This window comes from Simochromis diagramma, unplaced genomic scaffold (assembly GCF_900408965.1).
Source record: "Simochromis diagramma unplaced genomic scaffold, fSimDia1.1 OVJJ01000603.1, whole genome shotgun sequence".
Classification (NCBI taxonomy): Eukaryota; Metazoa; Chordata; class Actinopteri; order Cichliformes; family Cichlidae; genus Simochromis; species Simochromis diagramma.
In genome coordinates, this window is record NW_024387414.1 from 8,501,534 (window position 1) to 8,645,712 (window position 144,179).

The window sequence follows — 144,179 nt, forward strand, 5'->3', positions numbered from 1 at the left end:
TCATAAGAGAAATGACAGGCCAAGCCACCCCACCACCCACCCAGGCCGTCAGTTCAGCAAGCTTGCCAGCGAGTCAGCCTGCCAGCCCAACAGACAACAACCTACCCCACCCGAAGTTCCACCCCTGTGCCTGCACAGACAGACAGACTGGGACAAATTGGGACAATCCCCCCCTCCATTACCACCCACTCTTCCTCTCCATTGCGCGCTGCAGCAGCCTCTGCTCAGGGGGCTAATTCCACGTTCAGATCACCATTTGTACTTATTATGCTGACATAATTAATCCCCTGTTGTGATCAGCGGGGGCATGAGGGCCTCTCCGCTCCATTGGCCTACCCCTGCCATGACACAACCGCTCCCCCCTCCGCTTCTCATAGAAATCTACTTCTCACTCCCTCCCATGTCCATCTTGTCTGATTGTAGAGGTCCTCTGTCTGCATCTCTATAATCTCCACAGTATCTGTCTGTTTAATAGTTTGTCCTGTCATGGCTGTCGCCATTCTGATGGCTTGATTAGCTTGCCAAATATCAAACATGATCATCAGTTTACGTTTGCATACATACTGAGAGTGGGGCAAAGTTCATTCTTGACATGTGGCCCCAGTGTAGAATGGATATATTTGTCAACATTTGTTAACATTTCCAACTATGAGCTAAAATGAACTAAAACAAATGTGTATTGAGCCTTTAGGTTAAAGCCGCAGCGAAACAGGTTTGACGCTGAAGTCAAATTTAAAGACAAAAGGGCAGGGTGGGGGAAGGAGAGAAGAGGGCAAAGAGGGAGGAGGAGAGTAGCTCTCATAAAAAAAAAACACCAGCTGGATTAATAAATCCAACCAGTGACTGTGTCCACATATTAAGCGCCTGGCAGATTAAAACAGAACCGTCTCAAGTTGTGAAACATATGTCGGCAAGGCTGAGCAAACACTGTCAGAATAATAACTTAGGAGATGAGTGCTGCTGTTGGCCCCAAACCACTGCTCAGTACCAGCGCTCAGACTGCTGCTTCCTAGAAATCAAAGACCCAATTGCTGAACTTTGATTCCTTGCAGAAGAATACCGTGTAATTGTATTTGGGAGGTCAAAGGTCTAAAAAGCTAACAGGTTATTTTTGCATTCCTTTCCTATGAATGTGTAGGCACATACATAAGTACAGTTATGGAAAAAAAATTCAAATTATGCAAGGTGATTAAATATGTAAACTTTTAATGTGGAAAAGCTACTAACATGAGAAAATACTGACAAAAAGTAGACTTAGAATAGTTGCATAGGAATCCTCTATTTAACTATGCAACTTAACATATAATACTGCATGTAAGTTATTGTGTATCTTTTTTTGTGGCTCAGTCTTAATGCCAAAATATTTAAGGCTTCATAGAAGTGTTTCTTGCAACTGAGAGCTACTCCCAAATAACTTAACAATAATATTCAGACCCATTTCAAATGTTACTTTGGTATCCAGCGACAGTAGTAAAAGTCTCAAAGGTCTGGCAAAAAACCAGACTTCCAGTCTAGCAACACCTGCTTGCTGTGGAAAGTTTTTTTCTGGCCAAAGAAGAGAACGTGCAGTTAACAGGTCTGTGTGTACCACTGGATGAATCAATTACAAATAACAAGAGGGACATGGAAGAGATAACAAACCTGCTATAGACTGTTGTACTTCATAAAAACATAGCAAACTAAATTAAAAGGGTAAGTTTTTTCCTTTTTCAAGGATAACCACAGAATACAATTTTATTTCCGTATATTCCGTATCACTCTCTGCTGCTTGATACCACCAATGTCACATTTGTACAAAATTCACTCCTAACACCCTTTACACCCCCTTACCCCTACACACTGCCTTTCTATTCCCCCACCCTACCCCCTCCCACTCCTCATCTTTACATAAAAGTTCAGGCTGCATATTTAAAGGAGCTAAAATATTCACACTGTCAAAGGTGGTCAAAGGCTTCTGCGTTCACACAGGAGCTGACAAAGAGGAGGCACCCAGAGCTTGGCCAAAAGAGCACTGTTGAAATAAATCAGCACATACAAAGACACAGAGAGATAATGGGACTAAAGCTGGGCCCGATCCAGAAACAGAAACACACTGCACACCAGAACACACGGATACATACACACACAGCGCTTGGCTGGGAACAAAGTCTGTGCATGGATTAATATTTATTTTTTGAGCACACATTGTTCAGGACATACAGTATCAGGAGACCGAAAACATCATAACTCCCCCAGTGTGCAACCTTGCCGTGAATCTCATGGCTGAATCAAACAAATAACAAAATAAAAGTCCACAGATGGTTTCACATGGGGGAGGAAATGGGCATCTCAGAAACATCAGATGAATCAAGGTTGTGTTGTGTGTGTGTTAACGTGTGAGAGTGTCCATGTCCATCTGTGTGCTACATATGTTAAAAAAGAAAATAAAAGCATTTCAAAGTCTGTAAAAGTTAGGTATAATTTCAGTTTCTCATGAGGTCAGCACCAACATTAACGCGCCACATTCCAGATTTCTTTAGGGACCATTCTGCTAATCAGTTCTTTGGGGATCACTTAGGAAAAATGCATCAGTGCTCTGACAGTGTTGCAGCAATCCACACACCTTGATCCCTGGCTCCTTTAGTATGCATGCTTAATTGTCCTTGGGCAAAATACTGGACCGACAGTTTCTCGTCATAGTTACTGAAAAACGGGCAGTGTGGTGGTTAGCAATGTTGCCTCACAGCAAGAAGGTCCTGAGGTCTAATCCACAATCTAGCCAGGGCCAGTGTCTGTGTGAATTCTTACCAGGTCCTCTGGCTTCCTCCCACAGTCCAAAGGCATGCAGTTACTGGTAATCAATGATTCTGAGTTGTCCATCAGTGCCAGTATAAACGGTGGTCTTGATGTTAGTGACTGGCGACCTTTGATTTGATTTAACACATTATTCTGGGAAAGAAGTTACAAAAAACTAAATAAACAACTACAAATCGATCATATTTTTTGATAGTGTTTAAAAAATTGAAGCAATACTATTAAGGATAATAGTAATAAAACTAATAAAATAAAGGTGAAAATGGATTTGGAAAATACAGTGAGCCTTTAGCTTTAATTCAGCGGCTGTTCAGCTGACTGAGGTACTCACAAACATGGGCTTTACGTTTACGCAGCTTTTTATTTGCCCCTATATCAACATAGAGAGGAAACAGAGGCCTCCCTGAACTAATTTCGCTCATGAACACTCAGTCATTTGTTGAGCACCACACAGCAGGCCCTGCTGTCTGAGGCCCAAGGATTAAGGCTCAATATTTGTAAACCTCAGTTGGCTTTAGTGCGGAAATGGGGAGTGGAGAAAAATGGGAAGCCTTGGCAAACCAAAGTGTGAAAAACTATCAAATTGTCAGCCATGACAGAAACAGTTACACACACTGGCTTCTGGCTGACACAGAAACAATACACTGTTAAATCTATGAAACACTATGGTCTTGTTTGAATGAATGTGGGTGGGAGTGAGTTTATGGGTTTTTGTGCGTGTTTTGCAACAAAAAAACCCCAAATATATACACTTAATAAATGTATTTGCCATTTAAGTTTTCCTATTCCACTCACATTACTGCAGTGACTTAGTATGCCTCTTTTCTGTTTTTAAAATTGTTGGAATAATTTGCTCTCTCATTAAAGCTCTGCACACGAAGGCCAAGCTACTTAACTCTTCCCCTCTTTTTTAACCTCTTCCGCCACAGAATATACTCCCACAATGCACATTATCAGCCTCACAACGGGCCCATAAAGTACTAAAAATCCCAGGACCTTATTTCCAGCTGTGACACACAACCCAGACCTACTTAAGTCCTCTGCTTTGACCTTTGTTTGAAAAGTTTCTTTCAGCCCGAGGCCACGGCAGTAAATTCATAGAGCTATGAAATTAATGTGCCAGAAAGCCCATCTAGTCTTTGAATAATCAAAAACAGAGGTAGGAAGACACAGATTACTGAGTCACATTTTACTTTCCCCTTTTTAACTATTTGTTTTGTAATAAGGCAGATGGTGTAATGATTGCATTTGATATTAACTGTGTTCCACCTATCAACATCCTCTCTGTTGTGAAAGCAACTCAAATGGGCAGTGGTCCATGGACATCAAACACATCTGTGTTCAATGGGACCTGCACAGCCTAAAATATTTAACCTTCAGCATCAATAAAATGCACACACTTTTATTCATAGACGTAGACATAAACGAAAAACTCTACAGCAACTTTGCAGATATCTTAATAAGATACTAAAATCCATTTGCCCATTGTGGTGATATGCACCTCTGCAGCTGGCTTTGATAAATACACCGAGGCAAGGTTGACATGAAGAAAAGTGGGCAGATGCACTTTGTACCTGTGAAGGTGAAGTGAAGTATATCCAGCAGGGTAATTGTATAGGCAGTGAACCATAGCACTGTCAATGAGGCGTTGTGTCTGGTTGTGGGTATTAAACATCAGTAGGATGGCCGGTCACTCTATGGGACGCTCAGCACAGTGCTTAATTACACACGTCGTGAGCGGCAAACACTCGGAGCAGGAAATGACAGCTGAGCGGCGCTCACTTCAAACGCAGAGGCGTAAAAAAAGCATTCAATAAAAACAGACCTAAACTCTAAGCAGGTCCTAATGGCCTGTGGTAATGGATTAGAGGAAAAGGAGGTTGCAAACAGGCCTGCAGGCAGGACATACAAGATTAATGACAGAAAAGAAGATTTTTCACTTGAGGAAAAAATTAACTTATTGGGTATGATTACAGATTGAATTTGCGTTAACTTATTAAACTACTGGTGTCCAGTCCTCAACAGTAAAGCTGAGAGAGGATAAGCAAAGACTGCTGTCTTAACAAAAAAAGAAGGAAAAAAGTAGCAACATAGAGCCTGATGACCCTAAATAATTAGTTAGCAGTCCCTTTGAGGAAGTGCTGTTAACCAAACTACTCCCACAGCGAGGCAGGAAGACAATTTGTTCACAGTTTTAATTGCCGTTTCAGGGCTGACTGGAAGTTGTGACAAAAACAGTCACATTATTTCTGCTATTTCTGCATGTGTGGGGTACTGGGTATGGTACAGCTCAACACTCAGTAACTACTTTCCCTTACACTTTAACTCAGTCTCAGCCAAATAGTATTAGTTGCCTGATAGAGATTCGTCCAAAAAGACTTTACAGGTAAAAGAGGCTGTTAATGTTCTAACAGTACTGGTGATTCCAATTAGGTAGCTTTAGTACCAGATTAGATTTTTGTAGATTTTGTTGATATCACTGTAAGCAGTGGGTAAGTGTGGGATATCTGAGAAAAAGGTGACTGGGTAGATGCTACCACAGGAGACTTTTGCATTTTATAAGTGGATTGTTAAGTCTTTGTGACTTGCACCTCATCACACACAAAGTATTCACATATAACGATGCATGGATGTAAACAAAAACATACGCACACACGCATTGAGCTAAACACAATGGCCCTGCTGAGCTGACAACTCAACTGGAAGACAGCTTAAACTTTGACCTCTGGGGTCAGCTCATTAACACTGAGACTTCTCACTGGGATAAAAAAAAAAAACTGAATTGATGAACTTATGAATACAATAACAGATATACTTTATGCTTTTGTATTTTATTATACTTAATTTGTATATTTTCCTCAAAATGTAATGTGAAAAAAATGTTCTGGTAAAAAAAATGCCAAAGAACCAAAACATAAGTAAATTTCAAAGTGGGGCTTTGGCTTTCACTTGTTGGATATTAGTTAACAATCAGTGCAAGACTAAACAGTTTCCATTCGAAACTAATTTAAAGTAGCTGAAGATGGCATAACTATTGTTGTTCATTACACAATTATCCTGTTATACTGCCGAGTATGTGGCAAACCTGTGCCATTAGCCAACACTGAATCTCACAACTTCGTCTGAGTCCTCCTCATTAGAAGCAGAGAAGTTACAGAACCTCATAATTTGAAGCACCTTAAGTGTGTTGATAATTTAAGGTCAATACTGAGAGCAAGGAGGCAGGCAGAGCTAATGTTTAGCTGCATGTAATTGGACAGAAGTGTCTGAGGCAGGTGTGTAGCTATTGTTCACTTTGATGGGATTATTTGTACCTCTCAATGCTGAAAAAACAGGTATCATCAAAAGGCAGTCATCTAAATTTACAATAGCTGGATTTAGGTTTTCCTCTCTTTTTCTCTCCATCCAGGTTCTGTAATTACAGCTGCTCTGTAATTAGGAGCAGAGCCTTCAGGACCAGGGTGACTACTATCTACTTCAGAAGGCTCTGGCAAAGTACAAGACTTCAGACTGGGGGAAGGGGAGAAAATACTGCATTCCTGCTTTACTGTTCTTTTTAACTCACTGTTAGGGTTAACAAATTTAGTGTGGTTACTATCCTCAAATAAATATAAGGCATAATACTCATTAAAACAGCTATTGTAAGGTGATTTAAAAATGTGGATAGGCTATCATTTGTTGGAGATCATATGTAGTCATTACAATGATGAAGTCTTTGCATCAACTATCATTTTTAAACTTAAACACTTATTACTTTTAACATTTTCACTGTGTATTTGAATTTGTATTTCATAGTGGGCCATTGGCTTCTGCTGCTCAGAGATATGGAAAGATATGAAAGGTATTATTAGCTGGAGACCTGAGAGTACAGTATGCACATAAACACAGAGAGGGAGTGTAGGATTAAGGACAGATTTCCTGGGTTGTGTCTGAGTGTGTGTTTATGTGGCTGATGCATGTGCATAAATAAGGTTAGTGAAGAGTAAGGACTACCTCATGGTGTTCCACTCATTTGTGGAGCCCTGTCTGTTCTGAATATTCGGGTACTGTACTTGTTATTTTATAAAAAAAAAAGACATTCCTGTATCGCGTACACTTACACTTTCACATCATTAAAAAATACTCAATGTTAAGAAACACTGAGGTCCTGATTTACAAACCAAATTCTTTACACCGAATGTCTTAGATTACTTATCACTTTGTTTTTTAAAGGTTTTAAGAGGTTGTCTGTGGAGAATCACAGTGAAATTGATTATTTGATTAATGATCCACCAAACCTTTGTTGTACTACTGTACAACTAAGTGCACAGTAACACAGCACATATGAGAAACAGACTTTAATCAAAGAACTTTATGACTCTGTCAAATAAAGAAATAGTAAAAAGAAAAAAATGGAGGCAAATAAGAGGATAACAGTATCATACCTGACATATCCTCAGTTTAGTCACAGTCTGAGATGGAAGTGTTTCATTTCATTTCATTTAACTTGTCGTGCCAATCAACAACTAAATTCTGAGATGAGGAAATCTTGGCTATGTTGTTACCATGAATCTGAGGAGCTTAGTCCTAACATAGAATTCTCTATTGTCCTACAACCAACCACAATACCTGTAAGCTCCCAGTCATGCCATCAGCCCAGAAATATACATGGCAGAAGAAGAAACATATGCTTAAGTGAGAAGCATTTGCTCCTGACCTTCCCTGCCAGGGTGCTCTGCAGCTAAGCTGCGGGGATTTGCACCAGCTCAACATCTACACCATATGGATGCTTTATTACAGAGTAATGATGTCTCTCTCTTTCTCCCTCACTTCTCTAACTAGAGATGATTTGAAAAACCAAACAGCCTTATGTGTAACCAGGTGATTAGAGAGACTTAAGGGGGATTTAATAGTATTCTACTGAGGAATGTAGAAGAACATTTCAACTAGCCTTGAGTGAGTCACTGTCAGATACACAGAGCACACAGATGACTCAAATACATTTTATTCATAATATTTCACTAATTTGCTAATTATCTGCAACAAACTAAACACATAAACAGTGATACACAATACTGTCCGAGGCTTGTGAGGGTAATACGTGCACTTCTTTAGAATTAAGACACTATTTACCATTTATATGTTATGAATAAACAAAGAGTAGGGTTGAGGCTATTATATATGGGCAATGGAAAATAACAGGGGGATTCATTTCCTCACTACCAATAGCAATAATTGGATTTATATTGAAATGAGAGCTGCTTATTGATAGCAACTGCATATTAGCAGTGAATAATCAATAAAGTGGATTCAATACTTATTAAACTGGAATAAGCTGGGATGGGCCTTTTTCATTTGTCAGCCAATGACCATTAGTGTCATAACTCCTCATGGTAATGAATGATTCCTTGGAGACGCATATCACTGTTGACAGTAGGTGAAATTACAGCAATAACATTGATTGGAGTAAGGAAATGTATGTTTGTGCAACAAAACTCAAGGTTAACTGTTCAGAAGCTCTAACTAAATCATAGCCAATCAATTCTTATTCCTAATTTCAAATATCAATCTTGGTAATTCACAGATTGCACTGGTCACTTGGCCGTGTTTTCTACTTACACAATCATGAAGGTTCTAGCTTGTATAATACTGGGGATGTTTGCTACAGAGAGAAACCCGGTTGCTGTGCGAGCCATGTGTGAAAAGAGAAAACAATAATTTAGGGAAATGTCATCAGGCCAAAGCCAAATTATAGTTGGTCTTTTCTTTTTTTTTCATCGGCCTTTTAGAATTTCAGTCTAAGGGAATTAATTGTGAGGGGGTTGATTTGCAAATGAATGCGATTTCAGTTGTGAAAATATAATTGTGGGCTTAGTTTGGGACACTGGGACAAACAGCCCTGGGGGAGAAAAAAGGAGCATCTTAATTTATTAGCGATCTGCAACATTTTTCACCTAGAAGCCAAGGCAACTGGTCTGTCGAGACTGAAATGAAATTACTGTTCTTCTTGAGCAGGAGAAACAAAAGCGTCTCCCAAAGCAAGTGAGGTCCCAGTCTGGCACAGTGAGGTCAGCAGGCTGAGGCCTATAGCCAACCCTAAGCTGAGCTGTAGTGCTGTGTGCAAATCAACTGCTTTTCTCCCATTTCATTTCTCATGCACAGCGTTTGTGCTCCTCTTTTCATGAATGTAGGACCCTATCCTTGGCCCTCCCCTCTGAAAGGGCCTTCCCAGTGACGAAGGTGACCTGCCACTGAGAAAAAGGAGGACCTGCCATGAACTGAGTGTCAGCCATTAAATATGATTTCGCCCCTGAATGGCACGCAAACACATTCAACCACTGAAACTCATTAAGCCCGCATAATCTCTCTTTTCTTAAGAATAACAATGATTTCAGCTGGGAAATGCAATGGTTTTAGGGAGCTGAGCCATTGATTTGAGTTGCATTCAAAGTAATAAATCACGTCCAACTTCACATCCTGGACTCTTTTGCCTAATTCAGCGCCTCTCACCATACTGGTCAATTAGTTTAGAGCCACTATATTCAATACACAGTGCAATTCACTGACAAGGCATAATAAATTCCATGGCTTGGATACTGTCCAGAAGAGAATAGAACTTTCTGTTGCTGTTCTGTGCCTATACTAATTCTATAAATGTAGAGAAAGGGAATGAAATATAACTATAACAACCATGTTTTGCAGCAATATAACTATAAACCAAGATTTAAATAACTACCACCATTTTTAGTTAATCATAAACTGACATCCATGTGGTTAACTTCCATGTTGTTTTGGAAGCTGATCCTGCTTAAGCTTGAATGAGGTCACTGGCAGTGAGAGAGACGGAAGTGTAAAGGTGCCAACTCCTGTCAGACAAAATGAGCTGCCTGTTCAATTCCACTCAGTGCTCTTTTACCCCTGTCTTCTCCATCTCGCCCTTAAACACAAGTCTAAAGGGGGGAATTTCTCTTAATTATTATTTTTATTTCTCATTAACAAAGTTTCTGTCCAATTTCTATTGACTTTGTTTCAAAGCTTCCACAGGGAACCTAGTGGCCCAGCCTGCTAAATTACACCCGTGTGGACTGGGAGAGGTGGGAGCAGCTGTGAGGAGGGCTCTCGGTAGTCAGACCATTGTAATCTGCATTAACCACATTGCAAGGGAGTGCAAGGGTCAAAGTCTTTAAGTGCCTGCAGGGATGGATGCTTCTGGATTACATGGTATTCCTCCAAGAGGCTGTAATAATTGTACAGTGCCGCTTGCTCACTACCTGTTGTTCACCTATGCTGATGTATGTAGTTTTTTCTCTTTTTAAGAAAAGAGCCTTCATTACTGCTTGGCTCTAAAGACCAGACAAGTTGGGACAAACTTATTGCCAGAAACAAAGGATAAACATTAGTTGAGAGAAAAAGCCTTAAAACAAAGCAGGCCTTATATTTAAAATTGTGCATATTTTTAAACAGTGATTTGATTTTGACCAAAATAAGAGGACATGTCAACAGGAACATGCATACGAAAATTCTCGGTAATGCTGACCAGATTAAGGCTATTTCCTGGAAGGTGTGCTGGAATAGCATTGGCAGAAGGTGTATCGAAGGATGATCTTCTCCCTCTTCTTTGGCACAGCATTAAATAGTGAGAGGAGCAGAAGTAATACTCTTACTGGCTCGACTCTGTTCAAAGAGGCCAAAATGACAGCAGCTTAAATTTTCTCTGCACATTTCAATATGTTTTTCTTGTGCATCATTTATCAAACTGAAACAGAGTGCAAATAATTTCAAAGAATTAATGAACAAAAGTCTCGCCTTCCTTTGAAACTATGAATTATTTATAGCTACATTTCAACGTGATTGAAATTGTGGATTAATCCCATTAACCTCTCTGATGGCGAGAATAAAAGCATATGTCTTGACGAATGTTTGCTGGGATCAAATTTAGTGCTATTGAAAGGAGCTTTTCCCAGGCAAAGCCCAGCAGACAGATTGTATGCTGTGTCGCACGGTGCTTATATAGATCCTAGCAGACTCTGTCTGAGTCTGTGGAGGAATGACGGAAAGCTCAATGGAGGCGTCTGTCTCCCAGCTAGACACCCTGTTCAGTCCTCTCCCTGTATACCTCAGAGCCTGTGATGAATGCATGCAGGGCCTTTACTCCCCAGCATACATCTGACATTATTAACACAATATAAAATGTGATGGAGCGCTCTGCCACACTGCTGGGCCACCTTGATCCAGCTCAGCGCTGCTACGTAGTGATTTATTCCCACAGCCATGAAAAAGTAAGCGTGCCATTAAAATCACAGGTGTTTGGAGGCCACACGACTCACCGGGCAAGATCGATAATGTCACTCTTTTACATGGCTCATTTTGAGGGTGCCGCAGCATCATATGCCATTAGTGAGGCCTTGATCTATTGAGGAGCAAACCTCTGTCTGGCACTAAAGCTATGGGTGCCGCATAGATACAAGCTAACAAGGGCATGCGCATGTGTGTGCATCTACTCTTAAACTGGGACATGTATGCACTCTTGCAGAGCTTGTGTTTACATTGTCTCCACCTGCACTCACACATAATTCAGCTGAGCTAATGTAGGAGATAATGTACTGTAAATGGCAAGGGCTCTGATTGATACCTGCACTTAGCACAATTACTGGTGTAAAAACTTTGGGAAAAGACAAAAGTTTGCGCTACTTACCGTAGGGTTACCGACTGTGGCCCGGGAAAGTGATTTGTTAGTGTTTGTTGAGCGTGTTCCCAAGGCTATAAAGTGTGACACTGGCAACAAATAAGGACTAATGTCCTGGTTCCAAATGAATACTTAGCACAACCTGTAAAAGAATGTGCTGTCTCTGCCCTTTCACAAGCACACAGATTATCAACAAATTATTTGGTGCTATTCCTAAAGGCTGCAGATCCATTTCAGACTAAGGAAAACAAATCACTAACATATCATATCTATTAAATACACTAGCATAAATGTTGTTTCTTCCAAAATCCATTAAAAAGCAAGATACATATTTTTTTTAAATCAATATCATAAGCAGGACGTAAAAGAAACGATTTATTGTAATTCTGAAACTTATTTTTAAAGAAACGCCATCAGAATCTTGGGTCATTTTGGTATAGACATAAACGTGTTTTTATTTCCAGGCTAGTTCACATACATTCAGGAAAGGTATGCAAGCAATTTCCTAAAAAAAGGAAGACCATTGTTTCTGTAGTGATTCCATAATAAAATAAAACAAGGGATTTGTTTTAAAATTCCTTGTGGCTGCAAGCAGATTCCTTATTACATTGTACTCAAGTGGAAAAGACCAAATTTCTATTCGAAGCAACCCCGGTGAAAACTTAGACTTGTTTTTATCTGCTTGCAAAGCATGTGCATGTTGCTACAGAATGAACATGATTTTTTTTTTGTACAGATTTCATTGGGAAAAAAAACCATTTAACGTTTGTTTTTCCTCACTCCTGTCTCCTTCTCGGTTTCCCTTTTAATTCTCAGTGCGACTGCCATGAAAATGAACTATTAATCTGTTTCCCAAAGGAATTCCTCATGCCTCATAGGTCTGACAGCCTCAGTGAGATGGTTGTTGTGTGGTCAACAAACAATTTTCCTGGGCTTCACTGCCTTTCAAAGGCATTTTTTCATCCGGCCCTGATCATGTGAAAAATGCCGTTGTCAAAGGTTCCTCTGCTTTTCTTCTCACACAAAGATGTCAGATGGAGAAAGTTAGAATTTCCAAACATGTTAATCTGCTTGAGCGTAAACTCAACCCCTTCCTCCACAGTGCTTGAGAGTTCATTCAGCATATTTGAAATTTCCTGTGCTTGAGTAACACAAGTGTGCCTTTGAGTCAAGATGCAATATGTCCTTTAACCGAAACAAAACAGGATTATGGAGTTACAAAATTCAATAGAACAATACATGCATGCACACTTTACCAGCACCTGTTTCTCAATTCTGCATCTATTTCATAAAACAAAATTACATCTGTTGTGTAAAGATGGAAATTGTTGTGACATAAGTGTCAGTTATGTTGAGGACATGACAATGCAGAACTATTTTGTTACACATGGTTTTGTAAACATCTTTTTAGGTTACAGATGATACAAAATAAAGTGAAAGGATTAAATGGGCTTCTGTAGATGAACAGCACTCAGATTAGGAGTTATTCATCAGAGTGTGTAAACATATTGAGAGGGTTATTCTTCTGCTCTTTGCCCCGCCTCCTACGACACCATCTCTTAACAGGTTGAATGGGGGTAAAAAGGTGGGCCACCTCATTACAGGCGTGTACTCCTTGCCTCTTCCTGCCTGCCACCCACCTATCATCCCACCCTTTCTCTCCACTACAGCTTCTCATCACTGATCTTTCTTTTCATCACACACACATCCCCAGTCACATTGCTGTCTGATTGATGAGGCCACTTTTGATAATGGCATCAGGAACTGGGGTGTCTGCCTTGTCATTAGATACTATCAGAGCTGTCTTATTACGACTGAGGAAGACCCCAGGCAGACAGACGGGTTCCTCTGTGTGCAGATATGACCACAGATAATGAAGCTCAGAAACTGTGTACTCTAATATACCTGGCTGAGTTAATCCATCCATCACATGTGCCAAAATTCAGTGAGCTTTCTCAGATCACATAAACTTCCTACTGTCAAGGTGTCAGTTATACTTCCTTGTAGGAGGGGCGGAAGTGACTGAGATAATAGCTATTTTTCTCTCAAAGTTCTATAGAACTGTATAACATAGTGGAGTCAGTACAACCTATGAATGAAAAGTGTTGCCAGTAGATTTATACAGTTAATTGAGTTGGAGCATGTTTCAAGTATGTCAGTAACTGATGGAATATTTAGTGCCAAACGTAGTTGCAGTTTATACAAAAGTGTGGTACACAAGTAGTAATATTTTCAATGTTTTTTCTTTCAAATGAAGCTGTCTAAAAACGTAATCTCTGAAAAAAGTGTATAAGGTGTGTAACTTGCTTAGAACAATAAAATATTCAGTTTGACTTTATACATGGAAAAATGCATTGAAAGAAAGTTGAGATATTGTTACTGCACTATTTATTTTTACACTTTTTTTGAAAGGGGTTTGATTCAGTTCTAAATAAGACATTTTATTTTTTATTATGAGCAAAATGTTATGGTCAGGCATATCAGGCACTGTGGCGTGTGTATCCAAAATAATAATTTTGGATAATTTATCCAAAATAAAATCCCAGAGTTGCAACCAGTGTCGTCTTAATATTGTTCCAAAAATACAGCTCGATTCTAAATACATTTATCTGCAGAAAAACACTAGTAATGAATGAATAATAATGGTTTGTGCTATCTGCAAGGTTTCTATTAATACAGGACAAAGGTGAGGTACTGATCAAAAGACAGAAGAGAGAGGGGCCCTGCAAGCCAGGATAAGAACCATACAACACAAACAAAGGCCCAGGCTTGCCAGTAAAAGAATAACTATGGTTTGAATTATGGACAGATCTGAATGGTGTCTCTCTTCTACAGATGGCTGCACACATGAGAATCCCAAGGCCTGTATAATTGTATTGCTAATAAGGAGTAAAGCCAATTAGGCATTTAAGTGTGCTGTAATCACTTGGATGGGGAGAGAAGAAGAGAGCGACCGCAACGGAGATAGAAAATCAGGTCAAAGGACAAATGAATGCCTCCCCTTGTTCTCTCCTACACTGACAAATATAATTAGACATGAACCTGTATCAGAAAAGTCCCCACTGGGGAAGAAAACCTTTATATATTTTCCCAGCCCGTCGTCTGATCTCTGATTCATTTGTTTTATATTGTCAAGATGACAAAGGACTGATGTCACTACTATATAGCAACCTCACAAGAGACATCATGCCTCTTGGTCAGTTGCTATATAGTGGCATGGCACTCAACTAATAGTTAAGTGTAAATGAAATGTGTAAAGTCCCTTAGTTGATGTTCACTTTCACCACACTGATCGAAGTTACTATCTAATTTGTATCATTTATTTTACTCCAAATGTAAGCATTTTTATGATTGAAGGAAACCAAATGAAACACAACTTACATTTAATTTGGGAAAACTGACGATGAAACTGATGCCTTTGTTTGATAATAACTACTACTAAGTAGCTTCCTTTATGTCTTGTCTGATCAGTTATTTCAAATCAAATCCAATGCTTTGGTGTTTACAGCAATTCATTAGTTTAGACTGAGGTCATTTTCTTTTAAATATTCCCGTAGGGACGGGAGATACAAAAAAACAGACAATGACTCCTTATATATGCCACGCTTTCTGCTCACAAAAGAAGGGCACATGCAGTAAGGGATCTTCTAAAAGATCAGTTTTAAGCTATATGGCTGTCAAAAAGACAGCAAAGAAATTTGCCCACTTTCACTGGTCACTCCTAAAGTAAAAGGACATTTTTATTAGATTGTGCATAATGTGTTTGCAGTCCTGCATTAGTGCTTTGCCATTATTTGCCAACTCTTTTTCAAATGTGTACATTTCAATTCTTATTTTGATTCACAGACCGTAAGAACCACATTTAGAAAAAGAGCACACTAATCAAAATATATATGACAAAACACAATGTGCACTGCATGCAGCATTAGCTGTTGAGAGGGCTGGTGTACCCATGTACCAACAGTGCAGACGGGCCATAAAATCCTCCAGACAAACTGTCTGTCACAACATTTGTTTGCCAGATTACATTCCTTTCTGCCGCTGAGAGTGGCAATAAAATGGGTGAAATTCTCCAAGCAGCATTGCTCTGGCCCCTCAAACTGCAATATGTCTGTAGTCAAATATGTTTAGAGGTGGGATTGTCAGGACAAAGCCGTATGCTGAGTCCTTTTTCAATGTTCTGGAACTTTTTAGACTTCAGCAGGCCAGGAGGACAAAAGACTGGGACGTCTATGAGGACTATCAATACATTTAAACAGGGCATGCATTTCTCATAAAGTGGCTCCAAAAGCAGAACGAGCCAATGGGAGGGAGCTGCTTGATCAACCCGTGAAGGGAACCTCAGTTATGAACCAGAGAAAGAAAAAGAGGAAGAAAGAATTGGGCAAAGGGGGGAGGTAGAAAAAAAATTGAAAGAAAAGGTCATGAGTGGCAGTTGATTTGAGAAGTTTCTGCGACCCCACAAAGGGCCATGACATCATCAGGTATTGAAGTGAGAGAGGAGGAGAAGGGGTTCTTTAAAAAGCTGGCCGCTTACCGAGGCCGTAATTACATTTGCGCTAAACATGCCCAAGTGCTCCTGTGCTGTGGGGGGAATCATTTTCAGGGTTGGGGGTTGGAGGGGCTGAATTAATCAGCTCTGTTTGCTGTGGGGACTTTGTGTAACAAAAATCTTTCTCACCGCAAGCTTAAATTTCTAAAACACCGTGGTCTGTGTGTCCTCTGTCCTGTGAGGACAAAATTTCCCTAAATTGCATTTATCTTTTGGACTAGCTGTTCCTTCAACTATGACTGTAAAGCCACCCAGAAAATACAAACTGTCTTAATGTCAGGAATGAAAAAAAAAATGTTTTAGCCACTCGAATGTTACCCCTGCCGACCCCTCCAACTTTGAGCCTTTACATAGTGCTCAGAGCATATAAAGCCTTTGCAGTGCATGGTGGGTAGGCATGGCGTGAAGTGTACAAGGAAGGAATGCTATTAAGTAAGTTATGCACATAATGAATCTGAGCAATGCTTGGGAAAACTTCAGCAACATTTATTCCTCTTTCAGTTTCAGCCTATTTCTTAGTGAAAAGAGCAGGCAAAGTGGTGAATACAGTAAATCACTCTTTAGTTCTGCCAGAGCTGTTTTCACCCAAGGCCAGTGCCCCCAAAGACTTCATCTATTTACAACTGCATGGTGAGTCCAATCTTGTGTCAAGTTTTTAAATAGGCTCAAAATATACAATACTTCCACTGTTCATTGTGTCAATGTCACCAGAGTGGAGAAAAACAAAAGAAAAATTGCTATTTTAAAGCAACTGACATATTTTAAATGAGGCTAAATACCCTCTTAGACGAGGAGTGATATAAATCAAGCAAATACAGCTGTGGTGACTGTGGAGTAGTGTGCGGGTGACAAAATCATCAGTCATATGATATTTGCGGGCTTGAGGCTTTTTCGTCTTTGCTGCTGACATGCTACACTCCAGCATGACGTGTCATCACTATCCTGACAGACCCACTGTGGCTGAGCTGTGCCACATTCAGCCAGTAAATTCAATTAGCTTTCCCACATTGACACTGCTCTGCCATCAGGATGACGGACTGTAATATGATGAAATGATACACAAACACCTCCGATTTAATCTGAGCCCTGAGGGACACTTCTGGCAAAAGTCATACAGTAGCATGCTAATTCCAAGATGACAGTTTATTCACTGCTTACTGTTTAATCCACCTTCTGGCAGATCACTAAACAGATTCTTTCTATGAGCAATGAACGCATGATTTTAGTTTTTATAAGTACGTTTTATGAGTAAGTACTAATAATAAAACTATTTTAATATACTTTAAATTCAGTTTAAGTTTTTTATTTGCATACAAGTTGCCATGCCAAAAAAAGCTGTAATATTTAAGCCGGGCAATAAGCATCGAGCCAAATTAATCATGAACACCATACAATGAGTGCTCCGAGTGTTCCAATTCCTTCATTATCTGCTTAAAGTAGTGGTTTATGGATTCTACCCTAAGACCAGACTCAGTGATGAAGAACACAGACTACAATATCCCTTTTCAAAAATCGTACATGTTGTTGCTTTAATATGCTAAATTCAAAATAGATTTTTTTGTAATCTCCCAAATACATGCTGAGAAAATGATAATATTGCTCTGGCCAGTGTCCCCAAAGACATTCTCTGGACTAGTTTTGCAGCCAGCAATGATTCCCTACTCAGTGCATTGGATCTTTCTAGCCTCCAGCTCTTATCCATTTTCTCCTTGCCATGATCTATTTTATGGATGTTCCTCCGTGATGGCCGCATGTTGCCATTGATGGTTTCCTTTCTTTATTTCTCCAAGGACTAAGAACACCTGTCTGCTTTAATCACTAAGTCCTTCCCAGCAGGAATGCCATCACTGTATAGACACTGAGGTCCTATCTGACATTGATAGAAACAACATAGTATAGATCCCCATTTGGCAACAACAAAGAACCAGCAAAGAGCTCAACAAGAGAATCTGTCTGTTCCCCTGAAAGTTGTCTCATTACATCTTCCAACCACATGGCCCACTAATACCATGATGGAAAAGGCAGGGGTTTCACTATGTATGACTCACTAAGTAAATAGAAAAAACTGATGAATGAAATCATATTTTCACAACTTACTGCAATTCTATGGATGGTCATACTCATATTCAGCATGACACATCCACAGGATTTTCCCAGAAGCTGGAACAGTCATGAAATAATTACTGTAGCTGAAAAGGAAAAAAACAACCCAAAAGCAAACAAACATGTTTTTGGTTTATTGGTTTGTTTGTTTTAATACATCAGCTCAAAGGTGGAAACTCATGGCTAAACACCAAAAAACCTCTTCCACAGCTTTTTGCTGTATTTAGGAATGCCATAATGGGTTTAAAATGCTCTTTTAAAAATCTTTTGTACACAACACATTCACTCTTTTTCATCAGATTGGAAAATTTTATGAATTTACATCCCACCATGACATCACTTCAGGAAGGGACCACAATCTTTCTGGGAATTTACTTCCAACAGACTATGATGCACCTGTTTGCTCCAATGGGCAATAACCTTGACAGCTATGAAATAATCTACCAGTAAAGTTAACAAACAACATTGCTGTCACTGCTGAAAAACTCTCACAATTGGTTGAAGAAGAGCCAAAACCTGCAAAAGCCATCAGTTAGCTGACTTCAATGGAATTTTTTTCTGAATGTAAATAATGACTAACGTTTGCTCAGTGATGAACAGATCGTTCTATCAGTTTTTCATGGAAAACAATTTGTCCTTGAAAACACAACGTTTGTACCCATGGACTTTTATGAAAGGTCCCATTTACGAATTCACATGACCCCCCCCCACCTCCCTTTAGCGTTAGTGAGAGATAAGGACAAGGGATTAATCAATATCCAACCCTACAGAAACACAGGCACACACATACACAGCTGGATATTATCATAGATGCTTACAGGCTTACAGTCATTGTGCAACTTACAACTTTAACATATACTTTTATCTCCATACTTTCCATTAAGGATAGATTTTTCCACAAATTTTTCATTTATAAAATACCCAAAATAATAATTGTGTCAAAGTTTATGTGTTTTTCTGGGTAATGTCAACTGGAAATAATCTGCACTGACTGATAAGAAAGCTGCTAAAATGGGATACACAACATAACAAGAAAGTCATTAGAATACTGAGAAATATGTTGCACATGTATATTAAACAATCACACAGTTTCTTTCTTGTCTAGTCATTAATATCAATGTGGCATGAAAAAAAAGGAAATAAAAGTTAACACCTGGGCTTTGGCTTCAAGTATTGGCATGGGTGTTTATTTCTGCAAAAGCCAGAGCAGGTAGCCTTCTTAGCAGCAATAAAAGGTAGGATTATCACCTTGCTTGTAAAGACTGCCAACCTATTTGGGTAAAGTGTAAAAAGCGACAGGAACCACAGCTGATAGTTAAGTCAAGGCAGGTGTTTGAGAAAATTACAGCTGCTGCACACAGAATGGGTGATCTGTCAGGAGTGTCTGCTTTGTTGGGTGTACTGTGCATCAGTGAGGCTTGGTTTAACCACAATGGCCTACTGTGTACACTGTACTGGCTTAGTATGTAGTTGTAATGTTCACACTGCATGAGGTGCTTCTTTCAAACATCCACACCACTGTTGCTGACAGTCGAATATTTCAATTCTTAATAGGCCAACTACCATAAACATGTGTACAGGCATGGATGAGCCTTAACAGTTTATTCAGCAATCAGTTACCTTTAGCGCAGTAAAGCAGCTTGTGAAAGTTTTAAAATCTTCAGTGGTTTATCTTTCTATCTTTAAAATTCTAATATACTATGCAGTGCGGTTGCTAAATCTGGTTATGGTTTATTCCTGTCAAAAGTAAAGGGAATTAATGTTCTGTGTTCATAAACATTAATGTGAGTAACTGCTGCCACAGAATAAAATTTAACTTTATTTAACTATACAATTTTAGAATGCTGTTAGCCTTGAATCCTGTAACATAGTCTCGAGTAACTATGTGATGTAAATAGGATGGGGTACAGTAGTTGGAGGGTGAAAAGAATTCCCAATAGATTGAAAAGACTAAAACCTCGGAAAGGAAACAGAAGTTTCACAGAGACAGTGGTTGCTGAGGTGCGAGGATGGAACCCCTCAGAGTTCAAAGATGACAAGTTTCCCACAGAGAAATGCCAAGGCACTCAATTCAACTTGTCTTTTTCTGTCTCCTGGAAGAAAATTCAGCTTCTTGTGAAATAAGATTGTGCTTCATTAGCTTTAAAAAAGATTTGCATATCTTACAGGCCTTCTATTTTACATAGCCCAGATATTTAAGAGCCTTCCAGTGGGATTATTCTCCAGCTGTGGGGCTTGTATGCTAGAGTATGTTTGTCCAGCAAACAGGATGCTGTGCTGACTGGTCAGTCACTTTGGCTACTGGTCACTTCTGTCTCCAAATCTGCTTATAGATTTTTTTTCCTTCTTTCTTTCCTTTTCCCTTTTTTTTCTGTTGTGTGGCCTGATGCAGGTCAGGAGGTCACTCTTTTGCATGGCAATCTGGGAGTGATTGTCCTCCAAAGGCCTTGGGTATGGAATCTATCATCATTAATGCACCAGTCCTCTCTTGTAAACCTGCTACCCAAACATAAAAAAATGGCGGTCTTTTGAATTGGCTGTTTCTGAAAGGTCAAATTCATCATTTCATCTAACAATTGGGCAAAACAGGAGAATGCCAAAAAGGTCAAAAGGTCAGACTGGCATACTGATTTGGATCTACATTTAATAGTCGTGATTTTAAAAGAAAGTAGCATTACTGAGTTGGAACTGCATCACCAAATAATTTGAGATGTAAGAAGTGATGGATAAATGTGTGATTCCTAAAACAATATACAAGAACCATCTGCCATATGATTATCCTTTAGAAAGACCACCAGTGTGCTGACCGTACGTTAGCTGTTTTCAGGTTCCATGACAACAGCTGTGAGTTCTCACATTGACGAATATGGTCAAACATATGCATTCATGGAAATGTTTACTTAAAGATTGTGAACCTGGGTTAGATATTGCGACCCAGGACTAACATTAGTGTCCTCCATCACCCAGTCAGGCACTTCGTTCAGCTTACTGCTATTAAAACTGTCCACATGATATAGGTGAGAGAAGCCAGCTGCTAATGTTAGCGTGAGGTCTTTCTTCCCCATCCATGCTCCCATCCATGAGTCCCCAATTTTATCATTGTTTCAATTTAACCTCTGACCTCACATGGGAAACTAAATAATGAATTCCATATTTCCCTGAGGTGGACCGCAGGACTGCCTGTTAGTGACCATCAATCAAAGTCAGCAGGGTAGAATGGCCACATGACTGACCACTGACTTGAACATAGTCTTTGACACAGATTATGAGGAGACATGCACACATAAACTGTTATACTACACCAGTTAAAGACATGGCATAAGCTTCTGCCAGCTAAAATTAAAAAAAAGTTTAATATTCTTATTAAACGGCATATCAGGCAGAACCATACATTTCCTCCTTTGAGTGTGAAAATAGCCTTAATAAATATTATTTAAACACAGATAGTTGCTTGTAGTGCAAACAAAAGACAGTGAAAAATGAATAATTACATTTCAAGCATGCAGATACTCAGAGGTTTGTTACACTAATTCTCTAAGACAGTGATATCTTGTATACTCATCAGCAACATGCAGGTGTTTGTACAAAACAATTACAAAATAAGGGAGCATTAATTGACATTAGGTAAACATTACTTAATGCACAGCTAGCAATAATTTGCTAATGTGAATTAAAATGATCAATTATTCATTAGATTATAATTTATAGCAGGGGTGTCAAATACAAGGACGGGGGCCGAATCAGCCTGGCAAAGACTACGATCCAGCCCACTGGACTGCTCTGGAAAATGTGAAGGATAAAGAGGTTATTCATACCACACCAAAGTAGATAAATTGTGCTGATACATTTCTTTAATTTTCTACAGCAGCATTCCTCTCTGATGTAGAAAAACTGAGCTCTACTGATGAAATTTCACTCCTTTTTCTTATAAGAAAAGATATCTGAAAGATTTATTATGTAGTTAAATAGCCGAGTTTCAGATAAAAGTAGGTTATGATGTAAAATGAGTTTGACATTTCTAATTCAAATATTAAATGTTGTAATGCATGCCACAGCGTTCAAAGCTAAGCCATTTTATCAGGTGATGTTTGTGGTCACGCTGTTTTTCTTCATATAGAGGTTTCCCTGTTCCTTTATCCTTGCCTGGGCCTAAATTATTAGGTTTCTAATACTGTACACATGACAGTTATTTAATCACTTAAGTAAGTTTTGTGGCTATTAATGTAAAGTTGAAAAATCTTTTACACTTAATAAAAAGTCCTGAGTAAAGGTTGCTTATAATAAATTACCAACTGATTTCGCAATAGGGATGACACAAACTTCACAAATGATTACTGGATACATCAGTTAACTGTTACTTAACTATTAGTTCATAGTTATTGGTGCATTAACTACAGACAGGGTTTAGCAAAATGCTAATCATTGATGCAATGAAATGCTGTTATGTTAGTGAACCACAAACAGTAAAACATTTAAAAACACAAAAATATCACCTTCTTGCTAAGATCTCACACAAATCCCTCAGACTAAACCTGGAAGGAGGTTTGATTTGTTATTTCTCATGTGCAGCAAAGATTTTCTGCAAATGCCAGTACTAGACAAGAGAATTCCATTTGGCAAAAAATGCAAAACAACAACACCATTATTAGAGGTGGTGGTAGGAAACATGTTTGCTGCAATTCCACTGTGTTATGCAGTCTAAAGCGGCAGGTGTATTTCTATAACAAAATCTTGCATTTTTGGGTGACAAGCACAGGTGTAAAGCAACAGAAAAGCAGGAAAAGATAGCAAAACTGAAGCAAACTCGTGGCAGATAACGCCACGCACAGGTGAGAGAGTGGGAATAGCAGGTATGTGTATTACATCTGAAATGACACCACTTTCATTAGTAAAGAAAAAAAAAACCTTTTTGAAACTATTGCCCTAGATAAGAACCGTGTGAAAAATCGATGTGGGAGCTCAGTTGTCAGTATGACGATGTGCTGACTAACTCTCTGAGGAGCGAGGCAGAGTGGGAAGAGGGTTTTAAGGACGCCCACTGGAGATAAGAGACCATTCACATGGGAACATTGGTAGTCCCCCTCTACCCCCCCTTTTTTCTAAAGTCACCAAATCTTTAGAGGAACACAGTTGAGTACTTGCCTACTTGCCTTCCTCCTGATTGAGACTAGGATGACAGCTTGGGGCCCAAAAGAGAGCACCGCTGACAGTGGGAAAAGGGGAACGGGACAGGCCGAGTAATCTTCTCCTAAGCCTTGACTATTTATCACGGAGGTAATGATAAGAATCAGATTTAAAGGTGAACTCTGAGATGGGTCAGAGCCTCACACAGGCAGTAACGCGATCTGCAGGAGAGCGCTGATAACCCAGGACAATACGGGGGGACGCCTGTCAGATAAATAAAACAAACGGTGCAGAGCTATAAAAGGGGGCCCACGTGGCATCTGCTTCACCAACTAAATTCAGTCTCGCTAAGAAAAGGAAGAGAGTGATGGCCAGGGGAGGGAAGGATAAGATACAGGAAGCAAAAGAGATGACTTATTTTAAAGGAGACCAAAGACATATTGCCAAAGGTGGGGGGAAAAGAAACAGTCAGTCAGGCATGATAGGGTGAGCATCATTGATGTGCAATGTCAACAGGAGTTTGGAATCCACTGTCTTCTTCTATAATCATTAAACAATAAACTCCAAAAAAAAAAAATAGTTACAAAGTTCACTGCCTTGGTGAACCAGCTGTGCAAATTACCACTAGACCTAGGACTGGGGATTCACTTGGTTATGAAACATTATGGATGTAACTGCTGATGGTATAAATTATGTGCCTACATGAATATTGTTGTTGAATTCCTTAGGTCGGTGATAACTTTGTGTCTCAAACTGACAAAAAAAAGAAGAGGAAGAAAAATCGACAATAAAAAATGTACTGCATGTAGCACAGCTGTGTTGTACTTGTCTAGACAACAAAAAGCCATGATGTGCGCTGGTTTTCATTACAATTAAAGACCAGTTTGATTTCACTGTGCAGCTTCAACATGAGACAAGGATCTAATCAGCGCAGAATAAAAACCTGCAGACCTCTTCGCTGCTCTGGATTGAATAATTCTGCTGCATCCAATTTCCAGCTGTAGCGTCAGCGATGGGCTGCTGGTGGGCGTCTTGAGCAGATTGCCCTCTGCTCGATCCATCGCCTGGTGAGGTCACTTCAATGGCCTCGGGGACCCTGGCGTACTTCTCCTCTGAGGAACAACAGTGCTTTGACCTCTTGGAATCTTCCCTTTCTACAGCGCGTGTGAGGTCATGTTTTCCACACCCTGTGCGTGGTCTGGTGTTTTCTGTCCTCAGTGTGCACTGTATCAACACAGGTCTGCAGTTATGAAAATATAGTCAAGCAGACAAAGCATATCCTGTGCCATCTAGCGAACAATAGTGGAAAACATGTCACTGATACTGTACAGGTTAGTCACTTGTGAGATAAAATGCCTGCATGGGCAGACTCTTTGTCTCTCATGAAAACTCAATAGGATTTGGAGGTGGACAGCCGCCTCCTACACAGTAAATTAATGGGCAGAGCTGCTGAGCATACATGACTGATGACTTTTATAGAGCACTCTGGAGCCCTGTTGCCACTGTCACCTTGGTGTCTCTTGTGGGTCTGAGACACTGGATCATGTCATCCAACACCAAGGAACCACCTCTGCGTTACAAGAGATAAGGTAGATACCACAATGCTTCACACACTCCAGTTTTCTGATTACAAGCCTTATTTCAAACAAAGCACCTGTAAGCAATGCAAAATTTCCACTGTACTGCAGTATTTACCCTTATACATATATGGGAGAAAAATTATCAAAGGATGAGGATTTGTGGAGCAAGTTATTCTGCAGCATGTGCCCCCCCCTTTTTTTTTCTACTTCTTCCTTAATCTAAAGGGAATGAAGCTGTTGTGGAAACTTTTGTACAGGAAGTGCATGGTGAACTTACTATTTCCTGTTTTTAACAATGCCCCAAAACATATTCCTGAAGTGGGCAAAAAACCTCCATCTAGTCCATTGGGTAGCTTAAATAATTCCGTATTAGTCTACTTACAGTACGTGCAAAAGCCAGGAAGTCAAATCTAAACACAGTGTGTGACTGTGATGACTCACTAGATCACACAACTATGAGGCTATGCTGTTTATATCTCCCATGAGGTAATGTCTTACTCATATCATCTAAACACACAATTATGATGCCAGCCATGCACAATCAGGATGCTAAAAGTTGTGCATTCATATGATTTGTAAATGAATCACACACACCATTAAAACAGATGGATAAAAAGCAGATTTTTCAGTTGTTTCTATTCTTAGTGTAAATGATTTTATGTCAGTTTAATACTTTTTACTAAATAATGTTCTTTTTTCAAAGTCTAGTTTACTGTTTGATAAAGCCTCAAAATGAATAAAGAAAAATGTTACGTGCAAAAAACGGCAAAAAATAGAATTAATGAGAGTTTTACATGTGAAATAGCCACTCTTTAAACCTTGTTTTAATGGTTATTTTCACACATTTTTACACTAGATGATGAGCAGTAACTCACTGCATGCAGCAGGCTGACAACTTGCTGTTTAGTAACAACAACGGTAAACAGATTCACACCAGCCCCCACCTCACATTCCACAACTTTTGATTTCCATGTGTGCTGGAAACTCGGTTAGGTCTTTGCCATATAATTGCACGTGCAAACTTTTAAACATGTACACATATGCACCTACCACGCCATTGTTCTTCTTGTCTGTCAGTTGAAAGAAGTTACTTTTCTGATTCAGCAAGAGTTCCCTTTCTTATAACATCAGGGCTTCTCCCCTTTGCTCTCTGTCTCATTTCTGCTTTCTTCTCATTCCTCTTTCTTTGACTCTCTCAGACTCTTGTATGCTAGTGTCTGCAGCTGTATTTTTAATCAAGTGAAGGATCCATAGAGAAATGGGCATTTCTTTCAGAGCATTACATTCTTCCCCCTCCTGTCTGCGCTCATGGATCACTGGTTAGCTTAGAAATACAGCCAGCACAAAAGCAGCAGCTGACATGTGGAGCTTAATGGCAATAATGGCCATTTTTAAGCCCAATCAATCACATTTAGTGGACATCTCCATTTTTTGCCTGTGAAAAGGTATAAATAATAATAATAATAATAATAAAAAGGAAGAAAGAGGAGAGCAAAGTGTGGTTGGTGGGGGGAAAAACACCTCGGTAAATATTTTAACTGCTTATTAGGATTTGGAGCACACCACAAAAGGAGCATCTGTGCTCCACAGAGCAGACTGAAAGGAGAGACCCAGATGGTTCTTAGAACTAAACAGTGAAAACTGATCCATGAACTGGGCAAAGTAAAGCCCATTTATTTAACTATTTATTTATTGTATGTGTGTGTCTGGTTCTGTATGGGAGTTTAGTTTACTTGGTCATGTGCAGATGCAGTTGCTTTTGTATGTGGGTGCACTGCATGCGTGTCTTTGATTGTGCAAAGGGATATGCATTGCTGAAATCTTAACATTGCAACAAAAAGTCCTAAGAGGACAGAATTCTATGGACAGCCCATAAAAAGTGCAATGAATACTTCAGTTTGTTTATCTTTGCAAGGTTCAGATATTTCAGTGTCTTTTCAGCTCTGCTTTTATGAGTCTCCATGACTTGTGGTGTGATTCTTAGACACGCAACACAGGGGGCAGAAGGAGGGGTTAGAGCCAGGTTGTCTTTGTACAACAATGTACTAATTTATAACCAAGTCACTGGCATTTTTTTTCCTGCAATGGAGAAAAGAAACGCATGTCAAAATACTAAAGCAAAAAGTATCAGAATTAATACTAAGTGTGCTGGGAATGACTTGCTGAAAGTTCAAATTACTCCTACTTTGGCTCCGTCCTTCAGAATAATTAAGGTAAATGTAATAAGAGAGAGCAGAGAACATAGCTTTTCACAAGATAATATGGAAAATTTTACAGCTTTCATCCCTTCCTAATCCTCCCTGCTCTTTTATCTTGTTGGCTTTTTATTGGCTGAGCAGCTCCTGGGAACTTTACTCTAATAAAAAACAATCCTGAGGAATTTTCCAGAGAATTTATGCAGTATGCAAAAAGATGGGTATGTACTTTTTTTCACTGGACAGCACACATTACTGTTTTGGTTTTTAATCAGTGTAAATAAGTGTGTGGGGGGCCTGTAGCCTGGCTGGTTTCAGTGATAATTACAGAGAATCCACTTTGCAGCAGAATGTGATAAGGATCCTGGGTGTAGTAAGCATTACTGAGGTTTGAAGAACTAAGGTATAGTAAAGATTTGATCATTTTACTGAAATGTACTATTTTGGGTCAAATTCTCAAAAATGAGTTCTTAAAAACAACATAAAAAAATGCATGTATATAGATGCAACGAGGGGTAAAATGATTAATGCCATTTCTACTTTGTTTTATTTAGTTCTTCAGAGGTCACACTTGAATCTTTGTCCAGGTATTACATTACATTTCATTTGCAATAGCTCTGTTCATTTTCAAAATCAAACTCATAAAAGCATCATATAAGCAATAACCGAGAAGAGCCCTCGTAGAAATTTACATATTAATCCAATGTTAAAAATCCCCTTCTATTAAAACTTTTACTGCCTAAAATAAAACAGAAAATGCTTCATGACAAAATGAATCTGTCCTCTGCCAAGATTGTTCTGAGCAAGCTGAATTTCTATATGCATAAATTCCCTTCCAGCACGGTGAGGTGTTACAGGCATTGCTGTAAAGAAACATCTCCCTGACTACATGTTCCACCAGCCACTCTGAATATTCGTGCTGCTCAGGGGGCAAAAAAACTCTCAAGCTCCAGATAGTCACTTGAACTTCCTCTACATGAGCTGTGAGTTACACATCAGCAGCAGGGTGACACCGAATTTCGCCTGGAAGATTATGAAATGGCACTCAGCAGTAAGACTGAGGAGGTATTTCTAAAGGGGCTGTTTAAACAAATCAAAGTCATTTCTTAGATATTTATGTGTATTTAAAAGGAATAAATTTAAAAAGAAACAAAATAAAACTGAACATATAACTTCAATGCATAGTCAGAGTATAAACTACATTATCTGTCCTTTCCTAGTCTCTTCTCCATATTTCTTTCTAAAATAAAATGCATTTTATGTCGTCACCAAAATGCTCTTATAGTTTTACACAGGAAGTTATCTTTACCACTTTCATACTCTCTTCTAAAGCGTTTTAACTAACGAAATTTACCTTGTTGTGACATCACAATTCCTACTCACAGATGTGCTTTAATTAATCTCAAATTTTAAGTGTACAAAGCTCCTCTTCATTTTCAGTGGATGAATTTTAAAACAAAGTCTTCAAAGTTGAGAAACAATAGTTAGCAAAGTGAAACTCAAACATTCAAGAAATATAAAAATCATTGGAGTTGTTTTGGCTTTTTTAGTTACTATTACTTTAATTACTGTAAGAGTTCAATGTCCTCGAATTGAAGAACTTTATCTTTACGCTAAAACACATATTTCTTATTGGACATGATAAAAAATGCTGACACAATGGCCTGTGCAGATGTGCAGACTTAATTAGTATTAACTGGAAGAACTAGTTAACACTACTAACACTGCTAACACAAAAAAATGACTGTAGGCCAGAATGTAGCCTAAGAGCAGAAGTTCAGAAACCACCTGGGGTTAGGATGGCCAGACCTCATGTGCCTCTGCTGTGTAAATAATCCAATTATAGCTGCTCAGCACTAGACTGATGTGAAACTGATTCATTCATCATGTGAACTGACAAGCCCAGCTCTGCGGCTGCATCCTCCTCCTTCCTAGTTAGGCCTTTTTCCTTTTCTCTTCTTAAACACACCCACAATGTTTCTGACAAGTCATGAGGAGAATCCACAGAACAGCTGCTACCCCTGTTTGATAATGATCGCCCCCCCCCAAACCATGTTTCGTGGAACATCAATATTAGCCAGCAAACAGCCAGTCACCACTTTAGTCATAATTTATTGTCTTATATGCAAATTAAACAATGATTAAATATTTTCTCCTCTCTTTAATAATCAGCTGAGTTTATTTTCCAGGGTTCAAATTCAAAAATGATAAAGGTGACAAAGGTCATATAGCTTTCATAAGGTGACAGATGTGAACTGAAGCAGACCAGTTGAGCGGCTAGACTCTTTTACTACAAAGCCATGCAACATATGCAGCATTCGGTTTGGCATTGTCTTGATGAAAAAAAAAAAGCCTGACCTTAAAATATTTGCACAGCAGCAGTTAATGCTATAAAATGTGAAAACATTGTTCAGATATATGTCATCTTCACAGATGAGCCAGCACGTGTGTCATGGATAGTGGCTTTTATGGAATTATGTTTGTGTCAAATGTGGCGCGTCAGGTAAAACATAACACCTGTTTTTCACAAAGTGACCTATTCAAGTGAACTTTGAGAGCGGCGCTATCTGCGAGAGCGTGACTCTACTGCAGCGATCTCCAAGCAGACGCTCTCACACACATGATGGCTTCTTCTTCTGTGTGCTTGGCTGCTGAGTTCTGGTGTGCTGGATTTACATGCACAGAATTTGACTCCCCGAGTGGCTCTGAATATCTCTGCCTGCGAAATGAAATTAATTGAACATGATTATTTTTTATCTTTTTATCAATAATGCCATATCATAGCTTTGAATTGTGTCCCGATAATGAGCAGAATTGCCACTTTCCTCTTTAGCCTTGGGAACTTCTTTTGTAAGGTGAGTAAGCTCAGGCTTAGGGATAATCTGAGGAGTATAACCACTGGCTCCTTTGTTTAAAAAGAAAGAATGTCATGGCAGGCCAGAGATTATGCCAAATGTAGCAACAAAAAAAAGGTTGGTGAAGACTAGTAGCAAGACAATGAAAAGGATTAGGTAAAATGCTGCAAAACAGATTTTCAGTGAAATCAAATAATATTCCTTTTGTTCAACAAATCTATCCAATGCTTACAATGACAATAAACTGGATGCTGATGCTGATTTCAAATGGTGATGATTTTTTCATGACTCACAGCTCAGTTTTTACATAAATTACTTTATATCAGTATTAAAATGGGCACACCTGCACACATTTTTTATTTTGACTTAACTATTTTGGCGTCCCAAAAAACAAAACAAAATCCAGTTTGCAAATGACAGCCTTTCGATATTTTATTATAAAATCTCTGTGTGCCTCTGTGATCTACCTGGCTTGTGTACAGCAACTGCTAAAAAAAAAAACCTCACCGTCTCCATCCACCTCAGTTTTATTAGTTAGTAGCCAGTCTCTTTTTTTTCTCCCACAAGCAGACGCCTGTAGCCTCTCAAGCAGCTGTGTCTCCTATTGTGGTGTATCACACTAATCTGATTATAACACCCTGCAACAATCAACAACGACAAAACAGGCTCTGATATACGTAATTGTAATCAAATTTGACAACAATAACAAATGGAAGGGCCTGCATAAATCAGGATGGTATTGTGTACCCACTGGGGCTGCAACACTATCGAGGAGCTTTACTGAACCCAACAGAGGAGGCGAAAAAGCAATGTTTGGTTAGTGACACTGGCTTCCTCAGAGGGACTTCTGCATTACATTTAAGTCCCTTACACACACATACAACAATATCTTCTCTGAGATTGAAGCGTGTAATGAGAGCCAAAATAAAGAGATGCTTAAAGTGTAGCCCGGCACCCACAAAGACTTCCTCAGTGTGGCATATAATAGGGCCTGACTGTGGGACCCTTCCACATCATTCCACCCCCACATCTGTGTTATTAATGTAACACTGCCATACTGGGGCTGTGACTCTTCCTCATACTGCTAAACATGTATTTAAAATGACCCCCTTCTTCTTAACAGATAACCTGGCTACAAAATTATTACAGAAGAAGACCACAACCATCCATCTTCACTCTGTGATGAATGACAAGTTTCTTGTATTCAGACCCTTTAGTACAAGTGACCATTTTCATTTTGCACAAAAGAACACTGAGGACATTAAAATGCATCTCTGCCATGGTTAAAGTGGCATGCTATTGACCCGTGTCTGTTCGAGCTTTATTCTTGCCTGTTTTTACTGTTTGTAATTTTTCTGGCGCTGACACCAACCTCATGGTCGTATAAATCACATCTCTTAAAGTGCTGACGGAAACACAGCCTGGTGTCACAGCTTGATTGGTGTTCAAAAGGGAGGAGAAGGGAATATCGGCAATGAGACCTGTGGATTCACAGAGATATCTCTTCCCAGTGCCTTATGGACCATTAACTGCCTATCAAAGACCCAACAGGCTCTCCTCTCTGATGTGCTATCAGTGTAATAGAGAGGCATTCAATCACAAACAATTCTCTGAGCAATGTGGCTAACTCTTCCAACCATGATATGATCTTTCAATATAATGTTTCACTTCTGGCCATGTGTAATTAGCTTAAGCAATAACTACGGTATGTAAGCAAACCTAAATTATATACACACACACACACACACACACACATATACATATATAAAATTTGTGTCTAATTCCAGGTGCGTCTGGTGTTTTCTGTTTGACTAATACTGTTTGTGGCCATTAGCTGGCGTGCATCATGCAAAAAGTCCCATAAATCGTATTTGCCATTCTTAGAACCAGAACAAGAGCTCAGTAGTAGATCCTTACACAGTGTCCAGCATTTTCTATAATTACCATGTTTATTGGATTTTTATTTTCACAGTGACAAAAGGGCCATCTGCCTGCAGCAGCTCTGCAGTCAAGCTTTAAGATCAGCTGGGAAACTTACTTGGAAATGGATCAAAGCACTCCTACTCCACCCCTCGCTCCAGTTCAAGAATATTCAGAGCTAGTTATCCCCTTCTCAAGCACAGCTCATCAGTCAATGTATTTTAGAAGATGCAGTAACAATACATGTAGCCACACATTCTTATTCGTGCTTTCATTGTATACTGTGATCTTTGGGATGCCCCAAAAAACTAACTATCCATTGCATGACTGAATCGCATCACAGGGAAAAAAAACACAACAAAACAAAAAACAACTTTACTAACATTATGGGTGTTTTTTTTCACGACACTTGGCTTCCTACCTCAATAGCATTGTATAAAAAACCACCTCAACATCTTTGAACACATGGTTAGCACAAATATAGCTTTGAGTGTGTAAGGAATGATGGCAGAATTTTTCTGATGCATTGTTTACCCAGTATGTGATTGGACACCTTATCAATTGTTCCATTACCTCACATGCAATGATCTGGATAACAGTATTTTAACACTCATCTCAGTCGGTGTCTGTCTGGGAGACACGTTAAGACAAGAAACACAAAATCAATGATAAGAACACTTCAAAGTTTGCTTGGGAGCTGTCAGGAAACCTAGGTCAAATTGAAGTTGTTCTAAGCATTTGTTTCATCCCACTCAGACCCCCAGATGGGTGGAGTCTATCACATTTGAGAAATTGAGTAAGAGTTTTGTAAATGCTTTCTTGAGATTTGTTTTGAGTTTTTTGTATTTTCTCACATGGAAACATTATTATTTTGATAATTATGTAGGGCTTTGCGGTAAACATTTTTTTTCTTTCTTCTATTACAAGTGCTAGCTTGTACATAACTATAGTATTTGACGCGATAAGCATTAGTATGTTATTGCTGAAAATGAATGCCACCTCCCTGTCCCAACTGGCTCATCTGTGTCACTGAGGTGCCCCCTGAATCAGAGAGGTGAGAGGCCTGTTAAAAGAAGCTCCGCTGGGAACAAGGAAAGTGGAGAGACTACCTCCTTTCCTCTCTCTCACTGGGATCGTATTTCTGAGGGTTATCAAGCGGCTCATTTAAATGAGGGCTGGTCACAGCAGGAACCAGCTGAACAAAGTTACTATTACCAGCGCCTCTCCTGTGCTGCTCTCACTCTCCTCTAATTGAGTTTGACTGCATTTGTTTAAATCCACAGTGGAAGAAAGAGAAAGGAGGGTGGAAGGGTGCAGTGAAACTGAAGTGTGTCAGTTTGTCCAGACACGGTGGCACTTTAGAAAAAAGGGCCACCACTGGGCTTATTAAACAAAGGATTTTTAGGGAGGGTGGTGGGTGGTGGGGACAAGGCTTGGTGGGTCACAGAACAGGCCTAGTCAGTCAGTGATTGGAACAAGCCAATCCTGGTCTCTGCTTGCACATGCACAATCACCTCTGGTGGTCCCAGCTCATTTCCTCAGTCAGCAGGAGCACTAACGCGCCGTGTACGGCAGTGCATGGACACCCACATAGGCATGTAACACATGAACATGTACACGAACAGCCCTAATCCATTACCAGTCCCAAAGTTACCAAGACACTAAGTTGTTCAGTGCTGAGCGCCAAGGATTGTATGATTACCCTGCACGTCCCTTGAGAAGAAACTGGCTTTGATGTGAAGTATAACAACATTTGACACCAGTATAGAGAAAGTTAGAGGGCATTAACAGCTCAATATGTTTGAATCAGCAGCTTTTTTCCTCCCAAGGACAACTCTGACCCTTTCACATATACTAAAACTAAGGCCATACAATTCAACACAGTCACCCTCTCTGACATACTGCAAAGTCAGATAATTCTGACCATCAACTAGCGGCATTCTGAGGTAACCGGGGACAAAGCCGATCAAATGCTGTTTAAATGTCAGCCATCCGTACTTCCTGATTCACATAAACAAAGACAAATGATAACTTTAATGGCCAGCTACTTTTTCAAGCATGTTTCTTCCCCTCTTGACCACACTTTGCCTCGCATCACGCTAAAAAGGGATTCCTTGTAAATTTTATTGCAGCAGTGTCAAAAAGACTCCCATCGAAGAAGCAGTAAATATTCTAACAACGTCTAGATGCAAGGCCATTCCTGCTGGCTCCAGGCACTGAATTAGACCGGCCTGTTTCTAGTTAGACAGTCATTAAAGAGATCTTACAGCCACAGCAAATGGTTTCCTGTCCTGAGTGCTTAACTCCTGTAGTAGGAAATGTCCTAGGCCGTAAAGGGTGAACCAAACTTCCTGAACATTTTTTAAAGTTACCACAGAGGGCATGCGGCGTGTTCCGTCCATTCGATGTGGCCAATCAAACAGGACCCTGCTTGACCCTAACATGACATTGAGCGTTTAAACAGGTGGTGTCCATTTATTGGACCAGCATTGTGTTTAATATGGGAATGACAGGCTTATTCACTCGCCGGGGAAATACTCAATCTGGTATGAAAAAGAAAAATAACACCTGGAAAAAGGAAAAATAAACAATGGAAGCTTCATTGCTGTACAAATATCATTCATCAAGGTAGAGATGGATACTTTTTAAGTGTTTCCTCTTTAGGTTCAAGCAACTTTGGGTTTGATTTCTAACTGGTGTTTGTGGTGTTCTACCAGATTAACATATTTTATAGGAGAAGTGCAAAATTGCTTAGAGTAACTCCCTTCCCATCTCTCTTCCCTTCTAGCAGCCAGTTTGTAGGCAGTACACTCGCTCCCTAGAGAATAAAGGTGTTGAGACCTGAGAGCCAGGGCACCTGCTGACTCTACTCCACAGGTGACTCTGTCTTTATTTGAAAAAACAAGGTTTCTTGTTCCCAGCACCTTCAACTAGAGTAGAAACCTCGCCTGCCAGACAGTATGCATCATCTATTAGTCATGTGGAAACACGTTCGGCTTAGCTGAATGTATAATGCAGCACCAAGGCGGGGTTTAATGTGCTATGGTTTGTCGGGCCATGCATATGTCTCCATGCCTGAGGCACAAAGTTGAGACAAAGAGCAAAAATATGATATTACAGCATCAGAGGGATGGGTGACTAATATCCTAGGAGATAAGCACTTGCATGACTTTTATGAATCAATGCACTCAAGAGTCAATAAAAGTATTGTAAATGTCAAGTTAATAGCTAGCTGCAAAAGGCATATACATTTTAAAAGGAGAAGATGAACAATGCCCGTGTTGTAAAAGATGTGGGGTTGTTGGCAGGTCAGATTCTTTAAGTCCATTAATGTTCCTTACCGCCATGTTGAAACTCAAGAGATATGAACATACAAGTTACTTCAGAAAGAAGAAGCATAATGTGACTGTCATTTTCGCAGCAAGGTCTTTAACAAATAGCTACTTTGCTCAAAAGTACTCTAAGAGGCTAAGTCAAACACAAATAATATGAGGATAGGAATGATGTACATGAGAAACATACTATCATGAAATATAATGCTGGCTGTTAAAAACAACCACCTGATATCTGCAAATAACTTACATGCATAGGCATATAAACACATATGTTATAGTGTTGCACTGATTGTGGCAGTGTCAACAACAGCAGATATGTAACTCCAGAGCACAGCACTAGTAATGATGCTGTCCAGTCATTAATCACTGGCTCTAGAGAAAACAGAGAGTTCACTCATGGCAGAATCAGCCTGGCCCTGGGATGGAGATTAGAGGCCTAATGAAAGCAAAACAAAGCTGGACATGTGAAATTTATTGGCACATTTAGAAAAGCAGCCCCAGAAGGACACTGCCACCAATAATCATTTCAGAATCCCAGTCAAGTGCCGTTTCCTTGGCCAGACGCAATCTAGAGAGGGGATATTTGTGGAGTGGCTGAACAAACACTGATTTGCTGGTATCTCCATCTTTCCCAGCAGCTGGGAAGGCGGAGGGAAGGCAGGTCGCTGGTGTGCTGGCTGACGCCCCGCCTCACTGCAGTCGACTTCTGGGAACAACACTCTCTGTCCTCCTGGCTCCTCCTATGACCCAGTATGCTGTAGTACACTGCAGCTCACTATCTGCCGCCTCCGACCTCTTTCCTCTTTGTGCCACGCATCCCACTGGCTGCCTAGAGTTACCCACAAAGAGGTGGGATTACAGATTCCCATTTCACATAGTTTACAGCATTGCAAACATACACATGATATTTTATTTGATTTACTTTTCATTTTGATAGTCATTCATAAGATTAAAGAGGTTAAAATGTTCTACATACAATGTTGTAAACATATAATATAACCGGCCTAAATGTGACTTTTGTTGTGATTTGGCACTGTATAGATAAAACTGAATAGAAAGTCTTTAAAAACTTTGTAAAATGTTTTAATTTAGAAATATAATACATGCAATATGATGCAAAATAATACACTGTTATTTAATTGCAAAGTTTTTGTAAATCTGTCCAAAATACGGGGGCATGAATCAAGATAAAAATGAAGATATTTGCCTCAATGGCATGTTGCCTAATGTGTACCACATGCAGCAGGCTGGGAGGAAGAGGAAATGGTTCTTAAAATGACCATTGTTCTAATTCAGAGCCAATCTGGAGATAATGACACCAACATCAATAGCAGACAGTCGATTCACGGATAACATCTTTTTCCCTTTCGTAGTGCTGTTATCAGCTCGGGGATTAACCATTTTGACGCAGGGGTTATGACCTTGTTGCTGTGATTGTTTATGATTTTAGTCCTTGAAGCTGTGGCTAAAAATCCATGCGTCTAATTAATTCACGAGAACCGCATTCAAACACAGCCTGTGTGAAGAGGCTAGTTAAAGTTATGTGTGCCGAGCCACAAAGCTGCGTTTTATTCAATGAATAAACATGAGGACGTATAAAAATGTTATTATGCCTGACTAATATGGACAAATAATGCTGGCACACAAAGGAATCCAGTTACAATTTTGACAACATTTGGATGCAAGTTGAGTCTGTACACTAAACTGGACTCCATGGTAACCACTAATTAAGGATGATTCCTACTTGTGCCCTTTGCCCTTGGTAATTTGACTTTTTCATCCTTATTCTCTCTGTGTGGTGTAATGCTACACTACCCCACTGAACACAGTTTAAATTATTCACCTATTCAAAATGGGCCTCTGGGTGCATGAGGCCTGACTGACCTCTAACCTTTGTGACAGGAATAGGTGTATTCCTCAATGAGGAGTGTTTGCTGGAGGTTGCTGTCTGTAGCTGTGTGAAAATGGTTGCAAAACCTCCTCGTCTTTGCTTTAGTTACAAGCAGATTGCTGTGGTTGCCCTAAATCTGCACGAAAGACAACATATTGTTTGCAAACACACCAAGCACTTTGCAAGCAGCTGTAAATCTTGAAAAGATGTTAAGATATTAAGAAGATTTGCCTCTAAAGGAAAGGTTTTGCCTTACTATCATAAACATAAAATGCACAGCTTTACTTCTCAGTTTGTGTTGTACATTTCAGTTTCACAACCGCTCAGTGTTTGCAGATAAAAGCAAAAGACTAAAGCAAATGCAAAGATGTTTTCAGTGCAGCACAGTATATTTCTTTGCGGCAAATTTTACTTAGAAACTGTCAGCAACTTCCAACGACCAGGGGAATTGGGGACCAACAACCAGTGGCTACCAGCGGTCACTGATAGGTCTCTAAGCCTGTGATGTTTAGGTCTAAGTTTAGCGGGTTAATCCTAAAATAAACTATTCCAAATAGGTCATGGTGAAATGATGAAACACAGATACTTTAAAAAGGCAGTAAACTGGAAAAAAATTATTTTAGCCATAGGTTTGGTTAATACAGCTATACAAAACCAAAAGTGGCTCAAAAATTCACAAACCTGTGAAAGTGCATCAATCTTCAGTAAGACAAAGTGTTTATAAACAGAGAAAATTCAGGAGTACAAACTACTCTTGCTCATTTAAAAAAGTCAAAAGTAAGAACTGTTTTTTGCAAACCATGCATGTTGTTTGGAGGCCAAATGGCACTGCACATGTACCCCAAAGCTTCATCCTAACTGTGAGGCATGAGTATCATGGTTAGGGACTGCTTTGTTATCTCACAGCATGGAGGTAACAATGGTGATCAACAGAATGGCTGAGAAAAGCATGTTTTTGAAACAAATCCTAGTCTAGAATTTAACACAGCTGAGATTCTGGAGATGCCGTGGCAAGGCCTAAAAAGGGCTGCTCAATCAAGGCATTGTGCTACTCTTATAAGCAGCTATAGAAAACGTCTTATTAAGGCATTTCTGCCAAAAGGATATTTTAATGAGTCATTACATTCCAGAGTTCATAATAAGTGGATACTCCCTGTGTTTAATAAAGACATGAAGAGTAAAACTACTTGTTTGTTAAATTTTGACTGTCAATAATTATGACAATGATCAATAAGGAAGTGATGCAAAAATGTTTTCCAAAGGGTAAAAAAAAGAATTCTTTGGGATATAGAGTGGGGAGTAAAAGAAAAAAAGGCCTTTATTTTTTTCTTTTTAAGCTGCTCTTTTTCTTGACCAAATTAAAAACATGGCCCAATTCCATGTCTGCTCATGATCATATGTCTGTGTGTATTTAATTGCTGCTTTGTCAAACAATTACAGCTGGACAACTACTGGTGTTGCACTGACCCAAAGGTCATTTTATTCAACACGGCAAAACAGTAAAATACTAAAAAAAATGAACGTGACAGAATACCCATTGAGGACAGATAAAATTCTCCTGAAACAAAACGAGGGGGACTAACAGCCACTGGTGTATAAATGAATGTCGGTGTCTAAGCTCATATGTTTGTTTCTTGGCAGTGCACAGACTTGAAATACAGCAGGGTGCCACCGCTGACACACAGACACTTTGACCTGCAGGCTCTAATCCCTTTTGAAAAAGACCAAGCACCAACATTGGGGGAGCACAAGAACTCTCCTATGCTATTTTAAGTGGGCAAGAGAGATGAAAACATTTTGCCAGCCTCTCGTCCCCTGCAATCGGATCAGTCATCAAGTCATCCTGCGAGCAGAGATGAGAAATCTCAGAAGAAGAACAAGAACACACACACACACATGCTGACACGTGCACACGCACTCACACACACTCACACACACACTTGCACTCATAGCACAATCAGGGACAGAAAAGTAAATTACATAAAGAAGACATATGTCATTCTGATTCCTCTCAAATTGTGGATTACTGCCCCTGATTAATCACTCTTTAATCTGAGTGCTGAATTTATGTCCCCCATCACAGAGAAATAAGCTTATTCCTCTCTAGTAAAGGACCATGATTATTTCTTTCTTCTCCCTGAGCTATTTTTAATTGCCCGAGGATTGCAACTCAATTATCTGTGTGTCAGATGATTATCTCCCGGTTTAATTTAATCTTCATTACGCCCAAGTCATATTTCAATTAAACAGGCTATCATAGCGTTAGCACGTACTGTACTTAAACCTGTTATTTCTTCAGTTAATATTGTGCTAAGAGCTACCGTGAAGGGTAACAGATGTCATGATTATGCACTTCCTCAACATATTTCACACTTGTCTGTGCTGGTGGTATGTCAAGACCTTAGTATGCAGTGATATTAATCTGATTGCAATATCCTTCAGATGCCATGTATAACAGTGCCACAATCTGCACAGGCCTCCAGTTAACGGCAAAACACAGAAAAGCACGAGTGAGCTAGGAGGAGGTTCAAGCACTGCTCGGCACACTTATAGCACCTCACCACTGTGACCTATTCTACTGTAAGAATCCAGCGTCATTTCTCTAAAATGCAAGGCAATTTCAAATAAATATAATGTTATATATATATAATTTTTTAAGCAGAAGTGCACAAGCTGCTGTGCAGTGAGCATGATGCCTTTTTTTATGTTTTTTTTTTTTTTTTTCCTGTCACCTTGTTATTTACAGTGATTGATTGTGATGTTTAGTACAAAGGATTACTGGGCTTTGCGCTGGATTAACTCAAATGTTTAGACAAGGTCAAATGCTATTGTAACAAAGTACAGTTGTGTTTTGAGATATTTTAGGGGCTTTACTAAAAGCTCAGTCACACCTGTTGCCGAAGACATTAAGCACCACTATTTGACTTTCATGCAATCAGTCAAGAAAAAAAGTTTAAATTCTGACTTCATCCACCACAGCACTGCCAACTGGAACCATGAACCACAAGTGCATTTAATTTGAGCTGTAGACATGCGCCCTATTACTGTTACAATCTCATATTTCTAAAATTCACATTTTATAAAGCAATTCCTGTATTCTGGCTTCAAATAAAACATTAAAAATTTGTAAAATAAAGCTAAGGTCCAAGAGCTTGTTTTAGAGCATGTGGCTGTGTGTGTGATTTTTGTATTCCTCTCTATTTCAGTAAGTGTCTTTTTAAAGAAATAGCAAGGACATAGTATTAACTCATAAACATTTATCATCTTTAAAAGATACGATGCTGGAATGTAATTGATTGAATGTTTCATTTTTATTTATGTCAGAATTATTACATTATTGGTCCTTGAACTCTTTCCACATTTTGGTTTTTGTCCCTCTTTGCAAGGTCTTCTTATCTTAGGAAAACAGCTTTCATCAAAGATCCTCTGTATCATTATTTATAATAAACAATGTTATCACAGCAGTTGGATCTGTAGTGACTCTTATCTGCCTTTACAGTATAAATTCTAGTTTTTCATTGAAAAGAATGAGACCGAGAATATAAATGTTAGACAAACATAATTAGTGTTGTTGACTTGGAGATCTGTTATTCAGAGATGGATTATGGACAGAATCTGCTTTTTGTACAGCCTGATCTCCTCACAGATAATCCATGTATTTTTCTTCCAAGGATAAGAAATCCTAATCTCACAATAACACTGCTGCTGCTGCAAAAAAATATTATATGCAGCACAGTCATGCTGTATACTATATCACTTTATATGAGAAAACAACTGAACATACGATGTTTTTTCTGTGTTTTTTTTTATTTTGCCTTTGTTCCTCCGAATGTTTTACTTTTGTGTGTGTGTGCAAACTTCACATTTTATGGAAATGTACCACTCCAAACTACTCAGAAAAGTTGAGCTATCTGGTCTTTAAACGCAATCAAGGAAAGCCAGCCAAGTATGTCTCCACATCTAACCCAGCATGATAATGCACTAACCCTGTTGCCAGTTCAATGAATCCAGACACTGGCTGCCTGAGTTTCCTCCTGCTAAGAAGGGAGAATAGATTACCAATAGCTCAGGCAGGGAGGCAAACAAACATACAAATAAGCTGCACTCAGTCGGAGAACGCCTAGCAATTAAAGCAAAATGCCTGTGATGCCCACCCGATAGGAAATGTGTGGGACACGCACCAAATGTGCAGAGCAGACCTGCCAACCGGCCCACATTGAACGGAAGAGCTCCGGGGCAGACTGTCAGACATGTAGGAAACATGCAACCTAAAATCTTGAATTAGTTATATCAGAAACCAAGGATGTGGTAAAGAGCTTAATGAAATTATTTAAAAAATCATATTATCAGATAAATCTATCGATAATAGCTGGACAGAGTACTGGCCATGTTTTGAGGAACTATCTGAATCAAAAGAAAACTAAGAGACTCATGCTTGTCTTTGGCTAGTATAAAACAGCACCTGACCGATGCCCTGAAACAAAATTTACCAGCTAATGGATGCTGTGTGGTGTTCTAACTGAATCTGGGAAGTATTTGAAGTTGAGCTTGATAATCTCTGCAATCTCAAAGGGATATCCTGGCGACTAATTATTTTAGAATCAACAGTAATATGAATAATATGCGTGAGAGGCCTAGGGCACATTGGCTACACTGAACACTGTGTGCAGCACAACAGTGGGCGGAACACCCACACAGACACCTACACAAACACAGCACGTGCACACACACACACACACACACACACACACACACACACACACACACACACACACACACACACACTTTTCCACAAACACACATGCAGTGTGTGGTTAAAAAAAAAGAGTTATTTGCTTAGTCTGCTGATATTTACCAGAGCTGGGGGTGAGTAGATGACAGCTGAGAGTTAGCAGTGGAGGACAGGAAACACAATGAACTAATCTCATTTGCAGACAATAACGCTTGAATCCCAGAGTTCTGAAATCAGTGTTTACGTGTACATACGTGCTTCTTTGCATGAGTGGTGAAGCAGCGTGTCTGTTTGGTGTTTGCCGGTGTGGACAGACAGGACTGTATGTCTTCTCCCAAAGGAATGGACAAAGAGGTGGACGGGGGTAGGGGATTGGGGCTGGGGTGAGGGGGGTGCTGCTGGTGAGTGGGCAGGGAGCAAAGGCAATCAGGGATTATTGCCACTGACAGGGCTGCACCTTGATGGGCTAGGTGCTGCATTGTTTGTCACCTAACCAACCTCAATCAATCAATCATCTCCCTCAGTCCGCATCACCAATCAATCAGCTTGGCGTTGCACCCACAGATGGTCCTTCTTTGCTTCACTGCCTGACTTGGGTTACAAGTGTCACAGCACCAAGTAAGACCCAAATCAGAGCATTTCAGACACTACTCAATATTAAGTTAGTAAGTGATGAATTTTAATGTGGTCCTGCTAGAATCTAATTGTAGGAAATGCTTTTTTATTCATGTAATTTTTCTTTCATGACAAATGAATAGTGCAAAACCAGGTGCACCACAGCAGGTAATTACCCCTAGTGATAAACAATAATGGGAACTGCACTTTTCTAACAACACTTGGGTTAAATGTAATGTTTTATGTTTGCATGCTGTTTGCAGAGTGTCTTGGGCTTCCTCTGTTTCATCTTACATGTATTTTTGGTGAATATTTGCTTGTTAACTCCTAACACATGTACTGTAGCTCAGAGGCATTATTCAAACAAAGTCTGTGGAAAATCTTAGGAAATGGCTACAAGTCAAAGATACGTGTGATGGTAAGTTTCACCTCAAATGTTATCAGTGAGGGACTGAAAAAAAACAAATCCTTCCCACACCTTGCAAGAAAATTACTATCAATGTTACACATTTAATGAATAACACTTCTCTGAGGTAATTTTTACACAATGGTTGGCTTAGCAAACGAACTGTTGTATATTTAATTTGTTTGAAACAGACTGAGTCAGGATCTAAAAGCTGCACTATCTACTGCAGGCTGCAACTATCAAGTAACAGAACGTGCAAAGAAGTGTGATCGCTCAGAATAAAATTACGCTGCATTGACTCATCTAACTTTATATGTAACTGTGGAATTAACAACTATATTTCTTCTTCTGACTTTGTCCAGAATGGGTGCAAACATATTGAATGACCACCTCCACATTCTTCTTTGCTATTGATCATCTGCATGTAAGGTGTGTTTCATCTGATGATGGCTGCCTCTCTCCCAGAGCCCCAACTAGGGCTGATGTTTCTTTTTTCAGCACATTAGGTTGCAGCCTTAGGGGTGCTGTGACCAGTGGATCAATGGCTCTCGCGCTCTTGTCACCATTCATTTGGAGTGAGCGAGCGCTGGCTCCAGTCCTCGTCTGCCGCTGGCCCTCCTTTCACCTGGCCTCCTCTCTCTCCCTGAGCTCCCCTGACAGCTGGCTGCCACAACCAGCAGCAGCCAGACAACAAGTCCTTGGGCTCCACGAACGCATACACGCCCTCCGCAAACACACACGACTTCACCGTGTGGCTGTGGTGCATCTGGATGCTGACGCCACACACACCCACTTTTTCTCTTGCTCACACTCCCCCTTCCCGACTGTTTCTCTACCCCCTTCTACTCGTCTGTCTCTGTTGCTCTCACTCTCTGTCTGGATTTTTCAGCCTCTTCCTCTGGTCTCTGGAGTCAGGAAGGAGCAGATCATCTAGTTGGAGGGGAACCAGCTGTGGGCCAGAGTGGCTCCGACATCAGCTTACACCCGTGATCCAACATGCAACCACTTCTCCTGCTGCTCCTCCTCTAGGTAGTTCTGACTCTATTCACATGACGAGATACAACCCAGTCCTCAAGTTAGAGCATTGAATAAGACAAAAAAATTTCAATGGAGATTTTATTATCATTTATAAATCTTTCAAATGATCAAATATGATGTAGAACAACAAAGTGCATTTAGAATACAAAATTAAGTTTTCAACTTCTGGTATGTGAAACCAGAGCAGATCAAGCTGCTTTTACTGCAACATTAAAACTGTTTACTATTCAGGAACAACAAGCACTCCTAAATATCCCCACTAGTTATTGTGCCCTTGTGCTACAGAACATATTGCACTGTATGTAAAAATGAACAAACATCGGCTGGGCGTCAGCCATCGACGAGGAGGCTTGTTTTATCGCCTGTACTTTATTACAGTTTGCCATCTGCACAGAGGTATGTTAATAGCTAGCTGCGACTATTTACACATATGAAAAAGTACATCCATCTGCCATGTTCCGCCATTCTCACATGAATCAGTCCTGCCTTTCCCGACGAACAACTGCTGTTTATTCACAAGGTGACAGGCAGCACCAAAGCCTGGCGACACCTGCACCTTACATCCTGCCGTCTGACATATGTGAACCTCTCACACACACGTGCACGCACACACACACACACACACACACACGCAGACGCTCACACACTGAAACATCTCACCTTGTCATGTCACACCCCCACTCCCGTAAGCAACCCACTCCATCACAATGATTTTCAAGGTTGCAATGCACAACATATTTTGGCCCCATCTACATTTGTGTTTGCCACTTTGTTTTGAGAGGATTCATATGCTGAGGTGCTCGTGTCAATGGAATCCATTAGTTCTAATCACTCAAAAAGAGATTATGAGGTTAATTTCTTATACAGTCATCTAGGTTAATGTCCTTTGCGAGGACCTGGCTTAACAATCTACCTGGTGACAAAGGCTGGCTGGGGACACCAGGTCATCTAAGGTAATTGCAAGATCCATAGAAATTACTGTCTTACACAAATACAGTATACAGATTTGTTAAAATGTGACAGAGAAATGCCTTGAGGAGAAACTAAGATGCTTTTAACAGCAGCAATAATCAAATAATATATGGTTATGCATTACTAGCTGTACTCTGCATCAAATTACAGCTTCCTTTTTGCTGTGCATATGATCAGATTATATTGGATAAATAATAACAATCCATATAAACTAAATATCAGCATGGAAGCCAAAAAATAAATCTTGATTATGCACACAGAAACATTCCTGGCTGCAGTGTGCGCAACATTATGCCATAAGTGTGGGCTAAATCACCCACTGTCAGAATGTATGGCCCTGCATCAGTCAACAACAGCAATAATCGCACTAATCGGTGGTTTCTGCAACACTAGCCACACAAGAAGAAAAATGATCTCAGACAGGCTGTTAAAAAAGAAAAAGACGAGAAAGGAAGGTTTTCTTGGCCCAAAAGATTTAACAAAAACATTATTAACGTATAATAGCAAGTGTAATAACAAGTATAGCAAAGATCAGATACTTTTGGGCTTTAAAAAAAAAACAAAGCTATCTGACATCAACAAAACTCCTCATTTTTCTCTTACTACTACCTAGACCAAGAAATACATCATGTACTGCAGTAACCAAAGCCAGGTAGAGTACAGTGTGCTATGTCGGAGGTGAGGGAACATTAAGCATTAATCCCCACCTGACACTAATACTTGATGTATGATTGACCCTGAAGCAGGACACTGCACATTACAATCTGGGCCATATGGCAAGACATTAGCCCTTCAACCCTCCAGCAGGATAATCTCTCCATTCTGGCAATGCTTTTTCTTCACAGATTTCTTTGCACAATAATTGCATGACAGTATTAACGTACTGGGACAGATTTAGAATGCTCTGCGTCACTGGACAGAGGAGGGGCTTTTGCCAGAGGAAGTAAGAAAACATAATCTGTGATCAAGGAAGCTACACACACACCCTCAACAGGATTTACGCGTTAATGTTTTTATTTTTACATGTAAGTAATGAATTGGATTTGGTCATACAACAATTAAATACATTTTGTATTGCTTCTACAGCACAAATCATATTTCTGGAGTCCATTTCAATTCAGCTTTTCATTTCTTTTATCCTTTTCATTACATTTATGTGCACCTACAATACATATCTGTGGAAATGGCAAAAATGTGACAGGCCGCAGTGGTCCAGGAATTCCAAATAAAACCACATGACTTTTTTCTAAAAGCTTTCAACCTTCTTAACGCTCCCAAACCATTCACCAAAAACAATACATGCATATCATGTATCGTGGCTATCATTCAAACACAACAAAAATGCATGTATACACTCACCATCACCATCAAACTCCCCCCTAACCCTCCAACCATGAAACACTAGTCCTTCTCTACTGGAAAGAGGGTGAAACCTCAGCCCTCTTCTCTCCAAGCCCAGCTAGTAATGAACAAATTCACTGCACATTACTCTGGACTTGATCTCTAGCAAAATAGTGCTGGAACAAACAATTTGGTTTGTCAACACCTTTCTCTGGACTCCTCCATCAATGTCAGGGGTCCAAATTTAAACAGCAAAGTGCATTTGACTGCAGGACCCTGAGCTGATTAGACTTCCCAGCTCAGCGAATTGCTCCAGACAGCACGGCAGCTCTGATTGCTAACCCGGCTTGAAAATAGTCTCCGCTGCCCCGGATTAGCATGAATATTTTGATATAGATCGATAAGCAATCTCCACTCCATAAGAAATGCCAGCAGCCTTCATTTGGCTGATCAAAAGCACATCAGCCAGCGGGCGACAGCTGGCTATTGTTTTTCAGCCTCGGCAGTGTGGAGGGAGTGAATCCATGGGCGGGATCCACCAGCACGGCTCCACCACTCTGCCCACCTAATCGTGGAAACAATCACTGCTTCACAGGATCCCATCTCCCAGGGATGGACCCTTTAAATGAGGGAGGCAGAGGGTCCGACCGCAGGGGGACAGACTTCATTATGGTGGTGCTCTCAAACTGCTTGGCCACCAGGTGCTGCTGACCCGGAAGTAAAAGGCAAGGTCAGCAATCTATCGTTTACCTTTTCTCCACCTAAAAACACATTTCATTGTATTAAACACTAGACTGGTATCAAGTTTGAGTGATCAACCTCGACTCTTTGCCAGCAGCAACAGCAAGGTTGCTGTTTCGTTTATTTATGTGTGTGTAAAAAAAGAGTGGTGTATTTCCATAAAGTTGGTTTTAATTTTGTCAATGCAACACAGTCACAGCTGTACAAGACATGGAAACTTCATAGCTGTGCAGTTGGAATGAAAATGAAGGTTGAGCTCAATGATGGGTGTACTCCAACCAATGAGTGGTCTCTAATGGACACCAGAAGTTCTCTGGTTTCCCATTTTACACCAATTTCCAATGTATCCGTAATCTCTCATACATATTATGTTTGCTTGGTGCATTTTGTATATACCCCCAGAACATATGAACAGTCCTACTGGTGTGAGCCCATTATATGTTAGGAGCCACTTTCAGCTGCTCCCTGATTCACAAGAGGTCACACCGTGGGCAGCTCTACATGATTTATTTGGCAGACTTTTACACCAGTTTTCCGATCCTGGGATCAAACACGGAATCTTGCACTTGTTAGGCGAATGTGCAAATCACTACACTGTGGAGATGTTATGATATCAGAAGTGATCAGGAGATTTGGTGGAAAATAAAGCTTTAGATGAGTACAAGGTAAAAATACTTCTATCCTAATAACCATGTGCAAATAAAACAGCCACTCTTGAATATAAAGGTCTGTGTCTTGCATGTATTTTACAGCAGGGGCGGCTGGACTGATCATTCCCTTCACAACAGTAACCCCACTGATTTGCCAGACCCCATAAAAGGGTGCAGGTGTGACCCAAGCATTTAGCAGTTAACTAGTGTGGAGTGAGACCACACGCCACTGACAGACTGGAGGCTCCCACACGGGACCAATACGGGAGGCTGAAAAAACCAACGGAGGGAATAGTGCACCAATTGTAAATTGCAGATTTAATTCATTAGGAAGTGTCACTTTATTCTGGGGCAGCCTGAGCAGGCCGATTAAAAAGTGGTAATCAGGATTAATTAGGAGAATATATATGTGAGGATTAGCAGGCCTATCCCCAGCAGCTCTCTCTTCTGCCATGCATCTCTCTCTGCTCTTTATTCTTCTAACGCCCTCTCTCTCGCTCCCTCTCGCTCTGCCTGGTGAGGATTCAGCTGTACTTTCCTCTTTCTCACAGTCTTCTCTAACTGGCTCAACTATTCATCATTCATCAGTCTCTTGAACTACCTTTTTCTTTCTCTCTCATGACACGCATGGCTTCTGTTTCAACCTACCAAACACAACTGTTAGGGAAAATTAGGGGGTGACACTTAAACTCATAGGCTATCCACAGTTTCAGATTACTTGTGCTTTTAAATTATTCTGTCAAAAGAATATAAAATTTAAAAAAGCTCACAAAGTCAGTAAATGAAAAAATAAATGATTATCTTATATTTTGTCAGCGACTGCAAAAGTAAATCTGTGATTTCAGAATGCACAGCAAAGGCTGAAATTACATTAATGATGCTTTGATATTGTTTTGGGTTAATTAAAAAAAATTCCACTTTTTTCATGTTATTTATTTATTTATGATTAATTTTTATAACAATACTTGAGTTTTTGAAAATTGAAGACCTTTAAGTCTGGCTTACAATTTATAACTATTTAATAACCTATTTGCTGTATTAATGACCTATTTATTTATTTATTTATTTGCAACACTCAGTAAAAATAAAACCTTTAATGCTGCTGCAGGATGAACGCTGAATAGATGCAGAACAGATGCATAATGGGAGACTTTTACACTAACAACCACTTGATGTCATCACAAATTTCAGTAAGGCCCCCTCTGGCCAGATTTATTACTGAAATCTTCCAACTGCTGGTTTATCACAGTGTTTATATTATTACTTCAACATGTTTCAGTTAACATAACCTTGAATCACTGCAGTTCAAGTGCGAGGATGGGCTGTTTTGCTTGCGGTGCAGCCCCATCATTGATGTTAGCAGATGACGCATGCCCTGTTCCTTGGCACAGGCTCAGACCAAATCTTTCACCGTGCATGCCTCTCAAGTGCAGTCGGGGTGGCCCTTAACTTTTGAACATGAATTTAAATTCAACAAGCAGTCTTTATTTTTTATTTTAGTTCAATGAGAAAAGAATATGGCTGGCACCACTCCTCACTGTTATAGCTATAATTTGGTGACACCAATTTGATTTTGATGCATATAATATGCATCACATGCTGTCCTATGGACTGGTTCACATTCAAGTCCAGTAAGTACAACGGAAAAAAAATAAAGTGATCAGACCACACAAGATGACCAAACAAAGCACTTACAAAAACAGTAAAAGTTTAAATGCATGAAAAAAAGTTGCCCATGTGATGTATAAGATTTGTAAATTCAATAAAAGTAATTTAAGATGTAAACAGTTGCTAATTTTAGCTGAAGACAGCAGAGCAAAAAGACTTAGACAGGCATTAAACAAGTCAGGAAGTGTCTAGTGGATGCAATCAACAGGGATACATTATAAGCAGTTTAGATATTTCCTCCTCATCCAATACTTACAAACACAGTTTACTTCACTGTGCAATTTAATGATTTCTGTAGATCTGAAAACAGGTTTGGGTGAAGCTGAGGACTTAAATAATAGCAGGAGAGGTATTGAACCTCTTCGAAGAAGATCAAATGCAGCTTTCATTAGTTTAGTACAGCGCCGGGGCGCATTGATGACTTGTCAGACAGTCTCCCCTTCAATACGCAGCGAGAGGCTCTAAAAATCATCCTTTTACTGAGCCCTCTCGGCTGTAAATTCAGCCCAGCTCAATAGTACCCTCCACCCCCCTCTAAACCTCCCTTATTTCTTACCATGGATTAACCCTATGCTGCTGATCAAACGGATGCTTCTCTGTGTATCTGCTCAGACCCAGACCTGTCCATCCATTAGCCACTCATAATGAAATCTTCAACTTATTATTATGGAAAAATCCATTGTTTGTCCACAGGTACCATATTTAGTGGGAGAGCATGATCTTCCGGAGGATTAAGGAAATGCTTCAGGGGGTTGTGCTGCTCTTCAGAGGGAAGGAGGAGGTGGGAGGGGGATATGGGGGTGGGAAAGGGGAGGGATGAGATTGCCTCACAAAATCAGGGGTCTTATGCACCTTTTGTGGGGTGAGACTGTTTCCAATTAAGACAGCATGAGCCACACAATATCACATTGTCACGCAGTAAACAGAGCTCCGCTTCCCACAGAAATAGGATTGCATCCCCCTTTAGGGGCTAATGACTGTGTCACTGTCCTATTTTCCTGCACTGTTTGAACAGTTTAATACAGACATAACCTGAACAAGCATCAAAGTGTGCTGAACTAGCATGCGATAGTGATCATATTTAGGCGCCGCGTTCAAGCGTTGACCTGTGCATGACTACAATCTTTACTCATTCTCATTGCATTAGCCTGCCTCTTTGTTTGAAGTGTACTTACAGTAAATATGATACATACACCAGGGCTAAAAGCTTTACATAAAACTGTCTTCAAAGAGCATATTAACCCATCTTTGTTTACAAGAGACGAGTCTGAGAAAAAAGACAATTTGGCACAATGGTCGTAAAATTCAGTTCTCTCCGTCTCACTGGCATGCACACGTACACACACTAGCACACACTCTGCAGACACAATGCAGACACGAGGCTAAATCACTTTGGATGGGAGTATTTAAGATGGAGTGTCACATTTCTGTGTAATAAATAGCAGAGATTGATTTGACCTCCCAGCCAGGTCCTGCAGTTTACTTATACACAAGTTGAGAAAAATGGAAGCTTTCACCCTCTGGGGATCTCTTAGAAGGATATCAGATAGCCTGTTGTGGGTTTAAGGCCACAACGATCTGGCCGTGTCAATATGGCTCTGCTATCAAGCGGCCTACCTCTCTACCTTCTCCTACAGCAACATGAGAGAAGAAAGCAGGCCTCAACCATCTCCAGCTGTTAACTCAGTTCTGGGTCAAGGATGAAGGAGGTGAGAAAGGTCAAAAGGTTTCTCTTACTGTTTCTTTTCAGACAACAGACCTTTTTGCATTACTTAGAGTTTCCCATCATTCTTTTGCCATAGAGGGCAAGAGAGCATACATTCATATAAGCAAGCAGGCCAAGTCAAAGCAACTTTAATGAAAGGTACATAGAGTGAGCTCTTCGGTGAATTTTCCAAAGAATAATCTTAAACAAATCTCAGGAGCTGCCCTAAGGCTTGGAAATGAGAGAAGATACCAGCAGGTGTAAAGTAAGATCCTAATTTGGAGCACATCACCAGAAGGCAAATCACTTCTCCCCCTTCTACTGCACATATCTGCAACCTTAAACAGGGGGCGGTGTCTCTGTGAGTATTTACAGTGACATAAGGGGAGGAAATTGTCTGAGACACAGGGCAAAAATGAATGTACGTCTGGAACCCAGGTGTAGGACACAGCTCGTGAAAGGCACTGTCGAAAATATTGCATACACTATACTATATATACCTACAGTCTTTAATCAGTTATACACATATGAAGGCCTTGCCCCAAAATATTGTTGGTATTTGATTTGACCTAACAGAAAGCAAGAGAGAGAAAGCGTTCCACCTCAACATAATCAAAACTACACAGAAGCTGTTCCCAGACAGCAACATGTGGTGCCCATAAACCCCACATCCTATTCGCAGTAATTATATTGCAAGAGCCACATGAATTATCATTGACGCAACATGTAATGACAACATCTTCAAAATGTCTTCCGCACGAAGGAGGAGCTACCGAGTCAGACGACTTGCGTTTCCTTTACAGTATTATTGTTTCATGAATGCTAAAGACATGGGATTACACCTATGATGTCTCTGTTCACACTCAACCTCCACAATCCCACTCCCAACAGAATATGCACTTCAGCAGGATATATACAACAGAAAAATGCAGTCACACAAAATGCCAAAAGTATTAACTTTCTGCTCTGCAACTCAAGATGATTACAGCATCATTATCAGGGAACTAAGCAAGTGTCTTTCATTTTGAGTGTAGTTTACACACCGTTAGCACTGTCGGAAATGCTGGAATGCTGTGAATACGTTACTCGCTATTGACTTCCCAACTTGCTCTCCTCCCAGCCCTGCAGAAGGGAAACCAGCCAGTGATGAACGATGGCAGCACAGTCAATGAAAAATCAACTGGAAAGCACAAAGCTCTTAATGCCCAGCCATATTGGCTGCTGACGGGACCAAATAACATCAGCATAGCACTTACAGAGACCAATCATACATTTCCACCAGCAACGACACAAGATCTGGACCGCAATAAATTCTTTCCCCTGATTAAACAGTAAATTCTGCATGCCTATCAGGGTCCCATTAAGTGGGGGGGCCGCTTTCAAAAACATCATTAATCAAGCGCGAGATATGGCGCGAAATATCAGTCATCGATTGTAACTGCTTATGACAGTTTACACAGCTTTATATCTGCAGGCAGTGCTCACTGATCTATCAATTACCGGCAGCCCTTACCGCATGCTAATTGTGCATTTTCCCCTCTAATGCATTTGCACTGTTATCTTATAGGCTAATGAAACCAAACAAATCAATAAATATAAATTATACATGCAAAGATGTACTGCTGTGAACATAAAGCCTCTAATTAATTGCAGTTGATTAATTTATATACTTTAATTATCTCTCCTGCCTGCAGATGGCATAAATATCTGGACAATCTGCTTATTGCTATGTCAGTCATAAAACGGCAGACGCAGTGAAACTGTTAGGCGAGGCTAGCTTTGTCACTGGAAAACACACAGTTGCTGACATAAAAAAGCCCTGCCTCTGAATAATTTAAAAAGAGCAAATTGCCAGACAATGCACAGCTCGAGACTTATAATTTCTTTGCTGGTTTGTTATGGTAAGTAGTATGTCCATTTTGTATGAGCACAGGAAAACTTACCACTATATTTTCAGTTACCGTTCTTTATGTCCAACCCCCAAATGGTTTGCAATTTAAGCAATTTCTCTGTACAAATTTCAGCAAAGCCTTTTTGGGCAAAGCGAAACCCTGTTGGTACTGATATTTACGGTGCACTGCTCTACAGAACTTCAAGCAATTAAGTTTTAATTAAGTCACATTATTGAAAACAGCTCTGACGTGCTTGTGTGTAAGCTTTGGAAGCATTCTTCATTTAAACCAATTGCTACACAGCCACAACAACCTTGTGAGAAAATCAGGCTGTCCATGCCTTTTAGACCAGTTTAATGAACACCATAGGACAGTATTACTTGCAGCTAGTGAAGAAACACGATTCATGGCCATGGTGCAGTTTCAATACAACATATGCAGTGCAACCAGGGTGAAAAGCAGCGATATGATCCTGCTATGTACTGCAACAAGCAGAAAGTTAAGAATGAAGTGGAGTTGGACCAATAACTTGCCTTCCAAGGGTGCACAAGGGGAAAGATAGTGAGGCTTCTGGGGGTTTACATCTTGATGCTGCTAATGAGGGTGTTTTTAGTATAATTACCCCAACAGGGTGCTTGGCAGCATAATTACCAGAAAGACATTACAGAGGAACATTAGTGTGTCCAGGTACAGTAAATATGTCACGATAGAAGGTGACAAGGTCTGCTTTTTATCTTAAGGAGGCTTTTTCCAAAAAAGCTGTTATTTTCACACATGTGCCAAACAAAAATCCGAGTTTCATTATACTTACGACAATAACAGGTTCCCTGTAAATGTATCAAATGTAAAAATTACAAAATTTAAAAGTGCAGAATGCATGTGAACATTTCAATTCTCAGTGTGGTCTCTGAGAGTGTGGGGCCCTTTTTTCTACAAAATGCCAGAGTCAAGTGGGAGTCCAAACAGTCAAGATTTTATGGCTGAGACCCAAACTCCAGCAAATCAGCTGCCCACAGTTGAATGTTCTTTATGAAGTAAGTGAATACCTGGCAGGGATGTCTAGCACTTTTGTGTAGGCGACTCCAGACATATAGTTTAGATCACATAAATGCCACAATGCCTGTAAAAACACCTGGACTTTTTGGCCCCGACTTCAAACATTGCCTTTGCACTCCTTTTACCTTCGCAGATCTTTTATGTGGTCAGGTTGCAGAAAAAAATAATATCATCCCATTAAAGCTAAATGTGTGACATCTGAAATGAGAAGAAGGTTGTTACATGAACACTTCTTGCAGATGTGGGTCAGTCCTTTCTTATGGTCCAGTCAAGTCTGTACTGTATTATTATCATTGTTATACGGAGTGATCGAGGTACTAAACTGCAGCTGGTGTGGATTGTCTGACTTAATATAAATAGTCATGTCATAATAAATAATTCCCACTGACATTTATCAAGGCCCTCTCTTATGACAGTTTGAGCTACAAATGTTTAAATATCAGTAGTGTAGTGTCCTGAAATCCCACAAAAACAATATCTGTCAAATTTCCTTCCTCTACTTTTTAAATCCTTTGACTTTATTTCAGTTGCATGCTCCTTTCTGACAATACAACCAGAACTTTAGCAGAAATAACCACAACTATATAAACAGAATTCGGGGATGAAAGCGCAATTTCTCAGACATTGTGCCTTTACTTTATCTCCCCTCCCCTCTGAGCAGAGACTTTTAATCATCCCGATATGATTTAGTCACTTTTAAACAATAATGATCATGGAAGCAGCGTCATTTGGGACGAGGTGATCAATCAGGGGCTCATTCAGCTTTAATTCATGTAGATGCACACCTAATACTCATTACAAAGATGCAATTTCCACCCAGTCAACATAGATTAATGGGGGACCATCTCTCCTAGTGTTTCTTTGTGCAGTGCCATGCCTCCAGCAGGATAGATGACTTTCATACAGACAGAACTGGTCCACGGGCTCATTCATTTAACAGACACATTTATGACAATTCGGTTGGTTGACAGAATATTCAGGAAACAGCAATCAAAATGACACAGAGCAGAGTTCTGCTTTGGTATTTTTTATTGGTTTTGCTTAAAACGAGAACAGGATTTGAGTCACAAATGTCTTCCGTCGAAAAGGTCTTTACACATTCAGCAAAACCTCAGAAATACCACCAAAGAAATATATTCTGTAAATACTTTGAAAGTTGTTGTGATCATTGTGATCAGGTATTCATTTTGAAGCAAAAATAAATGCAGGGAGTTTTATAAAACGACATGTTGTAAAACATTTAACAAAGTTGCATCAATTCCTTTACAAACCACTTTTCATTCAGCTTCAGGTAGTAGGTTCCATATACTTATTATTCAAAAATATGTTGTATGGTTAACATAGTCATGAAAATTGTTTTTTTTTTTTTTTTATCTTTAATGTATTGTTTTTACTTAAATTACAAAAAAATCCTTCATATATTTACATGAATATCAATGTAGTTGCTTCCATCAGTGTTGCATAAACCACATATCTCAGAAAAGTTACTGGAAATCTGGTCACATTGTTCTTAATGTATTTTGATAGATAATCCAAATAAAAGAGCAATATCTATGAATGTTACTGTATATCTACATCTTCCTATCACATTATGTTTCTGTATAAAATTTCAGTAATTCAGCATAAACTTATACAGGTAACTGAATGAGCCTCTTGGGTCCTAATAAGCAAACAGGTACTGGTATTTCCTCAAATGCAAACTAAAGCCTATATTCCCCTGGTTTATTATACACACTTTCAGCATTCTGTTTGTGGAAAAAAAATACTATGAAGTTTGAGAACTCTGTCGGCACAGAAAATCTTTGAGTTTTGCAACTGAATAGACACTTGTAGACTGAAATTGCCATTTTCCTGGTGCATCTCTAATTTCCCTCGTATCAGCAGGCGCTGGTGGCAATGCTGAGGGCAGATTACAGCATGGGGAGAGCCTGTCCTGAAGAGCTCCAGGTGGCTGGAGTTAACTGTGCTGCCCTGGGCTATGTCACTGTGAGTTGGACCAGCATCCCTGCCCATGGCCCTCCCCTTCCTCTTCTCTATATCCTCCATCTCCCTCGGCATGCCCATCCATCCATCCTGCACTAATTGGGTTTGGTACTGGAATCCCCCTCTCACAGCATACGCTCACGTCCAACCGCTAGCCGTAAAGACAAGCATGTTTAGCGCAACAATTATGATAATTGCTGCAGAGCACTCAGCTAAGGGAATAAGCAAATCTGATTAAGGGCCCTTCTGCATGATCAAATATTAATCTGATGTGTCTTCACTCTGACCTGGCTTGGAACATAAGAAGCTCTTATGGTCTTATGCATTAACAGATTTGCGCAGGCTGAACTCATAGCAACTAATAATATTGGACATGCAAGTCAGAGCGCTGAGAAAACCTTGTGGGAGTAGAATCCACTTACATGTACAATAAAACTAAATAACAATATCATGGACTATAATCAGACTAAGCGTTATAAGAACTCGATTACTTCAAAAGGCTGATGACAGTAAGCATCTATTATTTGAAATTCTCAGAACCACCTGTTGGACTGAAGTCAACAAGCTACGTTATATAAGTAATAAGCTTTATATTCACATTATGTTTAATGCCACAAAAACAAAACACACATGAAAGTTCCACCTGTTAACCTTCATGCTTTAAAAATGTTTTACATTATGTAAGTAAAATCTTAATAATAATTTATATATTTTTTTACATTATCCAGTTAAATTAAAATAATGTAAATGTCAAATTTTAGAAAGTATTTTTCCCATACATATTTATATTTTTAATTTAATTAAGCTTTTCTAAGGAATTCTAATTATTAAATACAGTGTTGTGACGGGGAAATGAAAATGAAGTTGCTGCTCTTTTAAAAACATTAAGGTTTGAAAGAAACAAGAGGAAATTTTTCAGGCTGGAGAAATTACTGTCACTAAATATAAATAGAAGGTGTTCACACAAGACTTTCTGAAAGAAACAAAAATAAATATTATTTGAAAATGTTTTTATTTTTGAAAATGGTCAAAATCCTCATCAGCAAACACATCGGTTATTCAGCACCATCCCCGAAGTCCACTGGCCTCATCCGATTTGACCTTCCAGCCTACAGTCAAGTCTAGAGAGCAAGCAATAAACAAGATGGCGATGAACCAGACAGCAACTGGCAGTTTAAAGAAGATTAGAATGATATTAAATCAACACAAATACCCAGTATTTAACAACACAAAACAGCTTGTAAGAATCATTGGATTATGAATCTGGATTACATCTCTAGGCCCTCATTGCTGAGACACTCTGTCTATGGGGAAGAGGGAGGGGAACTCCAGATGAACTAATCTACTTACAAAGCATATTGAACTTACTATGATTTATACATAAGATAAGGCTTATTCTAAGGTCAATTCTTACAGTAATTCAAAACATATTGTTTATTCTGTTGGACATTAATGCAACAGATGTCCCTGCTACCCGCTGCTCCTCCTCAAATAAATACATGTCTGCATGAAAGTAAAACAGTGGAACTACAAGATGCACCATATGTGATCGGGGGAGGAATGTCTAGCTGAATAATACGAACCACAGGACGCACCAAATAACATCAGCACTCTATATATAGAAAGTAAATATCAGGAGACAAGACGAGCCATGGTAAACTTTTAGAGCACAAAGTGAGGGTTGTAAAATCTAAATGTTAAGTTTAATAGCATAAACTCTCCAGTGAAAATTTGAAATTAAAAATTAAATAACACACAAACTGTATGACGATAAATTGTAAAAGCTGCCATAGTCATCAATCAAATGTTCTGCATGCAATCGTACAAGCTGTGAAATCTAGGAATTCAACGTGCTTTGCAGTGCTTTTTTCAAGTATGTTAATATTTTTTCAAAAAGAAAGAAAACAAAACAGCAATTAATTTTTAGCTTCTTCTTATTACTGGATTTCTAAAGCGATACACACTAATCCACTGACGCCGTGCATTTAATTTAGAGCATAGTTCTGTGAAACAAGTCTAAGACTGTTTGTGAGAATGATCCTTCTTGACTAATATGAGATTAACCCAGATGCTTTGCACAGGAATAAAAACATGCTCACTGCTAGCTTTATGGTAAATGCATATAAATACAATATATTACTAAAATAGCGAGGCTATGCATAACCAAAAGAAAACAAACTATATATTTTTAAAAATCGCAAAGACGTTGAAAACCACTGTAAGAGTATTCTTAAACCAACATCATATGAATGTCTGGCTGTGGAGGACAGCGATCTAAGGAAAGTCACGCATACACAAGGAGCTCTAACACACAGAAGAGAAAGCTTAAATCTGGTAGAACACTATTTACTGATGAGTCAGTGTGCTGGAAGAGTCGTAACAATCCCGGGACACAGAAAAGCTTTAAAGTTAGCAAAGACGCTTAAAAATATATTGAAATTATAAAGAAAAAATACACACAGCCTCATTTTTTAAACAAAAAACACCGCATCATTCTGAGGTAGCACCTTGATGTTAAAGGGAAGGAAGCTGAAATGAAAAATAAATAATCACAACCATGTTTTTCTTCTACCTCTTACACGCGGAAGGTATATTTACTGAAGCTGATGAATTGTGCTCTTCCTGTTCTGTGCTGCGGCTGTTGGAAATACTGACAGACATAACTTAATGTACTCATATTAAAACACTGACCAAGAAGCTGACCAAACAATTTCCAAAACACACTGAGAAGGTTACTATCAAGAGCTGCATTAACTCATTAAGTTATTACTGTTTTTATATATTGTTATAACATTTCAATTATAGCGATTGTTGAAAAAGGACTTTAGTTACTTTCAGTTAAAAATACAGTAGAAAACAGTTCAGTCATTGGGCCACATCATCTGTGGTCATTAGATTTTAGCCTGTTATTTGCCTACAAGTAACCATAGTAACAAAACTGATGTTTTACAGTACGTTAATGGTTAAGCTCACTTACAATTTACATAGCTTAGCCAGTGATCGCATTAACTAAAACAAGTGAAAACGCATGACAATATTCTGCTGTTCTTCACTGTTCATTTGCAACGGTTTGTGTGTGATAAGTGCAGTTTGAAATAGAAAACAGTTGTTCTAGGGAGAGCTCTTTCACTTCACATCCGTCTTTGCCCCAAATGTTTAAAGAAAAATTTTATAATGTTTTCTCTTTTTTTTGGCAGATGGGATATTTTTAAACTTATCAAATGATTCACGTTTGGTTGGAGAAAAAAAGAGAAAGAAATAAAATTATTATCCTCCTCCCCGAGTCCTACTCCTGTCAGCCTGCAGTCATTTCACAGCCCAATCTAAACACTGAAGTGGGAGACAAGATTGAGTATTTTCATAGCATGCTGCATTGCACCCTGACGCTGTAGACTGACTGCTGTTGGAGTGACCACAGCTCATCTCTCTGCATAGGGAATGGTCAGTAATCCTTCCTGGACGCTCTAGGAAAAGTAGCAGCTCTGAGGCAGACTACACTTTCTGTACCACTTCTAAACAGAAGACTGCTTCTGCGCTGTATAAGTATGTGTCTTGCTCTGTCCTCATACACAATTGGATTATAGCAGTATTCCTCTAATTCTGAACAGGTCTCAAAGATCTAATATTCCTCTGAAATTTGATATATGCCCTAATTTAGAACCTCATGACATGCAACTTGTGACATTCCTGTTGAAAAACTCATCAACTCCTTGAAACCATATTAATGCTTTTGGATGAGGATTTGGTTGATTTTGTGAGGTTTGACTTTTTCGGCTCATAATTTCAATCTAATATTTTTTTTAAACAATCTGTGGGCCCATATACTGAAATATATAAAAAATATATTCAAAAGTGTGTAACTATAACTAAACCGAAAACTTCAGTTTGCACATTCTGAAGTAAAAATTAACCTAACAAACTCCTAGACTAGACGTCTTCATATTGTTATTGTTTTTATGTACTCAATGTTGTATCAATACAGATAGTCCGAAACTGTGGAAACATCAGAAGAACACGGTGACATAAATAAACCATGTTTCCACTGTGAAATAGATCGTTGATGATGATGTGAAAAGTATTTCAGACATTTTTCATCTTATTATCAAAATGTACAACTAATTTGATGAGTACAGTTTTTTTGTTTGTTAATAATTTTAGTACAGTTCATTTCAAATGCAATAGATATTTTAAATTAATTAGAAAAAAGGACTTTATGAAACACTTTATGATAATTTTGGCTTATTGTGAAATGTATTTTTAGTTCATCACATGCTGTCTATAATATTATTCCTATTATTATTCACAACGGCATGAATAGTAATTCATGTAACTAACTATACGGAATAAATAATAAAAATCACAGCCTTAAACTGAAATCATATCTGATTTGCATGAATTGTTTATATAAATTATATTATTCTTACTTTTATTATTATCTAATTCTGTAAACAGTGAAGGTGTGCTGCTACAAGTGGCTGAGCTTTATTTCCACTTTGGTGCACATGGAGCCCAGGCAGGTGCACAGAGCCCACCGTGGGGTATCAGGTATCCCCTTGGCCTAGGCCTCTCCCATTTGTCATGGTGAATGAGTGGTTTGCCTGACTGCACTTTCTCATTCCATTTCCTCCCAGGCTGCACTGAGGCCCTACCACCCACTGTACGCTGTCATTTCTTTAACCCCTTTTCCATTCACATGAAGTGCGGGCAATAATGCTCTCTCACATTCCTCCTTTCAATAGCTTACACTTTACAGTCCCCCACCTCTGCCCCCCAAACTCACTGCACACACACGCATGCACACACACACACACACACACACACTCGCGTATACACACCTCTCTTCTCCTGGTCAGTCTACACCTCTCCTAATGGTGTGAAAAGCAAATGTTGTCCGTGTGACAAGTCACAGGTGTTCTACAAAAAATAGTGGTTGAATAATAATCATAGAAATAACTAAAACAAGCACAGGTTTAAAAAAAAGGAAGAATAAATTAAATACTTGAAATATATTCAGCTATGATATTGACATAACGAATTCTTCAATGAAAAAAAACAAAACAAAAAAAAACAACAACATCACGGGCCTGGCAGATGCTCAGAAGGTTAATTATTAACCTATTTAGAAGAAATCTCTCACCACCCTCTCAGTCCACGTATAAAGGCAAATGTTAGTGCTGCTCTTACTTACGTCCATAATGCCTTCCACCATCCATTCTAGCTGTGATATTTGGCTCGCCAGTAAAAGCCACAACACTGCGCCCATCGGCACCCACTCTGCAACTGTAAGAAGAAACTGGAATGGAAAACATTGTCTGTTCCTACTCAACAAGGGGAAAAAAGCGCTCAAGCACAAGTAAGGGTAATTGCAAAACACCCTGAGCTCATCCTATAAAGAAACTTTGTTTCTTTCCTTTTTTTTTCCTCCAAAAAGAAAACCAGGAAATCTCCACTTATTTCAACAAACATTTGCCTAAACTCAGGAACTAGGCTGGACTCCCCCCATACACCACCCCCTTGCCTTTTTAAAAGTGTGGTGCGGGTCTGTGGAAGATCGGGAGAGCGTCAGTGTGTGTAGATGCAGTGCGAAGAGATTGCAGCACCATCTGCTGGTAAAAAAAAAAGAGCCAAGAAAATAAGAGAAGGAATAAGGATAAAGTTATGGCAGAAGCCGACAGAAAGATGAGTCCTCGGCGAGGGATTTTTTTTCCCAATTTTAATTTAGATTCCATATGTATTACTGCTAGTGGTTTGTACTTTAAATGAAAAAAAAATGTGACGGGAAAACGCAAGACCCTAATAGAGGGAAGAAACGCCATGACTGAGAGACATAATTCAACTTCCCATCACTAACTAGAAGAGGTAAAAGTTCATGGAGGCCTCTTCCTCACATCACATCCATAGCTCTGACTACGAGACATATAAACAACCTATTTCATTCTTGCCCTCATTTCCTTCAGTGGATCCTTTGGACAACTAATAATGAGTTAATCAGCCTGATTGCACATTCATCACTGGGATATGTTTCTCTCTCTGTTTTTTTCACCTGACAAGGGCAAGCATGTTTTACTTGGGAAATGAAATATTTAGTGACCTGCTCCTTTTGCCCTTACACTGGAGACAGAGGCCCTACAGCTGAGTAAACAGCTGGGCTGCACAGTGGACAGGTAACATCTAGCGCCCACTCTGCTCAGCACTGACTAATAAAAGCCACGTTACCCTGGACACTGGACTCAGAGCACTATTCTTCCCTCAAAAAAAACCTGACAAACAACAAGTGCAATTTAGCCTTTTTTTTTTTTTACTTTATTATTAAAATATGCATTTATGTGTTATCCATGTTAAATGTTAAAAAACAAAAGCAAAACAAAAAAAACTGGCAGAAAATGGACAAGAGTGACAACTTTCACTGCTAAACGGCCTCACCAATGGAATATATGCGGTACTGCACAATATATATTTCTATCCATCCATTAGACGAATCAAAGTTAAAATGCATAAAAGTGGTCTTGCCTGCCTTAAAAGTGGCCTTCCGCACTGAAACATTCTATTGTAGTCCTCCTCGGTAAACCAACTCATACAACACAGCCAAAGAACAAGGAAAATTATAGCCTTTCCTCTGAGTCTATTCCGCCAACTTCAAAGATTGATATGTAAACCAACGAGACAGATGGACTGGAGAGATGTTAGGAAAATGAAGAGGATGAATATTATTGAGAAGAAAAAGGAAAATTATATAAATGTATTAATCAAATGCATTTTTCTCCTGGTGCAGTGTACAGCAAGTCACAAAATGAAATCAGTGCTGAGATTTGGGTTGACCTGTTGTTCAAGCAACCTTTGTATAAGTGACACACTGAGAGAGAAAATTTATGAGACAATAAATAGACAAAAGCTGTCAGAGGCATTGACGCAGGAGGTGGCTAGATCTTAATATACAGTGGTTCAACATAACACTCCCACACAAGCAGGAAAGCAAAACAGAGTATTTTAGGTAACAAAGCTTCAGTCTTGCAATCCAATATTTATCACAAACTGTACAGGTAAGACCTTACAGAGTCATTAAACATGGAAGCACAAATCTTAGAACCGCTGTTTACCGCATATGGAGTGAGACTGCAAATTTCTTCAACCATATGTTCTCAGTTTCTGTTTTAGCATACATAACCTAACCCAGTCATTTATGAACAAATTCATTTTCAGCAAACACCTGAGCACAAACGACATCATTTATAACAAGGTGTTAAACATGGTGAACTTAATATTTAATATTAATAATCACGGCACCTGATTATAAGTACTCTTCCTGTGTGTGTTTTGTTGTTGTTGTTGTTGTTGTTGTTATGGTTTTTACAAATTAACCAAGCAATAAAATAAAATCAAAATCTCTGAAAATACAATTCTTTATGATCGCCATCTTAAGCATCTGTGTACAATTAGAAACTGAGGACTGATGAGGATAGATTGGTTGTGCCTGATCAAGGTCTATTGAATTTTTACCTCTCAGCCATTCTCAAATCACTAGTCAGCACTAATGCACCCATATTGTGTCTATAAGTGTGAATTGATTTATATTGCTGCAAAGCATCCCTAAGACATTGAAAGAGCACCATTGGAACCCAATACCTATTATATATGTTTGTTTCTGAGGAAACGGCCACTCAGTACATTGGATCAATGTGGACATCAAAGGTCAAGGCAATACATTCCTGCTGAAAAGTTAGTGTGCCATCAAGCAGCCCATTTGCCAACCACCAACAGCCTAAAGACTGGAAATGAGATGCAATAAAGATGAAGGAAGGTATTTACAAAGTTGATGTTTTATGTAGTTTCTGCATTTTCTTTTCATTTACAGTCATGTGAATTCATTTCTTCTAACCTGACCCCATCTTTATAAGGAGAATTTGTACATGAATTTGGTAACTCGATCAACCATTTAGTTATTGTGATACCTAAAACATGCCCATTGCTACAAATAATTATAATTGGTCATTACAAAATGCTGATTAATCCAAATCAACTTTACTACTAACTAGAAGATCAGTTACTGGCAGGTATCTTTAAGCCTGTCAAGATGGATTCCCTGTTGAGAGACTTGGTTCCATACTCCCGAAACATTCAACCACACAAACCACTGGTGCTGGTATGTACAAATAATACTGTAAGAAATGGAAGTATTGCAGACCATATCTGAGACTTCCTTCAATAGGTCTTTGATATTAAGACTATAATCATGGGCAGTCTCAGTAGTCTTACCCACAGAGCTCTAAACTGACCCTTCTTGTGCGATCAGGGACTATTGATGTTGATATGCAAATATGATTAAAGATCATATTAATTACTTAGGCCTGAATGCCTCAGTTGAAACTAACACCTGGCAAGCGTGCAGAGAGGATATCCTTATGCAAGCATGGCTATAAGCATCCCTTATAGATTGTTGCTTTTTTCCCTTTTACTGCTTACGTCTCTGAGGACCTTTTGAATCCATATTAATTTCCTCTCTGGCAGTTATGTGGGCAGGGTATGAACTGTGCTATTTCACTTTTAATCTGTCAGTAATTTAGTAATGTGTAAACTAATTATGCAGCAATATTAATGTAATTGGTTCTGGGAGCTGTTCAAAAAAAAAAATCAATGTGTTTGCAGAGAATGCAGTAAATTGCATTGGGTTATTATAATCATGTGTCAAGAGCTGATTATGTTATGAAACTAAAAGGTAGATGTCAGCCACAGGTCAATACAACCTAGCTCCATAAAATCTATGCCGGCTCATTCATTGATGTGAAAGGATTCAGCGAGAACAACCTCCGCTTCCTCCCCTACTCCGACTTGAATGACTCATCTTCACATACAAATAGAATACATTAAAATAGTTTCTTTACATCAGACAAAACATTCAGGCTGATTTGCAGAATATTCCTACTGTGTAAATGTCTACAAGCAGATGATCATTGTGTGATATTTAAAAGTAACATGAGAAATTAAAGTCTGTTTACATACATATGGAAGTATTTACAGTGCTTCACTTGTTCCACATTTTCATGTTTCATGTTAAATTAATATTTAATCCATTAATACTCATAATTCTATGCACAATACCACTTCCATTCTTGCAAATTTATTACAAGTAAAAAACAAACAAACAAAAATATAACATGCACATAAGTATTTTTCAGATCTATCCAGAGATGTTCAATCAAGTTTAAGTCTGGGCTCAGGCTGGCCCACTCAAGGACATTCACGGAGTTGTCCAAAAGCTCCTTTGTTATCTTGGCTGTGCTTGTCCTGTTGTAAGATGAACCTTCGCCTTATTCCAAGGTGTAGAGTGCTCTGGAGCAGCTTATCATGAAGGATGTCTCTGTACATTGCTACATTCATCTCTACCTCAATCTTGACTAGTCTCCTAGTTCCTCCTTCCACAAATCATCCTCACATCATGACGTGGCCACTACCATGAGTCACTGTAGGAATGGTATTGGGTGGGTGATGATTGGGGCCTGGTTTCCTCCAGAAATGATGCCCGGCATTCAGGTCAAAGAGTTCAACTTTTGTTTCATCAGACCAGCTCTAGGAAGATGTTTCCAACCGTCTTCCATTTATGGATGATGGAGTCCACTGTGCTCACTGCCTTCACTGTTGAAGAAATTTTTCCATACACTTCCTCAGACCCTCAATGCAATCAAGTCTCAGAGGTTTACAGACAATTCCTTGGACTTCATGGCTTGGTTTGTGCTTTGATATGCACTGTCAACTATGGGACCTTATATACAAAGGTGTGTCTTTAGAAATCATGCTCATTCAACTGAATTTGCCACAGGTGGACTCCAAGCAAGTTGTGGAAACATCTGACAGATGACCAGTGGAAACAGGATGCAATGCAACTGAACTCCAGTTCTGAGTGTCAGTGTGAATACTTGTGTAGGCATCATATTTTTGTTTGTTTTTTTTATTTAAAATACATTTGCAAAAATTTCAAACAATAGTTTTTCATGTTATGGGGTACTGTGTGTACAATTTTGAGGCAAAAAATTAATTTAATCCATTTTGGAATGAGGCTGTAAAGCGAAGCACTGTGAATACCTTCCGGACGCACTGTATATCTTTGTACTGCCAAATCATACAGTCGTGACTTATAAGTTGTCCATGATAGAAGAAAGGGTAGGTAACTGGAAAACCAACAGAACAGAACAGACCCCCTCCCCCAATATGATTAAAAATGGCTAACACTTTTACTACACAATAAACACTTGATTAGAGTTGCAGAGAACACTGTGAGACTCAGTGATGTCTTAATGCAGTACTGAGAGTAAGCTAACCCCCTCTGGTAGCAATTAAGGCTGTCACAGGTTATGATTTATAGCCTTTGTTTACAGTGTTTAAAAGGAGAGACAGATTTCAAAACATCATTTTAGGGTATAAATAAATAATTGGGTTTAACCTTAATGCTAATTCAGAGTAAAGACTTTTGCAGTTGTCTGAAAAGGTTCAATAATCGAACAGCAAAAACATTTCTCATCTTTACCATGAAATTATGTCCGTTTTATATACCCACTCATACATCTTCACTTGACAGATTTAAGCCAACTGTGACAATTACTGGATACAAATACAGAAGTGGTTTGGAATTTCCTCTTCTGAAAATGATGGAAATACAACATCTCGAGTGTACGCATTTTTAACTGCACGCAATACATAATCGTAGGAAAGCATAATTTCCAAACTATCAAAGATTTCAAATAGGGAGACAGAAGGAGAATTTAAGTTACTATAAAAACAGAATCTGTGGAAATCTACTTTGCTTCAGATTCATTTTCATATGCCAGATGTTACTTTGAGAAAAGTCTGCAGGCAACATTTTTTCTTGGCTTTTCCCTGTATGAAAACAAACCAACTGTTTGTAAAATGTCCGCCTCCCTGTCTGATACTTCTCAGACATGTTTGGCTGACACTGGAGTCAATGAGTCGATTGAAGCTTGTATTCCACAGTGAAGGCATTTAGATGAGACTCAGACTCATACTATACTGTGAACAAGGAGTACATCCATCTCTAGTAATGGACTTGTGCTGTTCTACAGCTGTAAAGGGGACTTCAAGATAACCCCATTTGTCCCATTTGTGAGCCACTGAGATTTAAAAAAAACTGTTTGATTATTTTAAAATTCTACAATCAATGGAACCTGTTATTACTTTTCTGGGTATACACGACATCAACACCTAAAACTTTTCTTCATCAGGACACAGACAAATATAGCAAACACAGTTTGTCTTTTGTAACATTCATAAAAGCTCTGATTAACAGATAATGCACTTTTTCTTTCTTGGGAAAAAGCACCACCTGTTTTTTCTGATCCAAGCAGCATTAGAGACTTTTTTACAGGATCCCCAGTGCTTCTTACATGTCCGGAGTGGCTTGGCTGTGGGTTAGCCAGGACTACTGAAACATCCTTTCACTCCCAAATCACACTAAACCTCTCCCCCTGTTTAACAAATTGCTTGAAGCACAGAATCTCTTGTCTTGGGAAGGCTTGATCAAGCTTTGAAGTCTGCAGGTCAGTGTAAGGCCAGCATTTGAAGTCACTGACGAGGTTGGACTGAGCTTATTTTCTCTGGAGAAGGCACAAAAATACAACGTGAGCAAAGACATGCACACTTCTATTTCCAGTAGGTTATTCCCTTAAATTGTTAAACTATATTCACCAAAATCTTTCATGTTTAATCAAAGTAAATGATCTGACACAAGCAAAGGTCAAAGATAAAGAGGATGTTAAATCCATGCCATCAGCGTGAGTGACAATAAAGGCCATTAGGAAACAGTTATCAGGTACACAGTTGAACATACTGGGTAAGTATTTGAATAGTTATTCATATTTAATTTTTTTTCCTTTTTTCCTTCCTTCCTCGTGATTTTTCTTTGGCAACATTATTAATTAGTCTCAAATGCTAAAAACATGCAAGAAAGTGAAGAGAAGAATGACATAGCTCTAAATCTTATCCAGACAAGTCATCTAAAACATCTTTTATTTACATCTTAAGTAGGGATCGGTACCGGTATCCGGTGCCAATATGGCTAGGTGAACTAGCAAACACCGTCGTAGTTACATGCGGCTGTCTTCTTGTTTGATGGCAGATACTCCCTTCACCCTGGCCAAAAAGGCTAAAATGACCAAAGAAGAAATGGAAAACAGCTGAACATGAGAGGTTTTTGGACCAATTTTGTGTTCTCCATTCTTTAAGCACCGGTTCGAGCACCGTTTCAAAAGTATCAGTTTGGTACTGGTATCAGATAAAACCTAAACGATACCCATCCCTAATCTTAAGCACATCTGCCCTATGCTATGTGGCTGATATTTTTTCAGGTTAGTTATTTAAAAATCCAGAGACTCAAATACTTTAGTGATAATAAGATACTTTGATGACCCCCAAACACTCTGCTGGTTCTCTCCGTACTACCTTTTTCTGGTTTTGTTTGAGACTTTTGTAGGTCTTAAGAGGAGAGCCCACCCGTTGTTACTTGGCTTTTTTTTTTTAAGGCGTGTCGCTAACATTCTCTCTCTCTCGCTCCTCCCCAGCACCCAGGAGTGGAGTTAGTTAGGGTTTTGTTCACTTTCTTTCAGATACTTCCATCCAGCCATTCATTCATCCATTCATCCATCATCTAACATTCAACCAAGTTACAGTGGGCCGGGAGCCTATCCTCACTGAGTTGAATTTAATTAAATACAGTACGTTTTGGTTATTTAAACCCCATCATCTGTGTGGTCTCCCTGTTTAGCATGATAGCACATGCATATAAATATTACATAACTACACAATTACAGATGAATTACAGATGTAGCCAAAGTGCTGATAAATGTGGTGTAGCCACCAAAATAACTGTCACAAGTCAAAGGTTGTCGAAGCCACTTATGGTCTCTCACTGGTTGCTGGGCACGGAGTGCCTGGGTGAATGATTCTCTTATGGCAGCGAGCAGGGAATGATTCGTGAGAGCTAAGGTCACAGGCACATGATGAGGCTAATTAGTCTTGCTTTGCACTCTACTCGCTAATTATTTGCTTCCGTAATTATGCTCTTAATACCACCCCACCCTTCTGAACTGATGTTGCCCATCCTGGTATCCTGCCTGTAGCTACAAAAACACTCCATAAATTTGTAGTTAAGGTGGTGAAAAAAATGGAATCACATAGTTTGATCTGTGACAGCTGTTTCAGAGCTGTTGAAGTGTTGCTTCGCACCACCCTGACCCTGCACCATCCTGCTTTCACTGGCTATGAGTTTTTAAGCACTTAAAATGCTCTTCTTCGCAACACATCCCTTACTGCAGGAAATCACACAGAAAAGTGGAAGGAGGTGGAGACTGGAGGGAGTGGAATCATTAAGTGACTCGTTAATTCTACATAATCAGTCTTTCAGACACTTTTCTGACACTTCCTCTGAGTATGTTTCATACTGTTAACAAGCCAGCTTGCTAGAGCTTGGCAGAAACTGCAGCACTGGCAATGTTTAGCAGCAGCCTCAGATTTTGTGATGGTTGGGTACCCAACATGAGGGGAGTGAGACAGAGATAGACCCAGAAGGGAAAAATGCTGTAGTAGCAGGAGAAGGCAGGCTGAAGACCCCTGGGCTCAAATAGAGCTAGATTTACCCTCATGTGCTAGTCTGTAGGAGCCACGGTCATTGATTGAGGCTGGAGAGCCATGGAAGCCGCCATTTAGGCTGGAGCAATACAACTGTGATGGTATTGATTGATGAGGCTGGACCTGTTAATATTATTTATGGTGGTGGGGGGGGGGGGGGGGGGGGTACATAGCTCTCTGGAAGAGTAAGCCTCTCTATAATAAGTAGTAATTGATGGCATGGGAGGCCAAGGCTCGCTCACCCGGCCTTCCCCCTACTCACTGACCCCAGTCCTGTGAAAGTCAGATGGATTGCCTCTAACACAGTTATGATTGATATTATCAGATTACATAACGCACTACAGAAGCCTTGTGGGCCTACTCAAGTGGGCACATTGATTTTTGATTAGGATGCCACTCAACACATCTTGGAAGAAGCTGGGAAAATATATCGTGCAGATCAGGCAGCTTTTCGAGATTCCTTGAGGGATTTTGCTCATTGTATAGAGGGTATAATCTCCCATGGGTATAACAATTATGCTGTTACTCTGATTACAATGCAGAAAACAGAAAAAGCTGTTTCAAAAAGCAGGAAGCTGGCAATACAGGGAATTATGATAGAAATCATATTTAATTATGTGCTTGTACTTGTTGTTACTGGTGTGAAATTTACAGTTGAGTTAACCTTGTAATGGGAGACTACAAAGTGGACAACAGAAGTTGTAAAAGTCCCTACAATTTAATTTGTAATTTTCATTAGATGTACACTAAAATGAAAGCACAAGGTCTTCTTCCATGTGGCTCGTTTGTCAAAATAGATTTGAAACAGTAAAATCACAAAAATTAAAAATAAGTTTTTATCTTTCATTAATAAATGATAAATAATGAAAGTCAAGAATCCTTCAAAAATACACTTCTGAATTTAAAACAGAGGTGGCTTTCTAAAAGTACCTGCAGAGTAAATGGCTCCACTGTTGCGTGACCACGTTTGGAGTTATCCCCCTCCCTCTCAAAAAAGTTGCTCAATTATTGCAGACAGATGGACAACATCCAGCAGATCTCAAAAGGTTTCAATGAGTGAGACGCAATTTTCTTTTGCAGCTCGAAGTAAGATGGAATCAAAATTTGTATGAAAAAACATATTAGTGTTTCCCTTGTGGCCCATCACAGCTTGTACTTGCACATGGTGTTAAGGTGCTGGTTAAGAGAGAAACATATGTGTACCTGAGGAAGTGTGATGAAGACTGTGATTAATGTCTCCTCATGACTTTTTTGACACCTTTGGCATAATGACTCCTTATTTTAGAAATGGATAATTATCACTTAATTGCACTTCAGAATTTTGTCACTGACATTTTTTTTCTTACTGACAGGGTCATATTTAGCTTGCATGACAGCTGTGTCGTATGTGGAATCTTTAATTTTCAGTCTGATGGCACCTAAATACAGGCAGCAAAGAAATATCAGTGAGGCAGCTGTGTGACCCCTGGCTGACCAGAAGGACCAGGAACAAGGCAGGAGTTATGTAGCTAGGAAATACATCTTAACGTAGAGGCCAGGGTACAACAGTACTTCTTATTCAAAACCACAATATTTCCAGATTCTACCGGGGCTGACGTGGAAGGAAAACAACACAAAGCTAAAGAAAACCTGGGGTGGTATTTTTGTTAAATTCTTGAACTTGGTTATGAACACACTTTTACTTTTACCTTTATGAAATACTATAAATTTCTGTTGGCTTTTTAAAACTTAAAATGTAAAAAAAAACAAAAAAACCCTTACTTTTCTTGTGTTAAAATTCACAAAAATAATATTAAATATCTTTGTTTTACATTCTTCTTCCTTTTTTTCCCCCTTCTACCTCTATTTCATCAACAGACAGGCATGATAAGAACCTCTTCCTTTTTAAACTTGGTCAGTAAATTAAAAGATGAATTAGAAACAGACTTGTAAATATGATAATAACAAATTGTTCCCCCCTGTGCTCTTCTGTCTTTTTTATTGCATGTGTGGGCAATCTTCCAGATAGAACTGAATTGATTTGTTTAATGATCTTCAATCCCTCCAACGCTTTTCCCTCATTCTCAAACAGCCTGCCTCTAACCCCTCAGCATCTAACACCCTAACCCCCTGCCTCTTTATCCCACCCTCACTCTCATCAGAACAGAGTAAAGCTGTGAATATGAACATTATGAGCTTTGGGTTCAAAACTTAATGGTTCACAAATCAGCCGCTATGGATTTTATGCTACTCCAATCAATAGTTGGTGGAAGGGGGGTTCATGATTTCTAGCTTTCAAATATACTCCTGCTTCTAATTCATATCAACGAGTTTAAACTGGCACTGGTGATCCGGAATAATTGGATGTAATAGGAAATAAAACATATTATTCAAGTGGGAGTGCAATGTTGTGAGGTTCTTACTTCTATGCTCTCTGATTCTAATGCACTATCAGATCCAGCAAAGCACTTAACACATATGCAACTTTAAACTTGATGTATTTTTTTTACATTGCACTTTTACAGCAATTAAACAGATTGCTGTAAAAGCTTTCTACACATAAATAAATTGAGAGAAATTATTAGCCATCTCTGCATTTTTGCACTGCTTTATGGGGAAAATCACTATATTATAGTCACTATATAGTATATTTGACTTGCAAATGAACTCATCAAAGCTTATTTTCAACAAAACACCCCTCGAAACTCTCCTTTTGCAAGGAAAATATAAAAGGAACCATCCTGTAACAAACACACACACACACACACCCCTGCATCCATGTGATATACGTTTTCCCCCATAAATTTAAGGAATACTTGTTTATTGTATTTGTCTTAAAGTTGCCGATGATTTCTTCATAATGCATTCTTATGCGTTGTATGTCAGGTATTGTAACAAAAATATTTTATCCCTTCAGATACTGTGTCAACAACTAATATTTCATTTGCTTTTTAGGTATAATGAAGCAGCTAATAAAAAACTAATTAAAAAAAAAAAAACACGAGTGCGAGAAACAAAAAATCCTGCACAACCGAACATGTACAGTTTAAAATTATAACAATTTTCTGAGATTAAGATGACCCTGACCAGTATTATTAATACAAGTGTTCCATCTTGTGAAACTCTAACAGTTATGTTAAAGTCTGTGCACAGCAGCTCCTGCCAAAAGTGTGAGTATGACCAAACTGTTCCCAGTTTGACTTCCTCGTCTATGCAGGAGACTTCTTGATGATGGCCAAACGGCAAAAAGAAACACAGGGCTGTTCACTACAGGACGGCCTCACATGATTAATGACCTCCAATTAGGGCCTGGATGGCAGATTTCATGGGTTCCTACTGCCCACGCTGCCCCCGACCAATGATAATCTTTCTGAGGCATGCATCAACAGCTTAACTCTCTTACATCAACAACATCCCAAACTTGAACAAGACAGCGTGCTGTCCGCGTAGGACAGGTTTACTAAGGACAAGTTTACTCTCCACTCCTTAGCATCTGTAGGATGATATCATTTTGCTTCAATGGGTAACAAAGCTAAGCCTAGTCACACTAAGGATGTTGCAGAATTGTTAGATCTTTCAGGGGAAGGCTGATTTCTTCCTTTCATTCAATTCGTTCATGTAGGAATAACTATTCTAGTGCTTTAAAAATAGATGTGTCTTAAAAACAAGGTTTCTAAGTAAATACCATTCTGCATAGCCTTTCTAGGCTCGGTGAAAGTCACATAAAACCTAAAATGTAATTTAAAATAAACATGCAAATATTTAAGTTAGATCCTCAAGAGCTGTGACTGGTCAACTTGAGCTGTTTGTATTTCACCTATCATCAGCTGCCAGTAAAATTATTTCTACTGCAAACCTTCCATCTACATGTAGTACCAGATGGTAAAAACGTCAACATTTTTCAGTGTATATGAGCTATACAGTAGTTCCAGATTATAGCTGGAGGAAGTTGCAATAGAGTGTCTAGAATAACATAACAGGCAAAAATAGATCCTACTACAAATTAATTTATTGAAAAGTTAAGTATTATTAGTTAAGATGAACCAAGATTAAAATTCTTATATGGTGCTCTTTATAAATTTAAATGTGCATCTACACATCTGCAATTATTTGTAGTACTGTCATTGTTATGCTACAAGCCCGTATAATATGTACCTACCTATAGTATATCATAAGTAGTATTATTACACCACTACTATTATAATTTTTTTCCTTTCTGCTGTTAGGTTTTAACACTTGCTTTTATTTGTTAATGTAACTAATAATCATTTATGTGTATTATAATGATCTAATAAATACGTGAATGTCTGAATGTACTATATAAGCCATCTGAAAAATAGCATCTGAATATCTTATTAAGGTTTTAGTCTTGCTTAGATTTTAGTTTACCAATCAGTTAATGAGTATTCTCTTTCACAAGGTACTTCCATTTGGGCCATACTCTGCCTGCTGGAATTTGTTCAAGGCTGGCAGACCCACTTTTGTTCATGGAGTTTTGACTTTGACTCAGCCCGCCAAAACCACTCAGTTATTAAGACCTGGAAAAGGCTTCAATGGGTGGGGGGAAAGGAAAAAAAATCTGAAAACAATTAAACACAAACCGCGTTTGTACTTGGAAAGGGGTGGTTGTTGTATCCAATCCCGGAGAATTTATGGGATGCCATGGAAGTGCCATTAAAAAGAGAAAGGATGCGAGAACAGCTGTTTTCTGTGATGGCTCACGCTGTTTACCATGATTTTTTTTTTCTACAAGACTGTGTCAGACTTACCACAACCCTCCCCAGCAGCCGGATAAGCTTTCCTCACATGGTGCACATATGAAAGAGTTAAATTACAGTACTATATATAATAGTGTGCAAAAGTTTTAGATACTTTAAATATTTGGATTCTTATCCAAGCAGAGCGACTAAGGATGTATCTGATCGATCTGAAATTCATTTACAGAATTACACAACTGACCTACACCTGCTAAGTATCATGTATAACTGAAGTGCATGTAGAGAAATTGGTTTGTTTTTTGGGGATAGAACTGATAGAAAGCATTCACGACATCATTTGTAAAAGCATTCCAAATTTAGTGTCTAATAGCTTTTGCAAAATATTGTAACTGTATAAGACAGATATAAGCCACAATGTCTTCTCCTACATTGATTCATTTGTGTGTATGCTACTGTACAAATGTTTGCCACAAAATGGACAGTAAGGTTGCAGAAAATGGACAACTGTATGTACAGAATTGTATGCTTTAAAGAGGCTACCTAGCATCCAGGCAAAGTGGAATAAGATGATATGAGTGGCCAAGCACGAGATAAAAAAGGCAGAAAGACAGAGGCAGAGAGAGACAGTGTGCCAGAGGAACGTGATTAAGTCTGTTTATGGAGTCCTATCACTGCCACACAAGAGCGGGACCACCTGCAGTCTGGAAGTCATTACGCCAGGGTCACGGGATATCCTACATGTAAACTCTGAGTCACTTCACCTCAAATTGGGTGTAAAGATCCCATTTCCTCCCATCGACAAACTGAACCACCTGCAGGGTGATAGGATATGATGCTGTTGGGGTCTATGGCCTTTACCATTGTTCTGTCCTACTGCTACATTTAACAGAAGCTGTTGATTGGTCAATTAGTCAACTCCTAGTGTAAAATTCCTGAGCACCATGCAACACCCAAATATGAAAAGACTCAAAATTATCTCTAATTTTGATCTGTATGCTTGTATGTAGAGGTAATCAATGTAAGTTACTTATTACAATTTTTGTCTTTGACCTTGTAGTTAACTCAAATTCATTTTTGTCTAATCTGTGTCTAATTAAAGAAGGTTTGTTATTGGAATGTCAGTAGAAGTGAATTAAATATGGCATATCTGCAGGTTCCAAATGTATTTTTCTCTAACAAGTTTTTTTAACAATACATTTACAATTTATTTTCTGATATTCAAAATTCTCCCTATATAGCTTTTTGGCTATATAGGGAGTGGTAGTCCTAATTCCTGTTTTAGAAGCAGATACAATGTCTAAATTATATTGCAATTTTGTAAAGAATTAATCTCTAGGGGATGAACATCAGCCACTGTTATTCCTCTAAATAAAAATGAGTAAAATATCATACCCAACCAGAGCTCTGACAATAAACAAAGGAGTGCTAACGCGGAACAGTCTCATATTTGCTGTGTACACTTCTCACCTATCCTGTGACTTGAAGGCAGATGAGTTAACGGTGTGTTGAGTTAGATTGATGCATCCCCTCTCACTGACAGTTCTGAATCATGGCTCTAAGCACACACACCAGCAGCAGCTCTGGAATGTCTGATAAAATGATATTAATTCCACACATTAATGAGATTAATGAATCAGAGCAACTCAAAGCAGAGAAACCAGCTTTTCCTTTTTGTCTGGCCCTGAAATAATAACACAAAGGTAATTATAGTGCATCCATCAATCTGCTGCCGGACAGTCTAATTATCTGAGCATTTCTGAAGTGCTCTCACTTCTTTGCACCCATTTGTAATGTGTGATATGTTATTTTTTCATTAATGGAGAGCTCATCTGCAGCTCTTCCTGCATGTTACAGTGGCTACCTGTCAGAAGCTGAGAGGGCTATGATTGAGAGCTGAGGGCCTGAAGATTGAGAGATCCAAAATTTCCATGATGGATGAAGATGTCATACTGCTAAGAGGTACACATCATCGACTCATCGTGCATCTTGACAAAGCACTCTTATCCTCCGAAGGGAATAATGAGCATGCTGACAGCACATCCCCTATAATCAATGGCTTTCAAATGAGGAATCAACTCAACTAATTAAACAAATAATTTCTTCAAACTACCATAGAGTTGTGAGTTTGTCTTTTACTGTCTTTTGCCTCCAAATATAGAAGTAATAACATATCATTCAGGACTCCACACTAAACAACACTACGTTTTTTGGGGGGTTGAAACATTTTCCATAATCTAAATAAAGATTTGCCCTGCAGATTTAGCTCAATTCAAAATCACCTAATTAGCTATGCTTATGGTTTTCTTGATATTTCAATGATACAAGATTGAAAACCCCAATTTACACATTGTCTGTTTTCAAATAGTCTTCCAACAAATCTGACCTTTCCTTAGTACAAGATGCGTGGATGGGAAAACATTGTTTTTAAGTATTTTAATTAAGAATTGAATCACTGTTAACATGATAACCCTGGGACATTCTGTGTTATTGTGATTTCCTAATACATAGGACCTCTGTCTATCATTCAGCCGCCTCTCCAGAGTGTCACTCATCCTACAGCTGAACAACAACTCCACTTTTCTGGACTGCTGCTGGTCAGAGTAACCATTGTTTAACTATCTGAAAGATCAACTGTGAGCTTGAAGGCCACTTACCTGAAGCAGGCTGTGAAATGATTCATGGGCACCCAATGCAAACTTTCCAGGGCTACAAAGCAAAATAACGAATACCTTCTCCAGCCATAGGCCATCTGTGAGACAAAAGAGTCAGTTGCGTGGTGACCTGGCTAGTATACACAAGATGGGACGGGCTGGTGCTAGATGATTAGGACTAACTGAACTTAACTAACTGAAATATTCATACAGGGAGTGCAGAATTATTAGGCAAGTTGTATTTTTGAGGAATAATTTTATTATTGAACAACAACCATGTTCTCAATGAACCCAAAAAACTCATTAATATCAAAGCTGAATGTTTTTGGAAGTAGTTTTTAGTTTGTTTTTAGTTTTAGCTATTTTAGGGGGATATCTGTGTGTGCAGGTGACTATTACTGTGCATAATTATTAGGCAACTTAACAAAAAACAAATATATACCCATTTCAATTATTTATTTTTACCAGTGACACCAATATAACATCTCCACATTCACAAATATACATTTCTGACATTCAAAAACAAAACAAAAACAAATCAGCGACCAATATAGCCACCTTTCTTTGCAAGGACACTCAAAAGCCTGCCATCCATGGATTCTGTCAGTGTTTTGATCTGTTCACCATCAACATTGCGTGCAGCAGCAACCACAGCCTCCCAGACACTGTTCAGAGTGGTGTACTGTTTTCCCTCCTTGTAAATCTCACATTTGATGATGGACCACAGGTTCTCAATGGGGTTCAGATCAGGTGAACAAGGAGGCCATGTCATTAGTTTTTCTTCTTTTATACCCTTTCTTGCCTTGCCTTGTGGAGTACTTGGACGCGTGTGATGGAGCATTGTCCTGCATGAAAATCATGTTTTTCTTGAAGGATGCAGACTTCTTCCTGTACCACTGCTTGAAGAAGGTGTCTTCCAGAAACTGGCAGTAGGACTGGGAGTTGAGCTTGACTCCATCCTCAACCCGAAAAGGCCCCACAAGCTCATCTTTAATGATACCAGCCCAAACCAGTACTCCACCTCCACCTTGCTGGCGTCTGAGTCGGACTGGAGCTCTCTGCCCATTACCAATCCAGCCATGGGCCCATCCATCTGGCCCATCAAGACTCACTCTCATTTCATCAGTCCATAAAACCTTAGAAAAACCAGTCTTGAGATATTTCTTGGCCCAGTCTTGACGTTTCAGCTTGTGCGTCTTGTTCAGTGGTGGTCGTCTTTCAGCCTTTCTTACCTTGGCCATGTCTCTGAGTATTGCACACCTTGTGCTTTTGGGCACTCCAGTGATGTTGCAGCTCTGAAATATGGCCAAACTGGTGGCAAGTGGCATCTTGGCAGCTGCACGCTTGACTTTTCTCAGTTCATGGGCAGTTATTTTGCGCCTTGGTTTTTCCACACGCTTCTTGCGACCCTGTTGACTATTTTGAATGAAACGCTTGATTGTTCGATGATCACGCTTCAGAAGCTTTGCAATTTTGAGACTGCTGCATCCCTCTGCAAGATATCTCACTATTTTTGACTTTTCTGAGCCTGTCAAGTCCTTCTTTTGACCCATTTTGCCAAAGGAAAGGACGTTGCCTAATAATTATGCACACCTGATATAGGGTGTTGATGTCATTAGACCACACCCCTTCTCATTACAGAGATGCACATCACCTAATATGCTTAATTGGTAGTAGGCTTTCGAGCCTATACAGCTTGGAGTAAGACAACATGCATGAAGAGGATGATGTGGACAAAATACTCATTTGCCTAATAATTCTGCACTCCCTGTATACATAACCTTTTTTAACATGGAATCCTCAAGATTAGTCATAACAGCAGATCAAATGCAAAATTAAGACCATTCGAGATGCAAGGCTGTCAGATCACTTGGACATATTTTTACAAGATCATATTCAATATAGTTCATAAGTGCAAATCTCAGCTATGTAAAAAACAACAGCCACAACAACACACATGTGCACATGCTGATATGATGGCCATTTGTAAACTTCCATGAGATTCCCAAAGACATGAACTGATTGAACTGCCCAGGTGTGTTAACTAGTGAAATGTCTTTTTTCTCTTATTTTGAAAGTTCGTCAACGGATGGGTCCAAGTCACTCTGCCCAGAGGTTTTGTATGTAATTTGGCTGCCTCTCCAGAGGTCTTTCCTCAGAGTAAAAACAGACTCTGTCGCAGGTTGGAGGACCACTCTAACCACAACCTGCATCAGGTGGAGAACTGCTTCATGCACCAATACACAAAGCCCACTGAGGCCGCAGAGCACAATCAGGGCTACCATCACGGCCCAAGACGGTCAAGCTAGAGTCTATTATAAGGACAGAATCACAGAATAGCAGTCACTATTGCACTAATAATTATTTCCACATAGTATATATTGTATATATTGGTTTATTGTGTCACGCGCCCCTTAGTACCAGCACAATGCAGTACCCCATCAGTCAAAAACAGTATATATCATTTAAACTTGCTGCTCAAGTTTAAAGGTATGAAAAGTATATGACCAATCCAGTGACCAATTTGTTTGTTGACAGCAGCTTACAAACAGAAACATTTCAATGAATTATTCATCTTTGTTCAAATATAACTACGAAATGTTTGAATTCAAAGAATAAAAGTAATACAACCTACAACACCAAACACCTGAATTTCTCTAAGACCAATTGCTTAAACCACAACCAGAACTCAACCTCTCTCAAACAAATTCTTCAACTCCATCATCTGGACTTTAATGGATTTCCAAAACAATAATAATTACATGAGATGACTGAGGCATAACAAGGTTTGGCTCAGCCTGCCCTTCGTCCTAACTAATTGTGCAGTGTACAGAGAGCCACTTCCTGGAGCTTCCTCACTAATGGCTCCACACGATTGATATTTCAGAGAAAAAAAAATGTCCCCAGCTGTCCAAATAACCGAGTTTAAATCCTTTCCCCCTTTTATTTTAAGTTTCTACACTGAGACGGCCAGAAACTCATCCTACCTTATGTGTCACACAGAGACTCCATAGTTAACCTACATTTACATCTGTTTCTCTGAGTAACTATGTTCCTTTACACCTGAACAAACTATTTCACAAACTACATCTGTTACATTTCTTTGACCCATTGTTTAAGGAGGATGGAGCTGTCTGAGTTTCCATTAGCTCAAAAAATGAATAGAGAAATGCCTTTAAAAGCTCTTATACACGGAGCACACCACAAATCATTTGACAGACAATGTTATGATGTGTCTCCTGTCTCACTGCAGGGCCTTGCTTGAGGGCAGAGTCCCCCATCTGATAAACACTCCTTTAGTTCTCTATAGCTGCCTAGCTGTAGCCTAGGGGGGAGTAAAGAGGAAAATGTACAATCTGTGCTTGGCTTAGAGCTGTAGAATAAGCCATAGACAGGTTAATGGTAATATCATGGAGTGGTCTCCACTTTAATTTCAATAAACTCATTAAAATTTGAGACAAGTCGCTCTGTTTGATTCAAACATCTTGTAAAAAGCTCATAAATGTCCTTTTCTTTTTATAAACAGTGGGGTCAGTTACTTATCGGGTATGGCAGAGGGATGCTATTGAAAAGTGGTTCTCATCTTTGTTTTTACATAGAGGCAGAACAGCTGACAATAAAGTCAACAGATTAAGTTGAATATAAATCAAGACCTAGAAATTTTCCTCTCAGTGCCACACAGGGTCTTACTTGTACATGCACACACACACAACATAATGGCATTTATACACATCATGTTTATTTACAGTATGTTTCTGGTATTTATATGTGCAAGAAATCTGAAAGATAAAGGCCTTTTTGCACAACTTCTTGGTATGACAGTCAAAGGAATAAAATTGAGAGCCTACCATCTCTTGTTAATCAGTTGTAGGCCACTAGAGAGTGGAAAAACTTCCTACATTAAGATTACACTCAAATATAGCAGTTTGTTTACTTGACAAACAAAATATCACCAGTTTGCAAAATCCTTAATAAGTCTAAATGTACAAAAATCTGCTTTTCTTCTTTGTTTGTACGCACATATTTTTATGCTATATGAAGGAGCATTTTACCATAGGATGCCAATATACATGCATATGCCAATGTCTCTTTTAGACTTTCCAACAAACACAAAACCATTTAACTCTGAATTTACCACTAAAGGTGATATTTGGGCTTAATCTATTATCTATAATCAATCTGCTATAAAACAACACCCACACTGATGACACAGGTAATCATCTTTTCTGTCCATCTGATTTGAAACCATGGATAAAAAGAAGGATTTCTTTTTCTAATATTAATGAACTGATGAATGTGAATAAATGAATTAATAGTATTTTTAATTATTATTTATAAAATATTTTATTTCAATGTATTTAGTCATTATTTCTTTATTTATGTGCCATCTTAATATTTTATACCAATTCTTCACTAATCCACTTAAGGCCATATTCCCAAATAACATTTATTTGCTTTTTATATGATCAAAAACAAAGTCTTTGCATAATATAGACATTGTGACACACTATAACAGTAGTTACATTTATGTAGATGCCATATGGATATGAGACACAACAACAACACAACTTGTTGTATCTCACAAAGTGAATGTGACAGATCCAAATATCCCATGGGAACACCTAATACTGTGGTAAGGGACCCGCTTTCTTTACTATACTATGAACAATTCACCTCATCCAAGACTATAGCATCTCTAAGTTGGGTTATTCTTTCCCGTGTCTGATAGATCACCTCCCTAGCTTGAATTGTGTGGTTTGAGGCAATTTCATTTTCCAGCCTCGCTCAGAAGTTATCTAAATGGATTGTACAATAATCTGTTATGCCCTGAAACCACACAGAAAATAATTATTCTGTGTTCAAATGTTTGACAGGAAAAATTAGTAACAATCACCAAGAGAGCAGGTGTTTTTCTTTTTCCTTCTCTTTTCCCCCCTCCCTGAGTGCCCGCAGCAGAAAAGGTTGTGTACAAGGCTAGTATTGATTTTAAAACCATTTGACAAAGGATAAATAAGACGGGAGAGGAGGGAGGCCTTAGCCATGAGCTTTTTGATCAATCAACATGTCACAGCTGGAACTAAATTCAATTCTTATTTATCAAAATCCCCTGCTTGGTTAGAATGCTATGCAACAATGCTTTTCAGACACCCTGAAAAGTCCTTAGAGCCACAAGCATCACTGTCACCTGCATAGATTTCATGACGGAAATACTTTGCTGTGAAATCTTTATCATGTGAAGACAATAAATTCATTTGAATTGCATGAGGTCACCTATATACAGAGATGTCAGACACCCTACATTTTGTTCTTACGTACACGATTTCAGATGTCAGAACAGAAACAGAAACTGCTGGTGAATGAAATAATATGCCAAAACATGTAGTTGCCGCTGTGTAGGTTGAACATACAATTGCATTTATGTCCACAGATGAGCATCTATTACCTTTCATCCGTATGAATGAGCCGACAGCCCTATAATTCCTGACAACCTTTGTGTATGTCTATAAAACAGAGGTCAAAGGTCAGGATCTAACCAGTTATTTCACAACAATAGACTCTGATTAACGCTGAACACCCAGGGTACCTTCAATCAAACACATGTGATTAAGAAATGCATTTTCTATTATCTACGCATGAAATCAGATAAAAACCTTTCTTGACTTTTATCGCAAAAAGAACAGAACAGAACAGAACAGAAGAGGTCATATTTTTAGAACAATACACCTACTCACCCACCTTTGATCCAACACTAACCCTTCAAACACCTCATCCAACCTATAATAATAATCTCTTTAATAATGGCAACATAGTATCTTGTGGAGTATAAAAAGTATGTGATGGGGTTAGAGAAGGAGTGGAAACACATTTGATAAGTCAGGCATTTATCACAAGGTCAACACAAACAAACACTAATCTTTGAGTAATTTAAACTGTAAGAACAAAGTGAAGAAACAGGTGGAAAGTCACACAACTATGGGTGTAATAGAGATGGCGATAAGATTCACACTCACCTTCTTGCTGCTGGAACAACGCTAACCGCTAAGCCATTGTGTTAAAATCAGAATCCATTACTGATCCTCTGAAATAAAAACATCATTAAACTTATTTACATACAAAACCCACACACAAATTGCTTGTTCAAAAGACATCATAATAATGGGGGATTTAGTCAAAAGCTCTTCTAGTTGGAACAGCAACTTATTACAGTGGAGTCTTGTAGATAATTCCTAACCCTACGAACCCATGAGTAGTATTAGGTAGCATTAAGACAATGACAAAGCTGAACAGCTGATTCAATCCAGGATTGCCCAATGAGTAACATATTTCATATTTATTATGTATCAACTTTTTTTGGGAAAACATGCATCTGTTTTATACAAAAAATATTTAAAATGGTTTGCAGAAATAAATCAAACCGACCAGTAATACCAGTGCAAAACACAAAATTAGCACAAATCACGTTAGGCTCCCCTCTACCAAGTGTAACGGATTAAATTATATGTGGCAGACATTCACAGGTCACACTGCATCCTTTGTAAACTCAACACCCATTTCCTGTTCCCATGCAGATGTGGCTTTGATGATAAATTGATTATCAAACAACATAAAAGTGGTGCAGATCTTCAAGATTAATGCCCACTGGTGACAGCTTGAAGTAGACAAGTTTTCCCATGGTTGACTAATAAGATAAAAGTAGTTGTTTGTTTGTTTAGAGAGTGAAGAGCAGGACAAGCAGCCTCATTTTTATTTTTACCACCACTGAAACCTATATTTGAAAGCCTTGAAAATAGTAAATATAGAAATATTATAAAGCAGTCTAATGTTGAGCAACTCAATGGCCAAGTATAAAACTATGTTCATGAGATACTATGCTGTGTACAACACTATAATATTAAACTGTTAGTCACTGATTGTATCATGGCATTGTTTTAAGGGGTCTGAGAATACCGGCAACTCAATCGGCATCATTCTAGCTGGAGAGAGCGCAAAGAAGAAAAAGAAATGAAGGTGATATTTCAAATAAATTACTCGGTATGAAAATATTTATCTTGAAAATTTAATTTGCTTCTATGGCCCTTTAGCTACAAAAAAAAAATCATTTTAAGGAACATACCTATTTTCATCAGTGAAAATCATGAATGAAAGCTCCACCTCTGTCCAACACACAAGGAATCAATCTGAAATGCTTATGACAATTAACAGTGCGAGATGCAATAAGAGCTGGGTGTTGTGACAGCTTAGATTTGGATTAAACCTGGCTTAATAGGATAATTTTTCTCACAAAAGGTACTCTGTCAAACCAGAGCAATCAATTATTATGAATTATACATGCATTGAATTAAGTGTCTAATGTCATTAATATGTCTCATTAGTTTGCACTGAGTGCAGGAGATTTTCTCCTCTGTGACTCTTCCATCAAAAGGAGAAATGGGGGGGGGGGGAATAACAGTATTTGCATTGAGCAGAGGCGCCATTGTGTCAATGTCAAATGGAGTGTTTGTAATGTCTCTCTCTCTTCTCCTGGAAAGCATGAGCTTTATTCATTTCAAATATTTTCAGTGATGCATTAGTGTCAGGATGTGTCGGTTCCATTTCTCAGAGACGAGCACAACTCTGACAGCATGGGCGGATGTGTAAATACAACAGAAAACACTTAACTATGAGATCATCTGTGCTGGGTTATTAATCTCGCTTTTTAAGGGCCTGTGTGGCCTGACTCCATGATCCTCCTTTCCCTCGTGTTGCTATATTTTGAACCATGTTATCTTCCTGGAAAAAAAAAATCCATTAAGGAGATGGATGTATTTTGGGGATGGTTGGAAAACAAAAGGAACACACAAGTGCTGATTGGGTGGGTTATGGGTTAAGGACACATTTACAATTGCCTTCTTTGTTTGGATGGGTTACAAGATACCATACAGAGTCCAATGCTCCCACTGCTGCTGTAAATCCACACATCTCCCAAGTTGATGAGTGAGTCCCTGCCCAGCAAAAAACACAGAAATGTACTTTAAGACGTTTAGTGCTAAAATATAAATCGTTTTGTGTTCTTGGGTGTCTTTTTCTAATACACATTTTCTACAGAAACACCATACTTCACATCAGTAGCACGGCTTGGGATTGGTATTCCAGGTCATGTCCCTCACACAGAATGGGTCTCAGTCTACTGGCTCTACTTATTCAAGGCACATCTCAAAACTCAAAATAGTCTATAAGCATGTATTGCAATGCATTAAATACTGATACTTCGTGTGAAAACTGAATCACAACACTGACATTGTAGACTGCTTGAAAAATATAATCTCCAATTATTTAACCTAAGTATATTCATGACAACTCACTGAGGTCATTCTCTGCTGTTCCAGCACAAGTCAGACCATACAATATATTGCCCATGCTTATTCACAACACTGACTTCTAGACATGCAATGACCCCATGTGTCATCTCTTGTGGTGTTGAATCAAGGGGTGATGACATGTCCCTGCTGCAACCTGGTAAGCACTAAACCACAGGCCAATGGTGCATTGTCACCCTTCAAATACATTAGAAAACACATCCATAGCTTCAAAATCTTTACGTAAAGATGATGAATGCCCAATTGTCAAACCTAACAAAGAAGAAGACAGAAGCAAAAATAAATAGATACAACATGTGCCTTTATCCAATACAAGGCTATAAAATCGCAGATAAAGGGCAATCATGCACGCCTTACATAGAGCTTCTTCTAAGGAGACACAGCAACCTTAGCCTTGTTGAATTCAATCCAGGTATACTTCAATTAATTAGAACTAAATAAATAATGTGCAAGAAGCCTATTTAGAGGTTTTATTCTCGAGACATAAAAGCCATTAATTATCAGGGTCAGTGTAAGAAAGCGAGATAAGAGGGAGCAAGGGTACATCGCAATAAGTGAAACAGGTAGAATTCTAAATGTCAATTAAACCAGTGAACTTTAAATCACAACATGAGATAAACAATATCAACTAAAGATCAAGTTTTGAGCTTGATATTTTCTTACACATACCAGAGATGAGAGACTCCAAACTAAGAGGAAAACACTGTTAAAACATTCTCCTGAAATTATTCTTCTTTGTTTTTGAGTGTCCATGGAGGCAGGTGAAGTCTGCCCTTATTACCAATGTCAGAGATTCGATTAAGCACGAAGAAAGCAAATGATCCCAATGAACTAATGATTAATCCGGCAGGTCTATTTACTAATGTACCAGAATGCATTAGAGGCATAAGTTAATGGGGACAGGACATCAATTCAAATACAAATGAACCACATTTGCATTGGACGCTTATTGACTGGTGTAACAAAACGAATTACAAAAGGTAATCTACTTATAAACCTTAGAGACGGATGAAACATGATTCCCAACATATCTACAATTTAACTTGGAACCTTTCTTGCCTCCAGAAATGACAGCATCAATACAAACAGATTGACCAGTGTGTCATCAAAATAAAACATCAGTTCCAATTAAAAGACAAACTAGAAATAATTAACCTGATTTCTTGGCACAGCATGAGGAAAACTATTTATTCTGATAGTGCAAGACAACCTTACTCTGTAAACTCTAACATGCATGAATGCTATTATGCATACCTGCCTGTATAACTGAAGGCAAAAACGATAATTTTTTTGTGTACTGCAGTGTAATGAACTCCCATTACGGCTATTAGCAGCAGAAATTTTCCCACACCTGCTTTGCCAGGCAAAGGACAGTGTGGGGGATAGTGAGACGTGCCAGAGGCGACAGTGCTATGGCATGCCTGAAAATGTTCCAGCCGTGTGCAGGGCTTTCCCTAGGGACAAGGAAAAAAAATAAAAAATAAAAATACTCCTCTTGCTTTGTGGATCAAAGGCCCAGACTTAATCCTCGCTTTGTTCTTGTACATAGATGAACATGAAAGCCCACTTCAGTGGATTGCTTCCCTCTGGGCCCTTGGGCACAGCACTGGACCCAGAGCACAGTCTTATCAATAATGCTGCACTCTTAACTATAGGCTTAAATTAGTGGAAAATATTCTACAATTTGACGGAAATCTATCCATTCCCTCTTCCCAGCGGTAATGACACTTTTGCTAGCTTGTCTAATACCATCTAGTAAGTGATTTTTGTAAGGAGAGGAGGGTGGTTTAAAAAGAGAAAAGCAGCAGTTCTATTTGATGTTTCGATCTGGGATTGATCTCAGAGGAAAGACTCAAATTCTGAAAGTAGGATTATTGGCTTCACTGGCTCTCCTCAGATGTCAGAGATCTTTGAACAGCCTTGTAAAGTGCACTACTTCCAGGCTGCTGCTGAACTGCTTATGAACTCATCAAAAGAGCACCTGTCTCCATATTAATGAGGCACCATGCACTTGACAAGGGTCCTCTTCCCACACATACCTGTCCCCTTGAGAACCTCACCACTTTTCCTGGAAACCGCAGAACAAAGGTGCTTCTCATTCTTGAGCTGGTGTCTCCTCACATCCACTTTTTGGAGCAAGCTCACCAGAACATCTGTATTGCAAAGTGCCCCACCGAAAGTAGAAAAAATCTGCAATAGATCAGAAATGGAATTAATTAAATTATGTCGATTTGTTTATTTTAGACAAATACGTCTTGTGTCTGCTTGTGTCACTGGAGGTCCCAAGACAGCTTGTGATGTGATCTGCCATACTGAATTTACGCAAAATTTTCCATTTTTTCCATATGCTTCATTTTTTTAAACATTCACTCAAAAATGTTACCAAATGGACTTGGACACCAAACGTGGTGTGTAAACTTGGAAACACTCTCATGAGTCTACCAAAAAACTGCAGTTCTTCTAAGTATCATTTTTTGATGTAAACGCCTAAGTGTTCCTACAGAGGCAACTGCAGCTAATCAGCATGTCTTAGGCTTCACCCACTACTTTAAGCCATTGAACTCTGTGTGTGTGTGTGTGTGTGTGTGTGTGTGTGTGTGTGTGTGTGTGTGTGTGTGTGTGTGTGTGTGTGTGTGTGTGTGTGTGCGTGTGTGTTTGCACACGCGCGTACACTGCTCGTGCCTTCTGAACCACATTTAATGAATTTTTTGACTATTATTATAGCTTTTTGTGTGACACAGACCCTCCCAAAGGTTTGTGCTTCTGTTTTAGGGAGTGAATCTGTGATTTTTTCAGTCTGTTACTTAGTACTAATTAGCAGATATGCATTTGTTCTGGCTCCTAAAAGTGCTAACCTTGATGTTTCAAAGTCCAAAGAGTCAAAACAGTCCAAAACCAGTCGGGGATGTCACAGTGTCTGTGTCCTTTTCTTATAACAATGCTTTTGACGTGGTCAGGTCAAGCTGACATAGCAACCTAGTATCCTGCTGAACTGCTTGGCCCCTTGTTTTACATGCAGTTACATCTAAAATAAACAAACACACCTTATACTATGAATGCCCAGAACACAAACGGGATTTTGTGCAATTAAACACTTATGATAATTAAGGATGAAAACAGATAAATAAGATAAATGTCTCATTTTGATGCAGCAGTGATAGCAGTTGTTCTCTGTATATGTGGGTTGATGGATGAGGATTGGAGGGTCTGGCAGTGTCGGCGTGGGGGTAGGGGTTGGGGTATAGCTGAACTGTAATTGATAATGTAAAGGCAGATGGGGGTCTCCGGGGAGATGGAAAGAATCCAAGCAGATGGCCAAATTGCCGCTTATTTATGTGGAGCAGAGGACTCAGCCCTCTCGTCCACATGGTATGATGGATCATTATAGCTCTTTGTGCATAAGCACCAATATGCTTTTAAATCTGGACAGCAAAGCTGAAGAAAGCCAACAAGCAAATGTGCCATATTTCAAGGGTCCTGTCAGGAACATTGGTGTGGGGGTGGGGGGTTATGGCAAACAACCTATGCCACAATGAATCTAATTAAGACTCTACAAGAGAGCCTCAACAAAACTGAAAAAGGGAGGTTTGCTAAGTGTTGTTTCTTCAGCAGCAGAAATGTATAGTAGGAGGATTTGAAGTTTATGAAGGCTGCTATGCTCAATGCTCACACACTTGTGTTAGTGGTCAGTTTGTTTTGATGACATACACTGTCATTACCTTCGATCAGCTGTTTTGTTCACAGACACAGACAGATTGGTTAATATGGTTGAGGCCCCTTTGATCCCACCCTGTCCCTGGGTTAACTCTATTAATGTCACCCCGGACCACCTATTTCATATTTACTAAGACTCTTTCATCTCCCCATGTAGTAATTGGGCTTCTAATGTGAAAGCACTGACGTGAAGGCCATCCATCGGACTGAAATTACAGAGCATTCTCTCATGGCTTCTCATAAAGACACTTCAATACTAACCAGCTTTCCAGTGTTGGGGATTGTAGCTTTAAGCAACTCTTCCATATCATTTGTACAAAGTTGTCCATCTTTAGTGGAAAAAATTGCATTAAATGAACAAAAACATCACTGAAAACTCATAGGTAGTACCAAGGATATATGACTGTGTCTCTGTGTTCAATGAAAGACTGCAGATAAACTACTTATACACAGATCCTGAGTTAATGAAGATTGGATCAAAATCACATCAAGATGTGATTGAATATACTTTTAAAATACTTTTTTTGAGACTTATATTTTGTTGCGGTTCACTTCCACCTTCCTGTAGCAACAAACAGTATGAAGTTTGTACAGCTGAAATTAAGTGAACATTTTTGTATTTCTAAAACAAGCAAAAGCCCTGAAAGCTTCCACTTTTTACACGTATGTATATCTTGTGTGATACAGTTATTTGGAAAAAATAACTCCCCACAGAAAAGCAAAGTAAATGTGTCATTAGATGTGGAATGTATAACACTTCCCTGGGCCTCCCACATTTTACATTCCAGAGTAACACCAGCGAATATTAATATTTGCTTTTCATTTCAACCAGCAGTGGTGCTCTGTTCAGGAGGAGTGTGGCAAATGTGACCTTCAGACAGGATATTAGAGTGAATGAGGGAGTATGATTCGGCCAGTGAAACAGAAGTTGGACATAATTGCGGATATTGTTTTTCCAAATATAAAATGAATGCAACGGTACATCTGCATTAAATGACTAACACTCGAGGTGACTCACTGGAGCTGACTTTGAGGTAAAGGTTTTCTTTTTGGGCACCCAACACTGACTAACATAAGATGAGAAAATGACCCCATCACAGTAACTGCAACTGTGCCTCTGTTTGACACTAGCATAAAGCAGTGGCTATTGTTAGGGAGGGATTACTCAGCACCCAACATTACACTTCTAGTCACAAAGAGAATAATCAGAACGTGAAAGAGCTATCATGCAGCCAAGGAACTTTGGGTCCTAAACAGAGAAGTTAAGCTCTAGAAATACACCCTGTTTTGAGAGCTGATACCCACATTAACAAACACTTTGAAACATAACAAGGAGACTAATCAGTCAATGATTTACAGCAGAGGGGGCTCCTCCACTCTATCAAAGGGTTCTTTTTACTACAGTGTGGGTCTTATTGTTGTAATCTTCCCAAAAGTTTATCATAACATGGCACTATGATTGTGGACAGATTAGTTTAGTAGAAGCAGCTTTGCCATGGAAGAAAATGAAACAGGAAAATACACAGCTCAGATTATGTGCAGATCCATTTAGATCCAAACTAGTATATTTAAAGATTAAAAATGAGGTTATTCTTAAAACAAAAAAAAAAAAAAAAAAAAAAGTTCATTTCAGATTTATATACATTCCCATATGGAAAAGAAATAGTAAAAACATATATGATTTACTCATGAAAGTGGCCACTTTCATGAGTAAATCATATATAAATCATATAAGGCTTACATGATTTACTCTTGAAAGTGGCCAATTTCTCATTACTTTCATATATTTTTTTAGTAAGTATACAAAACATACAAGTTTCATTATATAATTTTTCAAGGGATCTTATATGTGTTTTCACTCTTGTATGCTTTTCATACAAGTTTCATACAAGACAGATAAAAACTTTATAAGATTTATATATATCTTTTCCATATGGGTTAGCCAAACTGAATGTTCTAAACAAGACTTTGTAAAATGTACCAAAAAGTAAGTATTGTGCTATCCCACATATTGGTCATGACAATGACACTAAGATCTAGGTTGAAAAAAAAAATATGGGAATGATTTAGCTAACATCCAACTTTCCAGAAATCTGCAAGACGATTATGACTCATAGCATATGTACTCTAATTCCATGGAAACCATTGCAACACAGCTAATTTTGAATACAATAATGAACATTCACAACTGATGTTGATGAATCACCAGAATGGTAATCTGAGGAACTGGATTGGTTTCTGCCGTCTGCCAAAAACATGATTCCTCCAGGCAACACATGCAGGAACTACAGACAAGTACAGGAGGAAGGCTATTTGTTTGAATTATTGGGCAATTTTCCATCAATCAAAAAAAAAAAAAAACATTCCTTAACCTCATGTGAAATAAAATCCCAAAGGAATACTGATTCCAAACACAAAGAAAATAGGAAGACAGTGACTTGACTAGAAAGTGGGCCGTGTTTTTGATGTAGCAGAGTGACCACTCATTCTACACTTTCAAGAGCAATGCATGATTCTGCTAAAATGGTGACAGTGTCTGCACCCAATTTTGGTAATAATTTGCTTGGACAGAAAGAAACAGTCTGGAAGCAATTTGTGATAATACAACCAAGTTTTCTTTTTCCTCTAACTAAAGTTATTCTAACTATTGACCTTTCCAGTGCTTGAATGGCATTTCCAAGTGTTCTGGGATGCCAATGGTGCTCTCAAACGGAACTTTTTAATTCTGTGCGTCAGTGTTGTTTTAGTCCTCATCTCTGGGGTAAAGCATTTAAACTATTACTGTATGCGCACTCTTCTAACACACTAACTCAATAGTGGACCTATTGCTGTACACTTGGCAACATCTATTTAAAGGACCGAAGGATATAAAGATTTTGATTTACGTTCCGTGAGGACCGAGAAATACGTAAACGTCTGACTTTTCTCACTGAATTTTCCTCGTGTTCTGCTATTACTTTGTGACACATCAGCTGCACGTGGAAAATTACCACTTCAAATATCTAAAGAGACTCAGAATTCACAGTTGTGCTTTAGGATTATGAGATAATCTAACAACCTGCTGAGCTCTCTTCCTTTTACACTGCTGCTCCCTTGTGGTGTATCAAGATATGATAGGCTGCTGTGACAAAGTGTAAATCCAGTGGTCTCGGGTGATTAATTAGCAACAAGAAAATAGATAGATTGTGTTTATTCCTGTTGTTGAGGATTCATAAAATGAAAACCAACTACCTTTCAAAACAGAGATTACACAAAGATAGCTGATGCTATTGTTTTATCTTAACAGAATAAGTAAGGGTTTCATATTAGAAATGTAAATTTATGTTTTCATTTCTCTGACGTCATATATCATCCTTAGGTAACTTAAAAATATGCAAATATACATGGCTGGTGGCTATATTTTCCAAATCTAGCTGAAAGGTCTATCCAAACATCCGCATCACTCACACAATTCAAACTTGTCCCTCAATCATATGCTTGTCCTGACGCCCCAACACCTTCATCCCAGCCCCCATCTCTCAGCAACGCAATCAGGTAAATCCCACATTAACTCCTGGGAAACAGCCCATTAATATTTCACTTGTTTTCAAGCCTGTTTGTGCCATACATCAATGCCCAGCTACTCCTTTCAAAGCCATACATTAGAACTATTTTCAAAATACTTCATTGTCAGCCTGTGGCAGCCTCATTACTTATTAAGATAAGAGAAAAGATGTTCAGAAGCAGTTGGCGGCTCAGCTTGCTTTAAAAGATCCTTTCTACTGTTCCACCTCCTCCGCCTGCCTCCTACACTACCTCCTTCTCTGTACTCGTTTGTGTTAACACTGTCAGAGAATCTTTAGGTAGTAGCTTTGTTGAAAATATGTGGGATGTTACTTTAGAAAAAGTAAAGAGTACCAAAATAATTGCTAGAACAGACTCCTACGAGTGCTACAATGCATAAAGCATCCACAGCTTGCAACATTAAAGCACATTACTATCAAAACACCTGTAACTGAGTCATTGGAATACACAATAAGAAAATACACAACATGTATTTTCATATTACACACATGAAAAACTTGAACCCTTGAACCTCTAACATAATGGGACTGGGTGGCTTGCTTATAAACTTCTAAGGCTAAAAATCTTCACTGCCTTTTTCATTCAGATTCAGTTATTGACCTTTACAGGCAACATAAGCAATATCATCTCAGGTATATGAGGAATATTTGGAGAGCACCTAAAAATCAGGAAGAATAAACTGCCATGCTGAGGCAGTGATAACCAAAGGAAGATTGCAGTGCAGTTGCCTCATCTTCTCTGACAAAAACTGAATAAAAAAATTTAATTGCTATGATGGGTTTTAAAAAATATACTACAAAAGAAAGAAAAGATCAGAGAGGAAGATTTGGGGATGTTATAATCCTTCTTTACTGTCACTCTTTCAGGATGATGGCATACCTTTGTAACTATTGAAAACTGTTTTTGAATGCTTCTTGATGGGTCTTCATTACCTGCACATCAAAACTGACAGCAGATGGAATTACTTTCAAAAGTATTTTCAAGTGTTGATATTAAGGCGTAAAATTTCTTTTTGTCTTCAAAAACTGCACCACCAACTACTCACAAGTGTCCAATTTGGTGAAGACAACTTTCCTTTATCTCCAGAACCCATAACGGAAACCAGCAAAGGCAAGAGAAATTACCCAGCTGATACTCAAAATAATAGAACTCCAAGAGAAGCACTGGGTTGGAAGGAAACAGTGACGCGGATTAAGTGTCACAAAATGCAAGAGCCAGGATGAGAGACGCGTGAGAAGAGCACAGTTAAAAGTTTTTTAACTTAGACAAAAACGGCCCGTTTAGAAAGGAGAGACGGCAACATTTATTGCATACCAAATGCAAGACTTCAGTTGAATCACTTTAAGATGACCTTGATGGAAAACATCATGAGATCAAAGAAAGGTGTGCAGACACTTATAAGACACTCAGAATACAGCATTTATACAAGGGTCTTAATAATGTAATGGTGGATACTGTTGACATGTGTCTGCTTAATAAAACAAAAATGTTCTGAAGATGGAGTACAGAAAGATCATCTTACACACTTTTTTCCTATCATGTTGTTTCATGTACCTTATGTAAAAGCAGTGAAAATATCACTGCATACAATGGCTGTAATCTTAAAGCAATAGGAATAAACAGTCTATATAGTGAAATGACATTCCTGACACATTGTGATTAGCTGCTTAAACCTGTCCACTTGTATTTTTCTTATTGTTGGACCGATTATCCAGCACAAGTCCTGCTCCTATTAAGGCTTTCTGTGACTGAAGTCAAATCAATAATCTCAAAGGTTGGCAATACAGCAACATACACAACTAATCCAAATTGACTGTCTGGATCATCCTTTACAAAGGAAGAGGAGATAATGCCAGTTTGCATATCATGATGCACTAACAACCTAACTATTCATGAAAATGATCAAAATCCACCCTTAAAACTGTTCATTTTAAGGGGTTTTCCATGCCAACCACAGCTGACAATGAGTCAGTGATGTGGAACTGGTTTGGTGTTTGTCCATCAGATACCCACCAAAGCACATTGTTTTGTACAACATGCAAGCGGGCATTCGTTATTGCCGTATTTGTCGGACTAAGGTGCTCCTAAATCTGGGAGTAATCTGGGTCCAAAATTCCGTTTCTTCATGTCCCAAAGTTAAACGAACACTGCAGCATCACTGGGAGTTAAAAACTGTCTAAATTCTTTCATCTTTGATAAAAATTATCAGTATTGCTGCTTTACCAGGTGTAATAATTAAGTTTAAATCCGGGCATCCATGAAAACAGAATTTATTACATTTAACGGAGTTAGAAGTTAGCAAGAAGTTAGCGGAAGTTAGCTTGCTAGTTTCGCTAGTTACCTAAGCATTATATACCATGTTCTGACAGAGATTTCTGAAAAATTCAAAACGTACAGCTCTGCTATCACTTCCAACATAAATGAAGACAGAAAACTAAACAGTAGTGACGTTTGTAAGGTTACTGAATTTGGGCTAGCTGGTAGATAATAATGTGATCGCTAGCGACACAGCTATGTTAGCATAACATAAACAGTAAAGCTGGAGGATGAACCTAAGTTTTTCCACTGATAGAAGTTAACATGAGGGTTCCTGATGGTTAGAGACAAATGCAATCTCATGGCAGGATGCTGTAAACAGACCAAGCTTCAGTCAGGAGTCATTAATATACTGCAACAACATGGGAATAGAGCAGCTGTGATAGAATATAGCATTATTGAATCAATATTCTATAATATTGAAGTGGAGGAAGCAAGAAGAATAAGCTGAATAAAGTTTGATTTATCTGACTGCTTTGTTTCTTGTGCCTTATAATCCCGTGCACCTTAGGGTCCGAAAAATAGGTATTTGACGTTTTTTATTTGATACACTGCAGTTTCATGTTGCAAAGCACCTATTTTTAACTGTAGTGGATATTATACATGGTTATGCTCAGGATATGTCAGCCCATTTCTACTGGAAATGCCCTTTGGTTAAACTTTCAGCAAGGAATTTGAATTTGCACTGTTAAATTTTTATATAGCTTTAATGCACATAAAAACAGCTGCTTGTTTAAGTAAATCGATGGGTTTTTTGCGCTAGTAAAGTTGTGGAGTTGTATTTTGTCTTGCATCAATTATATCGTCAGTTATATCATTATCGCAAATTTTCAAATATATATCTGATAAATATCTTTGGCCATATCGTCCTGCTCTACTAAGGAGTCAAGCCTAAGTGTAATTGGAGTCTCTAAACACTGCACTTCAACAGCAGCTTCTTTCATGCCACAGTCTGACTAATGGCAAAAATAAAATACCGACCAACTAAAATACACAAAAAATCTACCTTATCCAGAAATGGAATAAAGAGTTTAATAAGATGTGTAACATTTTGTTTTTCCGTACTATTGTATAGTAAATGGGGCGACCATGGCTCAGGGGGTTGGGAAGCGTATCTGTAACCGGAAGGTTGCCGGTTCGATCCCCGGGCTCTCTGTCCTGGTCGTTGTGTCCTTGGGCAAGACACTTTACCCTACTGGTGTTGGCCAGAGGGGCCGATGGCGCGATATGGCAGCCTCGCTTCTGTCAGTCTGCCCCAGGGCAGCTGTGGCTACAACTGTAGCTTGCCTCCACCAGTGTGTGAATGTGAGAGTGAATGAATAGTGGCATTGTAAAGCGCTTTGGGTGCCTTGAAAAGCGCTATATAAATCCAATCTATTATTATTAAATATGTACAATATGGAAATTACTGTCACTTATACTTGAAATATTGTCTCTTACCTAATCTTACTGCACACTTTGTTTTTAAATTTGTATTTACTTCTGACTCTAAAATCTGCACAAGATTTCCTTAGCATCCAGACCCAGTGCATGTGTAAATTGTGTATAAAGATTTAATCGTCATCTTTTTCTAAATCTTCATAAAATCCTTTTTTTCTTATTTCTTTTTACACTCTCCTTCCTTGCCCTCATGATGATTTCCATCAAGGTAACAAAAAAGTGGTTACAAAAAGGTAGTAGGAGGTACTTTTTGGACTACTATTATGGCAGCCATTTCCAGGTCACGTCACATATTTAGGACCCCTTTCTTTTTTTTTTTTTCTTTTTTCTTTTTGCCTGTCCCATTTGGTTCTTTAGCCATCAGAATTGTTGTCTGAAGACCAACAAGGATACCCAATGGATTTACTTTGCCAAATGGATCATCGTGGCATTGCCGTATTGGTCCATTTGATCGACCTTTGTTTTTATTATTTATTATATTTCATTTTCAGATGTTACAGATGGGACAGACATGAGTGAGGGATAGGAAAGGGAGAAAGAAAGAGGAAGGAAAAGAAAAACAGAAGGGGAGAGGGACAGTGAGAAAGGGGGGGGAGAAAAAAAATCTCCTGGATCACCTGTTGAGAGAAGAAGAATAGAAAACAAGCAAAAAAAAAAAAAACCAAAGCAACATACTAAACACAACACCATCGCATTAATCTAGCTAGGACCCCTTTCTAAGTGAATTTTTTCAACTATAGCCTGGGTCATTTCCACAGAAAACATTTTGATTTGTTAAAACAGAAAAGGCACAGGTGTGAGCAATAAATACAGTTATGAATGCTCTATTTAGTTGTCACTGGAAGGCTACACCAATCAACTACCATGCACATTAGTGTGACCATGAACCTGTAATTAACTGCACCTGTGATTTCCCTGCACCGAATTGCCTCCGTGGCTTCTGTAAGCTAATGATTATACAAAGAAAGGGTCTGTGTTACTGCACACGGAGAAGGGTACATGGCATGGGAACCTCTACAGTAACATAAAAACTGAAAACACCAATTCCAGCAAAATCGCCATTATTATACATATTATACGAGCAATTCAGCATAACGTAACGCCAGGCAGACGAAGGGAAACCTTTAAAGTCTTTTCAATTTTTTAGCTCTTAATTAAATTAAAACTTTAAATACTACAAACTGTAATAACAAGCTGCCAGTAGCTATCATTTAAACAGGTGGGGCTGTTAGCGGTTGTACCTCAGTACGGAAAACTTTAGTCTACTAGCATCATCATCGTCATCATCTTGACAATATCTTCACGGTCATCTTCACGTTGCTCCGCTCCATTACAGGTACGTCCGTGTGAATCCGTTAATTGTGTACAGTTTTTTTTTTTTTTTTAAAGCTTCTGGTGGCTGTATTGTTGTGTACACAGCGAACACAGTGGTACAGTTTCTCTGGACTAGGCGTGTCTTCCTTTCACCTGTCAACCTTTGACCTCTGCTTCGTGACTACTATGGGTATTTGCGGTGACACTTCCTTGAATGAAACAAATAATCTAAATTTACCTACTGTCTGGTTCTTCGCACTGACTATGAATTTTCTTCATGCAAGATGTGAAGACAAATTACACATGTTATTAGAGAAATAGTAAAAAGATGGATGACCGATAACTGTGGCTTTACACATTTATCAAACATCGCTTTACATTATACGCACTGGATGTGTTGCATAGTTTGCATATAGGTAAACAATCTCAAAAGAGTGTGCTTTTTAAAAGGCAAGGCAAGGCAAGGCAAGTTTATTTGTATAGCACAATTCAACAACAAGGTTATTCAAAGTGCTTTACAGAGACATTAGAAACAAAAACAAATAAAAAGCATGATTTAAAATTGATTAAAACAAGCAAACTAACTAACTAACTAATTAACAAACAAACAAACAAACAAAACAGTATATAAAATCAAAACAGATAAAATCAGAACAGTAGATAAAATCAGTAGTTAAAATGTTAGTTTTGAAATTTAAGCTTAAAAGTGTGGATTTGGTGCTTTATTCAAATGCAGCTGAGAACAGGTGAGTCTTCAACCTGGATTTAAATAAACTGAGTGTTTCAGCTGATCTGAGGCTTTCTGGGAGTTTGTTCCAGATATAAGGAGCATAAAAGCTGAATGCAGCTTCTCCGTGTCTGGTTCTGACTCTGGGAACTGATAAAAGACGGATCCAGATGACCTGAGGGATCTGGAAGGTTCATACTGGGTCAGGAGGTCACTGATGTATTTTGGTCCTAAACCATTCAGAGCTTTATAGACCAGCATCAGAACTTTAAAGTCTATCCTCTGACGGACAGGCAGCCAGTGTAAAGACCTCAGAGCTGGACTGATGTGGTCCACTTTTTTGGTCTTAGTGAGGACTCGAGCAGCAGAGTTCTGAATGAGCTGTAGTTGTCTGACTGATTTTTTAGGTAGACCTGCAAAGATGCTGTTACAGTAATCAAGCCTACTAAAGATGAATGCATGGACTAGTTTTTCCAGGTCCTGTTGAGACATCAGATCTTTTATCCTTGAAATATTCTTGAGGTGATAGTAAGCTGACTTTGTTATTGTCTTAATGTGTTTTTCTAAGTTTAGGTCTGCATCCATCACTACACCCAAATTTCTCGCCTGGTTTGTGGTTTTTAGGTAAAACAAACTTTCATCGGGAGTCCAGAATGTGTTTGGAATAAAATTTAAACCTAATGTCCATATTGTATAAATCAGCTACTTATTTCATGAGGTCACCAGTCGACAGTAAATATTCCAGTTATTTATTGTGATTTTCTCCTTATGCTATCATATTGCGAGACTGGGTTTTTTGGTGGAGCTCAAAGTATCTGTGTATCTGTAAAAATGACATACGAGTGTCCTTATGTACATATTTAACTGGTGTTGGTGAGCTTTGCCAAATGCTTGTCAGTCATCTCAAGAACAGTTCTTTGAAAAGTTCACCTAACTAAAGGAGAAAAATGCACGCACAGCCAGCTCTAATAAGCCTGCTTTAATAAAGGCAACACTTTGCTGCAGGTAAGTTGATTAATGACTCAAGCGAGGCTAAATTTTTCACACCACTCCCAAAGTCAGCACTTCCACACTATTCCTAATGGTTTACCAAAGCTGCTTGAGGCGCAATGCAGGTACAGTACAGGGAGTATCGTCTGTTCCCAAGCAGATTATTTACACTTTGCCTTTATCAGCCATCTAGAATCAGGCTATTAGTCATCACAGAGCAGATGAAAAGCCAGAGAAACTGAGCATTTACTGTAAAATGTTGATGGATGTAGCAGCATCTTAGTGGTCATACATCAACAGCCGGGCATCACTGACTCACTGATCACTCAATTCTCCAGAGCTGATAGATGTTTTTTATTTAGTACGCACATCATGAAATGTTTGGTTAGACTAGAGACGCTGGCAAACTCAACATATGAAATCTACTGATTTGACACATTCCATCCTAAAACATAACAGCAATAAAAGGTGTATCTTGAGGCAAACAATCTGCAAACTCAATCAGACAGCAGTGTCAGACTTGCCTCGGTGCTGAGCCATGAAAAACATGCACCCCATGGACATAGAGTGTGTCTCAATTAAAGAGCTGAAAACTCTGTGAGCAGACATGAGAATTTGGACTGTAAACACACTAATATTATTCATTACACGGCTTTAATGATGCATATGATTCATCAAGGAATCCTTACCAAGTGCTCAAGAAGAAACACACAAAAAAGCATTGATACACATTAATGAAAACAAGAAAAGGGGGAATGCTGGTGCCACTGAGAAGCACTGGTGACTGGCCTGGCACATGTGCTCTTCTTCAGGCGCTGTATACAGTGTGTGCGTGCATATCTGTTCCTGCGTGTGGATATAAGGGTATTTGGAAGGGACGTCCCTGTACTTTAGAGAGTGGCTCCCACGACAGCCTGGGGTGCCACATCCATCTACGTCTTTTTGCCAAATTTGATTTTAAATATTTATCACACCATACATCTTGGCTGAAACAAATTGCTGGCAAAGTGCTATTGTCTGGGAAACATGTAGTAAGAAGGATGGAGGTTTTAAAGGAAACATCAATGTTTCATTTGGTAAAATATATGACTGGGAAGTGTATGTGCAACTACAGCAGTTTTCAAACAGGAGGATGATACAGAAGTACAACTTTCTGAAGTTTATTTTTCCTGTGGCGTAAAAGGCAGATGGGGGGTATTTTGAGATGAAATCCTCTTTATATCTTTCTACAGCTGTATAATGTTTGTGGATCTTTCCATTCATAACATGTCTTAAAATTGCAAATGTAAATTTGTCATTTATTAATCTTACTTCTGTGTGGTCTTTTTTAATTGTTTCTTTTTTGATGGTGTTATATATTGAGCACAAATCCTAGATGAACAAAAATCCAAAGAATCATTATGCATAAATGATAAGGATAAAGTGATACATTTTCACAAAGAATAAATAAACAGGAAAATATTAATTGCATCTGGGCTGTGGATTCTGTTTTAGGTGAGGTGACACTATATAGGTTGTCATTCTTCAAGCAAGAGTCTACACGGTATGCCTCCAGATTCCCTGCTGTGTGTGTGATGTGCCTCCTGCATCACATTTCTCACATTTGACACATTTTTTTAACCAAGGAAACTTAGAAACTTTTTTTGAAAGAACACACTTGTATACTTTGTATTTTTTCTATTTGACCTGAAAGTTAGACTGACTCTGTGTAGCCACCATATTCTACCATTAAACAAGGAGATGCCTTGCTTGAAGGCATTTAGCCAGTGATTGTTGATGAGGAAGAATGCAATATATGTTCACGTTCACTGAGAAACCAATATATTGGTCATAGGGCAACTAACTGTTGCAGTAAGATTGGACACAATTCAGAGTAATGGCAGCTTTCTCTGCAAACAAAAGATGATTTACAGCTTACCTGGGGGACAGGAAAGCCACTCCAGCACAGCATCCCTCTGGTAGATGATGTCAAAACAGCAGAACAGCCAAGCAACTCAAATATTTCTCTACTTGTGTTACATTGCTGTGCTTAAGGGAAGGTGCTGTCACATATTTGATTTACTACATTGGTTTCACTCTGAACAACACATATTTCTGGAAAGAGTTTATTTGATACAAAACTATAATACCAGAGAAAGTTTTGTCCGTAGCGGCAAGCACAGTAAAAGTATTCTCCAGAGGGAAAATACTGCACCCGGGAATAAATGACAAACAAACAAATGATGGTTGGATATGTTTTAGGCGAAAATAATCCACATACTCTGTTCTCTTCATACAGTTTAAAGTGAATTACCCACCTGAATGCTTCCACTAAATCCATTCAGCCAACACTTTTTTTTCAAAGCACCAAACAAACAAAGAAAAACATTATACAGCATCATGTGTTATATTGCTTCAGCAACATCTGGCTTTGTTTATCCCCTTAATTGACTGATGACTATATTTGTGTAAAACATACTGAATATAAATTTCAAATTGTCCCATTACTGTTACTTACAAATTAAAATGAATTTCCACATGTTTGCTCACTAAATATTCAGTAAGTGATCTCAGTTTGTACGATAAATCATATCTTACGGCTCTCTTGTGTTTGTGCCATACATTCAACTGACCACACGGTGGTGCTCTTGTCTTGTTGACAGTAAAGATATGAAAATAGGGAAGAAAAGAGATGGTGCTGGCAGTCTGCAAGATCTGTAGAACTAAGTATCATCATAATATATTCATGTTTTTTAAGCTGCTATTTGCACATGTCTATCTTGAGTTGCATTTTAGTGTATGCTATAATGATAATATATGATATTTAAAGTAATGTATTACAATATACGTAAACTAATATTAATACGTTCCACACTAACATGACACCTGAAGTGGCTTCATCAACTTTTTCACTTTACTTCAAGGGATTTGCGTTATTAGTGCTCTTTTTGTGTTAAAATGTTCCCAGTTCATTGTGACATTAACTAACCACAAAGCATTGACACTAACTAACCGTAAGGCGTAACGCCTGTTTGTCTTCCCTGGCAACAGTAACAGCTTCTAGGTGTTCCACTAGATGGCACTTGTGTAGCACCACAACTGGGGTAACTGGTCACTGTGCTGTTGCCATTGTTTAAGTAAACACTATTCCCTTTACCAAAGGACTGGCTAAATGCAGCAATGATTAATTACCAATTCAGTGTTAGTACACATTATTATCCAGTATTCAGAAAGAGGCACGTAAACAGCACATTGCACAAAAACAAAATGATTCAGGAGCTTTAAGGCCATTTGGAAATGCATCCCACAAAGCTTCTCAGCACATAAATATGTATTACATCTGCAACTCAATTAGGCATGGTGAAATCTGGCCTTTGGGGTAGAAACCTGTGAACCTGCATAGATTTACCCTAACCACTCCTCCGTAGACCTTCAGCTGTACAGCTTTTGCTCATACTGATAATCATCCCAGCTGACCTGTATATGGAGGCTGTAATCTAATATACACATTTGATCTGTGTGCACTACAAGAATTAAGGTTCCTTGCATACACCGGGCACATACCATACAAGTGGAATAAGGTCTGTCGAATAACTTCATCACAGTCAGCCGTGTGGAGCTGGCATATGCAAATATCCCAGAAATCCAAATGGAGAACTGCAGCTTCATTAAATTTGGCAATAAAATATTTGCAATACCTCATTGGCTTCTAATGGCCATAATGAGGAGTATGACTGAATCCAATCGGCTTGCGTTAGATTTAATTTGTTTGGCATTTCACAGATGGGAATGCATTTAGAACTGTGAGTAGACATGAGAAGTCATTATAAAACCCAGGACATAAGCGGAGGCTGCCTTGTGGTTAGTTTGTGGCACCACAGGGCCACAAAGGCCTCTACTCTTTCAAATAGGGATGAGTCCCTGAATACTGTTATGGAATATACAGCAGCCAAAGTCTCAACCACATACTGGAAATACCAGTGGTTGATTTTACCAGATTGCATTTCATCATATTAGGTTACCGGAACTTAATTAATGCAATTCCATTCCTTACAACTATCTGCAGCTGGCATTTGTCCAAGTCTAGATAAGATTGGCTTGCAGCCTAAGCATGCCAACTAAAAAGATACCACAGGAATAAACAAAGATGCTTCTTGTTAACTGAGAAATTAGTTAAAAGCAGACAGAGAATGCTGCTGTTGAGATTAATTTGCATTGTGTAATTGAAACAGCTCACTGCAAATAACAGGAAATAAAGTATAGATACAAAAGAATCTATCTATCTATCTATCTATCTATCCATCCATCCGTCCGTCCGTCCGTCCGTCCGTCCATCCGCCCGCCAGTAAAATGAGTAATGAAGAGTACTATGTTGGAACAATGCACAGAGCAAATAATTATATCCTGTCAGGACTCAATTTGGTCACATCCATCTCTTTTTAGAGCAATAGCACAACCTATTCTACAAATATACCAGCTAATCAATTAAAAATTCCAAATAAATGTAAAGATGCACAGCCCCCTTACTGTGCATTGCTGAAATAAATTGGCTGTGACCCAAACATGACCCTGCCTGTTGTTCATGAGACCATTAAATTTCCTGCAAAGGGTTCAGTGGGGCACTGTGTTTGTGTATATGTATGTGTATCAACATGAGGCAGTGTGTATATACTGTATGTGTGGGTGTGCTTGCATGTGTGAGAGAAGATAGTGGTTCACACATGTTATTCATCACAAGTTACTAGGTCATTCATTCATTTCCTTATAATGCACTTATTTGAATACCATTACCAGACCATCATTTTTATGGGAACCAGTGTTTTCAGATTATGGTAGTTTGTATAGTGCACACATGAAACCTTGTAGTAGTCAGTTTTTCAGTCTGCTTGTTCCTTCCTGTTACTATGGAAGAGTGACAAATTAAATTTCAGACGACTTAATAAGGCTATCAGAAAAGCTTTATTGCATCTTGACAGTGGTTCTTTTCTTCTCAAGGAATGGAACACCATTCTTTCAAATCATTTGGGCATTTTACATTTATTTCATAGTCACAGTGAGACAGATATGAATTCAGAGAGACGATGGAGGGATGACATGCAACAACCCAGACTGTGAATGGGACCTGATCTCTTAGTGGAACAATAAAATTATTCTCTCATTTGGTGTTTTGATTATTGTGGTGGAAAGCTCAGTCTAATATATGCAGAGTGTCCCATAGGTTTTCAACTAGGGTAGTATTGGCTAACTGTTAATGGTTCACTTTTCATTTTAATAATCACCAAACCATTCAGTGACTTCTTGTTCCCTATGGTTGAGGTTGTCATCCTTGAAGAGATCACTCCCCTCAGCATACAAATGCTTGGTGATAGGATAAAAGCAAACACTCAGAACAACTTTGTAATGATTTGCAATGACCCTTCTCTTTATGGGGAGAAAGAGGAGTCATATTTGGTATCAAGCTACATTAACCCTGATTACATCATTGGAAGCTAACCTCTTTCATTAGTGCAGCAAAATGACCTGACCTATAAATTAGCTTATGCTGCAGAATTGTCCAATCAATATTTCACGTAGATTTGTTTTTTTAGTATGAAAGAGAGAAAATTATAGAATATTTCATTTTACAGTATTGTTTACTCTAGGGTCAAAGTTTCAGTCTGTTTGCTTTTGCATGCTGCTGGGTTGAGGCCCTTCTCTCCACACCTTTTTATTGTGTCAGTAAAACTGTAAATTCTAAGTTCATCTAAGACGTTAGAGATGCTGAATTTAGTTATGTATACTAAATGTGTAAATTAGCATAAAGTAATGTAAACCCAAGATAATGTTTTACACAAATATATGTGTAATTACCAAAATCTTAGGTCAATTTAGTGTTAATGTTCTACATGCTGCCATTGACACTGGCATCAAATTGCTATACTTGTTCTCAATCTCGTTGTTTCTCAGATCAGAATTGAAATTCATAAAACAGCTTGTTCAGACTCTACATAATCAAGTCAGTTGTGCACATCATAACAGCAATTTGTCATTCTTGTGAACAAATTGCAAATGCTTTGGCACACTCATGCAAATGAATATAAAATGCTGTTCCCTGCATTATCAATTGCTTATGTCATGTAGTTCAAAATATATTATATTGGTTCTTTGTTGAAGTCCCCATAACAGCTAAGCACTACTGCACCGCATAAGTCATTATGTTCAATAAGGCTGTAATAATATGTCAAGCATATTTTCTTGACACTTCTATTAGGCCTTTTCTGTAAACATGTTGTGACATGATCATGTCATTGCTTTACAGCAAAGAAAAAGACAATCTTTTAAAGCACTGTATGAAACAAAGCAAAAAAATAAATAAATAGAAAATTAGAAATCAAAACATTGCAAACTTCCTTCAGGCAGAACATGCAGAGCTGTGTGGTGATTTACATTGCAGTCTTTATACGTTTGCTGATGTTGCCGTCTGTTAGTCTAGAGAAAATATCTTTCCTTGCTAGGCATTGTGCAGAGAATCATTTTGCATCAACCCTCTACAGGCATCTACTATGATGTATTTTTTACTTTGTGCAATGCAGTGCTGTCAGAAATCTTTTTTCTTCTGTATTCCCACATCATTTTCTTTCAACAAATTACAGCCCAAACAATAAAGGTGAAACTGGGAATCCAGTCTTAAATTCTTGCAATCAGTCTACTACATAAGCAATGTTTAACTGTGCTGTTGGAACCATAGATGCCAGCATCATCCAAAAAACTATGGTATGAAAATTCTCACACTCTCTAACTATTGACAACAAAACAAAGAATTTTGACTATTTTGTTCATTAACTAATCACATTTAAGCAAGCATTGGTTGCATGTAGGTGATCAACCAATTTACCTTTTCAAATATATATATATATATATATATATATATATATATATATTAGGGGTGCAACAATACTTGTATCGGTATTGAACCGTTCGATACAGTGCTTTCGGTTCGGTACGCATATGTATCGAACAATACAACATTTTTAATTTATTTTATCAACTTTTCTTCTGACGATGCTGTCTGTGTTGAGCGCTCAGTGGATCTGCGTTCCACTACTCCGCCTAGGCTGCACTGTCAAGCGCAGATCCACTGTGTGCAGTGTGGGGGGTAAGCTAGCGAGACAGAAGCTAAGCTCGTTGCAACATGGCAATTGCCTCAATGCTACCCGAAATTGAGCCTCCCCCACCCTCATTCAGATCTGGCGTTTGTAACTATTTTGGTTTTCATGTGAAGCATGACCCTGAAGGTAAGCACGCAGTTAGCTTGTTAACGTGTTGAGGCAATCCAGCCCCACGCACGGGGCGATACGCGGTAGCTCGTTAACGAAGATTTCAGATTAACGCTGACAGCACTAGTGGGAACACAACGAATATGACTGCACATTTACGCCGACATCATCCTAGTGCATAGACAAGTGGAAGCAGACAAAAACAACAAGCACGCATGCTGCATGCTACAAACTTTAGCCGAGTCATTAGACAGCCGTTAGCACATGAGTCTCCTTATGGGGACCTGAAATGTTTAATATACTGCTGAGAGTATAGCCCAGAAGAAGCGTATAGTATACCTTTTATTTTGGAAAGAGCCATTTCTCTGTAATAAACTCACTTTCACCTGCTTGCTGCTACTACTGCACATTCATTCCCAATGTATATACTATATATATATAATGTTCTTCCTCTACCCCAGATAGATTTCTTTTTAAATTATTTTCTTGTTTCAGCAACATTAAATTTAAAAACTGTACTTTTGAGTTAAAATATTTATTTATAATTTTAATAAATGACAAATTAAAAAGGCATGAAGATTTTTTTATATCGAAAAAATATCGAACTGTGACACCAAAGTATCGAACCGAACCGAACCGTGAATTTTGTGTATCGTTGCACCCCTAGTATATATATATATATATATACATATATATCAGGGGTGGGCGATATAAACGATATACGATAGAAACAATATAAATTTGGCCAACGATAGAGATTTTGACTATATCGCTACTATACATTTGATGAAAAGACAAATCAGAAATGCCAGTTACCTCTTTTTAAATGGTCAACATGTTTACGTCTTTTACACGGAATGAATTTCATTTATAGTAAACATTACATCAAATGTAGGTTTCTTTGCATGGCATTGGAGGTGAAGTTAACTGGATTCTATGAATCTACTATATTTTTTGCTCTTGCTTTGACACACTTCTCTAAGCAATTTTGAAGTTGCCACCAAAACAGCACATACATATAGCAAACAGCCATAGTTAAACTGGAAATGGCTGTAATTCATCCAGAACCTCATCCAGGACCCAAATACAGGGCAGACGAATGCAAAACAAAAAGCAATGTGTATTATTTGGCTGTAAGAAATAGTCCTGAACAAGAAATTCAAAACAAGAACAAGGAGCAGGAACCACATCAGGGGACCACAAAAACAAAAAACAAACCAGCTGAACAGGACAAATGGGAAGGCAGGTACATGGGCTTCTCTCCGCACTGATTTGTGCGTCCTCGCCTCCTCTGTCCCCTGTCCTACCAAAGACGCTGAGACTGCCAAAGATAACACAGACTGGGAAGCATAATGCAGCATTTTTGTGCTAACTTTGTGATTTCCAAATACCTATTAGCTGAAAACATTGGGTTCCTTAAAAACTGAAGAAACAGATGAAGTGGAGGATAAAAGAAGAACTTGCCTGAAATAAAAACTAACTGTTCATCAGCACATGAACAGTATCTGAAAGTCACTTCTTTATGAAATAAGAACAATGCCACTAAAGACCTGACACAGGACCTGAGAGATACATCTGACCCTTCAGCTGATCCATCAATGGTTCACCAAAGCCCCATCAGAAATGGCCTCAGTGAAAGTCATTCTTAGAAAAGAGAAACAGGTAATGAGATTCCACAAGAACTGGACTGAAACTTGGTAACTGTATATTTGTGGTTCAAATGATCATAAGTATGTATGAGGAGGTCAGGGGAGGGGTAGAACAGTAAGTGTCTATAGCTTTCTCATGGCTTGGGGCTGGTGCTGAGGTTCTTGTCAAAACTGATAGAATTGTGAATGAAGAAAAGTACAGTCAGATTTAAATCCATCATACAACAGCATCTGGAAAGCCTCTGATTGGTAACAGCCTCATTTTTCAGCAAAGCAATGATCCCCAAAACACTGCTAGAACAATAAAAGCATACCTGGATAGAAAAACACACCATGGAACACTATCGGTCATGGATTGGCCTCCAGAGGCCAGACCTCAACATTACTGAAGAAGTGTGGAATCGTCTTAACAGAACGGAACAAAAAGCAGCTGAAATCCAAAAAAAAAAAGAGTTTTGGAAAATCCTTGAAGAAGCCTGGAAAACTATTTCTAAAACTTCCATAGAGAAACTGGACGAAAGCTTGCCTACGAGTTCAGGCTGTGTTAAGGAATAAAGGTGTTCATGCAAAATATTGACTTTAATTAAAAATTTAACATCTCTGTTGTTGCTGTACATACTGTAGTTTCCACTTGTATCAAAAACTTGCACATATTGCACTTGGTTCCTGAAAATAAAATTTTTGAAAAAGAGTTTTTGAACAGCCGAAGACATTTCAAAAATACTATATACTATGGAGGGAAGACTCCTCAAACAATTAGTCCTTTATAATCAAAGCTCATTCAGTTATTTAAATGATCAAACGTTCTGCCCTTAAACTATTGCTGTGTGTGGTTAAAAAAATGTATATTTTGTATATCTGAATTAAAAACAAGTCATGAGCACTGTTATAACTAAGATCATCAAATATAGTAAAGTAGTAATTCAGTACCTGAAATCCTTCTGATTTCCTCTGCTTGCACCTTAGGTGGGAAAAGAGGAATCAAAAATGGGACATAAAAATATGGTGTATATACTTAACAAGGGTGGGAACGAGACACAGGTTAATGCAATCAAACACCTAACATGGACTAGAGTTACAAACATGAATGAGGAAAAAGAACAGAAAATAAAACTAGACTAACACAAATGAGAAAACAAAACTTCAAAGTAAAAACAGGAAGTAATAAAAGACAACCAAAAGGATACTATGCATGATGACACAGACTATGGACACAGGAGGTAGGAGAAAGTGCAAACACAACAAAATCAGCCAATATAACACCGACCAAAACACACAATAAAAACCCAGGATATTTACATTTTTATGTCAATAGCCAATTTCAGGAGCACAGTGTTTTACACTTGGATTTCTAAAGCAAAACACCACAAAATTATGTTTAAGTCAATGTGAGGTGTCCCTGAAATGGTTATTCCATAAAGTACAAGTTTATAGTTTAGCTACAGTAAACAGCAAAAAGGCAGAGCACAGTGCACAGAACGAGAACATGTAGGCTACTACATATATCTAAAACACATAAAACATGGAAACAAAGCAGAAATACTAGGCACAATATTATACAACAATGACAAAATGGTTCTCCTGCTCAGTGGACTTTGTATTTTTGGCTACAGATTTACATGGACGTCACAATAAATGCTCTTACTTGCCGTGTGACAGAGGATGAACTCCTTTATAGCCTCTATCATCTTCCGATGTGTTCTGCTGCTTTCCCATATGGAAAAGATATATATAAATCTTATAAAGTTTGTATCTGTCTTGTGTGAAACTTGTATGAAAAGCATATAAGAGTGAAAACAGATATAAGATCCCTTGAAAAATTATATAATGAAACTTGTATGTTTTGGATACTTACTAAAACAATGTATGAAAGTAATGAGAAAGTGGCCACTTTCATGAGTAAATCATGTAAGCCTTATATGATTCACTCATGAAAGTGGCCACTTTCATGAGTGAATCATATAAGTTTTTACTATTTCTTTTCCATATGGGTTCCTATAATTTTATTTCTGCAATTTGCAATACTGCCATACTTCCTTACTTCTCATCAATTAGCAGGCTGTAGTCCCACTTATCTGTGCAGATTCCTCCATGTTTAGTTGTTGTACACATAAGTTTATAAATGTGTTCTACAATTCATAAATATGACTTTAACCCATGAGCTATTCTCTGTATGATGACTCATACCATAATTGATCTACCTACTTTAGACATAAAACCATTTGCTGAGATGTGCTAAAACATCTGCAAAAATGGCTTTTATTTTGTTCATAAATACATTTTTATTATGCTCAAAGAAATGCGTGTTTTACTGTATCATATGTTTTAATTCTTAGAACTGAAGCTGAACTGAACTGAAAACAGCATGACATGTCTCTCACTGGATAGATGTGGGGTCTGCATTGTTGCAAATATCAAGTAAGTGACAGTATTGTGAGGTCACCTTGCACGTCAGAAATACGTGCACATAATCTACACCCACATGAGTGATTTTCAGGTTTGTATTTTTGTTTTAAATCCAAGTCATGTCAGAAAATCAATCATTCTCTCTCAGATCACCCTTTTTCTCCTGTTATACCAGCAAACAGGACTAATGGGATGACCTGTATTACATTACAAAAAAAAATTGGTAATGATTTAACTTAGCACACACTACTCATTAACAGCAAATCACACCCTAATACTGCAGTACATCCTACCAATTACTGTCATGCTACAGGCAGTGCGGAGATCAACTGTACAATCGTTAGCTTATATTAGGCAACAGACAGTGAGAAGAGGATGCCACAGGGGTAATGTGAATCTTCACACTTGTTGCAAGCAAAACGAAGACAATTATTTTAATTGCACTGCACCCAGCTATGTGCAGTCTGCAGTAGTGAGTGTCCCTGATCCTTGTGATATATTACTGCAGTGTCCATGAATTCAAGGGTTGCCTCTTAGAGATCTGGGGTATGGCCTCAGTGTACTTTATGACGTTTTGCTGTGTAAAAAAAAAAAAAACCCTTAAAAAACACGCCTTCAGTCTTGTTCCCAGTAAAGCATTCAGATATACAGTAGCTAAAGGCCCCACTGCAGCAGTTTTTCATGTTAACATAATCCAGAGTGATGGCTGGTTAATTTGTTTCGCTATTCTAATAACCTTGCATATAAATAGTTACTACCAGCATGTGTATTTCATGCATTTTCACCTCTTGAGCCTCGGAGGAAATTAGCATTTGAATTCGTAATCATGTCCCTTTTTAAGTTGCATCACATGCAGCGGCTGAAACGAGGAGACAATTAACCTGCACAGCTAAGTGGACAAGAGACTCTGACAAAAATAGCTCAGAGGAAAATGAAGTCAAGTTGCATATTTCACATGCTGTCCTAATCGGGTTGGCTATGGATAAAGACTTCATCATCCAATCTTAGGTAACATGACTTGTAATATGATAAAATTTCAATACACAGCTGTAATGCACCTCTTTCAATAGAATGTAACATGCCTTACCCATGGGAATTGGCTTACTTACAACACCTATTTATGTATCTATCTGTGAGTGGAATGTTTATATGTGATATAAAGAACAAATTCCACCTATGTGGGAGAAAATAATACTGTTTGTGTCACAGGGACTGTCCTTACAATAACAAATAGATCATATGTAGCTGCTGACAGGTAAAAATCTTTCTTTTCTCCAATGTGTGAGCTAAGAAAAGCAGACTTATTTTTCCAGGATGACAACATATTTTCACCATCTTCCAAAGTGTTTTGAGTGGATTGTAGGGCCCTGAGGTGGTGAAAAATGGTATCAGCTCCCAGAGGAGCATGTAATCCTTCAACTTATTTGAAAGCATGAAAATCACCAAAGAAGGATTTAGGTTTTAATGTCCCCTCCTATACTGAACACATAAGACAATGCAGAAAAAGAGGCATTGCAGGTCTAAACAAAGAAGTTGTGAGGGTATGGTTTGAATTTTGGTTTCATGTTTCAGAATATTAAAGAAGAGTTAATTTTGTGGCTAACTGGTATGAAGGTGGGTCCTAAAAGGTACACTGCTATTGTGGGTTTAACACTGAATGGGGACCGTGATTTTATATCAATCATTTAAAACAGTCTTCAGGCCATCATATGAACAGGATCATAATTTTTCATAGATTTCTGCACAATCAGATTTCTTTTTGAAACCTTGGTGGTCCAAAGAAAGTGTGTTTAACAGCCCAGGACATCAGCTCATTTTTCCGAGGCCCGAAAGTTTCATAATCAGTGTATTCTTCATTGCTTCTTTTACCCAAATCCCATTCACTGCAAAAAGTTGTGTTACCACCATCAAATATCAAAAAGAGGCCAGTATTTTAAGATTAAAGGCAGGTCATTTGAAAGTGCTGCAAGACCTAGCAAGAAACTAATGATTTACGAGCTAAGGTAAGATAACTTTCCCCACAACTTGTGGAAAGTTATGTTCATGCTCTTCTTTCTCCCATTCGTTGTGCTTTACATGTTTATCAATCCATTCGTGTACAAAAGGATTTTATAACTGCAAATGCAGCAAAAGAACAGTAGTTAGTCAATTAGAACACCAGTGAAAAACCAACATATCCTAGACTAAATTAGTAACTCTACATATGCACAGATAATTAGTTAAGTTGGTTTAACCCTTAAATGCTATTCATATTTCATATCTCATATGGGCTGGGTCAATTTTGACTCAGGCCAAGAATTCCCACATAACAAGTGTCTATAGCAAATTTTGAACTACAGATCTGATTAGAATGCATGAATGGCCTAGCTTAAATTAATAAATGGATAATTAATCCTTAATAAATCTTTCAGAGAGCTGAGAGAATGATTTTTTTTTCATCGCAAATGAAAACGGCAAGAGAATCCTCATTTCTATACCATCTATAATAATTCCATATTAATGAACACTATGTAATAAAATATAAATCTATCTACCACATCTAGCACGTCTACCATATGCACACAGAAAAAAAGAATGGCTTTACTATTGCTGTAGCATTGCCTCCATGACACACTGAAATAATTTAATATATTTATTTTCCATGTAGCTCTAAACAGACTGGGTTTGTGTAAGGAGTCTGTCATGTTGTACAAAGTAAAATATCATGAGAGGTGGCTCATAGGGACAGAAAGTCAGGGTTATTATTAATAAGTGGAGGAGAAAGAACATTATGCTGGCAAGCTGGCTCATGAGCCAGCAAATTGAGCTTGCAAGTACTAAAGCACCATAGAGATAAGTCATTAAGATGCCCAGAATGAAACTAAGAAACTGGATTATCATAAAAAAGGACTTTGTGTGATTGTGGAATTTCTTCTTCTTCTTTTTTTTGTTTTAGTTCACAAAACAGTAGAAACCTTCTTGTGTTTGAACAAAAGCATTTAGTCAGGTTTGCTACTCTGTTAGTGGCTGTAAGTGGAACCATTAGAAAATGTATGAACCTTTAAACCAAGGTCTCTATTTCCAAAAGCAAATGGCTCAGCTACTTAAACTATCAGTCTGTGAAATGTATTTTTTTTTCTCTTGAAGTCACAAAGGTAAAATGTCAGTATGTTGAAGCACTTATGGTTTTGCCAACACCAGCAATGCGGTATTCAGAGCCTGAAGAAGCAACTTGGATAGGAAATGGTTTTTTTTTAAAGCTAAGTTAGTTCCTAGTGAAAGCCAGACACTGTCAGCTACTGCTCAAATAGTGCATATAATCATCAGTGGTAGCCCCCGGATACCCTACTATCCAAATCATGTGATAAATTATGTGATGAAAGCATCAGCAGCTCCAACGTTTTGATATGCGGAGCCCCGTGATAACGATTCATGGTTCCCTTCTTCAAGCAGTCATTTGGGGTTGAACTGAAGTGATTACCAGAAAGTATTGTCTTGTCAAGGATGTCTCATATTACCTGTATTATCTGTCTGTTGTTCAAGGGCAAGCTTCTGTAAGTGTTCAAAAAAACATTTGTCTAAATATATATATGTTAGCCTTGAATTAGTCAAGGAAACAAAGGAAGAAAGAAGCATCTTCTTATAAGCCAGATCTGGTGTTGGGGTGTCCTTTTCATTTCACCCTTCATCTCAGGGAAAGTGTCACAGAAGTACTGAGCAGGAGGTCACTGACCTCACAGGTCACCTATTATTTCCTGCAGCATGTTCTGTCTCCACATTTGAAGCTTGGTTTGTGATTACAATGAAAATAAGATATATAGCTGAATGGTGTTTTTAAAAGCAAAAAGGACTAGCCAGCAAATGGGTGAAACCAGAAGATAAATGGTAAGACTTTAGCATCTGTAATGCCATTTTGCACCTTGGCTTTGTCTGCGCATGAGTGTTTACAGTATATGATTCTGAGCATATTTTTACATTTGATAAACGATAGCATTATCACATCTGTTTATGGACCCATAGACAAAACCAAAAAAAGTCTACAAAGCATGCTTGAATACAAAACAAGTGTTTGAGATTCACCAGTGTTACTTTATTAATGCTGAAAAACTGCTAAAGTATGGCACCATTAGGGTTGCAACAGAGATAAGAATGTGAAAAAAAGCAATTTCCGAAAGCAAGATCTAACTAATCAACAACTCTCTTTTCCAGCCCATCTGATATACAAATTGTGCCTAATGAACCTTGCAAAATCAATTACCTAGGTAATACTTTGCATGCAAGGGAAACCAAACACAGAATGCACGATGCATACGTAAACAGACATTACTCACTGCAGATTATTTTGCTCCATTTACATTGCATTAGCACGAGAAACGGAAAACTGACTGGTGCATATTCCTCAATCATGTTCATTTCATTAAAATGCAACCAGGCCAGATAGAGAAACCATACACACCAAACAGCTAGTCAGAACATTCATTACAACAAATGCTGTCATTTGATTAATGTTACAATATAGAGTGGACAAACAAATATTAAGTGTGTATCTTGAACTAGCTAGCGCACAAAATAATGCAGCATAAAGTAGTTAAGCGCCTGATAGATGATGGTACTCCTTTCTGCTAATAAAATCTGTTTTTACATGCCTGTTTAGCACTGACACGATGAAATGAAATAGTGCACCGTACACAGTGAAGATAACATTTTTAATGTATTCTATACCATAATGTATTTTGTATTCAGAGAGAAACTGTTCTTTGTAGTGCCTCGAGACCTTGATTAAACATATATCTAGACTTTATCAGGCTTCTGATAGCGAGTCATTTCCAGAATAAATAGACTTTTGTAAAATGTTCTGAGGCTAATAATGGGAAGAGGTATGGTACACAGTTTGGGTATAAATCATCCTTCAGAGCTTACTTTTGTAGTGTAGTATATGATCAACAATATGTCATTCCCAGTAAAAAAGTTGTTGAATTGTACCTCAGACTTAAAAAAAAAAAAAAAAAAAAAAAAGCTGCAAAGTAACATAGTGGAGAAATTTCAGTTTCTGAGCAGTGGGGCACAAATCTAAATCTGGCGTCATGAATTATTAAAGCCCACTTTATGGAGCTTTCTTCAGAGAAGAATATCCAGCACAGAATAGTACAAGCTTGAGATCAAATGGAGCAGAGTAAAAGAGCCCAATGTGATGCCAAAAGTATTTCCACCATAAGTGTTCAGTGTTGTTTTGCACTTGAACAGAAAAAGAGCTTTATGGCAGAAAAAAGAGGGAGTGGTCAGCCAGTCTGTCTCATCACTTAAATGCACACACAAAGGAAATGAGAAAACTTGGCATATATCCTTTGAGATGGCAAGATGATGACTAAAGAACAGATTTACCTCTCCTGAATATCACTAGACAATAAATAGCTTTCGTTTGGAGGTGAGTGTCAATTGTGGATGAATCTCTTCTCTTGGTGTCATCCAACTCTGCATGCCTTTGTGAAATTGCTTTTTGAGTCTGAGCTGCATTTATAAAACATTTTATCTTATCCCTAAAAGTATTTCTAAATGGCATTTCAGTTGAGTCCCTGCAGGGAAGCTATATACAAAAGTCTTTTATGGGCTTTTTATCCATTTGATTTGGAATGTGGAGTGTTTGGATCGCACACTTGTTTCAAAGCACACACTACATCAAAGGGCATCTTTAGTTTCTCACAGTGTAAATTCAAGACATGTAAAACAATCTTAAAACAAAAATGGAAATTTATTGGATGAATGCAGTGGGGAATAATGTTTATCAGTCACGTAGACAACTTCTGTGATTAATATCATGTAGTTTCTTTGCATCCATTGTCACAAAGCTTACCCAACAAGAGCCTTAGTGGGGTGAGAGCGTACACCAGCTGACACATGGATGAGATGCTGGGTACACCCTGGACAGACCACCAGTCCATAACAGGGTTAAAACAAACAGACAGGCAACAATGAATACTCATCTGCAACAAGCCAGCCAATTGAGAAGTGCAAATTAGCATAACATGGATATCACTGGACTTCTGGAGAAAACCGATACAGCAGGGAGAACAAAGTCCACATAGAAAGGTCCCCTGTGGTAGGTTTGAGCCAATAATTTTCTTCCCTGCTGAAACGGTATACATATGAAAAATGGAAAGTAACAGTGCTAACCACTGCACCACTCATATGGTGCATATATGGTTTCTTCCCATAAAATGGACTGTGAAAGCAAAGTAGTAAAAAAAGGTTGAAATATCTAAATAATGAGATGAAAGATACTAAAACCTGCTTAGTACTTATCTTAAGCTTGATACTAAAAAACCTGTTGTTTACATGCTTTCCACTTTTGCAGTGTTTGCACTGGTAGCTGAACTACCATTCAAGTCAGTCACTAAATACCTAACAACACACCGCTAACACCCTTTAAAAATAGAATGAAAATGAGCTAAATTAGGGTAAAAGTGAGAACACATGCAAATCACTCTGCAGCCAATCTCAGCTGCTCACAACGTGGAAAATCAATGTCATATTAAGGTGCTAATGAAACACTTTTTTTCCTTTTTATAACCTCACAGTTTTAAAAAAAAAAAAATCATTGCATTATATTAGTTTTATGTTGAAGTCATATTGCTCTTTCCACAGTTGTCTCTCTCTCTGTTTTCAGATTACCTAATTAATATCTCTATGGTGAGTTCTTCTGACTGTGCAGTATTTAATCCATTCTCCCAAGATTTTCTACATTTACTACATGTTGGCATTGTTCATGACCATGAAGAACTACTAGTACCACCAATTCATTAATTTAAATCGATTAAAAATGTGTTAAGAACTATTTTTTTTAAACTTCTGTAGTAGCAACCCAGTTTCCAAGAACACAGGTCTCCCTGCGAGGTTTTAATTACATAAACGATGTGCTAGAATTAAATCAAAACAAGCCAACACAGTGTATATTTCACCTTTTTTTTTCTACGTTTTAACACCACCCTCAACCCATCAACCAGAAATAAAAAGTAAGAAAAAACAAATCCACTCACGCATGATTAGTGTGAAGCAGTCTCTTGAACTTTGAATAATCTACACACCTCACTGTTGGTAATAGTTTTCTGCATCTGTTAGTGAGGTGTATGGACATTCTAGGTAACTCAAGTGAAGGGAGATGTTATAATAAATGCTTTAAATATAAATTCGTAATGCTGTGCACTTTATGTCATTCATTCATTCTCAACAATCACCATATGCTCACTTTGGTTACTGCTATAGTTTTAGGACACTGACATAGCATAGTCTCTGTTATAGTGTGTACACTGTTCACTATCATAGTCTGTTCAGAGCACTATGCTTCCACCACTGTAGATATATTCATAGGACACTGTAGATCTGTTTACTGCACATCCGTACATCTGTACATACGTAGCACATCTGTATATATTTAGCACATCTGTATATTTGTTCATAGTACATCTGTATATCTGCCCATCTGTATAGCAATAAAAAACATCTGTATGCTATACAGATCATATGTATATCTGTACATATGTATGCAGCAGTACATCTGTACACTTGTCTGTAGTTCAACTGTATATTTGGTCTCTACTTAACTTATCTGTATATAATTGCTTTTATTGTACTTACCGTACTACTCTTGCACTTCTGATTAGATGCAAACTGTATTTTGTTACCCTGTATTTATACATCTGTAATGACAATAAAGTTGAATCCTAATCGTAATTATAGATAATGTATTATCGTTGTTATATAGAAGTTGGGGGCAGAAATTGCAGAGATTTTTTTCTGTATTGATAGATGTATGTAAAGACCTGACCTTATTAAATAACTCATGTGTGTTTGACAGTATGTAAATGAAACTGATTTAAATGTCTAGGGTAAGTGAACAATTTCTATGCAGCGGAGTACTGTAAACATGACTGAATAAATGAAATTTAGTAATGCAACATTCCTTTTATCCTTCACTGCAGTGTATCGGTCAAGGCAATGCTTGCAGCTCTTTAACTTATAATAAGAATCTGAACCAAAGCACTTGCCTCTTCAGATAGATAAATTCAACCCCATGCAGTTAACAGCTTTTTATGGAGAGAAACTGATTTTCCAATGTTTATACCGTTTAAAACCGCTATAAATTAGAAAAAGAGAAGCTGATATAATTTTGTTTGAGCAGAATCTCTTCACTTGAATGAATGTGTCTATAAAATTCTCAGAGAAAAGTAGGTTGCTAAAATGCACTTAATTTGGCATGATAGATTGAGTCCATGCTTCAGTGACTGTAATTGAATCTGTGACCTATTTCTTCAGAAGAAAATTGTCTCTTGGGTTATTTGTCACCATACATTTTAATGGAATTCAGTAGACTGGCACTGAATTTATACATTTTATCCAATTATTAGCATTCTTCTTGCAATCAGTAGGTTATTTTACATTTAGTGTTTGTTGAGTAACATCCTTCAACTAAACATGATGCAGATGTGTGTGAATTCAGTACCTCTACCAGTACTATTACAGGAGATTGAAAATCAACATAAACACAACAGTGAATGGCAGAATGCTGTGGTTGGCAAGATTCCTATTTATTATATGCTATTCCTCACTGGAAATCCCACCAGAGATCAGCTACTAAGAAAGAAATCACAACATAAGCCAACCATGTCCAGTTGTTCCTTCACTGAATGTCTCTATTAACAGGGATCATTGCTGGTTCTTCTGGTTTGCTATAAATAATGTATCACCCGAGTTACAGGAACAAACATCTCAAAAATAGCCTCACAATGCTGAAAGGCATAAATGGATTTCTGAAAACATATAAGATGAAAGAAGACCTGCATTAATCAATACGTCAGTCAAAACATAATGTAAATTTAAAGCTAATGTCAGTAATAACCACTGTTCTCTTTACTTTGTTTTACCTGCATATTATATTTAGCTTTTCCTCAATGTATAATGCATAGGAATCAAAATATCACTGTGCATTTATGTATCTTCTGTGTCTTCCCCAGCATAAAAAGCGCAGGACCTGATTGTGTAAATGGAATCACATGTAAGTTACTGTCCTCCCAAATATCATGGTTTGACCTACTGTAAAAGAAATCACTATGAAAATGATAGCAGGAGGAGACAGGTCTGGTCAGAAAATCAAAAAAGTGGAGGGAAAATTCTCACTCTTCAGAAAGACATCAGCAAGACTTCTCCAAGAACAAAGCTAAAGTCTTAACTCAGAGTCATCTTCAAATATACTTGCAAGGTAAACCAATTTGCTTTCATACACTCAGGTAAAAAGCATGAAAATTGTTGTTATCTTCTTGACACACTTGTACAACTATACATTTGATCCTCTTTGAATACTGTCTATAGACAATGTCGAAATCCTCCAGAAATGCAAAAACATTTAGCTTTTTGAGTCTTGTTTTTTTCTAGAAATAAAAAATGTTAATAGTAATTTTTAATAAAGTAAATCTTAGTATCAGGGTTTCAAAGGTTTGTTTTTCACCCTAAAGTAGAAAGCAGAGCCTTAACCTTAAACTAAATATAAAAGTGAACTTTGTTGGCACAAATGTTACCAGTCATTGATATCATTGTCATAACACTTTTTAAAGTTACAGTGTTTAAAATCTCACTAGATGTCAGTAGATCGCATATTATAGCCACTGAATTCTTTTTTTTTTTTTTTTACCTCTCCCAATTCAAGTGCATAATCCTAGCTATGTCGGCTGCTGTAGGACAAACAATTCTGGCCGCCGTTTATCTGCAATGAATGTATGCTGTCAGTCTGCTGTTTACCTTCTCCCAAATAAATTGCCTCAAAAAACAACTAGCTGTACATTAAACTGTTCTTCCTGCAAAATTCCTTTGCAGTTTTCCCTACATATATTGCCTGTTTCAAATTCCAAATGTTCTTGTCAGACGTCAGTAAAGACGGGAATTGAGAACCATTTCTTGTAGAGAACCAGTTCCCAGTAGGTAAATTTCTTGAAATTGTTTGTCTGCTTGCCTATCAATCAAGCTTATTGGTTCCACTTGTACTACAATCAGCTGATTTTGGTTTGTGTGAGAGTGGCACACTCTACAGTCTACAGTGTGCATTTTGACATTACTTTTATTTTTATTCGACAAAAGGACAAGACCAAGATGGTGGGGTGCAAAGGGCATCCAGGACAGAAACAACTGAATTAAGCTACTAACACAATTTCAGCTGCACAGATAGCATGCTAGCACTAAGCTAGCCAAGAACCCAGAGTGTGGGCCGAGTGAATGCCGACCCCATCCCAGCCAGATACTGAACTTCAACCGGTAACAAACTGATGAGCAGTCAGACGGCTGCCTCTCTTTCTACCTGTTTGTGTTTCTAACGGAGAATCACTCTGGCAATCACTTTAGTCTCTTGGTGCCGGTTTTTATCTTGGCTTTGTGCTGTCGGCTTTGTGTTCATAACTAAATGCTAGGAGAAAGATCATTAGGTGTGTCCTCATTCGGATAGGGATTTGTGTTGATGCACGGGGCTATAGCCTCTAGGTTTATGTTGTAAAATGATAATTATGAGACATTGCATTTTAGGTCATTTTACGGAGAAACAGTATCACACTACCTTACACAAAAGTGTCCAGTGTAATATATTACTTTTTTGAGTAACGACCTCAACACTGATCATAACAAAGAGGGGAAATACCTCCAGCATGCACAAACATTTGACTACACAGCATGCAATCAATTTGAACGAATGTAATGTCTTTGATATGCTACTTTTTGATGGTGATCGCTCTCAAAGCAGAGCCAGTGAGAGCCCAATGAGAAACAATAAGTGAACTTATAAGGAATCAAATCATTAAGTGATATTGATAAGGGATTCGGAATCACTAAATTTTTTTTTTTTTTTTTTTGCCTGTCCCGTTTGGCTCTTTTGCCATCAGAATTATTGTCTAAAGGCAAAGGAAGATGCCCAACGGATTTACTTTACCAAATTGACCATCCCAGCCTTGCCATAATGGTCCATTTGATTCACCTTTTATTGTTTATTTTATTTTCACTTGTTGAATACGGGACAGACTTGACTGGGGGAAAGAGGGGGAAAAAGAAAGAGGGAAAGAGAACCAGCTGAGAAGAGGGACGGGGGAGAAGGGCAAAAAACAAAAACCAACAGAATGGGCAGAAAAGAAAAAAAATGCATATATCGATCACCTGGATCACCTGTTGAGAAAGAAAAAAGAAAACAAGCAGAAGAGAACAAGAGTAATAGAATAAACAACATCACAATGATATATGGGAATATGACAGTAAATACTAAATATTAACCCCTTAGCAGTCGGACGTACCGCCCACGGTACGTCCGACTCCTAACCCTTTTAGGCAAAATTTGTAGGACTGCTAAGGGGTTTTAAACATTATTGTGCAGCACATAAGATCAACAGAACACAGTGTGCTTTGAGGTAGGAGCCAAAAAGGGTGTAGTTTGTGTGTGTGATCACCCGTGTGTACACCTGTGAGCATGGACGCGCTTGTTTTTTTTAAAAGGTTCCTTCATGTAATGATCTGCTAGAGGGTGTGGGGGGGCCACAGCCCCGTCCTCCAGGGCATGAAGCAGGTATGGAGGAGATCAAAACTCCAGACATCCAGAGGCCCCCAGAACACAAGAGACCAAGGAAGACTAACAGAGGGGCAGCCGCGCCACTGTCCCAGAAAGAGCTGAGGAGAGTCCCAGATGAGGGCTCACCCAGCAGCCGCGGAGCAGAAGCCAGGGGGAGTTGCAGTGACGCGCCCATGAGCTCCGCCGGCAGCCAGCTGTGCCTGAGTGACCGAGCCCCAGGCCGAGAGGCCGGGGGCACCCCACCTCCGAAGTGGCCCGAGCGAGCCCCAGGCTCCAGGCCCCGATAAGTGGCCGCCAAGGAGTGAGCCGGTGTGTACCTGGACACCCATCCCCAGACACAAAGAACCACCAACGCACCGATGTCTGAGGGAGTCCGCCACTGGCAGGGGAAGTGGTGGTGGGGGGAGATAGGCCTCCAAACCTTGGAGGGCCTGAGATGTCCCCAGAGAGGTGGCGTCTGATACCCAACCTGACATATAGACACAGACATACCGGCACACACAGATACAAACATCCATTCCCACCCTCATGCTCTCATATGCCCTTACTCCACACTCAACCAACGTGGAGACAGACATAAAGAGACGCTGTACACACGATCACACTCCCCAAGCGTACTCTACGAACCGGGTCTAGGTACCCTTGCCCCTGGAGGGGGGAACTGCACCCAGACCCAGGTGGTGTTACCCTTTTCCCTGCAGTGGGGAGAGGCAGACCGCCCCGACTCCGCAGCAGCAGGGAGGCCCCACACTCCAGACCGCAGTCGGACGGCCAACTTCTCCTCCTAGCCCCCCCGCTCCAGCAGGCCGCAGAGAACGGGGGTGAGAGAAGACTCCAAACCTCCCTCTACCCGCTCATTGTAGTGTTGATGCATGTGTGTTCTAAGGTGCATTTAAAACCCAGGAGGGCATGGAGCTACCTGCCAGAGAGCAGCAGGTAAGCGCATGGCCCCTCCTGCTAGCCCTTAATGTCTACGTGTACCGTATTTAAAATTGAGAGGTGGGCAACGACGCCAGGGGTGAGGTGTACACAATCACTAAATTTGATTCCCATCCCTAGATGTCAGAGAGCCTTTGTATTGAAGTGAAGCTAGTTGTTGGTAAGTCTGTTGCTTGTTCCTCTTGACATATTTGTTTCTGTATTGTTCCCTTACCAGTTAATGCAATCAGTATTCAATTAGACCATCTAAGTGAATTATAATCCTTCTCCATATTTAAGAGCTATGACCACCATTGCAGCACCATTACTAGGTCTTTGGTAATTCTGTTTGCTAGCTTACAGCTAACATCTGTTCAGCTGAATGCACTGCCTATTTAGTAATAAACAAAAAATACAGGTAAGACTATTAAGAATGTCAATTGCTGTCACTATTAAAAAAGCACAAGTGGGACATTCTTGGTTCTTCTCATAGACTACAATTTTATAAGTCACAAACATTGCCAGCCATTTTCCTGTTGATATACACTTCATTCAGAGCTATTTTTTATCCTTTTACTCCCAGTTCTCAAGAGTAGAATAGTAGTTGCAAATACAGATAATAATTATAAAAATGATCATGTACCCCATTCTTTATGTGAGGCTCATAATAGGCTGAAGTAATGAACTTGTAGTCATGGACTTCATAATTGCATGACTTAATGTAAGTGTGGCTTCTAATGATAAAGTACTTCTGGTGGTAAAATGCAATTAGTGGGGGTACCATCCAATCTAGCACAGCTGTCATACTAACATTTATGTGGGTTATAAAGTTCAAAAATATGAAGACCCAACTGGTAAAGACACTTTACTAATTATGAATTGTTTCAGTGTCCTCTGGTTGTTCAGTTAAGTCAAACTGAGAATGTTTTCTTCATTTTCTCATAGTAAACCTCTGTTTATCATTAAAAGTTCAATTGGCTGACTCTCGGTGGAAATGTTATCCATATCACACTAATGAGTTCCTAGACATTTTTGTTCTAATTAATGCTACTAATTCCTGTTAATTAATTGTTGGTGAGGCTCGCTCCATCTGCTGAGTTGAGGAAAGTAAAATTGGGTCATTATGAAAAACAACTTGGTGATATCGAAATATGGGTCTATTTTTCCTCACTAATTTGTTAAGCAAAATGCCTCAGCAGTCTGCTAAGTAGCAGATGAAAGCTAATGTTTGCAGTGGCATCTATTTTGCATGAAAAAGTCATTCTGTTAAATAGTTTATCATATTTATGGATGAGAAAATGTAAAGCAGTGAATAATGCCAGTGGCAGTCAAATGGATTCCGAGTATTATCCTAGTCCAACGCCGAAAAAACCTCACACACAAAACCCAGAATAAATATCATTGAAAGATCACATTGCAAAATATGATTCTAAAATGTGTTCCCCAATAATTACCTTAATCTCAGAGATTGTTAATTGGACAAATAAACAAACAATGACAATCTGCTAATATTTGATGCTGACAATGAGAAACAATGCTGCCTGATCGTGATCAATCTTGTGGGACATTGTGAGGCCAAGCTAAATTTTAAAGGGATGGCTTTGTATGCTATTTACTCACCATTCATTGTATTCAGTTTAATTCAAAGGGTTATATTCAAACAGCATGAAGTGACATTGGTCTTCATGCTGTTTGAGCTTTTTATCCTAGATTCAGCCTTGGCCTTTTAGATGTGTACACTCTGGCTATGTGCAAATATTTGAGGCAGAGATGTGTTAGAAACTGCAAGTCAAACCATTAACCTTCAGTAGAGGTTCTGCAGCATATCATACTGCTTCAACTTGTGTTGTGGCTTGTGGTTAAAGAACAAAACACAGTGACCAAAAACTCATGTGTAATGCAAAGTACTTTTGTTACACTTGAATTTAATGTAACCCATTGCTGTTTTTGTTAAATGTGTCGTGAGCTGTTTACTGAACCCTGTGGTTGTTTGTGAGGCATTATTCTTTTGAGGATGTCAAACCTTTTCACGTGCATGAGTGACCAAAATTTTAACTGGTTGGTATGTTCTAGCCAATTTGAGCCAGATGTCCACAATCCATAAGATGACAGAATGACAGGCTACTCATGACTTTTGATGATGATGCTGGAAATGACTTTGCTGTAATGTATGTTGTTACACAATACCAGAAAAAAATTGTACAATTCTGGAGGCAGGTTTGCATAAATTTTCTTTATGCAAAGTCCATGTTCCCTGGTGATGTAAGTCCTCTTTAGTGTTCTCTACAAAATGTATCACGGAAATGACAGAATGCACTTCGCTGTGTTTTTAAAACAACTTCCCAACCATGCAACTGGCACAGCACATCGGGTCTCACATAATATGCAGGTAGACATGGTTTTTCTTAGTAAGATTTCATTGTCAGAATAAACTGAACACCATAGTATCTATGCAGTCTTCATGGAGCTTTATGTATGCCACACTCGACATCTGGGGTTTTCAGAATTTTAAGACCTCACTGGCAAGAAAATACAGAGAAATTCTGTTGCAGGCAGTCATTAAATTGTCTTAAATACCCTTTGAATTGCTCTGAGACCAATTAACAGTGTTTCATTGCTCAGAGATACAGTATGATCAAAACTGCATTTCCCTGTCTGATGGTATTGTTTAACAATTGCTGGAGCTATTAAAACTGGCACTGATGTGGAATATTAACTATAATCCTCTGAGATGTTACTGTGAGAGTAGTTTGTCAGACAGACAACAACAGCAGCTATCAGCCAAGATCAACATTATGTTTATAATGATATTGTTTTGAGATCTCCCTCTTCTTCTGCTTTTATCTCTTAACTGAGGCAACTGTGTAAATGAAATCTTTGGGAACTATTTATAATTGTGACAAAAAAAAAATCCCCATCTATAACTAAAAAAAATCCACTTATGCATGCCAGAAAGTGGGTTTGTAATGAGACAGTAAAAAAGTATAATACAATAAACGATGTTGCAACAAGGAATGAGGCACTCATAACCACAGACTGTACATAATAGTTGTGACTTGCTGTTTCACTGAAAAGTTAAGCCAATGGGGAAATGTCTTAAATCTGCAATATTTCAAATGGTTATATAAAGGTCTGATTAAGCTTTGTTTCTAACAACAGGTATTCATTTTGGTAATTATGACTCCATGTAGAGTAAAATAGATTTAAAAAAAAAAACAGGCTTTTGTTACTTTGTTATATTGTAACTAACAATTTGTGTAAGATTGTTGATTCCTTGGTTTTCATGCTACATCATGTCCAATGACATTCTGGCAGGTACGCACATCTAATATAGAGTCTATGCATATAACACAGTCAAACTTAAAATGATCATTTTATTCTCGGTTGAGCAAGTGAATCAAGTAAAGCCTAATGATTTTATTTATATCAGTAAGTACTTTGTCACTACCTAGTAACCATACAAGCTGTGAACATGATGGAAAATAATTATTCATTCATCCCGACTGATCATAGAATTTAAATCAAACGCACTTGGACATTTGACCTTGTCTCAAGGCCTACTGCTGTGCAATAGCAGAGATGTTGGAAACCTATAATACTGATAATTTTCTATAAAAATGTATATTGTGACTCAGTATTAAAGATCCTATTTGATGTATATGCCGTTTTTTTGATTTCTTTTATATAGTAGCATGGTCTAAAAACACTATAGTCCAGAAAGAAACTGGCATGTTGAGCATTGCAAAGCTGTGAATTATGATGGACACATAATGCATTTATCATTGGGAAGGCAGTGTTCCTACATATTGCACCAGGTTTGAAGAGGGTAATGATTTAAATGCCAACATTTTTTCTGATCTGTGTCTGCTTCAGGGCCTTTTTATGACATTTCTTGCTCTACATTTGAATTAGTCTTTTTGATAAGAAGTCCATTTAGACAAGAATCTGAAACACTGAGTTAATCTATCAGCTAGAGCAAAAAAAAAGGAGAAGTAATGTCTCTTTTGTCTGTACCGTAATGTCTCTTTTGTCCATATTGACATCTTGCTTGAATAAGACAAGTTGTAGAACAGTGATGACTTATGTAAAAATGACATACATAAAGAAGAAGGTTGTCAGTTCTCTTGTGGGCTGCCTCAGGCTGAATTTCAAAGAGTAACTTAATACCAAGCTGAAAGACTATTTTAGTTATTTCTTCCTGCTTTAAAGAGTGCTAACCCTTCATCATACTCCATCCATCCATCCTTCCATCCATCCTCTTAACTGCTTATTTAGCTGGATCATCCGGAGCCTATAGCCCATGTTCAATTCTGTGAGAGACAGGGTACTACTTATCGAGTGTATGGTTGGTCAGCGTGCTTGCAGAGCTGCACACTCTCATTATGAGAACTTCGACAACAAGAAGTTAAAAAAAAAAAAAACAATAGTTATTTAATAATTGTCATCATTTATTCTAATTTTATTTGCAAGGAAGATATCTGCTATTTTAAATAGTCACAGATAATCAGTACCAAAGCCTATCTGGAGATATGTTTATATATGACTGGTGTCTCATATAGTGCATATTCCACTTATTTGCAGGAATAGTATAAGCAGTTGTAAATAAATATTTAACATGTGGTGCGACTAATGATGTGACGAATTGAAGTTCCAAACAAGCAAACTGCTGCTGTGACTGTTTTACATATGGCATCAGGCATCTCACTGCATGTTAAATAGACATAACATTTAAGGAGTAAAGTATTGTATGTGTGTCTGAAAGTGCTAAGCTGAGCAAAGTCAAAATGAAGCCGAGAGAAATCCTTCCTACGGATCAGCTTCACAAAATAAACACTTTCCTATCTATGTTCACAGACCAAATATTCAGTGGATATAATCTTATACTTGACTACTTTACAAAGAAATGATTGTCCTCCTCTTAGTACAAAGCTTAGAGCTACAGTATAAAATGTATCTATTAATCTCCCTCAAGTGAGCAGATTATCACTACCAGTAGCATCAGGGAAGGACAATAATGCAGTGTTGCTTGAGTCTAAAGTAGCAGCATCGAAAGAAAGTCTACATAATTATTCAGCTGTTTCTGACACACCAATCCAATCTACAAGGGCTCTAGATTGTGTCTCAGTAAGGTGACCTCTCCTTTGCTGTGGCAGAGCTTTAAAAAACATCCACATCTAGACCTGCCACAGCATACAAAGACTGCCTTTGTTCAATAAAACATTACATCAACCTGAGTAGTGTTTTAGAAAAGCGTAAAAGTGAATAAAACTACAGCAAACATAGAGTGGAAGCCTATTATTGAGTTCTGTGCAGGAGGCCTGCAAAGAGAGAGATTTGCAGCACACAACCTACAGTTTCCTGTGGCTTTTCAGGCTCAATGTAATCATTTGTGTTAAAGCATCAAAAGGAAAAACAGGAATAATGGACGTTCACATAATGCTGTTTTTGTCAGGTGAGCATGTTGTGTGATTGCATGTTTCATAATTAAAAGAATCATCAGATGGCTTTCTGTCTATAATCTCTACATTTGTTGTAGCTTTAGCTGGCAATTTAAGCCTATAGAAATCACTGTGGCCCTATAATAACCACTGAATATTTCAAGGTAAGAATGTAGTCTCCAGTGAGAAATTGCCAGGGACCGCTCTTTAAAAAAAAAAAGTCACCAGTTGTTATTGTGAATTGGAAACTCTTGTAATGATATAATCAGTGTGACATTGGCATATAGACTGGTTTATTAATAATTAGTGAGCTATGGGAAATCATTATTGGAGGATTTCAATTCAGCCATGACTAAAAAAATGGTTACGCAAAGAAGGATTTTATTGTCTTTACTAATAAAACTGCACTTTACAGTCTGTTATGACAGAGGAATAGACCAGTGAACCTAATTTGCACATATTCCAATAATAAAATTTAAAGTAATGTGCATTGTAATGTTTAGTTAGAACATATAAAGTCATGCTTAGAGGTGGAGGGACACGCACAGATTTGTCACAGGAAAGAAGTTAATTTTCACTGTGGGTCTACTTTGTCTTCTTTAAATAAGACAAACAGGCGACATGAAACATTATTTCATTTGCATAGGTTAATTAAAAACAGTGTCTGACTTCTTTTTTCCGTGTTGATCCAAATACTAATTAAAAACCACAAGTAAGGTACATAAACTGATAATATTAACAGCTTTTTGCATGGGCCTTAGAGGATAATTATTTTTAAATCTTTAACATTGGTATTTCTGGTATCAGTATTATAATATGTTTGCATTATTTACTAAACAACAAAGCCAGCGATCCACTTTTTAACTTACATAGTGCTATAGTCTAGTTACCTTGATGCTGAATTTATACTTAAATGAACAGATCTGGGTTTGTGTTCCTTTTATTTGAAGGGTCACTATATAGTTCTTCTTGTGAAAAGCAGAATTATAGTAAATGTGCTTTTAATTATATAGTGCTTTTCTCCTCTTACTGAGCACTCAAAGTGCCCACTAGAGGCCACTTTCACCCATTCACACAAACATTCATACAGCTCTTTATTTTACATCTTTAAATGCTTTATACCTATCACACACACACTCGTGTTCTGATGCATGTATTGGGGGCAATTTAGCAACCAGTATCTTGCCCAAGTGCACTTCAGTATGCGGAATGGTAGAGCTAGGGATTGAACCACTGACCCTCTTTACCTGCTGAGCCACACTTGCTTCATCCTGTGACTTCTCTTAGTGTCCTTTGTCAGAGTAAAGCTTTTTTCTTCAGCTGCATCTAAAAATTAAATTTTTGAAAAGTTAACTTGCAAAATTACAGTTGACCGTGTGACACTTATTCACATTGGACTTTACACCAGTGAACCCATTTAAGGGTTGTTAAATGGTCACTTGTCATTTGGTTATTTAGATGGAAGTGCAGTGAAGGTTAAAAACGAAACCTTTCAAAGTCACAGAAAATACTGTAGCGTCCCTCCGACAGAAGACACAGACGATCAGCGTTCCGGTTACCGGTGTTTATTCAGAATAGTAACACGGGCTACTGTGGGCCGTAGCCAACGCCAAAACAACAGGGAAAAAGCGGGCTCTCCAGCAACAAAAACAACCCCCGACTCTCCTCTCTTCTGCCACACACACACCCCCATTCTCTAACCCCCGCCCCCGAACACTCTCAGTCAACCACACACATGCTCTCCTCCAGACTCTCTGTCATTGGTAGCTGATCTGATTGACAGGCCAACCGGCCTCTAGACTACTGCACATTCAAGGACACTCAGTAAATCACCATGCTGCGGGTGTGGTCCAACTATGCCATAAGTAACTGGCAATTCTGAACACAAAACACTGATAACACAACAGTCAACTAACTTGTAACCCAGTCCGTTACACTACCCCGACCCCTCAAAGTCCCTCGCCCACGAGGGCGGATAAAGTGTCTCAGATGGCCTGGTGGTCTATGGTGCCTCCTTGGGCGAAGGCGCCCGGAGAGAGGTGGGGGAGGGGCTACGTCCGAAGTGTGTGGGCCCTGTGGGCCCAGGGCTCACAGGGCTCACAGTAGAGGCTGTCACAATGGTGGTGGCAGAGTCTGTAGGGGTGGAATCCAGGTCCGTCTGCGGCCCACTTTGTTGTGCCAGTGAAGTGGTTGCACCCCGATAGGGGGCCAGTCTGTCCCAGTACAGGGCGACCCTCCGTCCCCTTGGGGGCAGTTGTACCCTATACACCACTTGCCCCAGACGTTCCAGAGCCTCACAGGGTCCAACCCAGTCACTGTTCAGCTTAGGGCATCTGCCCTTTTTCCTCTGGGGGTTGTACACCCAGACCAGTTCCCCCACATTAAAATGTCGGCCTCTGGAATGGACGTCGTAGTTCCTCTTCTGCCGTGCCCCCGCACTTATCAGTTTCCTCCTAGCAAAGTCATGAGCAGACTCCATGTGATCCTGGAGCTTCCTCGCATAGTCAGGACCTGGTTGGTCCCCATCAGCATCGGGGGGTCGGCCCATCATCATCTCCGCTGGAGTCCTGATCTCCCTGGCCAACATCAAGAGGGCAGGGGAGCATAAAGTGGAGTCTTGGACCGCCGAACGATATGCCATGAGGACCAGGGGAACATGACTGTCCCAGTCACGTTGGTGTTTAGCCGTCACTAGCGCCAGTTGCTCTGCCAGTGTACGGTTAAATCTCTCAATGAGTCCATCACTCTGTGGGTGGAGGGGTGTTGTATGGGTCTTATGGGAGCCTAGTTTCTCGCACATGGCCCCGAACACACGGGACTCAAAGTTCCTGCCCTGGTCCGTGTGGATTACTTCAGGCACCCCAAATCTGCTGAACATCCCCTCCACCAGAGCATCCATAATTGTCTCGGCCTCTTGGTCAGGTAAACTGCATGCCTCTGGCCACTTTGTGAAATAGTTCATAGCTGTGAGGATATAGCGGTTTCCCCTTTCTGTGCGGGGAAAAGGACCCAGGATGTCCATCCCCACCCTCTCCATAGGGTACCCTGCCGGAAACTATTGCAGTTGGGCATGGGATTTGGCTGTGGGTCCCTTCTGTGCTGTACAGCTGTCACAGCGGCGGCAAAAGTCCTCTACATCCCGTCTATGTTGGGCCCAATAGAACCCCTGCCGGAGGCGGCGGAGTGTTTTGGTGACACCAAAGTGGCCAGACCCTGGGGCCCCATGCACTGCGCGAGTTTTAGCCCTGCTGCCAATACCCTCTCCAGGACCCGTCTGAGGGCCCCAAGGGCAGCGTGGAAAGAAGCACCATGGACCAAGATGTCGTCCAGGTACACCACGCATTCTCCGCGGGGAATTCCAGTGAGCACTTTATCCATGAGTCTCTCAAACGTGGCAGGGGCATTGCAGAGGCCGAAAGGAAGAACATTAAATTGCCATAAGCCTCCGCTGGTAATAAATGCAGTCTTTGGTCTGGCATCTGGTGCGAGGGGTACCTGCCAGTACCCGCTGCGTAGGTCTAGGGAGGAGAACCATGAGGATCCTGCCACAGTGTCAAGGGTCTCATATGTACGCGGTAGAGGATATGGGTCCTTCTTTGTCACCTTATTCAAAGGCCGGAAATCTACGCAGAACTGCCAGTCATCCTTCACTTTCTTTGAAACCATAACAACCGGGGAGGCCCAGGGGCTGGTGGATGGTTCAATGAGTCCAGCACGCTGCATCTCTCGCAGAGCCCTCTCTGCTTCAGCCTGTCTGGCCAGGGGGAGGAGTCTAGGCCTCATCCGAATGGGCTGTGCATCTCCAGTATCGATGTCATGTTGAATGAGGTCAGTGTGGCCCATATCATCCTCTGAGAAGGAGAAGCAGTCCTAAAGTCCATCAGCAGCTGCTAGAGCAGGCCCTGCTCGCTAGCAGTCAGTCCATCGCAGTTCTCCTCCCACACCCCCCCTCACAGCTGAAACTCTCCTGCCCTTGTCCGGCGGTTCCTTAGGGAGAAGGGGAGGGCATGAAGCAGCATGGGGTGCAGTTGAGGTCAGTAAAAGTGGGGGGCCTTGGGGGTGGCCGGACTACCAGTCAGGTCTGGGGGAGGAGTCGACTGCCAGCTCAGAAAAGGTGTGGGCTGCAGGGTGATCAGGTTGGGGTGGCCGCCTCAACATCCGAACAACACCACCGTCAGGGAACGAGAGCGTCCCCCCCCCTTGTGTCAATAACGCAGTCCAGTGCCCTGAGTACATCCAGCCCCAGTATACAGTCTTCCAGGTCTGCAACCCATACAGAGCAGCGGACTGACTTCCTCCCCACACTCAGGGTGAGCAGTGCTTCCCCTAGCATGGGGGCCCGCTCTCCCGTCACAGTCTGCAGCTTCACCATGGTAGGGAGGATGCGATCCCCCCTTCCCACCACATCAGGTCTTAAAACTGTCACTGAAGACCCGGTATCCACCAGGGCTGAGCAGCATAGTCCATTCACAACTAATGGAGCATACCAGCAGCTGCCAACCCAAGTCCTGCCCAACAAAACAAGCCGCTCCACCTGTCCATCCACAGCTCCGCAGGGGCGCTGTGCACCCCCGTGGGCCCTGAGCTGGGTTGTTCCTCCTGGAACAGGAGGTCGGGACACAGTCCCAGGGTCCTGCATCGTCCCGGTTATGCAGACCCCATGTTGTTTCCCTGATCCCGGCGGGCATGGGGACAGTCTCGGGCTAGGTGACCCGGCCGTCCACATCCCCAGCAGACCCTCGGCCCTCTTCTCGGCCTTTGTTCCCCACGTAGCGTGGCAGCTCTCACCAATTGGGTCAATCCCTCCGCCCATGCGGGTTCTGCGGTGCCCGGTGCAGTCCGTCCTGTAGCCCCTGTCTGCAGTGGCCTGGTCAGCTCAGCCAGGGGTTTACTAGCCCCAGCGCACAGTAACTCTCTCTCTGTAGCCAGCTCCAGGGCCTCCTGAAGGGATTTAGACACTGTTATCTCTAACAGTGTCTGGATCCGCAGCTCATCTGAAAGCAGGGCCTGGAGGAAGTGGTCACAACCTAATTTGCCCTGGATGGTGGGGGGCATGTGGGCATAAGTGCGGTGGACCAGCCCCTCAATGTCATTAGCTAGGTCCCTAATGGATTCTCCTGGTCGGCGGCAGCGGCTGCACAGTTCGGAGCGCAGCAGGCTCGGAGCAGAGCAAGAACCAAACCGCCTCTTCAGAGCCCCCACCAAAGCATCATAATCCCCCCTGCCTTCTGGGCTCAGAAGCAGCAAGCTAGACAGGGCATCGCCAGTAAGCCACATAGCTAGCTTCAGGGATTTCTCTTCAGCAGACCACCCACCAGCCCTGGCCAACAGTTCAAATTGTGCATGAAAAGCTTCCCAGTCAGCCTTGCCATCATACCTGGGGGGTCTTCATGGAAGCGTGGAAAGTGCCTCTATACATCAGCCTCTACCTCTATATGTCTTTCTCCACACCCCCAGCCGCTGTAGAAGTCCCCAAAGAGCTCTGTCGGCCACCCGAACGGTGAGAGGATGCAAAGCCGGCTTCTCTCGCCATATCCGCGGTCATTTGTCTCACCCGCTCTCTGTGCTCCGCGAACCTCCGGTCCCCGGCAGAGTAGTCGTGTCCGTGAGCTTCTGCTGTAGGTTCTCGCTTGATCTTGGAGTAATCCATCGGAAGCGCTCCGCAAAGTCACGCAAAAATCTCCAGCGTCCACAGTCGATGCCGTGAGTCGGGGCGGCACGAGCACAGATAACTCCGGAGGCGAAAGCTTCACTTTCACTTCTGACACCAGTGTAGCGTCCCTCTGACAGAAGACACAGACGATCAGCGTTCCAGTTACCGGTGTTTATTCAGAATAGTAACACGGGCTACTGTGGGCCGTAGCCAACGCCAAAAAAAACAGGGAAAAAGCGGGCTCTCCAGCAACAAAAACAACCCCCGACTCTCTCCTCTCTTCCGCCACACACACACCCCCATTCTCTAACCCCCGCCCCCTGAACACTCTCAGCCAACCACACACATGCTCTCTTCCAGACTCTCTGTCATTGGTAGCTGATCTGATTGACAGGCCAAACGGCCTCTAGACTACTGCACATTCAAGGACTCAAGGACATCAGTAAATCACCATGCTGCGGGTGTGGTCCAACTATGCCATAAGTAACTGGCAATTCTGAACACAAAACACTGATAACACAACAGTCAACTAACTTGTAACCCAGTCCGTTACAATACTAATAGATACACCCCTTAACTTTAGGTCTAGCTAAATTTGGTCAGGGAAATGAAGAAAACAGAGAATACTCTAATACAGTGGTTCCCAAACTTTTTTTTGCTAGGCCCCCCTTTGTTTTACAAGAAAAATGTTCGCGCCCCCCCACCACGCAAATACATCCTCCAACCACACACACCCATATTTTGTTTTCAAACTCCATTGCCGTCTATTTCACACCTCAAACATTTAGTAAACAATTAAGCAAATACAAGTAAACTGCAATAAAATCAGGTAGTAATAAAATACACTACTAACTCTTTTACGCTACGTCCACACCTACACGGGTATTTTTGAAATCGCAGCTGTTTCTATGCGTTTGGGCCTTTCGTCCACACGTAAATGGCGTTTCGAATCACCGAAAACGGAGATTTTTTAAAACTCCTTTTTTGCTTTACGTGTGGACGAGGAATACAGAGTTCGTCACGCAACGTCAAAGGTATGTGCCATTTTTCATGTCACGCTGTGCACCACGCTATTGTTTACATAAGATGAATTGCAGGATGGCAGATAGAGACAAAATACTGTCACTGTTAATCCGACTATCTGCAGTTTTTACACGCTTGCATTTACACATGCAGTTACTGTCCCTCCATTTAGAAAGGCAGAGGCGTCACGGTGTAATTATTTTACTTGTAGTTATTTTTTCCTGTGTAATAATATTCAACATTGCTATCAATACATTTTTCAAAAAGTGCCTCTCTGTGCAAAATGGGTTCAAAAACATATACAGCTTAGGGATAATGTTTGTCCGTGATTTGAACCGGCGGAACAAATTGTGGCAGGGTCAGCCTGATATTATTTGTATCCCACTGTAACGTTACTGTATAAAGAGCTATTATCTCCACAATGTCAGGAGTAATTAGTCATTACAAAAAGTGTTTGTTAAAAATCAAGAATGTGGGATACTGTTTGTCCGTGATTTGGACAGCCCAGCGTGTGCTCCCGACGCGGGTAAAACCAATTCTGCAGGGAAGACCTACCTCCGCACTTGTGCAAGTGAAGCCAAAGGGAAGATATGCTTCACCATATTTTATAGTCTTTGGCTTGGAAGGAAGTTGGTTTGGAAACATATTTAGCGATGCTTCATCTCCTGCTTTGCGTTTGTGTGGGCGCCCAGTCAAAAACCTGTCCATTATGATAGCAGTATCTAAGCATTCTTTTTTTTTTTTTTTCAGAGCCCCCTGCAATGGTTCTGCAGGCCCCACACTTTGGGAACCTCTGCTCTATTCTGAGAACAGTGGGAGGAAATTTTGTGAAAAACTAAATAAAACTCAGATTTTTGTTTGTAATGACATGCTAATCATTGTGTCTTAAAGTAAAACTCAAAGCATTTGATACTAGGCATGATTCATCGCAAGAGATCACAGGCCCACATGTGTGGACAATAAACCTCTTCATTCAGTCCCAGCCCTCTGAAAGTACATGCACATTTTTTAAGTCTTGTCTTTGCTGCTAATTAATTGGAGTAGCAATTACATACATGCAGATGTTCAGCCAGATGCCAGTGAACTCTGCTCTGAAGTCATGTTGGCAAATTAAACCTGACAAACATGAGGCATGTAATCAAGAGTTTGTCTAATAACAAGAACTGCATCTGGTCTCAGACACACCTGGGATGCAAACATTTCCAAGATTTAGTGAAGTACAAATATTATGAGACAATACTTTATATGTTGGATCATGGAGCATCCAAATAGCTGCTTGAGAGACATACCACTGGAAATGCTTATCTCATTTCTTGACAGAACCTTTGTTCCACACCACCTTCAGTTGTTTTCTGTACGTTGGTATCCATGTATAGACTCATAATGTTCAGAAAGAAAGATTCAATTTTGTTAGATGGAGTAGGCAGAAAGACATTTGTGTTTTTGTTTTGTATGTGTCTTTTGTTTTTCATGACAGTAGCACACCATTCAGTCCAATAAATACCAATAGTATTAGCAGTACATACTTAAATGTATTAAATGTAAAGGTATTTAAAGGTATTTATGCATGAAAATGGATCTTGGCAGTATTATGTTACAAGTGTTAGTGATACATTAAGCACCACTTGTTCTTAAAGGCGGTGTAGGTGAACTGGCTATAATATATATGTTCTAAAGCTAATTATCCTGAAATAATGCGTTCTGTTTTATCATTGGTTTTGTGTATTATTATTATACTATGTGGTGTATGTACACAGGGACTAAAAAATGCATGGACTTAAGATATTATGGCATGTTCTGATAAACCTGCTGCTGATGCTAATTCTCCATTTAGATGTGAGATCAGAATACAACAGATGTTGTACTTGTACACATATTATATTGTTATATTGTTATATCGAGTCTGTTTACCCTGCAATTTATTGTCAGTTATACATTTTCACAGTTAGACATAACAAAGAAAACCCTCATAATGCAGACAAATATTTACTTTCAAATGTGTTTCTTACTTTATCATCTGATGCACACAGGCATTGAGAACTCTTGCACATCACTATTTATATGTAGTAATAAAAGTTCTTACGTTTTTAAAAAACTTCTGGCGATAGTTTCCCTGCTCGTTTTCTCCAGCGAAAACGGCACAGCTCCAAAGCGAGTCAAACTGTGATGTGCTGCAATGCAGATGGATTTTTCATTGCCCTGCTTGAAGGAGGGCAAAGCGGTAACATTGCCTCCCTTCTCGCCAGGGTCTCTCTTGTCTCGGCAGCCTCCAGTCAAAACGCATGATCATCATTCCTTCTCTCTTTATCACCACAATGTACCGCGTCCTCACCGCCTGACAATTTCATATACGCTGAAATTCATGACCTCATCACAATGCCGAAATTGATTTAGCATGCTGTGATTTCCTTTTCGCTTCTGAAGCCTATTCTGATTTTTTTTATTTTTGATGGCAGTGGGAATATGATGTGCTGAATTTTTGCGCTCTTCAATTACATTTGATGTCATGAAGTCAGATTTGATGGTGCTCAAACTGCACAAAGCAGATGGTCCAGTATATGACAATAAACAAGGAAATACAGAAATTTTATACTACCTACAAAATTACTACAGATCTCTATTCCCACTTTAAGATGTCAAAATGAATGTATGTCATGTCTTTTCAAAGCTATAAAAGAACTCTGAGGCCCTTGTTCTTGCTATAAAGTCTCCAGTCTGTGAAATATTTACATTCATCGGGCAAGAGACAGAAGATTATGTACAAGATGATTTGTAAAAAAGGAATTGAATTAATATCTGGCTGGGTTAATAAAGTGTCTGGTGTTGTCAAAGATGACAGGTTGAGGCGATGTATTTGATAGGTAGCATTTATAAAATCCCATTGAAAGGCATCATTAATCTTCTCATCTGGATGCCATGGGACATAAAATGAAAGAGTGAGAAATTACTTGTCATCTTCACAGCAGTGCACTGGAACATTTTAAATGGGGATGTAATTGTTTTCCTGATTAGTTCAGCGTGGGCATTTGTCTATTTATTTACATCTTCTGTTAACAAGGACAGTGTTTGTTGTGACCTACTTCCCCCACCCATACCCAATTGCCAATGAAAAATCCCTTTGAGCTCTGGGAGCACCCTCAGAACTGCTTCTTCTGGAGAAAGGAACATTACAATAGTTGAAGTAGACCGTTCAAAGTTACCAGCGAAGTGAAGGGATTCTTTTCTTTATGAACAAATAGATGAGCACATGGGAAGTAACTAAACCCCTCTTTACGGATCCTGCTGTGACACTAATGATAATGTATGGTGACTGAGTTGAGCAGACAGGATTAGTGTTTTCCCAGAGAGCTATATATTTTGGATTGATGTTATGTGCATAAAATGGGCCATTATTGGGCTATCTCCCTGGTGTAGGAACTGAACGAGATGAACCATAGTAAAATACATTCAATTCAAACAGATAAATAAGGAGGATGAGAAAAGAAAAAATGTAGACTGAAGGGTGTTTATCCAAACTATATCCAGTCAACTTTAAATCTTCTTCTGCTTGTTCCCTTTTGAACTAAAAAGGCAGCTTAATGCGTTTGTAATTAACTTTGGTGTGTTCATGCAGTTTTAAAGGAGGATGTGGAAACGGCATCACACGATTGCTGCAGATTTTTTAGCTGTGCATCCATGATGAAAATATCGCTTTCCACTTTATTCCAAAGGTGCTCTATTGGATTAAGATCTGGGGACTGTGGAGACCATTTGAGTACACTGGGAAATGATAAATGGACTGGTTCTTTCTACTTTACCTGAGCACTCAAAGAGCTTTGCAGAACATGCCTCATTCACCCATTCACACCCATTCATACAAAACACTTTTTTTCTATGCCTAAGTGCTTTCTATCTTATATTCACACTCCGATAGATGCATTGGAGAGAGACTTGAGGTTAGTACCTTGCCCAAGGATATTTGGCATGCAGACTGGAGAAGCCAGGGATGGAACCACCAAAGTACAATGGTGGTCAGGAGAGATGTACAACAGTAAGTTTCTACAACCATCTGTAAAATACAGTGGATACAGTGGATACAGTGGATGTGCTGTAATAGTTTGGAGCTGCATAAATTTCAGCAAACCGATTTTGATCCACCATGCAATATCATCTGGAAAGTATCTAATTGACAGTGGCTTCATTTCACAGCAAACCCCAATACACTTTCAATGCAGTAAAAGCATAGCTGGATAGAAAAGGACACAGTAGAACACTCTCAGTCATGGGTTTGCCTCGCCATACCCCAGACTAAGACATTAGTGGAGCAGTGTAGGATCATGTAGACAGAGATCAATACAAAGGTCAGCCAACATCCAAAGAAGAGCTTATTCTTTTTCATCTGCTGGCTGCTGCCTTTAGGGGTCACCACAGCAGATCATCTGCCTTCGTCTCTCACTATCCTGTCACACCAACCCTCTGCATAGCTTCCTTCACTACATCCATGTACCTTATCCAAGTTCTTGTTTCCTCCTTCCTAGGAGCTCTATCTTCAATATCCTTTAAACACATCTGCACATTTTCAAACCATCGCAACCTTGCCTCTCTAACTTTATCTCCAAACCGCTCAACCTGAGCTGTCCCTCTGACATACTAATTTCTAATTTTGTCCATTCTGACCACTCCCACTGAAAATCTTCACACTTTCAACTCTACCACATCCATGTTGGCCTGTTCCTTTCTGCCCACTTCCACTGTCTCCAAACCAGACATTATAGCAAGTCTCACTACCATCTTGTAAACCTTCCTTTTCACTCTTGCTGTTATCCTTCTTTCACAAATCAACCATGACACTCATCCTAACCCACTACTATCTCAGCGAACTACTATTTCCATCCGGTTGTTCAGTCTGACGTCACTAGCCGTGTCTGGACCTAAACTCCGCTGCAGGTCCATATATCAAACGATCACTATGGCATTACTGAGAGTAGAAAAACTGTCTAAAGTCTTTCATCTTTAATAAAATGATCAGCGTTCTGCTCTACCAGGTGTAACAATTGAGTTTAACATCCAGGCATCCGTGAAAACGGAATTTATGACATTTAACGGAGTTAGAAGTTAGCAGGGAGTTAGCTCGCTAGCTTCTATCTAAATACAATATAGCATGTCCTGACTGCGGGGCTTTGGAAACAAATTAAAACGTACAGCTCTGTTATCACTTCCAGCATAAATGAAGACAGAAAACTAAAAAGCAGTGACGTTTGTAGGGTTACTGAAGTTGGGCTAGCTGGTATATAACGATGTGCTACGAGACCGCTAGCGACTCAGCTATGTTGGCATAATATAAACAAGCTAACTTTTTTCCACTCGATAAAAGTTAACGTGAGTGTTCTCAGTGGTCAGGAACAAATGTAATCGCATGGCAGGATGCTGTAAAAGGACCAAACTTCAGCCAGGAGAACAACTGAGATAATCCATCCATAATGCGAGGTTAGTCATTCATATACTGCTGCATGGGCTGGGCTGTAGTTACATCCTAAGGTTTTAAAAACTGAGCTTAAATAAATGATTAGCGGTAATAAAAGCCGAGGGAGGTCAACAGTGATCACTGACTGTTTTAGGAGCTTTTTGAGATCAAATAGAAGAAAATACATAACATTAAACATGTTAACAACACAAAAGCCATATTAAACGCAGACTACTTTAGGCCCGGAAGTAGGATTCGTCGTGTCATCACTGAACAACCGGATAGCTTCATGGCATAGCTCATCAGCTTTATCCTCCTGTAGCTACTACAGTTCTGCATATCACCCTTGTTCCTGAAAACTGGTGTTTGTATAATCCTTCTCGATTTCTCAGGCATCCTTTCACTCTATAGAGTATTCACTCTCTATTCAAATGGACTTATTCTTATATAGTGCTTTTCTACTCTCCCGGAGTACTCAAAGCGCTCCATACAACACGGTACATTCACCCATTCACACAAGCACTTTCTTCTATGCTTTTAAGTGCTTACCAACTACCTACCATTTACACACATTCATACTCCGATGGATGCATTGGAATATCTTGCCCAAGGATATTTGGCATGCAGACTAGGAGGAGCCAGGGAATCGAACCGTCCGATCAGTAGATGACCCAAGGTCACCTTACAAAAAAAATAGACCACCCCTTGCTCAAAAGGTCCACTGCCCTCTCTCCTAGAGATCCATACCTAGCCTTTCCTAGGCTTGCCTAAATCTGAAGTTGGTCATACTAAATATTGACTTTAAAATGTATTAGAATTGCGCAAACTCACCAGTGTGTGAATGTGAGAGTGAATGAATAGTGGAATTGTAAAGCGCTTTGAGGGTCTCAAAAAGCGCTGTATAAATGCAGTCCATTATTATTATTATTATTAACCTCTGTTTTTATGCTAATATGCTAAAATATGCTCAATTTCCATTCATATTTACTCATATTTCAGTTACTCATTGAAATAAATAAGTAAGGTAAGATAGGCTTTATAGCTTTTAGCAGAACTGTCTTTTCAGGCATTTCCACATCTTTCAATTTTGATTGAAAATTTAGCAAGTTTAGATGGTAAAACGTATGAATTTCTTATGATTTTAGGAAATGGGACAACAAAAGCTGAATTACCTTCATTTGTAGTAGGTTAGCAACTTTAGTCCATCTGAACATATTTGTGTTTGTTTTTTCTTTCTTTTTTCTTTTAAGATTGACGTTTTCAAACAGTCCAATTCTGATCTCAGCTGTAATCCTGATGAAATACTGTTTTAGCTTTACAAATAAGTATTGCTCTGTGAGTCTGTATAGCCTTGTATACTGTAGGCACTGGGAACAAATGAGATGAAAAACATTAAGTGAGAGGGAAAGTTCATCCATCCACTAAAAACTGCAGATTTCATCCATAATTCACTGTATGCTTTTATTTATTGTTACTATTCAAACTTCTAAAATAATGTAGAGGACATTTTTATTGGCCTTAATGGTGACAAATAAATGAATACAATTTTGAGAAATCTGGAATAAATAAAATTGTAATAGCCCCCCTGAGCTTGAGCAACAACCCACACTCAAAACCCACTCTTTCAAACACAACTCATTATCACTGCTTTTTAGAATGAAACTAAAATAGTTAGATCGAAAACTGAACATTTCACAGAACATAGAGAGGTGCAACAACTGACTTACTGTATATTTACTTTACATTTACTTTCTAAACCTACAATTAAAATACCTGCACTAATTTTAAAGGCTCAATAACTCCTGAATGAGCAGATGTTTGCATTTTAAGAGCAGCTGTCATGGGTGGTGCCGGCAACCCATAACATGCTTACTTGTTGTAATTGAGAGGTAGTTCTGCTTGTCAAGTAAAAAAGTACATCTGTTTTTGCATACTGCTGCTGCAACTGGCAGGATTTGTTGATAAGGGTTGTAGAACTTCCTGGCAACCTGGAAATAATTTGAACTTTGTCACGGGGCCCCAAGCTGCACAGCGCTATCAGGCAGGTTAGCTATCATTCCTCATGCGATATTTGAATGTTTCTGTCATGGCTCTGCCCAGGATCCAACTGTGGCAGTACAAAGAAAAGACAAAGTTTTATTGTTATTATTATTATATTTATTTTACTACAGATATGTTATGTCCTCTTACATGTGGGATAATATAAAATAATCATAATCCTTATCTTTATTTACTGTTATTGCTGATATGGAACACCTGAATGTTACTAACATAATTATTACATCACAAATTTATCATACTTTAAAAAAAAGAAAAGGCAAAAAACTCCTGTGGGGCATACTTTGCAAACAACCTGAATGAAATTTACAAATGTTTTTCTTATGCAGCCTCAAGCAATGTGTGCCTGTGAGGTGTTGGTCTCAGACACACACACACACACACACACGTTCATTCATGATGCAACTAGATCTAAAGCTGAACCTGATCACTCCAGTCTCCTGGGAATCTGCTGATGTGCCAAAAAGTCTCAAGTTCACAAGCAACAAAAACCCAAGGATGCAAGCCACCTGCTGCTGCTCAAACAAAACAACAGCCAGCCGCTACAGGTCACACAGATACTTCTTCGAAGCACTGTTGACCAGCCAACCCAACATTAGCATTGATCGAGACAATGCCAGCCCCACAAGTCTTTAATAATTGATGATGAGTCATCACAAAGTTGTTATTAAATGACTATTGCTCACTGCTCTTTTCAGCGGTAACCAGCTGTGTTGTAGGAGAAAGTCAGCTGAAACCTGGCTTTATTTTAATACAACAATTTGCTGCTTCACTGCACAGATTATGATTACTGTAAGTCTAATATACATAATATAGGGAAGCATGATAAGGTTTAAGATGTCAGATTTAATATACTGGGGAAAATATTTCAAGAGGAAATGCGACATGTCGTAACAATATTTTTATGTTTAAAAACAGAGCTGAAAAATGCTGTTTTTCCTCAGCAACATAGTAGGGCATTATTTTGGATCATCTGAAATTCACTGACCATCCCCCATATTAGATACTCCTCTCTGCTGCTGTCGCAACATCTTTATATAATAGGTGCTATTTCATGCTGCTGCAATGAGGAATATGATCCTAAATATCAATGCCTCATTCACTGCACACAGATGCTCAGAGCACAGCTTGAGGAAGGTACACAGACTTAGAATCAGCTTAGAAATTGCTTTTCATCAAGAGGAAGGAAAACTTAAGAAAAAATCTGACGTGACAGATGGTATGTGTGAATGAGTAGGAACAGGATACTGCATCATAAGATAGCATGTCTTTTCATACCTGTATAAGCCCATAATTCCTATGATTGAACCAACTCTCGACATGAAAATGGCTGCTCAAAGAAAACCCCATACAAAGAGCTACATGGAGAGGGGTGGGGCACAAACAACAGACACAAGTTAATTTATAGGTAGCTTTTGTTCAACAGCAACCGCAAAAACATTATACCTCAGCAAGTCTACTTTATTAGTTGGCATGGATACCTTGCCTTGTTTTGCTAAGAAAAACAAACAAAAGAAAAAAAAACACTCAACGGCACGTCGCATCTGTTCTGCTAACGTTTTTTTCAGTCAAC

At 39.1% G+C, this 144,179-nt stretch overlaps 2 long non-coding RNA genes across 2 annotated transcripts; both read right to left on the reverse strand.

Moving 5' to 3' along the window:
- Positions 1 to 27,642: 27,642 nt before the first annotated feature.
- On the reverse strand, positions 27,643 to 97,628 carry LOC120721400. Its single transcript, XR_005693158.1, has 3 exons — positions 97,425 to 97,628; positions 87,189 to 87,339; positions 27,643 to 35,951 (listed from the first exon to the last, which is right to left on the reverse strand). It is a non-coding gene; the product is annotated as an uncharacterized LOC120721400 (long non-coding RNA).
- LOC120721399 lies at positions 56,593 to 61,319 on the reverse strand. The gene is made up of 3 exons (XR_005693157.1): positions 61,001 to 61,319; positions 60,648 to 60,726; positions 56,593 to 56,933 (listed from the first exon to the last, which is right to left on the reverse strand). It is a non-coding gene; the product is annotated as an uncharacterized LOC120721399 (long non-coding RNA).
- Positions 97,629 to 144,179: the final 46,551 nt, after the last annotated feature.